The sequence below is a fragment of the Dermacentor silvarum genome, chromosome 6, assembly GCF_013339745.2.
Source record: "Dermacentor silvarum isolate Dsil-2018 chromosome 6, BIME_Dsil_1.4, whole genome shotgun sequence".
Classification (NCBI taxonomy): Eukaryota; Metazoa; Arthropoda; class Arachnida; order Ixodida; family Ixodidae; genus Dermacentor; species Dermacentor silvarum.
The window spans coordinates 116,268,584-116,381,147 of NC_051159.1; the positions used below are offsets into that span (position 1 = coordinate 116,268,584).

General features: G+C 46.4%; 2 protein-coding genes across 9 annotated transcripts in view; both read left to right on the forward strand.

The window, feature by feature from the left end:
* LOC119455891 (chromobox protein homolog 1) overlaps positions 1–14,708 on the forward strand; it is a 212,059-nt gene extending 197,351 nt beyond the window's left edge. The window contains exon 6 of the transcript XR_007467547.1: positions 14,698–14,708. The gene's annotated coding sequence lies outside the window, so the exon portion shown is untranslated. The remainder of the gene's footprint in view (positions 1–14,697) is intronic.
* A 7,191-nt stretch (positions 14,709–21,899) lies between these two features.
* Positions 21,900–112,156, forward strand: LOC119455896 (cAMP-regulated phosphoprotein 21). 8 transcript variants are annotated; one of them, XM_037717423.2, is made up of 24 exons: positions 21,900–22,179; positions 27,407–27,563; positions 29,213–29,288; positions 31,747–32,009; positions 36,338–36,445; positions 41,688–41,799; positions 42,623–42,764; positions 46,245–46,385; positions 46,800–46,905; positions 57,659–57,760; positions 62,115–62,279; positions 65,542–65,710; positions 69,981–70,210; positions 70,710–70,839; positions 71,935–72,212; positions 73,246–73,530; positions 75,193–75,283; positions 84,075–84,420; positions 87,299–87,449; positions 89,146–89,380; positions 100,511–100,684; positions 101,815–102,036; positions 106,744–106,800; positions 107,617–107,752. In XM_037717423.2, exons 3-23 carry the CDS (start codon positions 29,273–29,275, stop codon positions 106,773–106,775), a joined length of 3,498 nt encoding a protein of 1,165 aa, XP_037573351.1. In that variant the 5' UTR covers positions 21,900–22,179; positions 27,407–27,563; positions 29,213–29,272; the 3' UTR covers positions 106,776–106,800; positions 107,617–107,752. The 8 variants fall into 8 exon arrangements, with proteins under 8 accessions (XP_037573351.1, XP_037573347.1, XP_037573350.1 ...); XM_037717419.2 differs by lacking the exon at positions 106,744–106,800 and having other exon boundaries at positions 107,617–112,156; XM_037717422.2 differs by lacking the exons at positions 100,511–100,684; positions 106,744–106,800 and having other exon boundaries at positions 107,617–112,156.
* The last annotated feature ends 408 nt before the right edge of the window (positions 112,157–112,564 follow it).

Genomic DNA, 112,564 nt, shown 5'->3' on the forward strand with positions numbered 1-112,564 from the left:
CACCCGCCGCGATGATTTAGTAGCTATGATGCCGAGCTCAGAGTCCTGGGTTCGACTCCCAGAGACGGCGGCCGCGTTCCCACGCGGGTAGAATGCAAGAACGTTCGCGTAGGCCGTGCTCAAAGTGCGTTGGACGCACGTTAAAGAACCACCGGGTGTTCGAAATTAATACGCAGACCTCCACGATATACGGCACCTCCCGTAATAAACCCACGATGCAGCATCGGGACGTTCAACCCCACAATTCGATAACTGTTATAAGTCGCTTCCTCCGAAGAACGCACGTCTAAGCACGCGCTACCCCCCCCCCCCTTTTTTTTTTTTTTTTGCAATGTATTTGCTTTTGTTGTTGATGACCTCACCACACGTGTTTCGCTTTGTTGTGTCCTTCGCGTGCGCGGGCCGAGTTCGACGACACCAGCGTGGGTGCGCGAATAGGCCGTGCACTTTGCGTGTTTCTTTATTGCCCGTTCCAAAGCCGCCCTAAGAAACGAGTGTGGGAGATGTCTGTTTGTTTCCTTTGTTCAGCTATAGTGTCACCACCGACTCCGCTGAGATTGTTTTCGATTGTGACAAGCAGGTATGGAGGTCGTCGACATATCCTATTCTACAGCAGACCCGCCTCAAGGCCCCACCCCCCTCCTAAAAAAATAATAATAATAATACTAAAACGCTTTCACCCACTGGAATGAGCAAACCGGTCTGTCTGTGAGGGAAGCCACCGCCTAGCAACTCCCTAGACCAACCGCTTACGACACCCATGTCGCCCCCTCCCTGCCGACGCAGCAAATCGCCGAAAACAGTCGGACCTCAACAGCCGTATAGGGATCGTCGCCATACATCATTTTTTTTTTCTTTTTTTATGACTCGTTCCTCTCCTCTTTTTGCTGAGCTTCGAGGTCGACGATATCTTTTTCTATATCTCTTTCTTTCTTTTTTTATATCTCTTTCCTGCTTCCCTCCTGTACCCTGCTGTGCATCAAATGAGAACTTCAGTTCTGGCTGGACTCCTTGGCAAAGAGGAAGGAAGTGAAGGTGAGGAGGAGCGTGTGTCTGGTCGTCCTTTTTCTTCCTTTCTTTCTTTTTTTTTTTTGTTATTCGTTTCAAGTCAAGTATGCGTTCTCGCCAGCTCGCCCAAATTTCAGCCCTTATAATATAGCCCCGAGAACGACCTACAGGGGCGCTGCGAGCGCCGCTCGCGTGACGTCAGGGCACGGACTCGCGCCTGTCGTCTGCTGCCGTTCGGGCACTGTCCGGGCGCCTGCTGCAGTGTTTTCGTTTGTTCGCTGTCGTTCCCTGTGCTTGTATACTTATGACGGTCATCTCAAATACATTTTACGACGTCTTCATTCGCGCAAACTTATTCAAAGAGCTTATTTCCTTGGCGACAATTTATTTCTCAAGGACAACGCAGCAGTGCCAGCCGAAGGAGCTCAGACCAGCCCATTGCGTGTTTTTCATGCGCGGATCTAGACATTGCCGATTGAGGGACTAATGAAAAAGCAGAAATAGCACGTGACTAATAAAAGCAATAAACGCAAGAACATATCACATAGGAATCCAGTTAGGATACCATACCTGCAGTGGTGCAACGAGCATGTCACTGTCTGCTAGATATGACTGCTATATTTACCTTGATTTTAACCCATTAAAACGTGTTTGTTTATGACGAGTAGCGCATGGTATAATATCTCATTTTTTATTTCTAAACGCTCGACAATAACACGAGGACCTGACACTGCAGTTTAGATTCCATCAGCATCACTTGTTTCTTTAACTGCTTCTCAAAATTAGGCCGTTCTTCATCGGTTAATGTTAACTTGCGGTAATTTGAAGTGAAGCTAATTGAGGCTTACAGCTACTTGCAGAATACGCAAAGGAATGTACCAATATTTATTCACGGTTCCGTGCTACACGTTCAACTCACTTGTGCAATTTACTGCCGCTTGTTTCTTGAGAAATAGACATCACGAATCTGTTTGGCGAACTGACACAGGCTGCTCGGCCGAAATTTTTTATTGAAATATGCCTTTTGGACCGTATGGCTGCAGCTAGAAAGAAGCCGAAGCCTCATTCATTAGTAGTATGGGGCTTATTGAAGATATCATTATTCCCCTGTGGAGGTCAAAAATCAAGTGAATTCATTTAAGGCTTGTAGTGTCTTCTCTATGAGGTTCTCTTTTATGTACTCACAAAGCAAATAGATCACAGTTTGTGCAGTTAAACAAACGCAGGATCGAGACCTGGTGAGGCAGAAGGCTCTTCAGTGCAGCCTAAGCTGCGCTGTATATCGTCGAGTATAACATAGGCATTGCAATTGGCGCTTAAAGAACTGCTTCATGGTTTCAATTCGAAGTTGTAGGGAACTGATGGGTTTCGCGAATAATACATCCTCGCCATATCGACAGTCGGTAGATTTATTTGCGTAAGGGCTGTGCCATGATGTCGATAAAGGCAACTGAGGGTCACTATGAAACATTTTCTCGCTTGCAATTGATAGGCTCTCGATCTTGACCACGAAACTGTTCTTTCAGGTGATTACTGTTATGGTATGCGTGTAGTATATACATACTATACGTGACGCGCCGTCGTGTAAACAGCCATGAGCAATGCGTTTCCTGGGTGCCTGTTTCAGAGAACGGTGAAAGTATTAGCAAACGTTTTCATGCAAAATGCGTGCCTAAGTTTTCCTTTTACGCATTAATAAAGTACCCATATTTGACTAGAACAACTCACCATAGTAATAAGAATCGTCATAAAAGATTCGCTGAGCAGCTTCCTTCCAACACGCGTTTATAATATTGACATCAAATACCAATACCAAGCTTTTTCTTCCTTGTGAAATGCAATGTCTCTCATAGCTAAGCACTAAGGGAATGTTAAGTGTTTTGCGGAGCATCATACACAACTTCGTGTGTTGAATTTGCAGACATCATTTTTACGCAAAGTTTATGGACAGACACTGTGCATATACGCATTGCAAAACCGGTAGACCCCTTCAATGCTACATACCTGGCGATATCCACGCCGCAAATTTTCACGACTCGCGGTTTTGAAGAAGAAACTGCCGTTCAGGCATGACAGTAAAAAGAAGCCGACATATCCTTTAATAAGTACGGCTCGAGCCACCAATACTCCAAGCACGGCCACTGGATAAAAAAAGGTGTTTTTTATCCAGTGGCCGTGCTCCAAGCATGCACGAAGGGAACGAGCGCGCGCAGCAGCCGAGCGAGCGCCGTCCTGTCCGTGACGTCACTCGTAGAGGGCGCCACTCCAAGTTCTCGCCGCTAATAGAGTGTGTCCAGTTTGTGCTGGGCTACAAACAGCTTGACGGCGCTCCGACGAACGATACAAGGCTACCGTGTGACAGCTAGATAAATCACAGCAGCAACGTAAACGTCATGCTGCAAATAAATACATTAACCGCGCAATATTATCCCAGATATTACGCACAAGTTGCACTGCAAAAAGAACGCTCACACGGTGACACAAAAATGCATGAGCAGCAATGCGCGAGATGTTGCAATTAAACAATAATTCTGCATATAATCAACAGCCATACGCTAAGCGATGTGCTACACGAATGAAATAACGGCATATAGGAAATCAGAAAAAAGAAAAATCTAACCCGTTACGTGGAACATAGCATTTCACCGAAGAATACATATTCTACACAAAATTAAATGTAGAATTGCAGAATGTGATTGATTTACTGTCAGTTTGTGGAAGTATCTACATTTACTTATGTATACTGTGAAGGAAATATTATGTTTCAAGGACTGGCGTTTATGAAAGATTCGAAACCGGGGCATACGCCACTCGTCCGTGTTACGTGTACATGCACGTTACATGAATGAAATGTAATCCGTAATCGCTCACTGCGTTGTATAATATAGTCCCTGTGACGCTTTGATACATCAAACCCATTCGATCGTAAATATACGGTAAAAAACGACGTACAGCGTGAAAGGACAAATACTGATAGAGACGACAAACACTGCGCTGACTTCCAACAATATTTTACTGCCGTTGCCACATCATGTGTATATATACAGGAGGGGGCATGCGCAGAAAGACGAAAGGCGGTCACAAAAAGCCCAAGCAACCACCCTCGTAAATATACGCTCAATAACTGTGCTTTTATCGGGCTTGATGCATGCAATGTTACGATGTTTCTATAGCCCTGACTTGCTTTTCCCATGCGGATGTTGTCGCTCTGTATCGTATAATATATCGCTGTCGCTATCGTATGATATAATTTAATTATATCGATGTCTGTAGTCATTTGCCTCAAAGTGACGCTCAAAAGAAACAATAAATACATTTAGACTGATGAAGTATTCTAGCACATCTCTATTTTCCTCGATTTCACCGTAAGAGGTTGGTTATTAGAGAGGAGAACGAAAGGCGAAAGTTTTCTACTTTTTTTTTTTTTTTGGCGCCAGAACGTCAGCGCCTGTACGTGAGTGCGACCTCATCGATTTCAAAGTATTCGTTCGTATTTTATTATTCGTATTTATTCGTATTTCAGTAAAGCCCTATCGAAAAAACTCATATCGAATAATGTCCCACATAAAAGCCCGTATGTATCCATTTACCACAGGGGGCGTGTCCCATGTGATTATATGAACGTATGGGGCCCCCGTCCGTTAGCCCCCCGACCCCCGTCATAAGTCAGATGTACAGTGTGCCTTATTTTCACGGGAATAGTCCTTGCGCGCACGTCCAAAGCAGACGACGGGCATCCGCTGCAGACACAGGGAGGTGCAGCCACAGGACATCCGCTGCAGTATTGACCCTTCTCGCGGCGATCCCGTGGGCGCTGCCATATTTGATCACGTGGTGACGCGTCCATTGCTTGCCTCAACTGCCTCCGTTGCCTCCTTGTTTACAATGGAAGTGTATGGCGCCGGCGCGGCTTAGAAAACCTCTGTTTTCGGAGATATCATAGACGGTGACTAGATGGACGACACGAAGCTTTGATCACAGCTTCAGAGAACACGCAAAAGCGCTTTCGGAGCTGATTAAGCTATGTCCAAATGTCATAAGCAGCGTATACGGTGCTTGTTCTAAAATCGGTGCTAAATATGTATTCCAAGCTGTCCGATTATGAATTCAGTGAAGATCAGTGTGTTTTACTCTTTGTTCTTTATTCGGCAAATATTTTGAAGCAGTGGCTTGTCAGTTTCTGACTCAGTGAAGTTCCTCGGTGCGGCCACTATCTGATTATTTTCTGCCTAGTCACTCGCGGGTGTGCTCAGTTCCGAATACGATAGATTTGTTCTTGCTGCGCACAAGGCTTGAAACGTAGCTGTTTTGTACATTGTAATACCTTGTAGCAAATATATATTACAGCTAGTAACTTGCTTACTCTTGTGGACCATCACGAAACATTCAGCTTCGACCATTGGTGCGCCATAGGTGTAGTCCGCCATTTATTGTGTGTATACAGTGCCCATATATTCAAGTGTGAGTCCATTCACTTATTCAATTAATACGTCGGCGATAGAGTGGGCGTAAGTTTTCCTGCCATTTTGACAGATGTGTATAGATAACGTGCGCGAAACTTACTATGACAGGAAGCGGCGCTACTCCCTTTGTCATTGTTTAACGAGTGGTACTCATTCTTGCCGACGTTCTGGGGATGAAGCCCTTTCTTTGAAGGTTAGCGATACAAGGCTGGAGGATGAGCAAATTTCTGCATCCTCGATGAAAGCCGTACATCACGAAGTGCCGGTAACACGTTCGGACAGTTGCAGCAGCGGTCCGAGAACTTCGCCACACAGATTCATTCTGTTCCTTAACATGCCAGTCACTATTTTTGCAGCCAACTACTGCACACCTCTTCAATCCACATTATTCAATCTAGCATGATTGGAGCACAGTGTGTTAGCGAAAACTCAGTTGCATTTCCGACAGCTGATCGGACAGAAGCAATGTAGAAGCGGTAATGGTTTCGTATTCGTGCGCGGTCGCTGAGGAGAGGTATGGCGCGCCGCCGTGAGCGCCATCTCGTTTCTCTAAAACAAACTGCTCCGCGAAAAGGGTCAATAGGGATCGAGGTCAGCCAATCAGACGCACGTCCGGTTTGCTACCCTGCGCTGGTGGAAGGGGGGACAAAGACATTACACACGTGAACGTGCACATCGAATCTACTACAAACAGTCGGGGAGACCAGTTCAGTTCGGGTATGCCGTAGTAATGCTCTTGTTGCTTAAAAAAAAAAAAAAAAATTAAACGTCGAAGTTTTACGTGCGAAGACCACGATCTGATTTGCGGGGCACGCCGTATTATGTAGCACTCCGTATTAATCTGTCCAGCTGAGGTCCGTTAACGTGCTCACACGAGCGTTTATTTATTTATTTATTTATTTATTTATTTATTTATTTATTTATTTATTTATTTATTTATTTATTTATTTATTTATTTTTTGCATAACGCCCCCATCGGAATTAATGCGGCCGCCGTGTCCGGGATTCGATCCCGCGACCTCGATCTCAGCAGCGCAGCCGCCATACGCTCCGGGTTCGTCGCTTTCTGAAACCAGCGACACGCAAACAAGAAACAGTTTCACAACAAAAAATTACATAAATACGAACTGTGCTCCGCGTGGTGTACGTAACACGCGCGTTTGCGTCGAGGTCGCTAAAAAAATAAATAAGTAGCGCAAATAAATCAGCGATGTCGTGCGAAGAAGAAGACGCTATAGCCGGTGCACGTCCCCCCCACCCGCCTACTACCGTTGGCCCATTTGGCGCCCAGAGCCAGCCAGCCAGCCGACGCCGCCCCGGTTGAAGCAGCAGCAGCAACAGCTTCGCCGTCGGTCCCGTTGCAGCGTCGCGTCGCACATGGGCGCCCCGGCCAAGAACCGGTTCCTCGGTGTCTTCGCAGCTCGCTTCGGGGGTCTCTCTCTCTCTCTCTCGTGCTTGTTTCTTGATGCCGCTGGACGCTGCAGCGGTGCGACCAAATCTGTCGAGCCACCGCTAAGGCCACGCACTACGCTTCATACTGGCGCCGAGGGCAGGCCCTGATGTGTCTGTGTGTGCCTGTAGCAGTATACAAGCGGGGGAGGAAACGACAGAGAGGCGACCCCGATATTTTTTTCAGTTGAAACAAGACTAGAAACAACGCCTGAAAAAGGGACGCAACAACGCCTGAAAAAGCTGACCGTTATACTGTATCCGGAAACGCCCCCGGGGTTCCGACGCGTGTGCCTTGTTATATATATATATATATATATATATATATATATATATATATATATATATATATATATATATATATATATATATATATATGTCGGGAGAACACGCGGATGGTTCTCCAAATACGGAAACGCACAGTAGTGATGCGTATACGCGGAAGTCTGGTGCAAGACCAAAAACATCTGTGGCCGAATTCTCAAAGCTTTTGTTTCGTAAGTGCTGTCAATTGCCATTGGCCATCCGCCTTCACTAATGACATGTCCAACACCACGATTGGCATGTGCACCTGCTTCTGCGAACAGTTTTGGCGTATGAGAACGCTTTTGCGAATTCGGCGCCCCTGCATGCTTCTGAGAGAGTTGTATAGTTGGAATCAATGATTATCGACTTGGTCAAAACGGGAGGACGCGATGCAAACACGAGAAACGGCACGTTATACGCGACATCAAGAGGCCTGTCGTGTCACGGCCGCGTTAATTCTTGTGGGGATCCTTCTTCGTTATGTTTATATGATTGATGTTATAGTTCAGCGGAAATCCGCTAGGTGGAGATAAGTTTCCCTTTAATGTTTATATGTTTGTACTGAGTTCTATACTCTTTTGGCCATGCGTTTCTTTGTGATATGCGGCGCTTGAGAGTTCGCGTGGCTGCAATATACAAAGCCCGAGCTGCAGGTTGCGCGTTTTAACCCGGGGCAGAAGATAAAAACCCTGCGATGGTGCCTCTTTGTACTATCGCACGTTCCGAGATATTGGAGCTTTATGTAACCGCGTGGCCGAATAACCTACAGGATATACGATTTTACCGCTTCACGATAACGACGCGACGGTATACTCTGTAAATTCTGCTATACAAGGATATGTGCAGGCTCTGTGTATACATGTATAATATAGCTCGGTCACCCATATTTGGACTCCTTCAAAAAAAAAAAAAAAAAGATGGTCGTCTCTCGCACCGAAACATAATTAAGGCGCCGGAACCGATCACAAACACACCACGAAGACATGCAAGCGGCCGTGCACGTATTATAAATCGTATGCGCATATCCGATCCATCATGAACGAATGCGCCCGCTCTAATTGCCCAGCATATATATATATATATATATATATATATATATATATATATATATTTGAAGGAAACGTCTCCATCCTGCAGGTGGCTGCAGTCAAAGGATATATATACCGCTAAGTTCTTCCCAATTCTCTCTCGCCCGGCCGTTCGGTCCTCGCTCGACTTTGCCATTCTATTGTCTATATGGGTCCACGATTCACGTACGCGCATTCAGCGCTCGAATATGCGGGCTCATCCATTCCCCGATCAGCGCAGGATGTCTCCGCCGCGCCTTTCATGCCTCGCCTCTTCAAATGATATCCGCTCTGCCACCGGCCCACTGCGTGCGTGCCTATACAGGGTGTTTCAGCGAACACTTTCAAAGATTTTTAAAGGTTTCCTGTGGCAGATAGCACAGTTCTATAGTTCATGAGCTGGTCTACTCGAAGAGGCGGACATTATACTTGCACAAAAGATTGACATGCATAATGGACTAACGAAAATTCACTATTTAAGTTTTTAACGAATTACCTTACGGCCCATATTGCAATTTACAAATTCTAGCCGTGGAGTTCGCAAGGCGGATCCACTTGGAACGGATTCTCAGGATGACACCAGTTTCGAGATATTAATTCCCGGACTTTGTGGACTTTGCGGGATTGGCGTTCCAGTTACTTTTGCGCTTCAATGCATAAAACGACGTTTTGTTAAGAAAGTCAATATATATGCTTGGGGAAGGGAAAAATAAGAATGGAGTCAGTAGCGGCCGGTGTTGACACGAACCCGATAAAGACCCGTCGAGTCGGCTTGTCGGGCCGAAGACGGCGTGTACATACACTATATAGAGCACTTCGACCAAGGTCACTCGAATAAATTAAAGTAATGCGCTCCACTTGGCACATGGAGGACGCTATATGTACCGGCATTCAACGAATAAATTATAAATATTCACCCATTCCTACCGCATTATTTTTAATCGTGATCGGTACGGCATGAAGTGTGATCGACGTGGAAGTATACCGTCGAGCCAATTAATTAAGCGGCGACGACAGGCGACTGCTAGAAGCACCAAAGCCGCGGCCGTCGGCGGCTAAGCCAACGTAAGCTTACTTAATTTATACCTGATAAATCTCCTGAATATGCACATTCAGGACACCTAATTATCGGCGGAGCGCCTTGCATGCCACAATAGTGGCGCCATGTTGATGGCGATTTCGACAGTTCTGTCATTCTCGGTTATAGCTCGCGAATTCGCAGTCTCCGAAATCGGAATATACGCCAGTATAGAGTTGCATAATGGCTATAGTAAAAAAAAAAAAAAAAAACGCATTTGCTTCTGCGCCCAGGGTTCTGCAACCTGACATAAATTTCATTGTCATTAACAACAGCGCGAGAAACTGGGACGGTAAGAGACACAAGAACGTTCAGATCGGTGTCAAAAGTTTACGAACAACTTGTTGTTGACTGCAGATAAGTGCGAATGTAGTCTATACATCGTATACAGCCGGCTATACCGAGACACAGACCGCGGCAGGGTCAGAGAAAACGCTGCTCGATCGTATTTGACGCCGACGGTTCCTACGGCATTCATGTTATTACGTCGTTCTTGCATCTCTCAACGCGTGTTGCCCGGGCGCGATCCCGGTCAACTTCCTTTACTTTCATTCTGTTTCCCATAACAAAGTCCGGTCGAATCGGCTTGTCGTGCCGAAATGCGCTCGACGGTTTCGATGCAAAACGCTAGCGCGTGGAGTGTAGTGAGCGTCCATGGTGAGTTCTGTATAAACCCGGCCAACGAGGGGATGGGTTAATTGAGTCGCCCAACACGCTTGGCAAGACGCATGTAAACGCAGTCGGTTAGTGGACATGAGTCAAGGCTGAGTCATCTCGACTTCTGACTCAACCCGTTCAAGTATAGAGTTCATGTACAAACGAATAGAAGGAAGGCCCGGTGGCGATTACGTGTAGACCGCTGTCAACGAACTCAACGTCGGACGTATTTATCTATATATAAACGTTGAGTCGGACGTTTGCCCATGGTGGTCGCTTTGTCAGGCGCTTTGTCAAGCCACGGCAGCGCTCGCAAACGCAGCAGCATATACGCATATGTACTGCGTTGCTGCTTGTATAGCACTTCAGCTCACTGCATGTGATCTCTCTTTCCGCCGTGTCTCCCCATTCCGTGCTCGCCTGTCGGGTGAGTTTGGTGCGACTGGCCGCGGCTTCAGCGCATGCAGTTTTCGTTCCAGCTCTTTCGGAGCACGCCCTCGTTTATACGAGGCATCACACATATAGCGTCTTCGCTTAAACGGAACTCTAAGGGACAGGAAAAATATGTTCAGTTTATTCGCAGTTTCATGTTTAAGCGAAGGACAGTAAAATCACCGACAGTCGTTTTATTCGAAACGCGGCCGAGTATCTGATTACTAGGAAGAGAGAGAGAGACTGCGCTCTGCTTCTGATAGTGCAGCTTCTTTTTGGACAATGTTGTGTTCGTGCGCGAAATGATTCCCAATATATTTATGCGCTGTCCTCGTGTTCTAAGTAGGGGTACACAGACTTTCAATTGCATCTCTTGCCGTCTGGACCGGAACAGTATAACGCACACTGGAACGGTCCGTCCCTCCGGAGCACTGCTTGAAACCGGCCGGACGATCGACCCACGGCCACGGCAATCGGGAGGGCATGGCGTTTTTGAAGGTTGCAGAAAGAGTGTAAATTAGGAGCCGTCTGTAATGATGGGGCAGCATAGTAATGACGGCGCAGCCGTATCTCACCACGACAATTCAATGTTGGTGAAAAGGTGGGCTTTTCCGCTAAGCGCACCTACATGGCAGTGCAACTTGCCTGCCGAGAGAAGAGATTTAGGAGGGGGCTCAGAACCGTGACAGTCGCCCAGTGATGTGGCGGCCCCTGTGTCGTCAGTGGAAGCAATTTATACAGGCTCTTTCAGCCGAAACGATTACGCCACTGTGTGAACCGTGACAAAGGTTGGCACCTGGACCTCCGGTTGCGAATACGCATTGCCCGAATGTTCAGTAAAAGGAGGCAGACTGAGATTTCAGTGCTTTCCGTAGCTTAAAGCTCAACGGACTCGATGCTACAGGGCGAAACCAGACTCAGCAACGCTCTTGTTCCTGGGAGCTTCGTTTTATTCTTACAAAGTAATCATGCGTATATACGGGGTGATCATTTTTAAGTTCTATGGAAGTCTTAAAGATCGCCTGTGGCGGTTGGCATAATTCTTGTCCTCGAGCTGGATTTATTCGAGGAGGCGGATATCACTAGCACGAGAAATCGATACACATATTCAACTAATTAACGAAAATTTACTAATTCACTTCCTAATTAATTACTTTACGACACACATTGTAATTTACGAATTCTAGCCGTTGAGTTTGAAAGACGTGTTCGCCTGTTGCAGATAACCTAATTAAAGTCCTTGAGCTGGATTATTGAGAGAGATGCGCAAGAAATCGAAACACAACAAATAAACCTAATTAACAAAAATTCACTAATTAGCTTAATATGGCCCCCTAGTTCTTGCGTGCGCAAGCCGCTTGCGTCCCTTGTAATCTAAAGCTCTCTACATTTTAATCCGTGAGCTCGTAAAAAAAAAAAAGAAGAAGAAGAAGCTTCCGATGGTCTTCCTTGTCAAGCTTAACGCGATCGAGGGCGATGTGTATATAGCTCGCCACCAGACATCCAACACCATAGTGTGGAGTGCGTACTAATTGCATTTCATTTATTTTTGTGCATGTCGCCCGCTGACTGGGGCCCAGAAGAAAGCTCTGGCCTCCCGAGACCGGCCCTGGCTTCTTCAATTCATCACGTGTCTCTGATAACGAACTTGGCGTGACACGTATACCCAGCGAGGCCTGCGGTACTTCTAAAATTTCGTCCTCATTTTTTTTTATAGATGGCAGCAAGGAGACTGTGGGTCTCCGTGTTGCTGCAACAACCACTCGCATGAGCAAGTCTTCGAGCAATATGTTTCAAAAGCGAGAACCCTATTATCCTTTAATAAAGGCGCATCAGTGAAACAATGTTGCTAACGCTTACTGTTCTTTCTCTCACTTTTTTTTTCTCCATTAGTTTATTTCGTTCCTGATAGGTAATTCAACTAAAATGTCTACCGTGGAGCAAGCAAGTGCTTCGTGGAACGGATATTAACCAGCGGTCCATTAGGGTAATGGATGGTATACATTTAAGAGCAATTTGGACCGGCAGAGAAATAGACACAATTACGAAATTGGTGGAGCATCTTTGGCGATAGCACAGGAGTGTGCAATCGTATAGTGCGTTGGAGGACGCCTTTGTCTATAGCAACGAGCTTCGTATTAGCCTGGCGGCAGCGATGCGATGGTGATAAATGCTGTAGCGCTTGTACTGACTCATTAGATATATACACCCACCGCGGTGGCCTAGTGGTTTTGGCATTGAGCTGCTAAGCCCGAGGGCACGGGATTATATCCCGGCAGCGGCGGCCGCATTTCGATGTGCGCGAAATGCAAAAAAAAAAAAAAAAAAAAAGTTCGTGTATCGTGCACTGGGTGCACGTTAAAGAACTGCAAGTGGTCGATATATAATTATCCGGAGTCCCCCCGCCCCCACTGCACGACGTGCCTCATAATCATATCGTGGTTTTGGCACGTGAAATTCCAGAATTTCATTAGCTGATTAGATACGCGCGAGTCGTTAAAACGTGCGTGGTTTTGTTGTTTCCTGGACGGGATCACAGATATAGTTTACCCGCAAAGAAAGAAAAAAATAGGTCTTGCAGAAATGAATAATCGTTTTCCATGCAAATAACACACGGGCAACGCAGAATTTTCAGTTATCTTAACATCCGCGAAACTTTTTGCAATTTGGCTTATTCAAGCGCGTTCTAGATGCGTATACGACATTGTATACGTTCCTCCATAGAGGAACGTCTCGTACCGAGAGGTTCTTGGTCACTTCAGGAAAGAACGTAAGAAATATCCACAACCACACGGGCGGCTGGACAGGTCCCAGGCAGTCGACCTGAGGGGGTTGCAGACGGGCACTTTCACCAACCCCTACCACCTGCAACGCCTGTGGCCCGCGCCGCATCCGTCGCCCGGCTGCCCGTGGTGCGAGCACGAACGGGCTGATATGGCCCACATGTTTTGGGAATGCCAACGCCATGAGGAAGAAGCACCAAGAGGAAGGGGGAAAACAACAGCAGGACTCTCTGAAGCGGGATGCCTCGCTGAGAGATGGCAAGCCGCCCTCCATCGAGGCACCCGAGGACCATGGAGTGTGCCGGCACGTCCAGCGGGCCAGGGCCATTTCCAAGGATCTCGGAAGATCTTTTTCCGGCGATGGACCCCTGGCAGCCTAGCCCCGCGCACCAACAGCCATAACCGTTGGACAAATAAAGTTTATTCCTATCCTATCCTCCGTAGAGGCGACAGAGGATGCCCCTTCACCCCACATGCATTTCACGCAATGTCTATATATTACCGTCCCTCGACTCACACTTGATCAATGGCGGTAAATGAGGTCCCCAGGGACCTTAGCGGGATAGTGACCAATATGCCCCACCTCCGCCCCTATACATATACGATCCTGATCAACGTTAGTTTACTATATAGAATATATTCTAGTACAATCTACCGCCGCGATCCTGATTTTTAACATGCCGGGTTAGGGAGATAAAAATGAGGACGAGTTTAATTAGGGTTGTAATATTTTATTTATTTATTTACATTCTTGCACGCACACCCCCTCGAAAACAGCACGTTAGTTGTATATTGCGAGCTTTTCATCTGAGAAACTGCAGAACATATCGTGCCGTCTATTGACGCCTGTCAGAAACAAATGCCTAGGAAGATTTCCAACGCATGCATAACTGCGTTGCCGTTTTATTTGAGCTGTTGAATAAGTATCCCGGACATGAAAGAAAGCGCTATGCGTATACGGCGAACCCAACTGATTGATCTGTACTACTTTGCTGTCATTGCAGGTGGATAGATAACGCCACTATTTGCTGTCCCGGCAACCAGGCGTCACCATGATGTTCAAGCCGAAGTCAGCGCTCAAGATCGATCGAAGCAGCCTGCAAAGAGCCGTTCACGCCGCACGCTATCGCAGAAGGTCAATATGATATGCCACCACACCACCAGTTCCGCTACGCCACCGCTGCTGCAAAGGATGCCGGGAGTGGTCGTTAGCAGGATGAAGGACAACCATAGGATTAATAAACACGTTTTTTAAACCGTAACAGGATACTTCGTCCAATATTAATCAGGAGGAGTGCAGGAGGAGCAGTGGCGTAGCCCCAATTTTTTTTTTTTTTTTTTGGGGGGGGGGGGGGGGGGGGGAAACGGGAAGGTGACAGTGACAGATTGGGAGGGGGGAGGCAGGCTGCATGTTAACATAGAAATTTCCACAGGGGGGGGGGGGGCTTGTCCAGTGTACCCCCCCTCATCTGGCTACGCCACTGAGGAACAGCAGAATTCAGAAAACGCACCCTCAACCTCCTTTTCAAGTTTGCTCGAAAAATTCTGCCTTTCCCCTCAAGGTTGCTTTCAACCCAAGCATACAGCCCAACAGCGGCTCGGAACACAGCAATCATGGCACCGCAGAGCAGGTGACCATGCCCGGGGGTTTATACACCCTCCCCCCCCCCCCCCCCCCCCCAAAAAAAAAAAAAAAAAAAAAAATTGAACGAGAAAGAAAAGTAGAAAATAATGAAGAATTCCGAAAGATATCCCTTCCCTCCCATCTCCCTCCTAATTTCTCCCGCGCGTGAGGGGAGTAGCAGCAGGAGCGTCGGACTCTAAAAATGTTTGACTGCACTTATACATCTACGGGAACGGCCCTACAATTTTTGACAAGGCTAACTTCGGAATCAGCTTACATTTTCAGATTGCAGCATTTTCGTGATCGGCCCACATTTTAACGTACGATGACGTGTTAATTAATTTTGAACAATTTACTGGGTTATACATGGCCAAAACGACGATGTCTTTATGAGGCACGCCGTTGTGGGGGAAAAGCGTCCTGATTGAAATGGTTGCCGTTTCGGGCATCGGCGCTAGACGTTCTCCGCGCGAATGCGGCCACTAGACAACTTTATTGACTTATTTATTTAAGAAATCACAGTTTCGCCATAAAGGCGAAGCGACGAATTCGATACCAACACGTTGAATTATTACACGAAGTGTAAGGCTCGTGGCTGTATAGTGGCAGAATGAATTGCCGTAAACACAAGCTGACTAAGTAAACACGCGTGGTGTGGTGTGTGTAGACACAGCTGCACCTCCTTTCTGTATACAGTGCTGGTAACCGGAAACAATTGACCACTTTCTCCTTGTATGCCGACAATTTTCCTCAGTACGAAGAAGGGTGCTCGAGCTAGGATTCAGCACGAACGTCCCCGTCTTTGCTTTCGTTTGGAGGTTCTACGTTATAGGGTGGCAGCCACCAGAATGTTTACACAGTGATGAAACACTTTATTCTTGACACCAATCGGCTGCCTTCCCAAAATAGTCAATCGTAATAATTAATTACCTATTTTTCGATTCACTTTAGCATGATTACTGTTCCACTATATATAAACACCGAGCAGAATACATCTTCCCCTAGTATTTCTTTTTTCGAAACTTTTTTTCCATCCGTTTTCACCACACCGCCCCGCGGTAGATAAGTGCCACTTGTGCAGAGGGACATCATCATCAACAGAGTGAACTCGATGACCGCGAGCAGCATGGATTAGAACTACAGGTTCGTCTCGGCGTTGTCGCCTTGTGGCGACCTCGCGTTCACGTACTTTGGCATGCTCACGGCGGGCACGAGGTGTGCTTCCGCTTCACGCTTTTGAATGTTAGGGTTTTGTCGGCGTTGTCGCTTAGCTTCGGCATCCTGTTCCCCGCGGCGCCACGTCTGCTGGTCGCTTCCGGCGTCAGTGAGTTGATGCGCGCGCCGCCCACGCAGTAAGTCCATTGTTCTTGTCATCTGAACCAGCGGCGTGGCCGGTCTTGGCGCCTATGTGAGTAGGGTTTCACGGAAGCTCCTTGGCCGGCTCCCTGACAACACTCGGGATCATGTTTGCGCGATGCGAGGGAACGCGCGATGCTTCGCTGCAGACACCCCGTACCGACAGGTACTATTCTAGCCACCATATAGCATGGCTATGTAGTGTACACGTGTGGGAAAACTATGGCACAAGCCGGTAGGGTCTGCATGGCCTGCATAGGCTGGGTTGCAGTTGGTTCCAGCAAGCGAAACTGCCTGTCCATGCAGAGGTCTTAGAATACTGCGGCTTCTCTGCACCGGTCTCTGCGATTGGAACACGAAGTCACGAACACGCCTATAGACATCATTCACCACCTTGCAGGCGTCCAAACTTCTGGGGCAAAGGGAAATCGTACAGGTAATGTGCCCGTAATGTTCTTCAGAAAACGTATTAAAACTAAACAAATCGGTATTTTTTATGTGTAATTATTGACGCCGGCGATAAATCGCGTGGAGTGTTCAAATAATTGATATTGCAAAATAAAACGCGCTGGCTTGCACATGGGAAATAAATTGTGCTATTCCGCATACTGAGGCACGCACCCGTGGCCTAATGATTAGAGCATCGTGTTACTGAGGTTGAGGCATAGGAGTCCTCTGTTCGAATATATATATGGGACATTACGGTGACCGGTGGTCCTTGGGGCAATAGGTGACCTGTAAAACGAGCAATCGCAGGGAATTGTGGGGCGCGCCGTATGCTATAGCAGCTTCCGGTTCGACGGACGATGCGGCGGCATCGGCGGCATGCCCGGCGGCGTATTTCTATTTCTGCCCGGCGCACATGGTTTCAACTGTCAGTCGTGCGAAGCTTTCCGTCCGCTTTGTCGACCAGCAATGTCGTACCATTCATGCAGCTGATTTCTAGGTTTCAGTTCACTCTGGGTGCGACGATGACGAGCCAAGAAAGGCAAGGATACGCTTCTATTCACAAACGAACTCTGGTTTTCGTTTCGGCAGCCTTTTTGTTTCTCCGAGGTTTAGCTCTACGACATTTGCCGCTGCTTGGACGCACCGTCACTGACTGCTCTGCCTGCGGGTCATTCAGACAGATGAAAAAGCTATCTTTATCCGATAATCTATCAAGCGTATAGAAGCATTACGTAGAAAAGCGGGTGCTGATGGGATGGCTATAGTAGCCTGGTAAATACTGCCCTGTGATCGTCGCTGCAAACGATATCGTCAGTAACGGCGCAGCTAGCGTAATTGGAAAATGAAATGCCGAAAATGTTTGAAAACTGCGTGCTGTCAACGGCATTTCTTGGTCGAAACTCGAGGTTCACTTGAAGTGGTACGTATAGTTACAAGTTTTCGGTATTTGTCAAAAAGATGTGGAGATGGCCGTATCACCGACATATTACGGCTGCGCATTATCTCTATCTGTGTTCAAGGAACTAAGGTGGGCTAGTTGGTTACGAGTATTATGTGTGTATCTCGCTGTGTGTCGCTTAAATTTGCGCCGTAAGACCATGTTTTATAATGCATGGTGCATAATATAATGCATAATGCAGACTATATGTGCATGCGAGTACTGAAGTAGTTATTGTTGCTTGAGTCAATGTTAGAGAAAGAAATATCTTGGGGAATCATTCCATGTCGGCCCTTACACAGCTCATCGCCGCCTGATACGTGCCACTGCACGTTCATTTTCTTTTTGTTCACTGATGGTTCAATTTTGGAAGTGGCAGCCATATGCCTCTGATGCTTGTGCACAGCTGACTCAGCAAGGGACGTTGCAAGGCAGTAGTTACATGAGTTGGATGTTCAGCCAACGGCTGAACAGCCGACCATGGTTTTGCTAGGCGCCTGCAACCGGGTAATCTTCGAGTGTGACAAAGCCGGACTGCAAGCGCCTCAATAGGCTTCAACGGTGAAGCGGTGGCGGCGGCTGCGCTCCCTCGAACCGAAAACAGCGAGCTGACGGCGCATCCCTGAATCCCTCGCTCTTTTACGGGTCACCTATTGCATACCCAGCAGCACGTATTGGCCCACTTTGTGAAGCTGCACTATATACCTCCGGGATGGACCCATGAAAAAGGCTAGAAACATACCCGATACGGAAAGGTGGTGGTAACTCCCTAGGAAAGACTTTGTTTTTAAAATTTTAGATTTGGCACCCCCTTGACGTACGTCTACGTAAAGTGAAGCATTGAATAATGCAACTGTTGTGAAGCGAGCGGTTATGTAGAGATTATATGCTATAGGTGTTTACATTTATAATAAGTGAGATAGAATGTTTCTAATGGTAAGAAGATATAAGATTAAACTCAAAGAAAAACCCTGTGGCTCGTACTAAGTGGTGTAAATGTGTGGTGTAAACCTATATAGTGGCATTACAACTTGACAAAAGCAGTCAGTGGCCATCTGAGTGCACATTAGGTGCGGTTGGGGGCCTGAATTGGAAAAAAAAAAAAATAGTGAAGTGTTGGCGAAAAAACATCAACCAAATGACGCGGGAAATAACCGAAGCCCTTAGACTATCAATACTGAAAGAGAAATGTGTCGGTGCGCCATCTGTTTTGCTATATCAGTAAGGAAATTGCATATTTACCTGCTGACCTATGGCCAGATACATTTACGGTGCGAATATGCACCCTGATCACCAACCCCTGCCTCTTTTTATGTGTTTGGTGTTTTTTATGACTTTGATGACTCGCTCTAGCGTATTGAAATGTTTCTCTGTCGCGATAATAAATCAGCGCAGCGTGTCGTTTTCCATGTACCTTCACCTGTGTTCATGTCTTTAGCGCTGCTCGCGCCTACAAATGTATAACCATCTAGCCGATGTTTTCACGTTAGTTAACTCCATATAGCCATTTACACCACTATATAAATAATAATAATAATAATAATAATAATAATAATAATAATAATAATAATAATAATAATAATAATAGGAAATTAGGAGGACAGACATACTGCTGATGACAATGTACAGATAAGGAAGAAGTGCATGACACACACACACACACACACACACACACACACACACACACACACACACACACACACACACACACACACACACACACACACACACACACACACACACACACACACACACACACACATGTATAGTATATATACACGCACACATACAAAAACAGAGAGAGAGAGAGAGAGAGAGAGAGAGAAGGCAGGCAGACAAGCGTCCGGTTGGCTACCCTACGCTGGGGGAAGGGAGAAGGGGAATAGACAGAAAGGAGAGAGATGGGTAGAGAGACGTGCACGGACAGCACTACAGAATCAAAGGCGCTCGCAGACACCAGATGTTCTCAGAAAGCACAAAAGTGTCTTCACTGCCTTCTGAGCCGATGATCGGCGGGGACGGTGTTCTAGTATTGTCTGTTCACTCAGAAGAAGATCGTATAGTTTCTTGAACGCGTTCGCCATAGACTGTCTTTGTTCTTCAAACTGAGGACAGTGGCACAAATATAGGTGGTCAAAACCAGAATCCCGGATAAGCGTGAAGGTTCATGTTGAGCTCGACCTATTATAGGACACACTATCTCTGACGCCAGGAATGTTGTGATGTTTTTATCCCGCATGGTCACGAGGCTCGAGGCGTACAGATGCATATATAAATAAAGCCGCTGTGAAGCTTCAAATCTGTTTGCGCTTTGATCGCGGCCGGTGAAAATGGCGAGGTCACATTTGGTCAACATGTGTGACGCGATCGATAAGGGACGTGGAGGCTGCAAAATTGTTTACAGAGCGGAGCGCGAATCTGATTGGTGCAGTCATACGGACTCATACCACAAGTTAACGAAGGTGCACGATTAGACCCGACAATCATTTCGTTAAATCGAGGGCTTCGTTCCATTCAAATCACTCGAAACACTCATGCGAATACCATTATTGATTATATTATCATGAACTCTGAGCTCGCGTTGAGCGAGTCTTTTTTTTTTTTTTTTTTTTTAGCAGGTCACCTAAACTGAAACCCGGCATACCAATATATTTTCTCCGTCCCCCGTCTCTCGCAAAGAAAGAAGGAAAGAAAGAAACTTACATCGGGTGGCTGTTGGGTTCAACTTGACTGCTTCGAGGTTTTACGCGTTAAGCTTTAGGAATATGTAATGTGGCGGAGAATCGAAAACACTTCGTTAAATCAATACTTTCGTAAAATTGAGTTTCGCTAAATCTAGATGTCGCTGTATTCTACAGTTGAGAATAGGAGGGTATAAGCGGAGTTGGGCCGGACCACGTATGACTCGTAGAAGAAATGAGAGACGTACGTTCTGTTTAAGTAACAGAATTTGTATCTCAGCCGGAAAGGGGGAGGGGAGTGGCGGATGATAAAAGTTGGCGGCAGTCTGTGTGTATATATATATATATATATATATATATATATATATATATAGTAGCCATGCAAATTTCCTGATCCGATCAGACCGCATGTGGTCTCTCTCTCTCTCTCTCTATATATATATATATAGATATATATACTCTCTCTCTCTCTCTCTCTCTCTCTCTCTCTATATATATATATATATATATATATATATATATAGAGAGAGAGAGAGAGAGAGAGAGAGACCACATGCGGTGTGATCGGATCAGGAAATTTGCATGGCTACTAATGACGTACTTATAGTAGTTATTTTAGGTCTTTAGTAATATGCAAACATTTCATCTTGTTCTTTCTTCCGACATGAACTGAACCGAGTACTTTATTCACGAATATATATTGCAGGCTACAATATAAAAATTAGAAGTCTCGGCCCGTGCATGCTGCAAGATGAAATACGTTCGCAACAACGAATGGGAAAAAAATTTAAAAAAAATTTGCTGTCCAGCACTCACTGCGGCACGCACATGCAACCATGATTTTGTTAGTAGCTGTGCGGAACGATGCACAAAACAAAGTATTTCAAATGTCAGTAGCCTCTGCCTTATGCAAAATCCGTACAGCCGCACACTTACGAGGCGTAAGGTAGGCCATTTACTTATTCTCTGTGCTCTCCCGCCTAGCACGTCGGGTACGTATACATCAAGGAAAGTTTTCTATACGCGCTTGCACACACGTCTCTTCATGCTCGTTCAAACTTCTGCTGACAAAATAGGTTAGCGTGCAGCGCAATCTCCATAGGCGAGCATGGCCGAACTGAGACAACGTTATACGTGCATTTCGTGAACTAGTTCTCGCCGTGGTTAGTGTCAGTTCTTTCTCGGGCTGAACCGATCCTGAACTAGTTCAAACCAGTTCGGTGCCAGTTCTTGGTCGTGCTGAACCTGCGCGGAATTGCCTTCACATGGTGCGAATTTGCTTGCAGGAATTATGCATGAAGCCTGCACCAGCAGTTCACACACTAGCAGTTCGAACACTTCCCTACTGCTCTAGCTATTCAGACTGGTCGTTGCTCGCTCATGTTTCGAGAAGGAAACCGTATTGATGTGCACAGAACTCCAGCTCCCATCGTCGTCGTCTTCTTTGCGCGATAAATGATCTTTCGCGGAAGGGTGCAAACAATAATATGGAAAGGAAGGAAGATCGATACGAGCTTGTTCTGTTAAAAAAATTCAAATATACCCGCGCTGCAACAGTGACGTCACCACTAATATGCGGCTGCATCAGCTGCATTCGTGTTTTCGTGACGTCGTCGGTTTTGGCCGTCGGCAATCAGCATGGCCGTAGGTGGGACGTGCGGCTCGGCAGGGCCAATTTGAAACAAATTGCGGAGGGACTTTTAATTTAAGTTATTAGTGGAGATGCATCCTTACCAAACGAGTAATCGATTTCATAACCCTGGATTTCATTCTTCAGACCGACGACCACTCTAGGTCGACGAGCCTTCTAGCACCGGTATCATCATTCCTTACTTCGGGGGAGCGCACAGGATTTCTCTGCTGTGATCGCAATTTTGCGTCCAATTTTGTAAGTTCCTTCGTCCCGTTTTTAAATTTCTTCTAATATGGAAGGGTTGCGAAAGACGCCCTGCGCGCGAATAACTGCGGGAAAATGCTAAATATGACCTCCCTGCAGAGTTTTCATTCATACTATATCGAGTTGGTGCCTGTGAGGGTAGGCCTAGCGGCGCTCGGCCTGTCTTCCAAGTCTGTAGGAAGACACCTCGGGGTTCTAATTCCATTGTGGTAACCCTTCGGGTGTGCTCTGAAGCACTAGAAACATTCCAGTCTCGTTTTTCACGGTCTCTCTTCTTGGTCGTTCTATGGCTGTTCAAAAGGTCGAATACCGTGCAAAAAATTTGGGTACGGCACATTGAGGTGTGTTGACTGCTTAGCTGCGTTTCCGATCCGAACAGTTTGGACGTCATCGTCCGAGAGCTGCGCTGGGAAATTTTCGACCCGAGTAGGTCTTGCTGCAGCGCATAATGACGACTTTTCTCTCACTTGTTCTTTTGCGAAAAAGCAGTAAGGAAAATATCCAGAAAGTAAAAGTTCAATGGCTGTTCGCGTACTGTCTGGTGTATGCAGCGTAAACACAGGGACCGTCTTTCCACGAGGAGCACGTATACTTTCAGTTTTTCTTAGTTTTTTTCTTTTGCGCAGAGCATCGGCTAAATTAATTACTGGGCACGTAACCTTAATGGACGCACATGTTCAACCGTAATATATTTCGATTTAGTGCGGTGATGCGGAGGCCCGAACAGTAAAAGCGCTGCCATGCGTTCCGGTTATCTTTGCGTGTTACCGGCTTTTACTTCTGGGGTTGACCACACGTGGATAATAAGGTCTCGGCAACTTGGAGGTCGCGGATTTAGATGATCGACGTGAAGAGCTTGGGACAAGTGGACTTCTGAAAATTTGCCAAGAAACTATCGTCTGCTGCAGGGTGGTTGCAGGATGCAGGAGTTCGGGTACTGCACTTATTTGTGTTTCTTAGAACTGTAGCAACTATGCGTGACTCATCTTCAGGCGGTGTACACCGTCCGTCAACTATGGTGTTGATAGCAGACCACCGAAAGGGTTACCGCGATTAGTGAACTTGCGCTTGCCTCGGAACGCAATGAGTCAGCCCCACAGAGGTACCACCTCGCCAATGTGCTGCTGATGTGTGATAACTCTGAATCGAGTCCTCGTATTACTCCCGAGCCTTGCGATACACGTACTACACGTGGTTGTGTGGCGATTTTCCCAGTGGAGAAAGATCTTCGTACGCATTGGAGTTTCCGAAGCTGCCTCAGGCCTGATAGTCACCGCATGAAAAAATAAATAAATAAAAATAACGAAGTGCGTTCTTTAAAATTGTGATATTAAGCTGTGGCGTGGCAGTTACTATTGCTAGCCCTGCAGAAACATTCATGACTTGTTCATGTATGTTAGAGGTGTGTCTGTGAGAGGTGGCAGTAGCGAGGGGTGCTGTAACCCGCTTCACCATTTTACTAATAATGCCCAGCCGTTCTCTTTCGAGGCTTGATTTTCATGGGGTGGGAAGTGCCTAATAGGACAAAGCTCTGTTTTAACCATATTGCTATGTTAAGGTACTTCTACAGCATTGCCCCTTGCGGTGTTTTACTTGCCTCACAAACATTCTCACTTTTCACGTTTTAATTTTTAACGCTCTCCTTTATGATGGCCTTATAAACTGTAGAAGCTATTGGCTCATATAATGCGCTCACCTTAATACTATCTTTTGAGAAGTTGCTATTTGTGTATTAAATGAGGGAGGTCGCTTCGTGGTATTACGAAATCTAAGCACAAAGGGCTGTGCCTTGGCACCCAGTATTTACATGACCTCTAGTTTATAAACACCCAGGGTGCTTTGGTTTCACTCATGGCATCAAAATGTATAGCCCTCTGTTTCCTAGTTTGGAAGCAGAGATCAGTCTTTATTCTTCAAGCCGACATTTGATGTTTCTCGGGACCATCTTCAGATTTCATTTATTATAGAGTAAATATGTAGTACTCCCAGTAGGCATAATTTGCCAGTGTAAAAGTACAAAATGTTTTGCATTTAGTATTTTGGAGTTGTAAGTGGAATGTGTGGGTGTCTAAGGAGCAGTATTAAAATATTTCACCTTCACTGCTGTCTTAAACATTTTGCAAATTTGCATTTAGGTTTATGAAGAAAAGTGTGCTGTAAATTTTGTGTTCATTTAGGCCTTTCGAAGCTTCGTCTTTTGGTGATAAAAATAATTTTGTCACTGTTGTCTGTCTGTGAAAAGCTGCAACAAGATGGCGGCACTATTTTCAGCCGACAGAAGCACAACTGGCATCTGTTGCACAACTGCTTCGGTGAACTTTCACTTCTCTGGTATGTTAGGATGCTGCCGTTTCTCGAAACAATGTTGAACTCGGTCGCATTTCGCGTAATAAACTTGGTGATGGCAAATGAGGAATCCGCAGTTTATAATATCTGGACTAATCAACCGTGAGGCCTTACAGCTTAGCTACTAATACTATGGAACGTTTTTTTTTGCTGTGTTTGTTTAGAATTGCTTTGACCAAACACCCTGGCATCTGGCTGAATCCCTGCAGTCGAGTGAAATGTAGTTCGTACCCACCTGGGTCTCGTGATGTGCATGTCGACTAATGAGATGTCCCTAGTTGCAGCTCTGTAGCTGCATTGTTTCAAGTGTGAACACAATTGACACAAAACATATGCTGAACACGCCTAAATGCACCGCATTCCAAAGGTTCCCAGAGAGAGATTGTGTTGCCTGTGTCAGCTGATTAGCAATTTAATGGTGCATGAGACAGGAATGTGGACATTTTAAAATGTTTTTATCGTAAACACTTTAGTTGTATCTACAATAATTAGTAGCAGTATGCATCTACATTCAAATTGAACCTTCAATAGCTGATATATGAAATTCTGCTAGTGTGCTTCCTCACACATCTATTTTAACCTGCACATGATGGCGGACGTCATCCTAGAAGTGGAAATAAAGCAGGAGTGCTTGAGCTGGTGCTGCTGTCTTAACCACCGTCTGTCCCTTATTACATCCTCAATGTTTGCAAGCATACTCTCTTTTCAGGGGTGTCAGTGAGCGGTAGGTCAGGCCATCTTGTGTAAGGCAACCTAATATCTTTGGAATGCTTCTATTATATATTAAATATATAGCATATCCTTTATAGTCAGTATTTATACATGTATCTGGCAGTCGCTCACTGTACTCTGTGACAACCTAAGAATTCTGCGTGAAATCGGTCCACAAAACTGTTGCACCTTCCTGCCCTGTGTACCAACCACCTTACTGCAAAACACAGTTCCTGAGTAATGCCGATATTGAAAGAAGTTACAAGCATCGAAGTATTGTGACATCATAGCCTCCACTGTGACATTACAGAAATGAGTGAACATAATTGGCTGGTGCATTTATACAAGTTATCTTAGAGTTGGACAGTCGTGTGTTTGTCTCTCCATTCTTAGGTTTTCACCAACTATAGTAGTTGAAGTGGTGGTAATGAGGCAGCCTTTCCACTGAATAAATCATGTAAATTAACCCTCTAGTGAAGGCAGTATGAATATTGTCACTATAGACATACAGTGATCACAGCAACTTAATTTACACTTCTGGCCGGCATTCCTAGTAAAAGAACACCTTTTCTTTAAAATAGAAACATTGCAGGAGTAGTGTCACAAAAGTAGGGTTTTTTTTTTCTTCCGCGTTCAGTAGCTGTTGACCCAGCAGCCATCGTATGCCTTTGAGCAGCGAATGCTTGTGTTAATTGTATCCTCTTTTACTGTGGCGAGCCTCTTCTTATATTACAGAGGGCTGGGAGCACTGCTGTGATGTAGGATGTGCTGTGGCATTGTAGGATGCTTGGTAAATACAGCAGGATATTGCGTAGTACCACAAACTGCCGCTGGGCACAGGATATCGCTACATTGCCACAGAAGGCTCAGCGTCTCTATGCCCTGTAACAACCTTGTTAGGATAGCTGAAGCATGTTGAGCCATTTCCTGTGCAGCTGAACTAATTCTTCCGTTTTGATTCACTCAGAGTTTCCGTGCGCTTCACATGCAATGAGCTACCACGAAGGAGGATAATGTGGTTATCCACATTCAAATATGTACTGTTAGGCAAGCTGCTTAGAGATAGTCCCGATTCCAGTACAAATGATGGCACAAATGAATAGGACAGGCAATCTGGTTGATGTGTAAAATGTTCTATTATTCTGCCTCATCTATTGCACTTTATATTGCACCATGCTTGTAGTAACACATGCTGATTAAAAAAGGTTGGCTGTTTGGCCGAAGCATGAACGGGGGTGGGAGCTGCTGTCTGTGCAGGAACCAGACACCATGGGAAGCCCTGAAGCGTCACATGCTCTATCGAATGTTTTTGTGGCTTTGGTTCAGCTCGGGTTACCTGCTGCGATGTCTCAGTGATTTTTGTGTTCTGCTGCTTAGCACTAAGCTGTGAGTTTTTTTTCTTGGCCGGGGCGGTTGCATTCCACTGGGGTCAGGATGCAAGGGTACTTGTGTACTGCACTTTAACTCAAAGATGGGTCCCCAAGTGGTTGACGTAAGTCTGATGCCTTCAGTTAGGGCATCTCGCATAGTCCTCATGTTGCTGCTTTGAGATTTTAATCCAATGCCACTAGCTTGGACTGGTGCATTGCTGATCATAGCCATACCTCTATGCTTCACACATGCTTTCATAATGGTTGCTTATGTCTATTAAAGTATCCTCAAATGTAGCATGAGCTTGTATTTCCCTTCTATACAACCTGGTTTGCTTCGAATATTAGTGATAAACTGACAGAGTGTTGGACACATCAGTGTGTTTCAGAATATAGTGACTAAACGTAGCTGATGACAGATGGGAGTAGTAAACTTCCTACTTAATTTTTCACTACTGTACATGGCCTAGAACGAATATCTTAGCTTAGTTTTGTGAACACAAGTATGTTGTCTACAATGCTCCTTAGAGGTGTTTCAGTGCTTCTTCAAAGGGATTGTCCAGTAGTTTTAAACTCGAAAACATGTTACATTATGTTGAATGTGAGTTCTGATCAACACAAAATAATCTTGTAGTATATTCTGCTGATTGTCAGGTAAGTGGCATTCTAAGTTTGCAAAGAAAACAAATGAAAGGGAGCTCAACTTGCAGGAGCCCCATTTGTTTGTTTCTACTGAGTTGTGGCTGCATGTGAATCGGATGCGATCAGCTAAAAGCGTAGAGGTGGCGCAGGTTTGAGCGGGGGGCCTCCAGCCCTCGTGTAGCAGCTTGAGGAAGCATGCGTGAGCTGCCCGGTCCCCACCTGAGTGCCGCTGCTGCCCAGGTGAGCCACCGGCTGCAGCAGCTGGCAGCCAGAGACCTCCCCGGAAGTTGGACCACTGGGCTTGTGGTAAGGCTACAACACTGCAGTAACCTGCCCACTTACCGGGCTCTGCAAGCCTGCCAAGTGTCCCTGCATGCAAGACCAACAGACGCTGTAATCGACTGGCTAACAACACAGTATAAATCGGGTTCAGCCGATTTATACTGTGTTCAAATCAAGTATAAATCGGGTTCAGCCACTGCCGTGTCTTGGCTGGTGGAACGTCCCATGCCATGCACAGAGCTGAGGTGGTATTCTCGAGTGATCACTTTTGAGAATACATTCGCCTTTGTTGTCGGCCATGTACTGCGGCATGTCCAGGGTGAAGTTACGAGAAATCTCTCGAAGGTGATTGTATTCCTCCTGAAAGTGATTGCTTGAAAATACCATCCCTGGAGACTGCTTAGTGTCACAGTTGGCAGTGACAAGCTGTCTTTTTTTCCTCAGTAATTATTTTTTAAAACTTTATTAAGCGTATGGAGATAACCACATACATAACCCATATTACTTAAAAAGAAAGACTATAACCAAATAACCAAACAAAGCTCATTCCCTCCCCTCCCTGCTTTGCATGGCTGCACCATCAATTGGCTGTGTATCTGTGTATGGAGGTTACTTTGATAGCTTTTGAGGCCCTCAGTCACTCTTATACTTCACACACGTTAGCCAACATGGATAATACAGTGACATGCTGGCAGCCTCAGTGGCCATTGTGCTGTGTAATAATTCAACCAAAATACCCACCATGGACACTGTGAACTTGTTATGGCGCTGAATTAAAGGATGTTGATTACTGCTGTCTACTGACATTCATAATTAAAAAAAAACAAAAAAAAAAACAACTTGGTTGCCTCGCAACACAGGCCGTCTTCCTCTGAAGGGTTAGCATGGTAAATAGTAGAGTATTTTTACTTCACAAAAGTACATTTACAAACATAAGTGGTGGGTATGGTGGGAAAAGTACCCAATGCTTTGTGTTGAAGGTGGTTTTTCATTACCGCAAGCGAACCTGTGTTTGTTTAGAAACAGTGGCTTTCAACAAAAGTTGAGGCTGCCTTAGTAGCAATGTTTGGGGATTCAGGACAACAGGTGTATTTTCTAGAAAGCATGGCTGGTCGTTTTCAGCATGGAATCAGGTGTTGGATTTGGCACGGGGGTAACAAAGCCCTTCAAGCTAGCCTTAATCATTGACCCTGAATTTTTCAATGTTGGTTCTACGACGAAATCTATTTTGTTCATTTTCAATCAAGATTTTCTTGCGAGAGTGTCGTCCAGGCTAGGTATGCAGGGCTAATCCACTTTATTAGCGAACATTGTTTAACTGCGCAAACAAAGGGCCAAAGAGACAGCATGGAACAAGGACAGGCACAGGTCCAAGGAACAAGGACTGCGCCTGACCTTGTTCCATGCTGTCTCTGTGGCTGTTTGTTTGCGCAGTTAAACAATGTTCGCTAATTGTTCATGTTTGATGGAACTTGTGTTCTCCTGCAGAATAATTGAGAGTTGGGCGAGTCGGTATGGGCACAATTTATCACTATGGGCTTAGGAATGCTCCTTGGAATTGGAGCTGGGTTTATGCAGAGGTAATCTTGCAGAATACCACCACAACTGCATGTCATCGTCACCGTGTGTTTGACTGCGTCGTACGTTTTTTTCCCCCCTCTCTCACTATTCAGGAGCTGCCTACTGTGGCTGCTCTGAACTGAGGCAGCCTGGATTCTCACAGCAGAGAATCTATGGCCAAGTCTGAAAGTAAGTGTAATGTTTGCTGTTCCTTTCTGCATTTTGATGTCCGTGGATGGCTATCTTGCTTTGAAAATTGAGCTTCCTGTGGTGTGAGCTTGGAAGCCCCCTTTTCATCAGTTCTGATATTAATGTGTTTATTTTTGCTCTTGTGCTGCACACATATTGTTTTGTTTGTGAGAAATTGTTCTGCCAGGCATACATCAATCTGTGAGCTTGTGAGTGGTGCACAATGTCTCACATTGCTCAAACCTAATGTGCTTTACGATCCGCTTGAGATTTGTTTTAACCCTATTATATGTGTGGGGGACTCAAAGAAAGGGGTTAGTGTAGCTGTATTTTTGAAGTTGTACGTGCGTAATATTTTGGCAGGTTTGTTGGAAGAGCGATCAACAGCATTCAGTTTGCTTCTGTGTGAGGAAGTTAAAAAATCTATAATCATTCTCAGCCTAGGTAGCTTTGGGAACTTATTCTGCACTTTTCACATGGGTAAATAAGTGAAGGAAGCAGGCGAACAACAATCTTGAGGCGCCCGTGAAGTGGCCACTTGAAAGTACAGAAGATAAGCCATTTGGGGGACAAAGCATTGAAAATGCTTACTGCTGCTGGTGAACTCAAGGCTTTCTGTTTCTTGCCAGATATTTATTGAAAGGACATTCCCATTAATTCGGGGGAAGTATTTAGAGCCACGTGCAACTGTGAGTGGAGGTGCGATTTTTTGCCGATGTGAAGGATACCACCACTTTTTATGACCTGCTTTTTTGTGTGTGTGTGTGAAGGTAACTGTTAGCATGGGCATCTAGAAAAAAAAAAAAAAAAAGGTTACAGCCGAATATGCATGCAGGCATGTTTGCTGCATTTGCTGATTATGGTGTCAGGTGAAGAAAGTGTGTGGAGTGAAAATTGCGCCAACATTTGCCTGCACAATGCAGTCGGATACAATACCAAAACTGCCTTTGCGGCATTTGTCACAAATGTACTGTGGAGAAGCTGACTTATGAAAATGAGCCGCCATTGTGCAACACGTGTTAGATGTTTGGCCATTTTTCTTGCTGAAAATCGTGTGTGCATTAGATTTTTACTTAGTTGAAGAGCTTTAATGTCATTTCTCTGTTGTTTTTCTACTTTGGACACATAGTGAGTGGCACTTTTAGACTCCGGCAAATACTGCCAAATGAATTGGTGGTCTGTTATAGCATTTTTTCTGCACCTTGTTTAGTTCGACCCGCCAAATAATTTGATTAACTTTGTCAGTCCCGTCAGGGTTGCAATAACAGAAGTCGACTGTATTTGCATGGCCAATCTCACTGTAGTGCAGTATTTCTTGCTTTGGTAAAAATGACAAAGTTTTGAAAATCTTTAGGTACCACCAAGAGAAACATTTCCATTGCATGTCGTTTAGGTTTGTTGGAAATGGTGTACCATTTTTAAATATCTTGCCTGTCATGGGTGGACAAGCATAATGAATGTGACCCCACTGACTTATGAGTCAGCTTTAGATTTAGGACTAACTTTGTTAAAAAGGATTTGCAACATCTTTAAGAAATGTTTTGCATGTGTCTAGCATTAATGGACATCTCCTCGAGAATATAAAAAAAAAAGTTTTAGAATGTGCCTCATATGAGTGGAGTCATCAGCAGTCAAATATCCCTGCCGTGCCTTTATGGCTTTGCTGCTCTTTTTGACATTCCTACTGCGCTTGAACCTGTGCACCTGTGCCATCGCAAGGTGATGCTTGAGATTGGACCATTATGCTATTTCATCTTGGAGGCTGTATTGACAGTGTGGTATTTTCCGCCGCCAGATTGTGCCACTGCCTTATTGGTAACGAGATCTCTGCATTTTCAGTCTTTCCAGAGGCACCTCTGGGTAATGACGCCAAAAGGAAGTCCAGCCCGTGGCTGTTGTGTTTATATGTGCATAGTAGAAAACATTAATAGTGGCAGGGATTCCAAGAAAGGGAAGGAAAGGGCAGGTGATCTTTTGGCATTGGTATGCTCCCTGCTTTAATTAAGGGAATAATTTTTGGTTTGGGGTGTTCATAAGGGGCATATTTCTCTTGTCTTTGGCCCATTGACGACTATTATGCGTAGTAGTAGTAAAGTGAAAGCAGAAGCATGCCAGTTTCATGGTGAGATTTTTGTGTAGGAAGTATCGTAGCAGAAGAGCGGTAGATCAGTGGGCATAGCGCTTTGATTGCTGAATGGGGGGTTACAGACTTGATGCTCCAGCATCACATGTCACTCGCTGATTGGCAACAGAATGCAAAAACACTCATTTAGTGAGGTTTCAGCGCACATTTGGAACCTCCGCTGGCCAAAATAAAACTGAGTTCCTTCCACACCGTGAGTCTCATCACTGACTTCATCACTCGTAATGAGTATGTTGAAAAAGAGCAATTTATCACGGTGGGACATTTATGTTGAGACTGCTAACAGCTGCCTTGTCGTGCTGCCTCGGTTTCCAGTTCCAAGCATAGTGGTCCAAACGGGGGGTTGCCCAATGGAAGGGGGCGGGCATGGGACCAATGGGTCATCCCCGCCCCCAGCCCCTCCCCCCTGCGGCCCACCACCCCCTCGTGGCCAACCCGTACGGCTCTCCAAGCAGCCCGAGGTGGAGATGGCCGAGGAACAGGCACCGGCCCCGGCACCCGTCACCATCCGGCTGGAAGTGGGCACCGAGGAGGAGGCTCCCCAGCCAGTGGACAATACCAGCCGAGCCTCGGCACAGGTCAGTGGGAAGGCGCACCTTTCTTTGTTCGTGCCTGAACTGTCGTTTTTGGGTACTCAGGGTTGTTGCATGGGAAGTGCATGTTCGACTGATGCATGACCACTGCATTCTAAGAAATTATCATACAAATGTCAGTAACTGTTCTATTAACCCTTTCAGGGTCAATTCTGTACATGTACGACCTCCGCGAACACCTTCAAAATGGTCAATGACGTATATGTACGTTATTGCTTGTACATTTAAAAAGCGCTCCTCTTTCGATCATTTCTTTCGCTTGGCATGTGCTGCCACTCGACGGAAACACGTGGAATTTTTTACTTGTGCCACTGCCCCTCCGTTTATTATTTTTTTTATGGCAACGGCACGTCGGCTATCGTTCGCGCAACCGGGCGCGCGCGGCGACAAGTGCGCGATTATTTCGATTATTTCTTTCGCTTGGTATGTGCTGCCACTCGATGGAAACACGTGGAATTTTTTACTTGTGCCAATGCTTCTTAATTTTTTTTTGTTTTTTTCTTTATGGAAACGGCGGGTCGGCTATCGCTTGCGCATCCGGGAGCGCGCGGCACCGGCGGCAAGTTACGGTTTTCTCCTGTGGCAGATCCCGCTTGTTGCACGCGCTAAACTGATGTTTATCTGGTTTCAAATCTTTCAAAGGGTGACCGCTTGTTACTCAATCGTTTATCGCCTACCACGACGCGATTACACCTGTTCCCAGGCAGGCACGTATATACACAAACGATGCTGCCATTTTTGCATTTACTTTTTTGGACATCACAAAACTCTATCGTACCTTGTTGGCGATAAGACGAAGGCTTCTCACTTGTTTCGATTTCCGGACGTGCACACAACCATTTATCAGTGCGCTTATCTTCTTATTCATGAATAAACATTGTGTATTTTACAACACAAACAATTTTTTCCTCACTTTACTGTCACTCGAAGAAAATTACGACTATATTTTTTTGAAATAGGTTCTTTCGAAGAATTTAAATTGGCAATAAAAAAAATCGACCCTGGGGGGTCGCATTTGGCAAAAAAATTCAACCCTCAAAGGGTTAAGTTTCAACTGCATCCATGCACACACTATTTAAGTAACAGTGACAAGGGACAATTCCTCGCTGTCGTGGAGGCTGACCCATTGCCATTGTCTGTTATGTGACTGGTTTTGGCTTATTGCCTAAAGTCCGTGCACTATTGCCTGTCCCCTTGCTTTCATAAGGGAAGTTACTATCATGGGCAGACATAAAACTATGAAAGAAATAAGATTTAGAATGTTGATTTTTAATCACTTTCACTGTGTGCATTGAAATGGGGGGAGGGGGACCCTTTTTTCTAATATACAACAGGTAGGCCATCATATAGTTCTTGTATTTAAGAAGGGTATAATCTTTGTCAGGCAATCTGCAATGACGCATCATCACCACGGAATGCAGTAACTCTCAGATTGTGTGTTATTGAATGACTCTGGGCTGAGACATGTGCAATAACTAGCCGAGTCGCATGTCATGCCCATAGCAGCTTGAAACATGAATCATGCCATTCAAACTGTCACTGGTGTAAAGTATATGCCTGGGCACTTTCAGCAAATGCTTTTCATTTTTGGCTCACTGTGCAGGAAGGCTGTATTGCCCCTTTTTGTTTGTTTTTAAGCCAGGAGTAATGCCACTCAGCTTTGTCTCTTGTACTCGCCCCTCTGGCAAGCAGGAAGGAAAAGGCTTCCAGATTTGTATATTTCTAAGTGGCTATGGTGTTCTTCTGGTGACCACAAGGTCATGGGTTTGGTCCCCGGCTGCAGATACAGCATTCTGGTGGGGGTGGAATGCGAAAACGCTTGCATGCATACATTTAGGCACTCATTAAAGAAGCCCAAGTGGTGTACATGTATCCGGAACCCCCACCATGCCGTTCTTCATAACCCACTGTGGAGTTCCGGAACGTTAACCCTCATGAATTGATTCTTTTTCTCTTTAATTCTAGACTAGCATTGTGATTCGGTAGCTTCATGTCTTTGTGAGCGGCTTTGCTGCGTACTATTTCTACTTTTTCTTACTTTACTGTCCTTTCTCCTTGTGCCTATCCTTGGGCATACTTGTGCTGTCTTTGGCCCCTTTAGTCACTTCCAGTGGTCAAGTGGAAGCAGGTGCACATAAGGAACTTGGACTGTTTTGAATTGCACATCTTTTTTTAATTATAAATGCTGCTAGCTGGGGCACAGCCTTCTGTCAGCACAGCCTACAATGCCTGCTTGGTGGCATAAAAACTAGGCATGTCATTTAGAGAGTGCCACCTTCCTAGATGTTGGGTTTCAGTTTTTGGGGGTCATGGTTAGGGTGTTATGAAAGTGATACTAAAGACAAGTATTAAGTCGAGCTTAAGTGATAGCTTAATGCTCGAGAACGTCTAAGGCATCAGTATTATCCAGAAAAAAGTTTTAGTATTAGAGTTTTAGTAATAGAGAAATTGAGGTAAATGTGGGCCACAATTTGAGACTCCACTAGGACATTTCGGTACTAGCCCAATGACGTAGCAACTCGTCATTATATCACGGAAGAAAATGCAACTTGTTTACTTCTATTCAATTCTTAGAAAAAATAACTCATTTGAGTTACCCTTGACAATGATGTGGCAGGGTGGTCAAATGGTTGTTTTTTCCTGACTTCACGCCGCCCGCGCCCGTGTTTTTTTTTCTGTACTGCGTAGTGCTGTGCTTGTTTTCCTGGCTCATAAATCTGATAATATAGAGGCAACTACAGGCACATGATATTCAAGTGACACAATGGGCGGATCCTGTTGTACTGTATCTCGCTTGTGGGATAACTACGTACATAAGCGTGGCATCGAGAAAAAAATTTGCGACAAACTTTTTTGTCTGATTCAGTACAATCGTACACCCGTGAAAAAATCTCAACCGTGGCACAAGGCCAACGTTTTAACCAGAGGGTACTTCATCTCGTTTTTAAATATGCTGTCAGCACCTGTAAAAATTCACTCCGTGCTGCCAGCGGTAATTGATGTGGCGCCATCTGAGGGTTAGGAATCAAAATACTTTTGTGACTCCATGGCTTCCGAGACTGTGGCGCGAGCGTGATATTGGATGCTTTGTGTGAGATGAGACAAAGTGGTCCGCCACTGGTCCGAGCAGCTGTGCGCCTTTGTTATTGCCAGTATAAGCTGGTCGTGAAGAGCGGATGCTAAGACATACAGCAAAAGAAATTCTTACATTATACCATCCCTGAACTGTTTCAAAAGAACACCTTTACTTACTTGCGTATTGCTTCATCATAGCCAAGGTAATAGTGCTTTCAGGCACAAAGTTTGCACTAATCATAGGTCACTTATGTTCGTGATGTGAATGATAACCAAATATAATAAGTTTAATAAGAGTCTGGTGGTTTATTGCTGTGCCTACAAACATTTTCCATTTTTAATGCTCTGTATTTACTCAGAATTGAGTAGCACCATCCATGGCCCAATGCGTGGGGAGTTTACATGCTTAAAAAAATTCTATGCAATAATGTAAATGCCAGTGTAGTGCTGTTACCCTTGACATCTGTAATGTGGCCGTTGTGGAATTGGGATGTTCATGTTAGGGTTCTAATAATTGACAACTTGAATTATTTATTTGAATATTGGGTATTCTAAAGTTACAGAAATCTTTTTGACCAGCCAGTATTTCATTCGAATTCAAAATTCAAGAAACGTTTGCACACTCCTACTTGTATTTTGTTGGATCACCAAGGTCACCATCTACTAGAGTGGTACACTGGTGCTTCGTTCTGGAGCTCTTTGACTGCCAGTACAGCACTGGAAGCAGAATTTCTCAGCTTTGGATGCCTATAGATAAGTAATGACTAGCCCAGACATTACGGTGCGGGATGGCGTTTTTGAATTGTGCTAAAAGGAAATGTCAATCAACTTCTGGTCAGGGATGAACAGAAAGGAAAGATCTAGTTCTGGTTAGGGACGAACAGAAAGGTTAAAAACGAACAGAAATAAAGCAGGAAAGATCAGTGCGGAGAGCCTTCTACACTCTGTGATCATGTATAGCTCCTTTTGGAAAACTAATGAAGGAAAAGCATTAAATCTGTAAAGGTAGCTTGCAGTCAATTATAGACCCTTTGCACAAGTGTCTGCAAAGATGAACCTAAAGAAGCGGACAGCACAGCCATCATGCCTGCCAGACGGGTTTGGGGACGCGGGTAGAAGTTGAATGTTCCTTGTGTGTGTGTGTGCGTCTGCCTCTGCATGTGTGTACGACTGTGCCTCTCTGTCTCACTGTCTCCTTTCTTTCCTTCCTCCTCTTTCTCTTTTCTGGGACGGTGCAGCGGCTAAAGGTGCTAGTGCGCAGCCACGCGCTCCGAGATGACGCTTCGCCACCTCTGGATCTTTCGCCTGAGGCAGCCACGGCCTCGCCACAGATGCTGTCGGTGCAGGTGGGAATTCACCTTGGCTGTCCTGGCAGAGGCATCCCTGTAGCTTTGCCGCCCTTCCTTTGTTCGCAAGTGCACCTCGACTGAGCTCATGCACTCTGCGGTTGGGCAAAAGGCAACAGCGCCCCTTGATAGAGATGTCTTTGGCTGTCCATGGGATGAAGAGTTGCTTTTGTGGCATGGGCTTCTGTTTTAGTGCCTTTTAGTAGTATGTATGGTGCAGAAATGTGGGAGTTAAAGAAAGAAGAGAGAGAAAGAAAAACTAAGGACAGTGTAATGGGAATTATGGAATGAAATCTGTTAGGTGTAGGTGGATTAGAGAGCAAATGCCAATATTCTAGTTGGAATTTATGCAGAAGAAATTAAGCATTCCACGTAGTGAGTAGGGCAGATAACCGATTGTATGTAAGAGTTACAGAATGAGTGCCAAGAGAAGGGAAGTGCAGTCGGGGACGGTAGAGGACTAGGTGGCGTAATGAAATTAAAACGTTTGCAGGTACAGTCGAAACCCGCTACAGTGAAATCGTGCAACGACAAATTTCTCGCGACAACAAGATATCTTCAGATCCTCGTCAAATGCCCGTAGTATTTGATGCATTTTGTAGCTCTCGACAACGAAATGTTGCTGAACTGCAAACCTGCATCAACAAAATTTGACGGAATGTTACCCCGCATATTACCTACTCGTGCAAGGCTAGCAGCAGCTAAAAAGTGCTGAAATGCCTTTGCTTCGCACTTAAATTGTGTAAAATACCACCACACTATGCGTATGTGGGCCCTGCCATTTTTGTTTACAAAAACAGCGGAGTGCCAGAAGTGATCACGTGCACCAGAAACACCTAAGGGCCGCCATCTTGTTTGTTGATCGTCTGTTTCAAATGGCATGGCACAGCCGCATGTCTCTATCAACATGTGACGAAAGTTTTTTGCGTGCCTAGCTTTGTGCATAATCTGCGGCTCGTTGAGAAAAGTGCAGCAAAAACAGCAATCCAATTCACCTAACGGCTACTTGTTTATGGCGCTTGAGATGGTGGCCGCAGCGTGGCTGTGCCATGCATCCCACCTTGATTGAGCAATCATTCGAAGAAAAGGATTCCTTGCTTCAAGAACGCTGGTTTCAGTAGCAATCAACAGGCATCGCGTGTAGATTTGCGTCGCCTGATGTATATTTATGTGAAGGGGCTGTATTCTCGGTCAATCGCTTTCAAAGATGCGAGATACGGTCATATCGCATTCGTCACTGGATGTGTCGGTGTCTATGAGCAACAGTGTGTGCTGGAGGAACGCTGGAGGCACACTTTGTGCTCTCGACAGTGCAGTTCTATAGCCTCGAGCAAGGCTTGCCAAAGTAAGCTAGCGTAATTTTGACAGTCAGCTGGTGCAAGACAAGGGTAGTTGTAGATTGCGGGGATGCTGGTGATGACAATGAGTAGGTGCTGAAAGTTACTGATCGTGAAATTATGGTTTGGCGGGGAGAGGGGGAATTGCCAAGCAGCATCATTGAAGCACTGTATACAGTGTAGACCGCTTATAACGTAAGTCGCCGGAGTTGCGAATATCTGCACTATAAGCGGTACCGCCCTATAACCAAAGCAACAATTTTCAAGGCCCGCACATATGCAAAACATGTGCACCGAGCCACCTCGCGTATGCGACAGTCGAGGAATGCGGCTAGAACGTTGCATTCAATTTACAGTCGAATCTCGTTAATTCAAACCAAATCACGCGGCGGTGCCTTCGACCGGCATTGCTCCGGCACCGCCATAGAGTAAAAGCTTAGCAGAGACCCCTCAATGTTGCGCATAAAAAAAAAAAACGCAGCGGAAATTTTACTCTCTCTCAAATGGCAGGGTCGCCAATTCTGCTTTGCGCCAGAACATGCGTGTATGTGCAGACGTCTCAGCCACGCTACCGTAGCCACGCGTAGGAAATGGCAGTGAACCCTTCTTTCTCCTTTATGCTTCCTCTACTTTCTAGTCACGTGTTGACCTTGCACGTTCCGGCTACGGCGCAGAGGGAAGCAGCGGCGCTGTCCCAGGACGGCCAACGAAACTGCCCACGCCGGCAAACGCCCGCTTCCCGATAAAGGCAAAAAACGAAACTTCGGGGAGCTGGCGCCGGGCCATCTGGAGTGGTGGCGTCTGCACGGCGGCGGGCGCGCACCGTGACAGTCGAAAGTGAGGGAGCTACGAGGGAGGGCGAGGGGAGCCACCGAAGTGGCGGAGTTGCCGAGGCGAAATCCGCTTCCCTGCCGCCCTCCTCCCTCTCATTCCACGGTCTCCGCGTGCGCCCTTCGCCGTGCCGTGCCGGCGCCGCCCCCTCCCTGAAGTTTCGTTTACTGACGTTATCGTGAAGCGAGCGTTGGCTGGCGCTGGCAGTTTCATGGTCCTCGCTCGCTATGCGCGCCGTGACATTTCATGACTCGCACTCAAGATTCTGGTTTCAGCCTCACTGGCTGTTCGTTCGCACCACGTGCCCTTCTCCTTCACTTCGTCTCTCTTTCTTCCTCGAGCACTCGTAGGGGCGTTCGTTTGAGGGGAACGTTCGCCGTCTCCGCTGACTTCCGTACTCCCAGGCAGCTGCACTGTAACCGGTTTTTCGTTTCCCGCAACTGTACTATAAGCGATACGTATATACATAGAGTGCTATGGGAAAATTAACGAGAGTCTGAAAAGACCGCACTATATCCGGTCCTGCACTATAAGCGGTTACGTTATAAGTGGTCTATACTGTATTATAATTTCAGACTGAGCAATGCTAAGAGGACAAGTGACATATGCATACTGTGATAACACAATTGTGAACCACACAGCACTTGTGTTCTCGCACTTGTGTGAGTTGTGAGACAACAGCTGTACTGAGTGAAGTATAAACCGCATGCACGCGATCTTGCACACGACAGCAACAAGCGACGCAGTGGAGATGGCTGTCGCGTTGACTCGTCGCTTACAAGTCGTACTTCACGCGACCGCAGACTTTGAGCCACAGAACACCTATATGTTTGAGCGACGTCTCCCCGGTGTTGCCGGTATGAGGGCAGCACCTAAGTGCCGAAACTGGCATGACACAGGCTTTAATAATTTAAGTTAAAGTGTTTTACTGTAAAGAGCAGCATAAATATTTCTGAAGTTCTTGCACTAGGTTCTTATCCTTGCACGTATCAAAATTTAGTCGTTTGCTCGTTCCGTGCAACAAACGGTAGTACTTGACTGATGTACGTCCCGTTCTGGCTTCGCACTATTGGCTAGTCGCTCATAGCACTTTCGGGCGACGAGCGACGAATACTAGATTTCCAGAACCGAGCGATCGAGTGACAAGAACGAGCAATCTGTTCGCACGCCGGCCCATTTCGTCGCTCGTCGCCATCATGCAAAAAATTGCTGTTATGCGGTTTAGGCTTGAGTGCTCCCGAGTTAGCAATCACAGCTCACAGCATGGTTTTGAGATGAGGATCGGATACTTAGAACTCCGACCACACACTCTGCATCTGGCCTTATTCTTTCAGCACTACTCAGTTTTGCATTATGGCAGGCCAACCAGGGTTAGTGCTAACGTGTGCTTTGTGTCTGGCTCCTCCTCACTTAAATGCCTGAAGCCATGACCAGAAACTTACATAAAGCTGCGAAGACAGCTTGTCAGAGGACTGCTTCCATGGCTTTGTTCTTCACAAAGATTCCCAGTATTGTGCAAAATTTTATGCATTCAGAGGAGTTTGCTTGTTGCAGGTTTAACATTAGCATGATTAAATGCAACTCTAATGAACATGAATTTTTCAGTGTTCATTGAAGGCTAGAGTTAAAGGTTGAAAGGCAGTAACTGGTAAATTTACTTAGGTAAATTTTTGGCCTAAAAATGATACTAGGAGGGGGAATGTTGAGCCTTCGGTTGCCATCAACTGCAGTTAGTTTTGCCTTGTCATAGTCACCTTGTTCCTTTCTTTCCTTTCTTCACACTTTTCCTTTCTCGTTTATCTTAGTATTGGTCGAATCCTGTGAAGAGTGCCAGAAAAATGTTTGTGTGGCAGTTGGTTTAGTAGTGTGGAGCAATTATTTAATAATTAAAACCCAGATTCTTGCATTTCGTGTTCGGTACGTGCTTAGGTGAAGACAACTTAGTACTTTTAAATTGTCCCGACTCATCATTCTAAATGTTGTTTGGTTTTGTGCAATATCTGCTTTGTTATTTTAATTGTGCATTCGGCTTCCCAGTAATACTGGTGAATATGTGTTCATGGCTGCAAAACTGAAGCTAGGATATTCCACTGCATGAATTTAAACAATGATGCAGGTTCAGAAATGTGTGGTGGAAACTCATTGCAGTCTTGAGTTTGTTGCACGAACATGGTGCTAGGTGCTACCCTAATTTTGCTGAGCAAGTACAAACATTAATGCAGATAAAAACAAACTGCTGGCTATTGCTTTGTGCATTGTCCGCATACAGTCAACTTTAGTAACTTGTTGAATTGGGCTGGTTGGCACATTACTGACTTTGAAGGAAACAGTGGTAAAAATAGGACCGTGACTGTCTTCTTATCACTGTTCTGTTTTTAGTGCCGTTTCCTTGAAGTACAGTCAACTTTTGTTTAATTTGGCCTCTGCAGGATGAAGGAAGCATTTTAGCGAATGAGGGTGCCTTTGGGACTGACAAATTAGAAGGCAGGTTAAATTATTCATTGTTGAATGGAAACAGATCGAGGGGCATATGTACTGCTGTCCAACTCAAACACAATTTGTATAGATGTGCCAGCCAATAAGGTTGTTTTTTCCATGACATAAACCGGTCTTGTGCGTTTAAAACAGTTGTTTTTCTGTACAGATCTGTCCTTGTATCACTGGTTTTAGGATGAAACCTGAACATCTTGGCAAGTTTTATGGGTGGTCCTGATATCAGTGCCCAGGAAAAGGTTATATTTTAGCTTAAAACAATATACTTTTCTCAAATTTGGTTGAATTAACCGAAGCGACATGCTTTTGCATTCAAACTAAATTAATTTTCCTTCCATAGCAATGTATGGGTTCTCATGGAAACCTTTCTGCGTGCTCGAATTAAACGAACAGTTTAATTTAACCGAGGCCGAATTAACTGGACTTGTCAGTATAACTGATCATTTGTTATATCCGTGTTTGTCATATTGAGGCTCGACTATGCGGTCTTCTAAGGGGGCCATTTCGCGGTGACATTGCGCACCCTGCCAGTCTATTGCCAGTGGTATCTCAGGTGTTCAAGAGTGTGTGTGTGTTTGCAGGCCCCCGCGAGTTGCAAGGCATTGCCTGGCAACAAGCCGGCCCGTTTGAGCAAGCAGGGCACCAGCAGCTCCCAGGGAAGCCTGGAGGGATCCTCACCCAGTCTCTCAAGAGGTGCGCCACTTCTTGCTCTCTCGAGGGGGGTGGGATGGGGGGGGGCACTGTCCTGGTTAGCAAAGTGGTGCCGTAATATGTTCATCCATTGCCCATCCTTGAGACATTACCCATCTCTTCAAGGCCGGCGTTAACGAAATTTCACTTTGGCTAAATAGGTTGTAAATGATTTGTAGATTGTTATGTGTACTGTCAGTGAAATCTTGGCCAAGCTATGGGGCTAGCATCTGTCTAATTTTCACAATTTTAACATCTAAATAGCACCTAAACAGTGCATGTGAGTGTGCAGTGTTTCGGGGATATCATATAAATCCCAGAACAATATGGCCATCGAGATTGCATGATCTTCACCGATCTCGGAGGTCATGCTCAGGCACTGTGCTGTTATTCCCCATTTAGAATTCAGCATCACTACCGGTGAGTGGTGATGGCAACTTTATGGTACCAAAAATATTATTGTGAGCTATTCATGGGGCATTACAATTTCGCAGGGATTCTGCTCTATAACCAGTCTGAAACTGAGCGTGCTAAGCATTTCAAAACGTTTTTGGCATGTAACTGTCTGCAAAATGCCTATCTGGATGATGCCCCAAATATCTCTACGGACTATTCTGTTCCAAAGCTTTTCTGGTATGCATTAAGGCAGCTTGCATAGACCTCAAGCGGCCTTTTGTTGTTTACTTTCAGATTACTTGCAGTGTATTCTCAGTTGTAAGTTGGCACTCGTGTTCTACATCTCTACCATGTCTATTCGTGCTGTTTCATCATTGAAAAAGACCCACAGCAGCGATTGCATCTTCTCTCTTGCATCATGTGCATGCAGACTCTAGCACGGAGACATACACTGACTCAACGGGTGTGGACCTGGAGCAGTTCATAGTGGACACACTGCACAAGAACCACAAGGACCGGGTGATGATGCTCAAGATCGAGCAGGACCTGCTCTCCCTCGTCAAGGACAACAAGTGAGCACGGCTTCTTCCCTCTCTCCTATCCTGGCTTTCCCTCAGCAAGTCTCTAGCACGCCTCACTGCCCGTTCAGCCTGGTTTCGTATGGGAGCCATTATTATTATAGTGCGAGTGGTCTTTTGTGTCGATGTCCAATACCTTAGGGAGTACTCCTTGCATGGCTGTATGGGGCATAGTTTCAGAAGACTAAACAGAATTAGTATTCAGTCAATGTTGTGGTTCCAATGGATGTGTTGGGGATCCTCGTGCACCATTGAAAGTTAATGCAGTGACGAAAGGTAGAGTAATACTGCGAAATATTGTCAATTCTCTTGTGGGTAATTCTGAAGACTGGATAACTCGTGCTTAGGCTAGCATATACATTGTTTCTATGCTGTCAAACATTCTTTGATTTGAATTCATTTGGCAGCAGACGGTTAGGTAAGTCCCTGTGTGGGACTGAGTTAAGCACAGAGTGCTGGAAATCAAGTTCTAAAGAAGCAGTGCAAAAGTGGCATGACCATTACTCGGAAAGGAAATATGTTTTTTTTTTTTTTTGCAGTTCACGCATGCACTATGCAAGGTGGCAGTTACAGTAAGCAATTCATTTGCTTTCATTTCGTGTGAGTTTTGGTACAATCGGAAGTGTTGGCAAATGGAAGAGAAGGCACTTTTCAGTACAATGTGCATGGTAACATTGAATCTACCCACTAGGTTGTGTGATGGATGTTGTCATTGCAGTCTGGCTGGTAGCAACAAAAATTGAAAAGTGTTCTTGGTTGTTAAAAGCACACTTTGAAAATGTGCAAGTCATGGAGCTGTGGTCTCTGCACAGTGCACCAGACCCTTGCCTTTTGGTACTAGTAAAATGGCTGGCTGAAAGAGCTACAGTTATTTGAGCAGTCACATCTCGTTAATTCATCTGTGCATCCAGAAGTTTCTGCTGTCTGAGCAGCCTAATTGATATTAAATTTTTCAATTCCACATGGGATTTTTTAAAACAGCTAAAGATAGTATCAGGGTGCGTACAGGTCCTTGAAATCCTTGAAAACCCTTGAAATCGAAAAGTGCGTTTTCAAGTCCTGGAATTTTTTTCCGTCCTTGAAAATCCTTGAATTTCGTGAGCAGTGCACTCTGATATTGACATTGCGACCTCCTTTCTGTTGTAGATAGGCGTCGATCGGACAATTAAACTCTCCATTTCCGAAACAATACGCCGGCACGAGTACATGTGGTTCGGTTTTGCAGAACTGCACCGAAAAATAAAAGGTTCACCACCTCAAACCGCAAACACAGCGAGAGACCCATGCTGCGCTTCGGTGCTGGCTTGGCTGGCAGTGTTTACGCTGCTTTCCTCACCCTTTCATTTGTTTCACTGCTCGCCCGTTGGTCTGCCTTTTTCCACTTTCGCTCTTGCGTGCGAGGTGAAGCTAGTGAAGCTAAAGAGAGCTGTAGTAAAGAAACTTTACCACTGATGCTCAGTGCCTTTGGGTGGAGGTTTGTTATAATATTATTTATGATTATATAAGTGCAATAACATTACCGTATTTTCCGTTCTATAAGTCGCACCTTTGTATAAGACGCACCCCCCTCAAAACGGCAGTTTTTCCGGAGAAAAAAAAACATATATAAGTTGCACCGGTATACAAGACACACCTGTTCTTTCAGTAAGTGATTTAAAAAAAGTTACAGTGACATTTCGCTGCGTGAACGCGGGTCATGCGCAAGCATATGGGTGCCATATATTTCCACTCCAGGTGCATTCCTGCCGTCGTGGTTGCCGCGTTGTTCAGTGTAAAGTCCAATGGCGATAACATCGTCCCCGCGCACCGTATGCTGTATATGCAAGTGAAAGCGTGCGACGGTGAGCCGAATCGCGCACAAGGGAGGAAAGCAGGAAGGCTGCCCGGGAGGGAGGAGGGGCTGCCTGTACTCTCGTAGCAACTGCGTAGTTTGCGCAGCGGCGCACGCCGTATCTTGACAGTGATCTGCAGATGCGACGACTTCGGGGTCGATCGACTCGCGGTCGGCTTGCCGCCGCATGTGTTGCTGCTCCATCGTTCTCGCATCACGCTCGAGAACTCGATCACAAGAACCTGGCACCTCGATGGCGCGTGCACAAAACCCGTAGCAATTATGTCAACCAGTGCGCTTCGTTTGGCCATAACATCGGATCCGATTTTGACGGCAGTTTTTCCGAAAAAAAAAAAACGTACATAGGTCGCACCATTCTATAAGACGCACCGACAAATAATTAAGAAAAAAAAATGTCTTATACACCGGAAAATACGGTATGCTGAATGTTTTGGAAATGTTATAGATGAACCAACCCAGCTAATACTGCGGAAGCCTGAGCAGCTGTTGTGAGTGTTCGTTGTGTTAACTTTTGATATTGCGGACTTGAGAAATGATCAAGACAAGGCATGTTTTACAAATTGCAATAAAGATCTATTTGTTATAATTTAATGGATGTGTAGCAAGACTACACCGAATGGTTTGGAAATGTTCGGTAAACTTTCCCAGTTAACACTGGAGAAGTCAGAGTAGCTGTTGGAAGCATTCGTTGGGTTTTGCGAACAATTTTTTTTTGTAGTGTTGTGAACTTGCAAAGTGATCAAGGTTGACATTATTAACATCATTGGGATATGCATTTCTTTTTATTTTAGTGCAATAACCCTATGCTGAATGTTATGAATATTTTTGGTGATTTCTCCAGCCTATACTGGAGAAATCTCAGCCGCTGTTGTAAGCGTTCATTTTGTGTTAACTTATCAATACTAGACACTTTTATTATAATTGTGATATACATTTATTTATTCTATGTGCATTAAAACTAGTCTTTTTTGGGAATGCTAGAGTAAAGAAATCCTACTTCAGATGCCGTTTTGAGTCCTTGAAAAACCTGTGACAGGTCCTGGAAAGTCCTGGAATATCCTTGAATTTTTGCCTTGGAAACCTGTACGAACCCTGTAGTATACAATTGCACGAAATGTTCTTTCTCTTTTCTTTGAGATGTTAGTTTGCACTTATTGTCAGTGTAGAGACCATGCATGCAGGCAGGAGATCCTGGTTAACTGTAAAGGACAGCTGTTCTCCATTTGTAGAGCCTGTGGCTACTGTTCGCTAAATTAGTGACATCACAGACTGCAGTGACGACGGTGGTATTGCTTGAGCCTGAGATTTAGTTTGCACTGCTCGAGTCATTGGGGTGGTTGGTTCGTGGGACAGAAACATGTTAAAAGACCAGCATATTGCATTGCTAGGCAGTTCCTTCGCAGAAGTTGAAGGGGGCAACTCTCAAATTAATGTACATCTGGGCGATTTTTTTTGTTTCAGTGGGTGGAAAAACTGAACTTAAGGCATTCGTTGTAAGAATGTTCTGGAAGGAACATCAAGTGTGCCACTCTTATAGTTTATACATTGGCACCCTCATCAACATTGACTTGCTTTTGTCACAAGCATGGGCTCATGCAACTGTCCACTCTTGTGTTTTGCAGAAGGCAGTCATTCAAGTTTGCCCAGATGAGCTCATACCACCGCATGCTGGTGCACCGGGTGGCAGCATACTTTGGCCTGGACCACAACGTGGACCAGGCTGGCACGGCTGTCATTGTCAGCAAGACGCGCAACACTCGCCTGTGAGTAGCACCCGCTGGAGGCTTGCATGTCAGATTGGACTTGGTACTTGGCAACGCATGTCTAGTGGTGATGCAGCAAACTAGGCAAAGGTATTAATTTTATTAGCATGTGGTCGTATGCAGGCCGAGTCAGAAATAATCAGTGGCACGCTGTAAGGCGTGTGGAATTTCTCTTGTACATTATGTCTGTGGGATGAGTGCTGGTGAGTGCAAAGTTGTCCGAAGTTGTCCGAATTATCAGTCAGCAACTGTATCTTTATTTCTGGTGTACTGGCATGCTCTAATTGAGCTAATGTTCAAGTGAACGAGCAGACAGAATAGAGCAACACAAAGATGTGCGGGGAAATAGTCGTCATAAAGTTTGTACTGGAGTTTTCCATTTTATGAATGCAAGTGCACTGACCCTCACTGCAGTCCTGACATCCGGTTCAAGGACCAGATTCGGGATGACCTGCTGTCCGAGGAGCCCAAGAAGCTGATCCTCAAGCGGGACAGTGCCTCCTTTGAGGATGGCAAGGAGGCAAGGCCCTCTTCTTTACCGCTTCTCTGCAGTACACGCTTGCATAGCAGGAAAAGCTTAAGCTTCGTGGCACTGAATTAATGATGCAGTGCTCTGCACAAGGTTGCTACAAGAGTGCATGCTCTTAAAAGAACCACTTGGTATTCATCCCTATATCTGAATTTTGATGTGGCCGAAGTGCAAAAGTGCTCGCTGACCATAAGTCGTACCTTTATTCCAAATTTGGAGAGAAGAAATGGCTGATGGCACTCAACGCAGACATCACTTAATAAAAGCATAATCAGTAGGCTTTTAGACAGAATTTAAGCTGCTGTTAGCACTTTGAGGGAATTTTGCTTTTCTAAATTGTATATGGGGCTATAGTCAAAGGGGTCTCTTTAAACTTCACCACAGTGAATGCTTGAGAAAATACCTCTCTTGCATCCATTGTATGGGGACTGCTAATTTATTGCTATGTTGCCTCATTAGGCTTCCCTAGGTTACTGCTGAGGCAGATGATGACAGGCAGAAGAGTAGAAGCATGCCGGGATGGAAGCTTTTATGAAGTATAGTTGCACAATATATGGAAGTAATCATAATAGCTGATGGCCAATAACTGTAATCTCTTCCTCTTTGTCAGTTTTATGATTAGACATATCAGTAGATAAGCACGAGTTAGACAAATCAAGCAGATGTTGCTCATTTGGGTATAGGCCCAGCTATGAAGGCAAAGAAAGCTTGCTAACATTTTCCAGTAGTTGAAAGTTCCTTTGCTTATTAGCTGTTACGCCAGCTGTACTGAAGAGGGGCTCACACAGCATTTGATTTTCCCCTTGCTGGCTTGGAATGCAGCTTATGCATAGATAGCTTCTGTCCTGAGACACCAATAGGCACCATCTTTAAGTGTTGAATCATTCTATTGTTCTCTCCCTTGCTGTTCAACAATTCAAGGGGGTAGCAATTTGTAGCTATGTGCAAGAGCAACTTTCGTTCTGTACCGCCAAATTCATGTGACCGCTGCATTAAAATGCAATGTAAGATGTGGGGAACATCACAGTATGGCGACGTATCAAATGGAAACATAATACAGGAGTCAATTGGAATTAGGTCGGGACCTCAAAAACTCAATGTAGCAGCCGTGAAAACTTAACAGTGTGGAATGTTTCAATGGGGTTCCACTGTATTGAGAACATGAAACATTTCACAAGCTGTTTATTAGCACAGACCGGGTGTGAAGCTTACTAAGAGTCGTTTAAATAGCCCCAGGGAGATGGGATGGGAAGCACACCGGGCATGTGTCCCCCCTGCATCTCCCCCGGAATTTCTGTGTACAGTGGAATCTCATTGATACAATTCTGCATAATATGTTTTTGGGACACGGTCGAACCCGGATGTATCGAATCTGAAGGGGATCACAAAAAAGTTCGATATTTAGGTAATTTGATTGTACAGTTAAACCTGGATATAACGAAATTGAGAAATTCCCGAAAAACTTCGTTATAAAGAGCATTTCGTTATATGCAGGTTCGGCATGAAAATTCGAAAAAGAAACGCTTATCGTATGTATTATCGCTCAAGATTTACTCCCAATACACTAAAGTTGCGATGAACAAAAAAGCCCCACTTTCGCCCGAAAGGCGAAACATCGATTGTGGCAGCAAATTAGCTGTTGGCTATACGAAGTAAGGATAGTACAGTCAAACCTCGTTAGTACTTACCTGCTTAATGCGTAATTGCAGTTTAAACGTAGTCACGAAGATTCCCCCACCCAGCCCCCATTGAACCCCATTATTGGCTGACCGCTTAAGCCGTAGTCACTCATTGCCCACCATACAGTTAGTGCGTACTATTTTTTCTTCGTCTACACGCACAGGCACAAAATTGGCAAAATATTCTGTGCGCAGACGTTTGATTCTCGAGTTGCGAAGCCCGGACGACAGTCGCCAGCAATAGTGAACTTACAATATGGCCACCATGACGTATTTCCTGCTCGTACAGCTGTTGCCGATTGCTGCGCACAGAAGCATGGCCTTCGAGATAAGTTCCCGGTAACGCGGAGAAGCTGCCGGTAGGGGGTGCGAATTCGCTGTTGCCGTCGGAGTAGTAACCGCGCAGAAGCACATTTTATTGCGAAGCACATTTGTGCCATCATTGTGCACGTCGCTTTGAGGTTCCGTGTAAAGTCCACACACGGCAACATCGTCGCCGCGCGCCGTACGCTGTGTGTGCGAATGAAAGCTTGCGGGGGTCAGCGGACTCAATCACGCGCGCGCGAGGGAGAAGACAGGGGGGGGGGGGGGAGCGCGCTTCCGCGCTAGGCACTGTGGGGGAGGCGAGAAAGGAAGGCGTTTACTTCGGCGGGGCCCGCCGTATCTTGAAAGCGATCTGAGATGTGGCAAAAGTGTGCGCCCGCGGGAGCTTATCTTCAAAGCGAACTGCAGACAAGGTCAATATCTTCCGTGTCTTTGTTGAAGCACTCATCTTTGGAATGTCACACCAGGTACTGGATGTGTGGACGCGTGTCGTTTCACACAAACGCGAGGCGTCGGAAACGAAGAGTGAGCGACACTATCGTAGCGTCGTATAGTGTCACCTAGTGTCAGGTTAGTGAAGTGAAGCGCAGAGACTTCTGCAGTAACCAAAGAGTGGCGTTGCCAGCGCGTTAAAAAAAATTTCTTTTTTTCTTCGGCAACATCAACAGGAAAAGGAGAGTGCCGGCTTGGCGGGCTAGGCCAGCTGCAGCAAGGGGCGGGATCAGGTTTGAATGAAGGGAGGGGGAAAGGTCTCGCCCGCGGCAGCAAGATCGTTGGGTCGAGGGATGCAGGCCCGCCTCGCGCATGCTCGCACGCACGTGTGCGCTCTCGCCTCGCAGTCGCCGTGAATTTGAGCACGCCAGGCGCGCCGCCGCCGCTTCGCATTCCGTCGCGGCAGAGAAGGTGCTTCTGGTTGCTGCGCGCGTAAAAATGACAAAATTTGGGGCGAAATCTCTAGGTTGTCGGCAGGAAAAATTCGTTATTTCGAGGCGGTCTCCTGCTGTCACTTCGCTATGTAGAGGTCTCAAATACATGTGCTTCTATGGAGTAACGGCGGGGAATAGAAAAACTTCATTATATCCAGGAATTCGTTATATGGAGGTTCGTTATAAGCAGGTTTAACTGTACAAAAATTTTCAAGGGAATTTCACTACTGTTCTTTATACACAATAATTTGTTTATATGTGGGTTCGATATGTCTGGGTTCGACTGTAATATATTTTTTTTCTTTTCCCGGCCAAAACCCCATAGGGCAATGTATTTTCACACGGTTGATATGATCGCGTTTTCACCTGAAATTGTAGAATACGACTGCAAACTGGTATTTCTGAAACTTTTAGCTTTATATTCCAGTGTACTAGATTAAATTACATTCCAACGATCCACGAACGTGTTAAGGGCCGGCCACATTAGCGGACAAACTCGCGCTGCGCGCCAGCGGCGGCAAAACGTGTGCCACAAAAGTTGCCGCGAAAGGTTTTTGTGCCACGGAAGGGATCGTTCCTGGACCGATTTAAATTGCGTTGCGCCGTGGTGGCAAACGAGCTGTGAGTGAAGGAGCACAATGATTGCTGCCTCTTCAATGATGTACAGTCGAATCATGCTACAACGAAATTGACGGGAAGCGCGAAAAATTTCGTTGTCGTGGAAATTCGTTGTTGCGATATTAATCAAATACATAGGTGACACGTGACTCGCTGACGCAAAAAGCAAGCTTTAATTCCAAAAATCGATCGGCTTAGCTTGTTTCTGCTTCTTGCCAAGTGATGGCACAACGAGGCTCTCGAATGCCGCCAGCAAAGCCATTGCCTGATCGTTGTCTGTGATCTCTATGGAATGCCTGATCGTGTCGAATGCGTCCATGACCTGCGATGTAGTCGGTTGTCTGGGCTCTCGTTGCGCGGCTGCGTCATTTTCGTCCGACGAAACACAGTCTTTGCGGACGCTGTTCAGGATGTCTTGGTCGGTCATTTCCTTGCGCACCACCACGCACGAGTCAGCTTGGATGTACTCGTCTGGATGTACATTGGTGGGCACATCTCCACTTTCCAGCAGGGCTGCCCACGCGGCTGCGACTTCATCAGACGGTGACCCGTCTCCATGGATATCTTCGTTCTCGAAGTCCGAAGTCTTGAAGTCCGAAGTAATTGCCGATTATGGTGCTTCTCGCTGTGCACCACGAAGCGGCAATCATTTGGAACGTCATAAACAGGTCCACTTTTGTTTCTCGGCCCAACTGTGTATTTAGAAGCAGCCTTTGAATGGGGGAGGCGCTCATGGTAGGCCCGCTTGACACTCTGGATGACCCCTTGGTTGAGGGGTTGAATGATGGAGGTGCAGTTTGGCGGGAAAAACTTTAACTGCATGTTTTTCAGCTCGGCGTTGTCCTCTATGATGTGGGCGGAACAATTGTCTAAGAGTAGACAGACCTTTCGGCCTTGCCTGCCCATGTCCCGGTCGAAAGCCTGGACCCACTCTCCGAAAATAGCACGGGTCATCCAGGCCCGAGTGTTAGCCATGTACTTCACAGGAAGGCTCCGGTTTCCTTTGAAGCAGCGTGGTTTGGCACTTTTGCCAATGACCAACAGTGGCCGCTTGTCCAAACCGTCCATTTTGGCGCACAGGAGCACGGTTATTCTCTTTTTACTGTGCTTGCCTTCGTGGCAGCGCAGCCCTTAAAATCCAGGGTCCTGGTGGGTAGCATTTCGTAAAACAGTCCGGTCTCATCGGCATTGTAAATATCTGACGGTGCATAGTCTTTCAGGATGCCTGCGAGGCTAGTTGACATCCACGCAGTGCGTCACTATTCGCCGAAGCGGCTTCACCGCGCAAAACTTTGCCGATGATGCTGTGGCGTGACTTGAATCTGTTCAGCCAACCTACACTGGCCATCTATGCCTAGCAAGCAGGCATAATCTAGTGCTTTTTGCTGCACAATATCACTGCTAAGAGCGATTTTCTTGGCCTGGCATCTCCACAAACCAGGTGCAGTGTAGACTGCTTATAATGTAAGTCGCCGGAGTCGCGAATATCCGCACTATAAGCGGTACCGCACTATAACCAAAGCAACAATTTTCAAGGCCCGCACATATGCAAAACATGTGCATCGAGCCGCCACGTGTATGCGACAGTCGAGGAATGCGGCTAGAATGTTTGAATTCAATTTACAGTCGAATCTCGTTAATTCGAACCAAATCACGCGGCGGCGCCTCCGACCGGCATGCTTCGGCACCGCCGTAGAGTGAAAGCTTAGGAGAGATCCCTCAATGTCGCGCGCGAAAGAAAAAAAAAAAAAAAAAACGGGGCGGAAATATCACTCTCTCCCAAATGGCAAGGTCGCCGATTCTGCGTTGCGCCGGCACATGCGTGTACGTGCCGACGTCTATGGGAAAATTAACGGGAGTCTGAAAAGACCGCACTATATCCGGTCCTGCACTATAAGCGGTTGCGTTATAAGTGATCTATACTGTATATACTGCCTTTTCCAAGTCCTCGTCCACCGGCCGAGTCACTTTCTTGTGTTTCGCCAACGTTCCGGAAGCTAGCGCTTTGGCTATAGCGTCCTTGCACTTCAGTATTGTAGAAAGGGAGCTCGCCGGGATCCCAAATTCTTCCGCGAATTCTTTCTCTTTCTGCCTTCAGCCTGGGCGATAACTTTAGCCTTCTCTGCTAGCCACAAAAACTTCCGCTTCTTTGTCGGCGGCGACATGCTTCTCCGAATACCGATTTGACACCTTCGGGAGACAATGACCAACTGGCGTGCAATCGTTTGTTGTCAAGCGTGCGTCGCGTGAACCCCTCGGCACACCCTACTGGGATTTGACCTCGCAGCCGCAACTGTTTAATTGGTGTTGTACACCCGAGAAATTCTCACGAAACATTATAGAAAATTGATAATTAGACATACTATAAAAATAAAATTAATGCGTGTATATTATTTATAGGCATACTATTTTCCTAACAAATATGACCCAGAACGTTTCTTCGGAGCTCGGATGCTCCTCCATACGGGCGTTGCATCGTCATCACTAACGCGGCATGGCGGCTTTGTTTTGTTTACATTGCAGCCCGAGCAGCTCAAGTATGTGTGTGCTATGAACGTTGATGGTTTGTTAAGGCATGAAAAAAAAAAGAGTTTTAGGGGTTTCGGTGAGCTGCAGTTTAAATAATTTTGCTCACGTCTGCGCCGTAAAAACTTTGTTGAAGGGAAAACGTGTCCGTGAAGTAGTTCGTTTTGGAGGGAATTTCAATGCATTATGTTCTATGGGACATCGACGGGGAATAAAAAAAACTTCGTTGTGCTGAACAATTTGTTGAAGTGGACTTCGTTGTGCCGGGATTCGACTGTAAGTGCGGGAAAGTGGTATCATGCTGCTCTGTATAACATGCGTGTTTGCGGAGCAGTATCACTCGATGCCGCAGGAAGCTTTGCTAGCGAGTTTGTCACCAAGTAAGCCTGTTTTCATACTTTCTGGAGCTTGCTTTGGATAATACGATTTTTGGATGATACGTTTTATTTTCCGTTTCTTGCGAAAATCGTATCAACGAGATTTCACTGTACAAGCGATATCTAGCATAAAACGACAAGTGATGACACCCGTCTTGCCCTCCTCTCTCCCGTAAGAAATTCCTGGCTATTCCACTGCATGCGACCTGTGTTGGCATGACAAATGAACCTTCTTAAACTCGAATGGAGCCAGTGAACCACTGATGTCCACAGTGTGGTTGTCGGGCGGTGCTCTGTGAATGGTGGCTGTTTGACCCCTTGTTTGGCTCAATAGACAGTTTTAGAATAGCCTTTGTCGCATTACGTACGTTAAACGTAAGGCACCTTTGTGGGACGTTACAGCGCGCGTCCTTTCAAGACTTTTAGTTTAGCGTACAAGAAGGCAAACGTAAGCAAGACGTTATAAAACAGGGCGTCGTCTGGTGCCTCGTGCCAAACGCATCCAAGCCAACACAATCCATTAGCAACCATCCTGTTGCTATGCGGAGGCGTCTCGTTAGGCCTACGGACGCCGGAACTGCCGAATGATCTCAGAAATTGGACGCACTTTGCGCTCAAAACTAACATTTCAGGTGAGTTTAGAGAAAGCGAAAGCTCATTACTATAGTCACTGGCGATATACACGAGTGGGAGCGCAGCCATCACGAGAATTCATGCTGAAGCAGGAGCCAGTGGTGCCGCCATGTTCGACGTTATTTCTTAACGTCCGCAAACATTACGAATGTTAAACTCGCCAAATAACGTACATTATCATAGCGCACGTAAACTGGAGAAACCCAATAACTTTCAGAGCATACGCAGTGAAGACAACGCTATTTCTTTACGTACGTAATGCGCTTACGTTTGCTCGCAAACGCTCAACTAAACCTGTCTAATTTCCGATGATATTGTGTTCTATACATGCACCGTTGCCGTTCGCTTCTGTCCAAACTGATTCAGCATGTGAAACTTCCTCACCCGGGAGGCTTGACAAACTTCGCATGTGTTCAGTGTGTCAAGTCCGTGGTGAAGCAGCTTGCACAAAGTGGCATACGGTCACAGTTCTCGCTCAAAATGGCGGTGTGCAAAGTCAATTCGGCACTTAGGCCAAGTAGAGCGCAGCAGTTGGATCACCTGCTCCTAGTGAACAGTCGCAATTTGTGCTACGGTTATTTTTCGTGGGCTTTTTTCTCGCCATCAAAGGGACAAGATGACTAAGTGATTGAAAAATGACTTTAATAATGTGAGCTTTCAAATACTAGCAAAATGGCGCTGGAGAAGTGTGCCGTTGCCGAGTGATGGGGGGCACAATCAAAATGCGGCTGATTTACGTACAAATTAGAAATCCATGTGGCCTTTGCAAATATTTATATTGTTAGAAATATGCAATATTTTTCAATTAAATTTCTAGATGCATGCAGAACAGACTTGGGAACATGAGAATAATGGGATCGAACACTGAACTTTTGGATTGATTTTCAGCCAGGTCTCCTTATCTTATTGCACTCGACTTATTGGAAGGTTATTGATCAGACACACAGCTCTAGCTTGCTCGCATTTGTGCCACAATCTTATGGCCATGATTTGTGAGTATTTGCCAGTGAGTATGCATGGCGTGTTTTACTCTATCATGGCTTTACGTTCATAAAGGCGCGAATATAGTCCAATGTAGCCTTAGCACGCACCTGCCCGCACATGCTGTGTCATGTTGGCGAGAACAACAGCGTCAATAGTTCGATGCACTGGCACAGTCAACGTAACCGGATGCGGCCAACACGCTCTGACGTTCCCGACATTGAAATAGCTCTTGGTTCATTTGCGTGTTGGTTGCGTCGACCGCGCCGACTGCGCCGATTCACAATGGCATTTCGCAGAAAGAAAGAAAGGCGCCCACGCTGCTTCACCAACGGTCGCAGACAGTGTTCAAATTGGTGTTCGGGTTGGGGATCATTCTGCGCTTGCTCCGAAGATAGCTGCGAATGGCACGCACGTTGAAGTATAGAGGGGATGGCATTTCGACTGGCGCAGCGCAACCAGCGTAGTGTGACTGACTGCAAACAGTGCTCGCCCGCGCGCTGATAACGTCGTACTATAAATGGGCCTGAAGTGCCTCAGTCGGCATTAGAAATATAAATGATAGCAGTTAAAATGGCTGTTGCTGTTTTAAACGCCCAGCAATTCACGAGGAGGTGTTCATATATAAGCTTTTTCTTTAAGTATTGGATACTAAACATGTTGCTACTTCTAGAAAACATAGTTTAGTAAATGGCTACTGTTACCGCAAAGTTGGGGAGTACAGTTGAACTAATTATAACAAACTCGATAGTTCATTGAAAAGCGGTCGTTGTATAAGTAGTTCGTTGTATGTGGACTTGCCCTTCAAAGCGTGCAAAAACACTGTAGCTGGCTTTGGCAATTACGATTCGACAACACTTTGGTCTGTAAATAGGAATTTCAGTACCTTAATTTTTGTTCCCGGCACTTTTCTGCATCTAACTGCAAGTTTCTGTTAAAAACATCATTTAAAAAACAAAATGCGGCATCATAGCTCCTTTAAAACGGCACCCGGCTGGGGCTGATCACCTGTCATTTTGAAACTACGAGAACATCTGCTGGCTTTTTTTCTATGAGAGCTTGGGATATATTTTACTATCAGCGGGATACAAGTGGATTCTGCATACACCAGCAAGTCATTCTAGTTGGCTGGAAGTGGAAACTACACACCTTTGCTGCACTCATCTTTGATCTGTGCGCCCTGCACGGCATGCCTTCGTCACAGTCACACCCTCTTGCACTTTCTCCTACCTCCCTTCCACCCCTTCCCCATCGGTGCTGTCGGACTGGGACTCGTGTTTCGGAGGAGTGGAAGGGAGATGGGAGAAAGGGTGCACGAGGCTGGCGATGCGCCAAAATCCTGCCGCGTTGGGTGCACGGCACAAAAGTGGGTGTTATTCACGTGGCCCTTGCACCTTATCTTGGAGGTAATTTGTGGCAGGTGCAAAGATTGGGAAAGCCAAGATGGCTGATAGCGGCATCCCACTGTGGGTGATGATGCTATCGGCGGTGGCGACGGAGTGAACGCGAAAGCTTTCCAGGATTGGTTTCCAATCATCGATGCAAAGATATCAACATGACATGAAACCATATTTTTGATTGCAGACTCAAATTAAAACAAAAAACTTTTTTTCCTCAGTGAAATTCGTTTCTTTTTTCATTGCTTGATAATGCGAAAAGCTTTATGGCCCCTTTTGTGCAAAAGAAATACTTCAGCGACTGTACTTATTTGCATAAAAGGTTCAATTTCAATATGACAAAGTAAAGTGCTGATTTTATCAACTTCATTATGTCTAAGTTTAGCTATAGTGTTTTGGAAATGTTATATTAAACTGGCTACATGGGATGCTGCTCTGCACCCTTGAAAAAGCTTTGTAGAGCCTTGAAAATCCTTGAATATCCTTGAATTTTTGTCACTGAAACCTATACTAACCCTGCACGAAGTTGAGTTTTTTTTTTTCTGTCGCGTCTGCCGAAAAAGTGCGAAGTTCTGAAGGTAGAAGGCGATTGCGAACCGTTGTCAGCAACAACGTAATCGAAGCGTGGACAAACAGTGACCGTCGACTCTTTGCAATTTTGAGGGGCAGCGGCATGGGCCCAGTTTTGTCGCGCTTCCATGCTTTGGAACTTCGCGTATGCTCTCCTTTTCGTGCGACCGTGCTTGAAGTGTTCATTATAACAGTATGGTGCTTTTGTAAATGTTAGTTATACTTGGACGCAGTTTCAATAAGCAGGGTCAGAAAATTGTAAATGTCATGAATTGTGGTCGTTATGACCAATAGGTAGTTATATCTGGTGTCGTTATAAATGGGTTCGGCTGTAGTACTTTTGGCTGGACTGTGAAAACAAAAATTTGAGCTGCTCCTGCAAGGAATGTTTCTTGAGAAACTCTTCAGTTCTCCTATTTAATGCCTCCGAATGTGTCCCAAGATATTGTTGCATCTTCAGTTACCTTTCTCTGAATCAAGTATTTACCTTTTTGTGCTTTTTGTTTTGCACAACTGCGCCTGTCTAGCATCTGCAGGGGGTGCATGGGCGTTAATAATAATAATAATAATAATAATAATAATAATAATAATAATAATAATAATAATAATAATAATTAAAAAGGAAAGAAAACGGGGAATCAAAATCTAATGGAATCGCACCGATCAGTCAAGCGAGTTTGTATACCGAACAGCTGTGCATGGTGCGTGCGCAGAGCCCTGAGCGACAGTTGTCTCTGGATTCGAGGAGGAGCAAGTCGATCGAGGAGCGAGAGGAAGAGTATGAGAAGGCCCGTGCACGCATCTTCAACCAGGATGTGAGTCTCTCTTTCTCTCTCTCCACTAGGGAGGCAGAAGCTGCTATTTACCGCTGTACGTTTAGAACCGCCTGCCCAATGCATGGACACTGAATTGGTACATTGCGTAATGTTGGAAAACACTTGCCAATTTGATTTCATTCGTCCCGTAGTACTCTGTGTAACATCAGCTGTCAAGTCCTGCGCTCTCTGTTATAGAAGTGGAGGCAGCACTGTACTGTTAAAATTGCTCGTAGGGGAAAGAGAACTTCGTTTGCCAATTGCTATTCTTGAGACTATGCTTGGAAAACCTCACTGTCACGTCCTTATGGCGTTTTTCACTGGTCGATCTGGAGCAGGATCTTTTGCTCCACGGCTGCGAATCCGAATTTCACTGGTCGAGCTGGAGCGGGTTCGCGCTTTTCACTGGTCGTTTCGGATCAACTCGCTCCGCGCCGGATCGCTCTCACTTGCTCCACTGCCGAGGCGCGGATTCGGGCGGAAATAGGACGAGAGGATACGTCACTTCCGCTCGCTGGGGGACTGCGATCTTGGTGGCCATAGAAACATGCAGAGCGGAAGTCGATTTTTGTGACGTGTGCGCGCAGACTTCCGGTACGATCAAGCGCGGAGCATTTTCACTCTCCGCTGGCAGATTAGGGTTGGTGAATTGCGAGCGCTCGCTCCAGGATTTCGGCGGCCGCTCCAGATCGACCAGTGAAAAACGCCATTAGTCCAGTAATCTGTACAATCTTTAGCTCTTGGTGTACTCATAGCAAATGCATCAGAACTCTGTGGATAGTTTTCTTAGGTGTTGCACAAAAAAAGAAAGGAGAAAAAATAGCATGGTAGACGTAAGAGATGACAGTATTATGGGCTTGCTTTTCACTGGGATTGCATAAACGGAAGGTAGCATGCAGGCAAATGCTTCAATCAGAAATGAATCAGTGCAGTTCCACTTCATTGGCTCTTAAATTGTTATGGTTTTGATGTTGAGTGCAATATAAGATTTAGTGGTATTGCCGTATGTTTCTTATTGCTTTTGTTCAAACACTGTCAAACAAAAAGTAAATAGGCGAATCTTCTTTGTCTGAAATAGCTGTTGCTAATCAGTGCAGTAAGAAAAAGCTAACTCGGAGTAAACTGATAGGCATAGCTCAACATTGGTTCCATGTGCAATGCATTTCATTCATTGATTAGCTGGAAGTTTTAAGTGCTTGCCTATTCCCAAAGTCTGTATCATGAGGTTTTGTTGCTTGGATTTATCCACGTTCTCCTGGCTTGTAGTTTAAACAACAAGATTCTTTCAAGCCATATTTATTCTAGTTCAGCAGTAATACAAGTGTGGAAGCATAGTTGGCTTGTGTAGCATGTCCCATAATTTTTTGGCTTTTAAGTAAATACAAGGTGCAGAGCATATGACTTGCACTAAGAGACAATAGCCTTGATGAGGCTTACTGTGCATTCAGTGACAGCACAATTATCTTGTACAGCCAGGACATCCTGCTCAGTTGTGGTGGGTGCATCGTTCCTAGAAGTTGCCTAATTGCAATAGGGTATGATTGCACTGGAGGTAGCTCAAACAACAAAAAGCACTGCATGAAGCTACGCTGGAACTTCTGTAGTTTGATAGCAGCAATGTTTCGAAGCCAAGAGGAGGAAGCAGCCTCCTCTCATGTCTGAGCTATCCATGTCCTCAAGTGGCGCCATCATAAGAGTGCCTGCACCATCTTATGTCATAGCTACAGCACAGGTTCCTACAATTGTGTGTGTCATATACAGGTAAGCCTAACACGCTAGAGTGCTCCAGGTAGGTAAGATAGATGTTGGGGGATGCGAGAGTGTAGGGCATCCCCACAGTGACAAGTGCTTAGCAAAAACTTGTCGCCACATGGTCTAGCTTAGCAGCCTTCATGACACGTGCACCATTCACACATATGCATATTCTTGTTCTTGATGATTGAATAGTGTTATCTATTTGAACACTCTGCTGGCTCTTCTTGCCAGTTGACAGGAATAAGATATTTTCCCAATTAAGTAAAGATATTGTTTTCATGTGTATTGTATTGCAGTAAATATTAATCACACTTGCCATGGAAGTGTAGTGGCTATGGCGTTGTGCTGCATAGCTCGAGATCGCGGGTTCAGTCCCTGCTGCTGCGGCCGCGTTCAGGGGGGGGGGGGGGGGAAACGCCCATGTACTTTTATTTAGGTGCATGTGAAGAGCTCCAGGGGGTCATAATTAACCCGGAGTCCACTGTGCCATATCTCGTAGTTTTATCCTGGTTTTGCCACGTAAAACCTCAGAATCTAATAAAACCTGAATATTAACACATTCACTGCGGCAGCACAGTTTGAAGTCTCGATTCCTGTCTATGGTGATCCGCCAGTGGGTCATTTGTCATATTCCTCTGGTGCATTGTGACCCACCAGAGAGCCACCAGGTGTGCTCCTTTGAAACTTTCTCGAGGTGCAGAGAGATGGCACCACGATGCATTGGATTAGACGCAACAAGAAGTTTTCTTTTCCGTTGATTTCTAGCAAAGATGGGGCTTGTGCACTGCATGAAAGCCCTGCACAGCAGCACAGGGGCAATAACTGCCATGACCCACTCATGACTTGCGTCGCAGTGAATGTGTTAATGGCTCCTTGTAGCTTAAGCAAGGTAACATTGGCAATGCAGCGGCGCTGAACTGTTAATGTGTTGGTGGCTTGCCAACCTCAAATTAAAACTTTTGTGTCTAAGTGGTGCAGATATCTAATTATTTACACGTGGCATACATAGCCTACCAAGAACGAGTGTTTGGGAAAATAGAAAGAAGGGGGCTTGTGAATAGTAGTTTGCAGTGCCAACTTGATCAGACGCTGCAACTGTGGCCTAAATGAGGCAGTGGTGGTAGGATGTCACTTTTTACACACAGTTGTGTGCGAAAAAACTTGTTCCGCACACAGTCCATTGCAGTATAGGGTGTTTTACAAGAAGGTCAGTCTTCCGCTGATTTCACGAGTGCCTTCTTTCTAGCGCTACTGCACATGGAGAATGCTGGATGGTAGAATTCAAGGTTGCTTTTTGCAGTCATCTAACATTTGCTGCACACAACCTTCCATTGATTGCAGCTAAGATGTGGAACAGTTGTGCACATGGAATGTTAAGCAAGTAATCAGAAAGCCTCTTGAGCCTAAAAAGAGCAATAAGAAAACCACTTCAAGATAAAACTTTTGGTGTCTAGTATGTCCAAAATCAATGAGGCTACAGTGGTGGCTGCATTGTGAATGACAGCTTACATCTTGGCTACTGTGCTGCTTGCTCAGCCTTCACCCTAGGTTGCTTTCAGATATGCTGCTTGCCACTCTGGTAGCCCACTCTTTGCTGTTTTCCTTTGCATTTCCTGCATTTCACGGCTGTGCTTTTCCTATGCATTAAGTTGATGTCTTTAAACTTTCTTGCTTGATTGAGCAATAAGTTGAAGGGAACTTATTGTACAAGAGACTTGAATGCATCTGCCACGGCCAGTGCTGAAATAAGGAGGCTGGGCATAAAAGTTGAGCATTCCATGCTTTACAAAGCCTGAGGTGTTGCAGGGACTTTGCTGTATCACAAACAAATTTGTGTATGAAGTCTGGCCGTGCTAGTTTCAATGAAAGAACGCAACTAATTGTGCATGGCGCACAATGTCTTGCCGGGCTGGTCACTGGCACTTAGGATTTAAATAGCTTACTTTGTCACTGTTGAACAAAAGAGCCAACATAATCTTTAATGGGACTGCAAGATTGTGCTAGTCGCAAACAAACTTGAGGATGCCTCTACATGAAGAAAAATATACATAGATGGAAATGGACTTTCTAAACTTTCTAGGCTTTCTAACTGGAGGGCACTGTTTCTTTCTACTTACTTGAATACTTTGGATGGCAATGACTTACAGCTACTTGCAATCGCTTGCATGAGCATAACAATGCTTTAAAGTGAGCTGTACAAAACGGGGCTTTCTATATAAGATGCTTAGTGGAAGTCTGTCATAATGTTGAGTTGCCTCTGCTTAACGAAACACTCATCAGTGAGCAGCTGTTTAGCTTCCTTTCCCTGCCTTTCCCAGCCTCTCCCACTGTACAGTAAACCCTCACTATAACAAAGTCATTGGGATAGGAAAGTGGGTTTGTTAGAAGTGGTGTTTCGAACAGGGACAGTATAAGAGAGTCATAGTAATGGGGGGGGGGGGGCGATTTTGTTAGAAGGAGGGTTTACTGTAGGTGACTTTACCACCTTGTGCTTGGGTGGTGGTGCTTCTTCTGATAACACTGGTGGTGGTGGTGGACTGTTCGCATGATGCTTGTTCCTCTTGCTTGCCTTGTCCCTCTGTGCTGCTGCTGCTCTTAGGAAGGGGTTGGGGACTCCCCCGCCAGCCGCAGTAGCCAAGAGGAGCTTCAGTGGAGCGGTGACAATCGCCCCTGGAGCAGCACAGATTCGGATTCGTCGGAGCGGCGCCGGCACTTGGGGGCGCGCCTCCTGCTCGCCCCCAAGACAGCCGAGGGGGTTGCGCAGGTGTGTGCGAGCATCCCCTGTATCCCCCACTCGCCATTAGTGTAGTGTGCTATGCCAATTGCCCTGAATGTGTAGCCGCCGCTTTGGGGAAGTCCTGACAATGTGGCCATTGTCGTACAAACATACATTGAGTGTTTTTTTTTTTTTTTCCAAGTAGATGAAAAGAGGCAATGAATGTACAAAAAGCGTATGTATAAAATGTAGAAGTAATAAGGAAAAGCAAAATGAAAGTGGGTGAAAGGAATTTGACAGAAGCATTGGATGGATCAGTAGCTCTGCGGCAGGTCAAGAAGGAAGAAAAAAGGAACTGCTTCGAGATCTACTTTTCTGAAACTACACGCAGGCTTGCTGTGATGCTGTCCATTAAGCTCCTCCGAGCTGCAAGCTTTGACCCTTCTTTTACATTTCGTCTATTATTCTGCGCCATCAGCGCAAGTGTGCCATGATAAGTTTTGAGTGCTGGGGTCATATTCTTGACCAGCACAACCAGTGCATGTTGGCCGGCCGTAAGTAGATGTAATCGAAGAAACAGAGTGCCACCCGTTAGCACTGCTTTTACATTGTGTAATTTCATAGTGCATTGACAAGAATAGGATCAATAACTGAGCAACTCGGCATGTACTCATTGTTTCTGCAATGCTCACGTAAAGAGGGGGGAGCAGACAAAAAAAAAAAAGGGAGCAGAACAAGCACCGACTTGCAACTATTATTTTTAATAGAAAAACGCTCGCACATACACCTTGTGAAGGTAATAACATCAAAAAGGTATGTCTTTTTAGTAACATGCGCAACAAACCCTGTCAATTTTTCTACATGTGTCACATTTCTACATGTGCTGGCAAGGTACCTTAATATCACGGTCACTCGGGGCAATGGATGGCTGGCTGGCACCACCATCTCCTGTCCTTCTGATATTGAAGGCCTTTATTGCATAGCGCGCCAGTTCCTGTCGGTGATGTGAAAACACCAGTGTGCATTTTGAAGTTCTCTTTGATAGGGTTTATCTTTTTATAGCATCTTTTATCTTTAAAGTGATTCACCCGCTATGCAAGTTTGCCTTCGGCTTGTAACATTATATATTAAAATATTCTAGAGAGGTTATTAGCCATGTGGAAGAAGTGGCACACTGGCATGTATGGCTGGCCAAGGCACGTTGTCATAGCATTGCACTCGGTAGCATGAACTGGCTGTTGCGCATGTTGGGCTCATAGCATAGATTCATAGCATAGACATTATTCTTATGTAATTTGTTTCCAAAGTTGTGTATTTGTGTGCTTTATAAGTGAAGGATTAAAATGCATCGGAAAGAAAATTGTGTTGAAGAAAAAGCTCTGGCACAGAAGCGCAGGCACACTGAAGCTAGGCATTTACATCTATAATCGTTGAACAATGAGCGGTCTTATGTCTTACCCATTTGATGCTGATGACAGCAGAACCGGAAAGTGAGTGCAGGGCGGAAATTATTAGCAAATATGGGAGAAGTGTGAAGGAGGGGGATAAAGCAATAGTGATGGCAGAGCACGTATATAGTACCATCAAGATCGTTGGCACCGATCTAGCGGGTGCCACATCTTACTGGTGAAAAAGTTAGTGCATTCATTTTCCCCACTTGTATTTGTGAAGGGTGGTGTGCCTTACCTAGGTGAGCTGAGATCAGGCTCTACGTTGACTGAGACAGAGCGAGTGAATAAAAGGGGACTGGTCTCGTGTTTTTTTATTTTGTTGTTTGTGCACTCTCTCTACTGTCTTTTTTTCTTTTGTGCTGTTCCATCATGGTTTTCTTTCTTTGTCTTAGATGTATGCAACATTGAATTAAAAAAAAAATTACTAAAGTGAAATTTGGTGCTAGTGGTCTACATGAACTGCAAGTACGGCTGTTCAGCCAGCATTAAAATGAGGCGCATGAATTTACATAAATAGTGCATGAATTTCTAGCCTTCTGTTTTTCTTGGCTTTAAAGGGGCCCTGAACCACTTTTTGTCGAAGTAGAGAAAGGCATTTGAAGTGGAAATAGGCAATTTCAGAAATACATTGCTGCAAAAAGTACTTTAATGCACTCGGCAGAAGCGGAGTTATTGGCAATCACACTGCCTCCACTGTGCTCCCGTTTCTTGTTCAATGCCTTGCACTGCGAAAGCTACGGCGGAGTGGGGTGTGGCCACAACGCTCCGGCATCTGAATGTCACCGTGGTGCGCAGTTCAAGTTTCATTTTGGATGTTAACGTACACGCCAAGATTTCTGATTTAGGTGCCTACGACTCGCTAAGCGTAAGAAAAACGTTGTGGTTGTCCTCAGCAACAGTGCCGTGCGCTTAGCCAGTGGACTCGTGGCGGCAGCCCGCGGCAGACCGCAACTACCAATAGCAGCAGCAGCGTATGGGATTCCGCTTTATTACGAAATAAAGCGTCCGACAGGTCCCTTTTAAACAACTTTGCGACATTGCAAATTGGTAATTTCCTGTAAAATATTCCGTCGTAAATTCAAGAATTCGCAATGATTATGCGTGTGCTGGAACTCGCTGTGCTTGAGTTCAGAAAAATATGGCTGCTTGAAAAGTCAAGCATAACGGTTAGACAAATCCGTGTGCTACCCATCGTTCCCATGGCAGCTGAACGGTTGCTGTGCCAAATTTCCCTGTAGTAATTTTAGTAGGCAACTCAGTTGTATGCAGCACTGCTTCTCAGTGATAGTGTTTACTGCGCAGTTGCCCATCCTCGGGGTTGTCTCGTTCCAATTAAAAAAAATAAATGGTTCTTCTATACAAATGCAAATATCCCAAACTGGACTTTATTTAGAATACAAATTTTCTGGGTACTGTCAGCTAAAAGCTATTGTGAACAGCTTGATGAGACCTAGAATCCTTACAAGGCAGGATGAAAACGCTTTGAATAAAGTAAAATACGGGAAATAAAGTAAATACAAGAAATACACAAGTTATGACATCATTTTTAGCATTATGTAAGAAGTAACTACAAATTGTATTTTTAGCACTTTTCGTTCGCCTATAAAGAAAGCATACATTTCGATTTTTACTGAAAAAGGACATGCGAAAAACCACTAAAAAGATTGCGTAAATATGTGCATGACTGAGTTATTCAGAGCTGTATATAGCACTGACAGGCACATAGTAAAACAAAGCCAAATTATATATGCAGTCGTACAGTATGGTAGTTACACACAGTCACCTGTGTGCAAAATGCATGCGAAGCTCCTTTGGCGACAACTTGATTAAAGACCTGATGTTGGGGGTCTTTGGTGCAGGGTGAGCCGCTGGCGGGAGGCAAGTTCTACTCGGTACTGACCAAGGGCGGTGGGGGTGCGGGTGGCCCAGCAGTGACTAAGGCAAGCAGCTTTGGAGGGGTGTCCCTGCTGCATCGGGACTCCAGCCTCACGGAAGCACGCAATGCTGCCCTCAGGGCCGTCAAGGCTGGTCAGTGGTCTACGATGCCTGTTGTACTAGGGGCTTGTTCATTCCTTTGCTGAAGCACCGAGTCTTTACCCTTTCTGGTCCAGTGATTCCTGTAGGAATCATAATGCTTTGCAGGAAGTATCCTACATGAGATGAACAGACACGAACACTACTTTCAGGTATGTGAGTGTTGGTAATGATAATTGCATAACTTGTCTTAACATGTCCCACAGACACAATTAGAAATTTCACGAATGTCCATGCATTGCATTATGCTGAGGTTAGGCCTCCGTGCTCCATTCTTGGAGCCTGCTGCCCAGTGCCTATGACCTGACTTGGGTGGCACAAAAATGGTCTTCAGATAATCTGTGGTCACACTTCACACCATTATGATTGTGAATTAAGAAGTCAAAAGATTTAAGAAGTCAGTTACACTCAGTTTTTGGCAGTTATGAGAAAAATGTTGGAATCATTGCCAAAAACTCCAGTGGAAATTTCTTCCATTCGCTTTTTTCCATCAGGTGTGCACGTAAACCAAACATAAACATAAATAACGTAAAACACTTGCCTGAAAAATTAAAACTAGAAAAAGTGAAGGTAACCAAGTATAGAGCAACAATCATTTGGGATGTGGCTATTGCAGAGAGTGTCTGTGTAACAAATTATTTAACATATATTGCCCATTCCAATATCAACACTCTTACAACAAGGATAAAGGTATTTTTGTTTAAAAGTGGATTTCTAATGCATGTGGACAGGCTTTAATTCTTTTGTTCTGTTAAGCTCTTGGGAATAAGCCTGCGACATCAAAGCGCTAAGCACAAACAGCCTTGAAAAATTTGATGCATAGATATGGATGGGTGGAACTCACAACATCCCACTGCATTGACAAGCACTCAACAAGCCTTATCTATTGTGGTCCTTCTACTGAATCGGTGCCTCAGCTTTGCTTAGGTTTGGCTTGAGGCGCGGATATAGTTCGACGTAGCGTAACCGCACGTGCACTCCCGCACGCGCTACGTCACGTTGGTGAGAACAGCGTCTATAGTTCGACGCACTGGCACAGCAAATGTAACCGGACGTGGCCGATGCGCTCCGACGTGCCCAACATCGAGATGGCTCTTGCTCCATTTGCGCGTTGGTTGCGCCGACTGCGCCGACTGCGCCGACCCACAATACATTGCGCGCGAAGAGAAAAAGGTGCCCGTGCCGCTTCGATAGCTTCGCCGACGGTCGCAGACAGCCGTTCAAATTGGCACGCGGGTTGGGGATTGTTCTGCGCGGGCTCCGAAGATAGCGGCGGATGGTGTGTGCATTGAAGTGTAGAGGGGATGGCATGTCGGGCTGGTGCAGCGCAGCCGGCGTAGTGTGACTGGCCGGAAACGACGCTGGCCCGCACGCCGATAATGTCGTACTATAAATGAGCCTGTCATCATTATTCCACACAATCATTCGCAACCAAGATTTGACGGAACCTTGCAGGTCATTAATTTTTGTCGCAGCAAGTTGTTGATTGATTTAGAATGTATGGAAACAGCCACCCTTCTCCATCCTCAACATAATCACGACTGTTATGTGGAATACTACACTGCTTTTTCTTGACTGCTCCCTTCGGTAATGCATTTGTACGTTGAAGATGTTGAGATATACGAATAAATAAAGCAACAAAGATATATGGGTCACTTGAGTGAGTGGGGCAACTTAATAGCGCACTGATTCATTCTCATACCTCCATTTCCTTCAGACTTGTAAATCCTACAGAAAAAAAAAGTGACCAATTACAATTAGTACTTCATTCAAAAGTGTAATTGTTTACAGGGACTAATTACTGCCTCATTAAGGTAATTGAGAACTACTAAAAAGTAATTGAGTACTTCTACATTACTTTGCTCTCAACTTTGATTAACATTGCACATATACAGTAAATAGAACGAACTGGTCTGGCTCTTTCTCTACATTCTTAGACCTTCACACATTGTTTATCTTCACTGACAATTGCATTTAAAAATTTTTGTGTCATCTTTCCTCATTTTCTTTGAAGAGAGCCGTAGTGGCACTGAAATTTATTCAATGTGTTCGTTGGGCGAGGTTGCAAGGTAACAAAATGTTGCGCAAAAGATTTTGGTTACTCAATGCCTGTTGCTCGCCTCTGGGTCTTTGATGAACTGCAGCACTTCATTTGTCGATGCGGCTTGTAGAAAGTGTTCCTGATAGGGCCAATGACAAGCTAAAAAAATAATCTGTAGGTGATTTCCTGGCATCAGCTTCTGAACTTGCCATTGCCATTGAGCCATAGCAATGCCGGTTCAATTCATTGGCCAACATCTGCTGGAGCACTAAGATGAGGAAGCAAATACTGAATGCTCAGGTTTGCCTGCTTGAACACAAGCATCCGCGATGCTGCTGCGTGGCACAACTTTGGGCATGCAACTGTAGTCCCTGTGTATTTTGTGTATTTTTCTATGATGTAAAAAGAAAGAATTGAATTGAAATTCATGTACCCAAAGTTCCTTCACCTGTTGCAGCATATTGCTTCGGTAAAGGAACTGGTTACATGTAATTGGTTACTGAAAGAAGTAAATGAATTGTAGTGAACATTACCATGCAAAAAAAAAAGTTACCGATTACGGTCGAGTCCGCTACAACGAAATTCACGGGACATGCGAAAAATTTCGTTGGGACGGAACTTCGTTGATGCGAAATTGGTATGTATACAAGTATGCCAAACGGCACAGCCGCGAACGAAACCGAGACCATCGTCCGGGAAATCTTCGCAATGGGGTGGGGGCAAGGGTTGAGATATACCGAAGGCAGTCCATAAAGTATCTACTTCCCGAGAGAATGCATTTCGCGCCCCTGTTACAACATTTTTCGTACATTGCGGCCAACGTCTAACCCAAGGCGCGTGCCTGGCTGATCGCGAAATACTCATTTTGCGGCACGTGCACAGTCGCAATGAAGCGGTTTGAATTATCAAAATTTCACTGTATATTTATGACAAAGTCGGCAAGCTTGGCAAGCTTGCACTTACCGGAAGTTATATTTCCAGAAGTCGGTCAGCCTGGATTTCTTACGCTTCACGGCAAGCTAAGGCGTTACGCGAGTCTCACAAATCCGTTAAAAGAACCATCGCAATGTCATTGTCGTGGGTTCTTATAACTTTACTGATAAGGGGAAAAGAATCCATTACTTCCAAAGCAGTCGCCGGAGTCTGTCTAGCGGATTGTCATTTTTCCCAGACGACGAGACGTTAGCATCTTGTTGACAACAGCGACTGCGGCGCTGCCGCTCGGGCGCTATCTTGAAAGCAATCTGCGACGAGCATGAAGTGAGCGCCCACGCGGTTCTCATCTTCAAAGTGGTCTTCAAAGTGATCTGCGATGTGGGCAGAGTGCAACTAGTGCCAGTAGCGTCGTGTGCGCTGTGCTTTCGACGTTATTTCGCGGTGAAGCGAGAGACGGTACGGAGGTCAATTCGCTCGCTGCTATTGCCCTGCCTTCTCACTCCAGCGTGTGGACACCGAGTTTCCGCGGTCATCGAGCGAGATGTGTTCATGTTTACCTGTGCGCGCGTGACACCGTGCTTGATAATTTAGTTAGTACGCAAATGTTTACAAGTTTATACGGCCGATAAAACTACTACCCTTAATTCGTATAGCTGTCTACTAATCTGCTATCGTAATCGATGCTTCGCCTTTGGTACGAGATTTTTCCCTTCCACTTTCTGCCTCTGCGATCATATGGGCCTTCTTGAGAGAGAGAACTTTACGCTTCTTCGTTGGCCTAGCCATCGACCGGACACAGACCGCAGAAAATGGCAGCGATTGTGGTGATCTCCTACAGTCTCGCGCAGGCGCGTGATGACCACGCATGGCTATAGATTGCGGTGGCGCAAATGGGTACTTTGAATTGGATTTTGTTCGCGAAAAGCTCGTTCAAGCGGACATGCGATCGTCACAGCTTTGGAAGGGCCTTCTAATTTGACTACTCGGCAGTTCCAATTTCAATTCAGTCCCAGTTTCGTTCTTGAAAAGTTTGTTGAAGTGGAAATACCGAATAAAACGCCGTCGTTATGAAGGGACTTTTTTTGTATTATTTTCCATGGGCAGCTGACGGGGAATCAGAAAATCTTCGTTGTGGCGGAAATTTCATTGTAGCGGCATTTGTTGTCGGGGGATTCGATTGTACCTACAAAACTACCAAGAATGTAACTGATTACAAGTAACTAATTGCGTGTAATTGTTTGTGTGATAGTCTGACTTGCTCTTCTGTTTTCTCTCTTTCCCCCCCAGACTCGTTCAACGTGAGCTCGCTACCGACGGTGGTGCAGGCGCCACCGCCTGTGGCGACCTCACCCTCCGAGGTGCCCTCGCTGTCGTCGGCTGCACCGGAGTCGGCAGCACCCACGGGGCCACAGGTCGGTGAGGAAGCAAGCCCCGTGGTTCCTGCCCAAGCACCTCATCCACCCCCTGCCGCTGCCGCTGCTCCACCGGTACCACGGCCACAGCTTTATGTGGCACAGGTGAGCAGTGCCCTAGATTGGAGAATGTGCGCTGACCAATAGTACTGACTGCACCTTTAGTCTTATTGCAGTCGTTTACCCAGTTTGCGGTCATTCTGGTCGGGAAGTGTTTTGTGCGTTTTGGTCGCTGCGCAAAAAGAGCACTCGTGTGAACCAATGCTTAGTAAGTGATTATTTTCAGAAAGTCTTCTTTATTCCTGAGGCCTCTTGAACAGTCTACATAAAAGTGCAATTTTCTCAGCTTATATTTCACAGTTCTTTTGAATATTTTCCCACGTGATAAGGGAACAGCGGAGGATTGCAGAAAAAAAAATAAAGAGAAAAAGAATAGAAAATTTTGAACGGATCGACCATGGTAATTGCAGAGGCCACCCTCAAATAGGTGGTGGGCAATCAACTAGTGCAATAGGTAGCATTTGCCCGGCTGCCCACTGTGGGGAGAACCCCGATTATTAATAGGTATAGCCTTACAGCTCTAACAGAGAGGGTCTTGTTGCAGCTGCCATGGGGCGCTGCACCTAGGGAAGCAGGTGCCCTATCTTTGCCACCTGTCTGGCCATTGGCAGGACCGTCGGTGCTGGAAGCGGCACCCTTGGCTCCAACGGGTCTGCTGCTCAACCCTCAGGCCGGTAGGTGACCACATTGTTCTTGAACTGGCACTGTGCCGAGGGTTTCCTTTTCCTTTCTTTCACTGGAAAGGACTTGGTTGACTTTGCTGCCTGAGTATTGTTTAAGGGCTCCTGTGTGCATTTCCGTGAAGGACTAAGCCTTGTGCACACATGCAACAGGGCCACATAGCCGTAGGATTACATGTGTAATTCTTTTTAAATAATGCACCATGTGCCACTTGTCCAGTTAAAAGGTTGCTTCATTGTATTTTTTGGAAAAGAAAAACAAAACGAAAAAAAACATGCCACGAAAAACGGCCTGGAGTTGGAAGCCAGTTTGGTGCTGCCATCCTTTCCTTAACACTTTCCATGCCATGGAAAAGCTGAGTTCGTGGCTAATGACGGGCCAATGACGAGCTCAGCTTGTCAACAGTGCTTTTTATTCTCCTGCAATTCTGATTTTCGCATTGGCGATGCATTTCATCTTCTAGTGTACTTCTGTTAAAATTCACTTTTGCAATTAATCAGTTGAAATTTATATAATAAATGGATATTTCAAGATTTTGTTTCGTAAGGAATTCCACATTAAAAAATTGTTCAATTTTTGGTCGGATTTCAAAATAACGTGGAACAGAAAGGGTTATGTAATACTATGGCAAGCTATTTATGGGAAGTAGTTGATGCAAAAGGAATGCAAACTATATTGAGTAGCATGCTACTGTGTTGTTATCTTTGCGATCTATGTGGACATGCCATCAAAGAAAGAGGTCGGCATTGTACATGGTGACACGAAATCTTTAAATGGTCTGGATCACTGAGTCATAGATATTTATGCCCGGGTGGTTGTAATAATATTGAAGTTTGCATTGCTTATGATTTATTGTGAAATAACCCTAGACAAAGGAAGGAGACAGACGTGATGAGATAGGCACGGTCTGATGCACAAGTTGAAATGATCAGATTTTGCGAATTCCTGCTGACCAAATGATGAAGCATTTACTTAATCTCCACTGTAACCATACCTCACTTATGTTGTTTCCATTGAGCCTGCTTAGTGCTGGAGTTGAGCATGTTTAGAGCATTCTGTTTAGCCTAAAAGGATATTTTGTGCTGCAGTTGCTGGCGTGCCGCTGATGTCGCCAGACATGGCAGGTGGGCTGGTCCAAGGGGTGCGGCCTCGAGGGGGCCCTGCCCCCTTGGGCGGCGGCAGCCTGTTGCTGAGCCCCCTGGCCCCGCCGCGGGGACCAGTCTCTTCCCATCCCCACCACCACCACCATCACCACCACCACCATCATCCACACCAACAGCAGCCGCCGCAGCAGCTGGTGTACCTGCCTTGCGTACAACCGCCGACCGGCATAGAAGCCCGCAAGCCTGGCCTTCTGGACACTCAGGTAGATGGGGGGTGTTTGCTTGTTCTGGTGTAACGTGTAGATGGTGTAACGGAAGCTGAAGACTAAAGAAATTAGCTTTGTTAAAGCTTCCTAGATGGAGAAAGTTGTGGGGAATCTTCAGGCTAAATGGGGGTGTGCGAATAGCAATTTTTGAGACCGAATTGAATACCAATCAAAGAGTGACTCTTTGAATAGGTTTCGAATATAGAGCAGCTATTTTTTTCCATTAATATACAATGTTCGTATCCTTGTATTCACAGTGTTAGCGAGTTTCTCTTATAGCATTGGTCATTATAAATGAAGTGTTGGTTTATTAGAAGTATGAATTGAGCATTCGGAAAAAAATAATCAATTCGTTTGCATACCCAGGATTCTTCAGAAAGTGGGAGTGATCGTGGTTTAGAAGGAAAAGTCTGGCTCTCTGAGCAATGTATAGCACGCTCCACTTGTAGCTTCTTGAAGGCGATTTTATGCTGACTATGGTCACCGGGATGAAATGTATCGCACTATTGCTCCAGCTTTGTTTGATTTCACACACTTGATTATTCAAACTATTGAAAAACTATTATAAAATATTATTATTTACAAATACTGACCATTGATTCGAAGACCGAATCTAATAGGGTATTTTCAATTCATTATTACTCTAAATTTTTGAAATATTCCCACAACCCAACAGGTAGCACATCATGGTTGTGACAAAGTAGCTCGGCACCCAACGTGGTAGCCCAGTCACTAAAGCTGAAGGTCGTGGGGTCGATCTTGGCGGGGTTGGCCACATTCCAATAGGGGTGGAATGTAAAAAACACTCTTGTACCGTACATTGCATTCACGGTAAAGAACCTGAGGTGGTCAGAAATAATCCCAAGCCCCTCAATACGACGTGCCTCATAATTAGATTGTGGTCTTAGCACCTAAAACCCCAGAATTCAATTGAAATTTTAAAGTAGCTCATCATAGCGCAACGAAGCCGTGCTTGCCCCTCTCGCTGCCTTTCCTCACGGACCACTGCATTGGCTTTGGCTGCTTGCAGGAGCCACCAGGATGCGAGACAGTGACAGGCCAGCTGAGTTCGCTCACCTTGGTCGGGGGCGAGTCCGCCGAGGGTGCTGGGGGAGCAGTACACCATCCGGGGGGCTTTCTGCTTCAGGCGCCCCTGCAGCCGGGCTTCCTAGCACTGCCTGGGCATCCGCCACCAACCCCGCAGCAACAGCAGCAACAACAGCAGCAGCAACAACAGCAGCAGCAGCAACAGCAGCAGCAGCAGCAACAGCTGCAACAGCAGCAGCAGCATGCAGCACCGACAGTCTCTGTCCAGGTATCTCCTGTGCTGCTCACTTGTAAAGACAGGGAGCTTTGTTTGTGACAGTTTGCTGCATACTTACCACCCAGGCTCTGGCAATACAGCCTCCATTTTTAAGCCCGGCGATTGGCTGGCTTTGGCAGCGAATAGGTTAAAGGGGCCCTGAACCACTTTTTATCGAAGTGGAGAAAGATATTTTAAGTGAAAATAGGCTATTTCAGAATCACTTTGCCGCAAAAAGTGCTTCAATTTGTTCAGCAGAAGTGGAGTTATCGGCAATCAAACACGGCCTCTGTTGTGCTCCCCTTTCTCCTCCAAAGCCTTGCACTGCGAAGGCTACGGCGGAGACGTAGCCTTCGCCTGCATGCCATGGTGATGTCTGAGACGTCACCGTGGCACCCCGCAGCGACACCGCACCGCACCGCAGCGACCGTGGCACCGTAGCCGACCGCAGCGACCAATAGCAGCTGTGTATTGGAGTGTGCTTTATTACGAAATAAAGTACACGCAGAACAGAGCGAGGATCATGAGGTTTTTTTGAAACGAGAGCGTTTAAGAGAAAGGTGACTTCGCGTTTCGCTTGCGAGCTGCACGGACCGCGTACGACAGCAGAACTTGGCTGAGATGCTACCCGCGGACTATGTTATTTCACCAAGCTCGAGGGGTGGTTCAGGGTCCCTTTAATGAGAAAGAAAGAGGCCAAGGCAAACATTTGTTCAGATGGTGGGAATGTTGAAATTTTTATTGCAGACAAATGTCAATTGGCTTTATAACTTGATTTATTTGAATTTGGAGTACCACACTTACACGCATGATGGCTGCAGCCTGCGCATTTGTCATTGAACATTGGTCATGGAAAATCTGATGCTGTTTCGTTTTGCTGACGTAACAATTGCACGGTTTAACTGACAATAACTGTACATGGTTCCTGGTGTTTTTGCATTTAGCATGCTTACTACAGACAATAGAGGCTAAAGAAAATTTGCTGCTTTGGAGGTTTCTTTGAATTGAAGCTTGCGACAAGATTGAACTGTATGTTGAGCATGCCTTGGTTTTGTTTTGTGCTAGAACTTCTAAATGTACTTAGTGGGGTAAAAAAAAAAGAAAGATATTGGTTCAAAGGACTAAGGTGTGAGCCACAAACAGCTTGACCTTTTGCAGGAATGTTGCTTAGTGCAGTGATAGTCACAGATTCAGGTTCTTGTATGTAAAAGAACTTCGTTGTAAACAGGATGTCTGGCTTGCGTTCTGTGGCAAGAAATAGCCCAAATAATACAGAAACTGCGTATTCTCGTGAACTGAAAGTTTGCATGGGCTACTCCTGGAAACTGACAAACGGCCTACTTTGTCCTTGCCTTTAAGCTGTCCTCCTCTGTAGCTCATTGGCTTTGATGTTGCGCTGCTGAGCACAAAGCCCTGGGGTTCAGTTCCCAGCCGTGGTGGCCGCATTTCAGTGGGGGGCAAAATTCAGAAATGCTCGGTACACTGCTGGATGCATTTTTAAGAATCCCAGGTGTTCACAAAGCTAATATCGAGCCCTCACTACAGCATCTCTCGTAGTACATTGTGCCGTTTCGGGACATTAACTATGCCACAATTGAATTGAATTGAAATTAAATTGCTTCATTAAAAGTTTTGATGAGGATATTTAATGACATGCTGCTTTTCTCTGCCCAGGGTCCCATTTATTATGTACAGCCAGCGCCCCTGACAACATGTGGGCGGAACTACATTACCTCGGTGCCTGAAGCTCATGCAAATTCACAGGGTGAGTACGAATACTTCATGCTAATGTTAAGCTTCCGACTCCCTTCCCTAGTCTACACAGCTGCATTTGCTGAGTTCTGGTGCGCATTTTTTCTTGGAGAAATTGACTAAAAATTGACTTGAGGGTTAACTACCATTCGCTGCAACAACTGCAGTCGAAACCGCGGTCGCTATCTATGCGATCATCGATGGCGATTACGCAGTTTTTTAAGCACGTGGCCGATACGCGTATCGAGTCAAAACAAAACTACTGTTCGCCACAACCGCTGCGTAGAAAACCGCGGCAGCTATCGACGCAATTGTGGATGACGACTATGCAGTTACGAAAGCCCGCGGCCAACGCGGTGTTATACACGGCGGTAAACGCAAGAATAGAGGCTTTAAAGACACAAATAGGCTCGAAGCGTTCCGGCGTTGCTGTCATTCACATACGATTTCAACTGATAGCTGTGGTGATGCGGACTCCGCAGCTTCGTTTCGGTTGGACGCTAGTGCCGTTCTTGCTCTTTTGCGTCGAACATTTGCGGCGCTCCTCGCTCGCCGAGCTTCGAAAGTAGTCCGGATTAACCAATGTGCGGCTAAATAAGTCCGAATTAACAGGAGTTTGATTGCATTGAATAATGCATACGCCGGCCGGGAGCACGCACCTTGTTGAGAAGCGTGCTCGCTGCTGCCCTTGTCGGCGAGATTTTCCTGCGGAAGCCGCATTATAACCGGTATTTCGTCTCACGTGGCTGCAGTGTAAGCGGTATGCGTATGCATGGAGTTGTATGGGAGGGTAAACGGGAGCCGGAAAAGGTCGTGTTGTAGCCAGTTCTGCACTATAAACGGTTCCGTTATAAGTGGCCTATACTATATCAGCCACGGTGGTAAAAAATTTTGTGGAAATCACGAAAGAACTGCATTTTTCAAGCTGCAGTAAAAGCTTGCTAATTTGAATTCCATTGGGATGCTACGAAAATTCGAATTATACAAAATTCGAACTTATGAATGTCTGAGAAAAAATGGCTCGGTTAAAGCCGTCATGTTCAGGGCGTGTACAGTAGAACCTCAGTGATACGAATCTCCTGGGGTCGCGTGAAATATTCGTATCACCCAGAATTTGTATCATCAAAACACACAAAATGAAGAAAAAATGAATTAATTTTTGCAGAAAAAATTCCTAATAGTGGAACCCCGTTCATACGTTCCTTGCTACTGTGTTTTCCCGGCTGCTACGTCACGTTTTTACGGTCCGGACCTAAATCCTGCATTTACTTCCATGTATTAAGTTCGCCTCTGATCCACACCGCTCTCTTCCTGTCTCTTAACGGTAGGCCTAACATTTTTCGCTCCATCGCTCTTTGTGCGGACCTTAACTTGTTCTCGAGATTCCTTGGTAACCTCCAAGTTTCTGCCCCATATGTTAGCACCGGTAGAATGCAATGATTGTACACTTTTCTTTTCAACAACAGTGGTAAGCTCCCAGTTAGGATTTGATAATGCCTGCCGTATGCACTCCAACCCAATTTTATTCTTCTGTAAATTTCTTTCTCGTGATCAGGGTCCCCTGTGAGTAATTGACCTAGATAAACATACTCCAAACGGGGATAGCCGATATTCTAGTTGACATTAAGCGGAAGAAATGGAGCTGGGCAGGCCATGTAATGCGTAGGATGGATAACCGGTGGACCATTAGGGTTACAGAATGGATACCAAGAGAAGCGAGGTCGGCAGAAAACCAGATGGGATGATGAAGTCAGGAAATTTTCAGGCGCAAGTTCGAATACGCCAGCGCAAGACAGGGGTAATTGGAGATCGCAGGGAGAGGCCTTCATCCCGCAGTGGACATAAAATAGGCTAATGATGATGATGATTAAGTTCGCCTTGATATGTCACCAATCTGTAATTTTCCTGCATCTTACGTTGCGTTTGAATGTGGCGGTCACGTACCGTATTTACTCGAATCTAACGCGCACTTTTTTTCCGATAAAGCTGGTCCAAAAAACGCGTGCGCGTTAGAATTGAGTATGACCCTAAATCTGCGTTACCATATCTCCATCGGCATTTCAAAATGGCTGCCTCGTACGCGCTTTGAGCCTAGCTGCTGTAGCTTCCTCCATGTGCTGTAGTATGTGTGATTAGGCATTAATCGACCATCTGTCTTCCTATTTTCTGCATTTGCTCTATCAGCACGAAGTGCAGAGTTCATCGTGGTGCCGCATTTAAAAGGAAAGTGATCATATGAGTGGATACGGAGAGAAATCGGGCCGCGTCACGGGAGTTCGGAGAAACCGAAACCTGCGTGCGGGACTGGCGCAAACAGGAGATGATTTTCGCCAGCAAAGCATAGTGGAAGGGTTTCAGTGGCCCGAAGCAAGACGTATTCTGCAACGATCCACTTCGATACGAACGCCTCGGCCCTATCTTGGAAGCGATCTGCAACGGGGAGTCCGCGCGTGCTGTGTTTTTGCTGCTTATCGTTTGCATTGAAGCGAGAGGCGTGCTAGCGCGAAGGTCAATTCGCTCGCCATTTCTGCCGCACTTTGTCACTCTGCACAGCCGCGTGACGTAGCCGGTTGCTTGGCGGCTACGGATCCTGCCGAGATCCCGCTGTGCAGACAAGCCGGCACAGACAAGTCCGCTGTGCTGGCTTGTCTGTGCTGGTCGCTCCGCTGGCTTGGCCGCCGCTGCCGCTGTTGCTCACGCGTTCGTATTATTCGCTGCGGCGCGGCAACGCGTTCGTAACAGCCGACGTTTTTCATATTAAGAGCACTGTATTTTGGCCGGGGAATGTTACGAATTTGTGTCACACTGAAATTCGTACCAGCCGCGATCGTATCACCGGGGTTTTACTGTATATAGTCCGACGTAGCGTGAGCAGCGCGTGTGCTACCTCACATTGGCAAGAACAACATCTATAGTTCGGCGCACTGGCGCAGCCAACGTAACTGGACGTGGCCAACGCAGTCCGATGTGCCCGACGTCGAGATGGCTCTTGCTTCAGCTGCGCGTTTTTTGCGGCGACTGTGCCGACCCACAATGCATTGCGCGAAGAAGAAAGGTACCCCGCCACTTCTCTGACGGTCGCAGATAAACTGTCAAAGCGGCGCGCAGGTTTGGGTGGTTATAGTCCGACATTTCTGGCACACGGGCAAGCGTCGCTTGTGGCCGATCACGCTACGCCATTTGTGCTGCACCAGCCGAAATCCCGTCCCCTCGCCGTCGGCTGCTCTCTTCGAAGCATGCGTAGAACTATCCCAATATGCGTGCTGCTTTTGAACAGCTGTCTAGGTGGCGTCCAAACACATATCTCAGCGATGCTTTCGTTTGAGTAACAGCCACAAATCTCAAAGGCTATGCATTTTGGTATTACGAGTGCCAATAAATGTCACCTGGTGCCACTTCTCGACAGAACACCTTGTAGACCATGGGTTCTCAAAGTGGGTTCCGCGGAACCCTGGGGTTTCGCAGGCCCCAGGGGTTCCACAGGCCCCAGGGGTTCCGCAGGCCCCTGCTCGGGGTTCCGCGAGCCACTGATAACTTTTCCGTGGTCCCGCACTCACCAAGTGGCTAAAACGGCGAACAAAAGGTGCGCTCTATCCACACAACCTCCATTACCCATGCCCGAATGTCAAAAAGCACATCAGAGTGCGTAACGGCAACGCGCGAACTGTGCAATAAGTCTGCAACCAGTTTGTAGCCACCCAACCTCTGAAAACGGGCAGCCTAAGCTTTCGCACTTGAATCTCGGATGCCGTAACTTAGCACCATGCGCATTTTTCACGTTTGTAGACAGGGGAGGTGCTGATTGCGTGCGGACGGACATATACGTTGGCGGAATAATAAAAAAAAAAATTCGCGGAGTACTGCAAGAGCGCCGCAAAAGAGCAAAACCGGCGCTAGCGTCCAAAAACGAAGCGGCGCAGTCCGCATCGCTAGGGTCCTCAGCGGCAAATGTACGCGATACGTGACTGGCAACAACGCCGAAAGGCTTCGTGTCTAATTGTGCCCTCAAGGCCTTTATTCTTGCGTTAATCGCCACGCGTAACACCACGTTGGCGGTTAGCCGAGTGCCTTCACAAGTGCGTAGTCGCCATCTATGGTTGTGTCGATAGCCACCACAGTTTCGTCCACAGCGGTTGTGGCAAACAGTAGTTTCGTTTTGACTCGGTGCGCGCGTCGGCTACGTACCTTCGCCATCCATGATAGCATCGATAGCGACCGTGGTTTCATGCGCACTTGTTGCAGCAAATGGTAGTTTCGTTTTGACTTGGTGCGTGCGTCGGTCGCCTGCCTTCTGCACAGCAAGGTCGCCGTCCATGATCGCGTCGATAATGGCCACGGTTTCGTCCGCAGCGGTTGCGGCAAGCAGTAATTTCGCTTTGACTCAGTGCAAAGCTGTCGAAGATGAAGAGCACCGGCTACATCGCAATGCACGGACAATTTGTTGGCGACCAGCTCACTAGCGAAAAAATAATCGGGATGTGCGTGTGGTAGTGAAGAGCATCTCAGGTGAAGACCCGCGCCGCGGCCGCTCTGCGAAGGATATTGCGAGGCCTTTGCCGCTGCTAGCTCTCTAATCAGTCGTGAGATGAGAATTTCGACTTCCGCATTGCTCTTGTGCGAAATAGAAGCAAGGCTTGCTGATTGATTCAGTAAGTAAAAGCGTGTTGACGTAGTAAGCATTCACTTGTTTTCTTGATACCCTGGATAATTGGACATTTGGTTAATTAGAACATTTTAATTTGGGGGGCGGGGGGTTCCTTGGCGCTTCATGGAGCATAGCAGGGTTCCCTGGAACGAACATGCTTGAGAACCCCTGTTGTAGACAAAGAGCATAGCCTTCAAGATGTAATGTGAAACATGCAGCGCCGCGTCGGCATTTTTATCTTGAAGGTCTTGAGAGAGGGAGAGAACAGATCTGCAACAGAGGCGTTGGCCATGCTTGGCCAGGCGCAAACGAGTCTCTCTTCAGTCAGGCCTAAACAAAGGGTCGCAGATGGAAAGAGCAAGGCTGCGCTGCCCGTGCGGCGACACCAGCGTGGCCAATGTGCTCCCGCACACCAGCACTTTCTCCATCCACAAATGAGCGGAGTTCGAATTATTGGTAGTGGTGCGGATTTTAGTGTGAATTAGCGGGGTGTGTTACATATTGCTTTCAATACATTGTTGGATGGACTGCAGCGGCTACTTCAAGTTATCCAAAATTTTGAATTAACGAGTTGTGAATTCACATGCTTTTACTGTACAATATCTCTGGAATGACACAACCGAGCACCGCCATCTTGGTCTCGTCAGAAAGTGCAGTTGTCCTTCTTCAAATCTGCCACTTCAGCAATCTGTTCCATACAGAAACAAGCGCACGAAAAGCAAACGATTAAAGGTCGTTCCGAAGTCTCCGATTGGCCGCACCCGCCACGTGACTCCATTGCGGTTTGCTATTGGTCCGGAGCTCGCTCTGTAGGGTCGTCGTCTGCTCTTAGCATCTTGAGAGCTCTTGACGTCTCGACCACCATGATCACCACGAGTGTCGAAATTGGTGCGATGTGGACATCGCAGAAGTGCGGCCGACCCCTCCTTTACTGGATGTCTTAGACCCACGGCTAAGCATTCCAAGCATTGGCAACACCGACATAGTGATCAAGCACTTCGCACACAGAATCCTCAGACACACGGATAAGCCTTTCGAGCATCCGTGGTGCTGACTTAGCTTCCAAGTTTACTTCCAAGCATGTCACGCAAGCAATCCTTGGACCATTTAGAATGCCACATTTAGCTATGCTTACAATATTCAACAAACGTTTCACTGCATTCCGTAAGCTCTTCAGGCCTTGGCAATGTTCAAAGGAGGAAAAACGTGCAGAATACAATGTTCTCAAGATATGGTAGCTGGTGCAAACATTGGCTGCGAGAACGCAGGGTAAACCTCCACATAAGTGCTGGCTTGCAAGGCATGCATGTTTCAGCTGCATTGCTGCCCGTGTAACAGTACCGTTCTTATGTGCAGCTGGCTCCTCAGCCATTGTCTAGGTAAAAGAATTCAAAATGCTTCTGAAAGCCTTCATTTAGTCATTTAGCTACAAAAAACAAATATGTGCCATTGAATGCAACAGAGACATTATGTGAGTGATGCTAAGGGGTAAGCTTTCTTGCTGCTCTAGAGACAGCCGTCAACTAGGCAGTATGCAAATACAATTCTGGGACCCGCTGTTTTTTGTGGGATATTGTGCAACATTTGGTCTGCAACCTGGCCAGCGGAGAAGGATGTCTTGAAGAGCAAAAGGCAAGCAAAGCACTTCAGACTAAAGGCACAACACTCCAGAAGTACCCTGCATTTGTTAGGACATCAATGACTACAGCCCTGCTGCCCTTCAATAACTTAAAATCTAAGGACAACATTGAAAGCCATTTTCTCAAAACTGTTTTCCTTGCCTTCTGCTCAGCTTGTTCCACTGATTTCTTTGCGACTGCTAAGTCTATTTCAATTCCATCTTTTTTACTCTGTTCTTTGAATTGCAGTTCGGGGCGTGACTTTAGACAGTTTTAGAATAGCGTTTGTCGCCTTACGTACGTTAAAGGTAAGCACCTTCGCAGGGCATTACGATGCGTGCCCTTAAGACTTCAGTTTGGCGTACAGGAACGCAAATGTAAGGAAGACGTTATAAACGGGACGCCGTTTAGTGCCTCGTGCCAACGTATCCAAGCCAAGAAAATTCAGTAGCAACCATCCTTTTGTTGCTATGCGGACGCATCTCGTTAGTCCTACGGGCGCCAGAATCGTCGAACGATCTCGGAAATTGGACGCACTATGCACTCATAATTAATGTTTCAGGTGAGTTTAGAGAAAGTGAAAGCTCATTTCTATAGTCACTGGCGATCTACGCGAGTTAGAGCGCAGCCATCACAAGAATTCACACTGAAGCGGGAGTCGTGGATGCCGCTATGTTCAACAACACTATTTCTTAGCGTCTGTAAACATTACGTACATTAAACTCTCCAAATAACGGACGTTATAATTGGGCACGTGAACGACAGAAACCCAATAACGTTCAGAGCATGTGCAGTGATGACAACGCTATTTCTTTACGTACGTAATGCGTTTACGTTTGCTTGCCAACACTAAACTAAAAGTGTCTATTTTTGCTTCTCTAGTGCGACTTTTTATGAATGTTTCAACTAGTGCGCAGTCTAGATGCCTGTTGTACAGTCACCTCATAAGAAATGAGAACTTAAAAAAAATGATGTAAATAAATAAAAAATTACTCCATCTCCCACTAAAGGGAACCATGTGTGGATGCGAAGCAGCGGGGAGATGATTAGCTTGAGCGGGAGATGGTTTCGCGGCAGCGGCCCGAGCGCTCATCGCGTCGCTGCACTGCAGAGAGAATGAGGCGCGCGCGCTCCGTCATTTTCATACCGTGGAACTACCGTGGCGCCCCGAGCGGAGTATGCAGCTGTCGCACCACCTGTCGTGCGCACCGCTCCGGATTCCTAGAGGAGAGAAAGGGGGGGAGCGTAGGGGAGAGAGATAGAGGGGGAGGGGACGCACATGCACTGTGGGGGTGTGGGACGCCGCGGGAGGGACGGACAGAGCCGCCGGCAAGAAATGCTTCGCATTTAAAAAACTCTTAATGTCACGCCCTCAACCATTCATTTTGGAACGCACACTGCTTCGAACGAGTCTTCTGTCACATTTTGTAAGTCGTTCAGGCTTTGGAAAAGCCCAAGAGGGGTGAAAATTTTGTTAATAAAAAAGTTGTTTAGATATTTATTTATTTATTTATTTACATATACTGCAGCCCAATATAGAGCTATAGCAGGAGTGGGAGCATTATACATTGCTACATAATAAAAAAATATTACAAAATAAATATAACATTGAAATTTGAATGATACCATGACATAAGCATAACCACTACAGCTGCCAATTTTCATCCAAATCCATGAAGAAATAAGGAAGGTGCTTTCAAAAGTTTTAAAGCTTATGAAGGGTTAATGCTAACGCATTTCCATTGAAACTACCAATTCATCGACCATTAGATTTTTAATCTTTCATGCCTGATGTGTTAATCTAGTGCAGTGGGAAAAGAAAATTGCTGCCAGCAAAGCGTTTTTGCTGAGCTGCGCCTATATGAGAAAGGAGTTTTCTGGGAAGCTGGTGATATATGATAGTGCAGCATTCACATCAAAATGATGAAATGACTCCCACTTGTCTGTGGTACCCAACAGACAAAAGGAAAGCCCTCGTTTGCATATTTTAGGGGAAACACAATGACAAGTAAGACTCGTCATTTACATGGAAGGGATTAATGGAGCACAAACTGAGGGAGTCTTTAAATGAATTTTCCACTGCATTGGCACTCTAAAAAACAGTGGGACTGATTTTATCATTGCAATTTCTTTTTTTGACTCCCAGATTTTTTTGACATTTTCGTGGCATTGTCTTTGTCCAAAATATTGGTTGGAGACTAAATGTGTTTATATTCAACCCCCAGTGGCTGCGTTATTTTGCATAGCAGTCTGAGCGCAGATCGAGGCCTCGGAGAGTAGCCATAAGCCTGCCTCGTGTAAAGCATGCATCCAGTAAAAAATGTGAAAAAAAAAAGAGAAAAAGTGTCCAGGCTTTACTTGAGTAAACATGGGATTTGATTCGTTATTCGAATGGTTTCAAATATTTGCACACCCCTAGAAAAGGACCATATTATCATGGAGGCTCCTAGCAATGAGATGCTAGTCTTGGTACGTAGAGTGCAATTGCAATTCGGTTTGTGGCTTTGACTCTCACTGCTGTGTTCTCTTACCGCTCACAGTGGGCCTGGCAGCGGCTGGTCCCCAAGCAGGTGCTCTGGTTGCTGGCAGCCCAGTCGGGGGTGGATCGTACCCTGTGTGGGGCTACTACGCACCCCCCATGGCTACGGCCGGCCTGAGCAACGGTGCAGCTGAGGCAGGGCCTCCTTCCCACACAGCCTTTCTGGGGACCTTTGCGGCACCTCTGATGGGGCAAGGGGAGCCCTACCACCACCACCACCACCAACATGCGCCACCGCAGGCTGCTGCACCTCCTCACCACCAGCATCAGCAGCTGGTGCCCATGTACCTGGTAGCCACCAGCCCGCCTGCTGTCCCACCCCACCAGCAGCCGCCGCCACCTGCCAGGTACAGGGGCTTGGCAGCACAATGCAGCCAGTGATGGGTCGTCACCATTGTTTTTTTCTCTCTCCGGAAGAGTATATGCCTGCACTATTGACCCTTTTCGCAGAGCAGTTTGCTCTAGAGGAACGAGATGGTGCTTTCGGCAGCGCGCCATACGTTGCCTCAGCGAATGTGCACGAATACCAAACCATTATTGCTTCTGCCCTGCTACTGTGCGATCAGCTGTCGGAAATGCAACTGGGGGTTCGCTAATGCACTGTGCCCAATTTATGCTGCAAAATGTGTAACGATAAAGCAAAGACGTGTGCGGTAGTTAGCTGCAAAAATAGTGATTTGCAAATTAAGGAATGGAATCGACCTGTGTCGCCGTTGCTACATAAGGACTGCCTGTGTTGCCGGCCTTTCGTGATGCACGGCTTTCCTCGAGGATAAAAAAAGATAATTCATCCGCCAGCGCTATATAGCTAACCTCCAAAGAAAGGACTTCAACTCCGGAACGTCGGCACTTAAGAGTAAGTACCGCTCGTTACAAAAGGAAGTAGCACCACTGACTGGCACAGTAAGTTTCTTGCACAATATCTACACACATCCACCTCTACTCGCACGCAAACTTACGCCCACCCTATTGCCAACGTATCAATAATGAGTCAATGGGCGCACACTTGAATCAATGTGCCGATGTGCCGAAGCGTGAGTGACGGCGACTACACCGACAAGACATGAACGTTGGAAGCTTAAAGTTTCGCGACGGTTCACAGATTAGGCGAGGGACTATCGATAATATGTCTTTGCTACAAGCTACCACAAAGTACAGAACATAAACATTCCAAGCTTTGTGCGCCACAAGAACGAATCTATCGCAGCAGAGCACACCCGCGAGCGATTAGGCCGAAAATAAACGATGAGATGTGGCCGCACCGAGGAACCAAGGAACTTTACCGAGTCCGAAACATAACAAGCTGCTGCTTCCAAATGTTTGCCAAATAATTAACGAAGAGCACACTTGTCCCGATTTAATTCACAAGCGGAAAGTGGGGACAGCTTAGAATACATTTCTAGCCTGCTTTTAATAGAAGCACCGTATATGCTGCTCGCATCGTTTGGACAAGGCGTAATCACCTCTGAAAGCACTTACATGTCCTCAAAAGCTGTGGCCAAAGCTTCGTCTCGTCCACACAGTCACCGTCTACGATTTGCGTCGAAACGGAAGTGTTTGCTGCGCTGCACCGGTGCCACGCGCTTGCATTGTAAACACGGAGGCAACGGAGGCGGCTGAGGCAAGCAATGGATGCATCACCACGTGATCAAACATGGCAGTGCCCACGGGATGCTGGGAAAAGGATCAATAGCGCACTACTAGTGTGAAGACGGTTCAATCATGCTACTGGGCACCAGAAGTACAATTGAGCATCGATATAACACATCAGTACTTGCGGTGAAAGACCTCTGCAATTTGCGAATTTTAACAAGTCTAGGCGCCTCTGTTTGAGCTATATTTCTCAGGTTAAAGAACAGTCCAGGTAGATAGCATCTTTTCAGTGAGCGTTTTTGGTGAACAGAATCACACAAAAGCACAAGCACATGTTGAGATATGTTAAGATTGTGTTGAGAGGAAATGTTCCAAGTGGGTTATGCCTACTGCTAGCAGCTGCTGTCGCATGGCGGGATGCATACAGTTGTGTTGTCCCCGTCATTATCATCATCATCACCCATCATTTTGTTTGCATGTGATAGTGTAGTGAGATTTACCATAACGTCAGTTGTAGAAGTGTGTGAATACCGAATAGTAGATTTCGAATCGAATATCAAATCGAACCACTAAAGAAATGTCGAATATCGAATCGAAGATGAGAGAATTCTTCACTAAATTTAATGTTTACAAAAACATTTTGCGCAAGAAAATACGGAGGCTGCACATGCTCGGGAAGTCTCCTAGCATTGCATAACAAAAATCTAGCAAGCTGTCGGTAACATGGGTACATAGAAATCAAGACATACAGCATGGTCTACTCTTACCTCAACCACTTTTTATCGAAGTGGAGAAAGGCATTTGAAGTGAAAATAGGCTATTTCAGAAATACTTTGCCGCAAAAAGTACTTCAATGCGTTCAGCAGAAGCGGAGTTATTGGCAATCAAACACGGCCTTCGCTGTGCTCCCCCTTCCTTCTTCAATGCCTTGCACTGTGAAGGCTATGGTGGAGTGGGGACGTGGCCGCAACACTCCACCTTCTAAATGTCACCGTGGTGCACAGTTCAAATTTTATTGTGGATTTTAATGTAGATGCCACGACTTCCGATTTTGGTGCCTACGACGCTCTAAATGTAAGCCAAACGCAGTTGTCCTCAGCGAGCCGCAGTGCGCTTAGTTGGTTGACTCGTGGCGGCACCCCGCGGCAGCAGCAGTATCTAGGCTACGTAGCCGACCACAGCTACCAATAGCAGCCGTGTATGGGAATCCACTTTATTGTGAAATAAAGCGTCCAGAAAAGAGTGAGGATCATGGCTTCTGTTGAAAAAAGAGCGTTTGAGAGAATGGTGACTTCGCGCTCATGTTGCGAGCTCCACACACCGCAGATGACAGCAAAGCTTGGCTGAGATGTTCAGAGCAGCGCATGCTACCCGCACACTGATTTTTTGTTGTGCAACCACATGCAGCCAACTGGCGATGAACCAGATAAAAGGGAAGTTGGCTGCATTGTCTTTTGGCTTAATGTTGTGGGGTGTCTAACAAAATATTCAGCCCCTTTGTTCCACCTAAGCTAACATTGTTCATTTTTCTCAGCACTGGATTTCTGTGTGCTTGCACACTGCGTGCGCTGCTCTTTTTGTTGTGTAACCTGTAGTGAGCACTCGCTGAAGCATATCCCTGCGTGCACACAGCCTTCCTCTGCGGTACCTGCGGCCGCAGACGCCTCCATCCAGCACAGCGCAGGCACAACAGCAGCCCCTGGTGGGCTATGCCCTCTGCTCAGCTGGACCACCCGTTGTGCCACCCCAGCACCCACTGCCGCCCGTGGTCACCGCCTTCCAGGTAAATGTCAAAAGCGTGTTTATCAGCATCATAGGGGGGCACACTCGTTCACAAGTGGATAAATGCGCTCACTCCACACTCGTTTCGCAGGAGTGACAGAGGGAGTTAATGCTGGCGAGGTTGAGTGGGCGGGAGTATGAACAGGAGTGAGTGCCTGTTAACGCAAGTGTGGGTAAAAGACGGTGACGGAAAGTTTGAGCGGATGTGAGTATGTATGTGCGAATGTGTATTGGTGAGTGGGTGAAAGTATGAGCATCGGCGGTAAGTGTGAATGGAAGTGCCTACGAACAAGGTGCGAGTGTTGTTGAGTACGAGTGGCTGAGTAGGAGAGTATCGAAGATTGCCGAGTGCACATGAGTCTGAAAGTACCGTATGTACCATGATCCAATGTCCACCTTTTTTTCCGAGAAAATGCGTCCGAAAATTGCCCCCCCCCCCCCCCCCCCACATTACAATTGGACACGAAACCAAAACTGTGTTCACGGCGTTGACAACATACAGAGACAACATATAAAGCCGTCAGAGGCAGCATCATCGCAAGACGATGACAGAGCTCGTTTTGTTGAAGGTTGCTGTGGCTTCGTTTTGTGCTCAACGGCGATCTGGAGCGGTATTCGTGGGCAATCGCTTTCGGCTATACTATCACCCACGTGAGATTTCGCGCGATTCGGCACCGAATACGTCGACGTGTACGCCAGCATTTCTGGCGCTATGCTAAGCTCACTGTCTGCGTGTAGTGCCAGGATTGCTGTTGGCTGCATACTTTGAAAAGTGTGGGGCAGAGTCACTTAAGTCTTACAAAGTGACGGTAGCATCTCTAAAGTGATCGCTCGAGAATACTACCCCTGTGTGTTTGGTATTGGTGGCTAATAAGGTGCAAATGGCAACATTGATGTGCCACTTTCATAATGAAACCTCATTAAGAAAAATCTCCTCCCCCGAAGGTAAAATTTGCACTGTCTTGTTTCTTCTGATTGGGAACATGAGGGGCACGCTGCATTTCTCTTTTATAAATCGGGGCCTTGTTACATTTGTTTTGTTTTGTTTTATTAGCTTTTGTTTCATTAACTTTAAACCCACGAAAATTACGTGCTTGTTAGATTCGGGTAAATACGGTATGTAGCCTTAAAAAATATTGGCGAGTGAGTGCGAGTCGGTATCTAGTTATCCTACCGACCTATGAACAGCATCAAGGGGTGTGGAATAAGTCTTGAGTTGAAAGAGAAGCACAGCAGTTGGCTTGATGAGGTCAGGTCGCCTAAAAGTGACTATGAAGAGAAACATTATTTGAATTAGCCTTCTGGAAAAAATAAAATAATTTTTTTCGTGGGCAATCGCTTTCGGAGATACCATCACCCACGTGAGATTTCGCGCGACTCGGCACCGAATACGTCGACGTGTAATTAGGGCACTCTTATCTTGAGGAGCCTTGATAAGCCGAAAATGATCCAAAAGCGAAAGACTGCTGGTGAAGCTACCTTGAAGTTCCCGCACCAGCATCGTCTTATATAATTGGGAAAATGGCTGTTCATTATTTGAAAAAGTATTCAGTATTCTATTTGCATCTGGCATTATTCGATTCTTAGTTGATTTGGTCTCAAGTATTACCATTCGTACACCTTTACATGGTTTCCTCATCATTTGCATGCCTGAGCAATGGAGCAAACATCGGCACTTTGTACATGTGCAAACGCAGTCACTGGTGCCGTGCGTGGCTCGGCCTGCTGTGGCGAGCAATGCAGCGGGAGCTAGCCGTGCCTCCCTGGTTGGGCCAGCCTCATTTGCCGTGGGCTTACCGACCTGTGGCATGGCCAAAAGTGGAACACCCTTCCTCGGCATGGCAGCACCCACGCACCCTTCAGCAATGACGCCGTATGGGGATCCTTCAATGGGAGAACGAGTGGCATCCGGTGGAGATGCCTCGTCTATGGGTGAGGATTTGCTCCCTGCTTTTGTTACAATATCTACTCAAACACAATGCAGCAAAGGACGGCAGTGTTAAGTGATGTACAGAGCTCAGGAACACTCGAGCGCGTGGCCGAAGCATAACTGAAGGCGCATGCACGTACACGCCGTTGGCCAGTCATCACTAAAGACAGGCGTGCACATCCGGCTTGTCCGCAGGGTGCGAATATTTTTGCCTCACTGTGATAGTTTTGCTTCTGTTTTATTTTATATGAAAGAAAATAAAAGAAAGCAGAAGCAAAACTTCTGCAGTGGGGCAAGCATCCTTGCACAGTATGGCCAAACTATGTGTGTGCCTGTATAGGGGGATGACTGGTCAACTGTGCGCACTGTACTGTCAGCTATGCGTTTAGCGTATCTGTCTGTCTGAGCTCTTTACAACATTCTCTCTTGATAGTCGGTGGCAGTGGTTTTTACGGCCTATCAGCCGAGCTTACTGTCTTGGTGATAACCCACCCTGCACTTAACTACCATAAAGTACCAAGCAAGCAGCCCCCCTCTCCTCCTATTTTAATCAAGGGATAATATGGAAAATGTTGGAGAGGGGACCTTTCTTTAGGATTGCCCGCAAAATTCCACATGGTGGCCAGAATATTTCCACCCAGAAAAAAAAAAAATGCAGTGTACTGTAATTGAAGAGCTTTATGTGAGGGCACTCAAACTTGTCAAGATTTCTCAGAATGTTAAAAAAAAAAATAACCCCACTAGATAGCCTTTTCACGAAGTTACAGCTCCAACAAGAGCTGGCCATACAGCTCGCCAGACTTGGAAGTGTTGATCACGTTGGAGGTGCCACAACATTCATGCAAGTGTGCTACAGTCTCTGCTGCAACAGCGGCTACAACGTAATGGCAGCCCTTCGACGCAAAGTTCAGGGCATCCTGCCGTGATGTCTTTTATAGATATCCTTTCAGCATCTTTTCTTTGCACATCTAATCATGGATCCTCTTTCTTTTGATGTTGAACGGGTGAGATGTTGCATGCATGTTTTTCTAGCCTTCCAGTGCCATTCCGCAACTTACATACATACATACATACATACATACATACATACATACATACATACATACATACATACATACATACAGTCGAACCCACTTATAACGATACCATTTTTAACAATATATCGGTTATAACAATGAGAAGCTGCTGCACAGTCAACATTTGTATGTTTTCTGTAGTAAAATAACTCGCTTACTGCAATGCCCCCATGCCGCATTATCGGTTATAACGATGAAATCTGGCTACTGGGTGTCCGTTCCGATAGGAAATGGAATGCGAACTCCTTGAAAAAAAAAAAAAGAGAAAAGAAAAATTTGAGCTGTTGCACGCCGCCATGTGATTTTCCATCCAGCTCTGCATCGCCAGCCTCGCGCGCCCCTCTCCTGTCGCTCTTCCACCCCTCGGAACACGAATAGCCTACGCCCATAGCTCTATGCTGCGCCACTATCCGAAACAAGAATGGACCGCGCCAACTGCGCTGATAAAGCTGGCGAAGCGCTGCAGATGTGCGAAGCAATAGGGCCAAAACAGCGTTAGCGTCCACCGAAATGAAGTGACAGAGTTCGCATCGCCATAGTCATCATTGAAAATAGTACTGGAATGACAGCAACGCCGGACCTCTTCATGCCTATTCGTGCCTTTAAAGCTTTTAATCTAGCGTTTACCGCCGTGCATAGCACCGTGTCGGCTGCGTGCCTTCATGACTGAGTAGTCGCCATCTATGATCGCGTTGATAGCGGCCGCGATTTTGTCCACAGCAGTTGCAGCAAACAATAGTTTTGTTTTGACTCAGTGCGTGCGTCGGCTGGGCGCTTTCAGAATTGCAAGGTCGCAGTCTGTGATCGAGTCGACACCAGCTGCCGGCGGCCGCGGTTGCGGCTAACAATAGTTTCGTTTTTACTCAGTGCGCACCAAAGCTGTCGAGGATGAAGAGCACCGTCTGCAGCGCGATAGGTGGCAACCTGGCAAAAAAATCGGGTTGTGTGCGCGGAGTGAAAAGCGGGTCTCAGACGAAGACATGCACAGCGGCTGTACTGTGAAAGAAGTCGCGGAGCCTTCGCCGCCTGTGAGTGCTTATCAGTCATGTGATGATGAAAATTGCAGCTTCCGCACTGCCTTTGTGCAAAATAGAAACAGGATTCTGCTGATTCATTCAGTAAATAAAAGCGTGTTGACGTAGAAAGCATTTGTTTGTTTTCTTCATACCCATGATAATTCGACATTCGGTCAATTCGGAGATTGTTTTCGGTCCCGTGAAATCCGAATTAACGAGCTTTTACTATAGCAGTGCCATTCTTGAACGCCGACAGCCACGACTTGTTACCCGCGATCAGAGCGCGCAGGAAGCAGAGTTAAACGAGTCAACATTATCAGCAGCCAGATGGAGGAAGGTGAGGGGGAAGGGCACTGGCCTCCTCGCCATTGTAGTTTTCTTACAACAGCTCTGCCATCCCCCCCCCCCCCCCCCCTGTTTTGATTTTTTTCATGCAACCTGGTTGTAACAATGAAATTTTCATGGCACTTAAATATTGTTATAAGTGGGTTCGACTGTATATATATACAACTAATCCAGGATATACAGTATCAAACTCAAAGGGGATTGCAAGATGGTTCGGCATATCGATGATTCCAAATGTGAAATATGCCTATCTGAAGGTTATCTGTCAAAACGCATGCCAATTGGTAATCTTAAAGGGACACTAAAGGAAATTATTAGGTTGACTTAATTCGATAGCTTATCTGTCTAGAAGTCCATCGTTTCCTGGGCGCCATTGTTCCTTAGAAAACTGTCACTGAATGTCCTGCTGCCACTCCTCAATTTGAATTGCCCGCACCAGAACTGAGGCCATGATGTAATCTCCACATCACCACCTCAGCCACTCTCTGTGAATCAGCCACTCCTTGCACCAGCAGCGTTCCTCGAACCGCCCGCCTCCTGCCTCTGTTTCCCTGCTAGTGGGCAGTGCCAACCTCCTGGTGTTCTGATGTCACACCGTGCGTCACACGAGTGAGGTACCATACTCCACGACAGGTGGCACCGCTCCGATTTTCCATTTTCAGCATTTTCTCGCTTACAAAAGCACTGTTCTGTGCACGCTGTATGAGCGTGGTGAATTTGGTCTCTTGTGTGGACAGCTTGCAAGGTAGGCGTCATCTGTGAGTGTGTACATCCAGGTATCGAGCCGGCTGCTACTTGTGTGCTTACCATAGCCATTTTCATGTGCCTTGATTCTATGATGTGAAATGGTCTGGCTTGTACAGTCGCTGACCGATAAATCGGACACCGATAATCCGGACATGCTTGGTAATTCGAACAGCTTCGCGGCACTGCCAATGGCCCCCGTAGACTTACTGTGCAAAGACGACCAATATTTCAGACAGCCGCCAGTTCTACATTCAATTAGCTGGACTCTGTTCGTGACTGTAGCGTACGGGAATTCTGCTGCCATTATCTCATCTGGCAACCTCAATGAGACATGAAGTATGGCCTCAGAGATTACGCGTAATACTGTAATCCCTGAGGCCTTGTCTCGGACGTAGCACTACGCCTCAGATTAAATTACAAATGCTGATCTTGGAGGCTTTGCCTGAATTGTGAGGTCGCATCAGTATCGCGATCATCACATCCTATTTCGGCATCCCAGCGTATGGCCCACTCTCGCCATTCTGTTGTTTAGTTGGCGTTCCAACAGCGCTCTGCTGGCTCCAAGAAGTATTTCTCGTGAAGTTATCAACAGGCCGCATCAAATGGCACCAACGGTTCCCTCGCAGTCCGACTCCGAATGAGTCTTGAGTCGCAGTCCGAATGACCCCGACTCCGCAACTGAAAAGCCTGAACTGGTGCCTACCACAATGAGCTCAAATGCGGACATCGTTGATGACCTGCTAGGCTGCGGTGTGCCGATTCCTGCTGCCATTAAATTTGAAGACTTTGCAGACGTCGACAGCGTGGTGTTGTGTGCCGAACTGAACGATGATGAAATAATTGAGCAAGTTCTCGCACCGAACAGCGGCTCTAACTCGATGATAATGTGCCGTGCGGATCTGACTCGAGTCTTTGCAGTCCTTGCATCAGTGTACAGCGACAACAGAAAACCGGCAGAAATATAGGCATACTTGGTTGCACGAAAGTGGAAGTGTGTGCAGCAACGAATTGAGCACTTCTTCCTTGCACAGGGGCATTAAAACATAAATAAAATTATATTTTTTGGGCACATTCGTTTTTTTCGGACATTCGATAGTTCGGACTATTTATGTTTCCCGTGAAGTCCGAATTATCGGTCGTTGACTGTATTGCTTTGCATTGCATTGCATCAGAAGTGTTGTGTCTGTGATCTGGCATGTCAGTTTGTCTGGCTCTGCGATATTGATGCATGTTTGCATGCCTGCTATCCCGTGCTCAATTATCACCAGAACACAATGCATGGCAAGTATGGTGCATGTCCCAGTGTTGAGTTAACCAGTAATTGCCAAATTGTTATCACATTATCGAGTATCCTATGGCATACAGCTCTATACAGTTGAGCCCACTGATAATGAACATCACTGTCATGTGGGCTACGTTCGCTATACCCGAGCATCCATAATTATGTGCACTAGCTAAAAATAGAATACAAAAATAATGACAAAAGTTATTACGGGGCCACTAAAGAGAGGCCCAAAATCAGCTTGGACTGATAATATATTCACTCAAAACTTGTGGGTTCTCACACGTGCTCTTGGGACAAAGGAACGACAACACAGTAGTGCAAACAATCAAAAAGGCATTTATTGCATCTTTCATACGCTAATACACGCTAGGACTACGCTTCGGATGAAACAAAGGTTGTCTCGAACCGAGCAAAACTGTCAAAATTATCGTCCGATGCCCCAAAAGCCCCACGTTGGGCGCCAGATGTGGGGTCTCGCATGTGCTCTTGGGACAAAGGAACGACAACACAGTAGTGCAAGAAATCAAAAGGGCATTTATTGCACCTTTCATATGCTAATTCACGCTAGCCGAATTACTACGCATAGAACATTCACATGGGGGCGTGACAAATCAAGGAAGTCCTACTCACCGCGACCGGATAGCGAGCGAATATGTTCGCCTGCATGCTAGACACCAACACATTATTGTTCACGTGTACGGTCACGCAAACGGTGGCAATGTGAACGATCCATGTTCGTCCATACCGGTGCCCTGCTCCTAGCCTCGCGAGACGGTCTCACAAGCATGCAACGTCCGTATCGCTCATCGACCCCACTTGCAAGAGCTTCGCCTTCGACCTTTAGCTCCCAAGTAACCCCGCCGTTAGGTGGCGTTAGCAGCGCACACTTGCGCCATCTCTTGCAATGCGCCGCAACCACACCGACCTTCGCCGCCGTAAAGCTATTCGGCGAAGCCGGATTACAGGAGACGGGAGCCATGCGGGGAAAACAACATCAGGGGACGCATGAGAGTCGTGCATCCCCACAAACTCTATTTTCCAGAACTGTGAGGTGTAGGTTGATTATTAGAACTGAAAATGAACGTCAAAGTTCAATTTTTTTTTTAATGTTCGTGACGAAACCCCAGCATTGATGCATCACTGTGATGTTACGCATTTTAAAATATTTTTTTCATATTTTGGTCATTAGTCGGCCACAATGCCCCACTGAGGTGAGTCTAACGGAGCTAACTTTTGCTAGCTTTGTTCACGAATATGGGTTGATAGCGTATCTTGGGGTAACATTCAGATTCACACTTGCACAAATACCGCACATAATGCCCAAGAAAGTTTATGGAAAATGGCGTTGCAGTGAAATGAAAGACATGAGTTCAGATACCACCTGCAGCATGCTGTTCTTCTTTTTTGCCCTCTTTGCTTTACTTTATAATTTCTACAGTTCAATTAAAAAACAAGTAATTTACCTATTGCTTTCCTTGGTTTCATCGTCTGTTGGTTTCTCATGATCAAGCTTATTGGGACATTTTCATTGCGAGATGCACCGATGCACAAGACTAAGACCACGGACTTTACATACAAGAATCTCCTTTTACAAAAACGTGCTACACCTGCTTTGTCTCCTTTTTTTGCTCTAAAAAATAGTTTCCCTCAGATTGCACGGACATGAAGACCGAGTGCCACAATGGTTTAGCAGCAGTGAATGAGCTGTAGTCTTACCTCGCCACAAACGACCAGTATAAGCAGGTGTGAAGGCGAAGGAGTAAGCTCATGGCATTATAGGTCGGCAGAATGAGCACTTACTCACTGGTGCTCATTCACTCTTGTACCCTCATCCAGTCATGCTTACCGGTATCAACATACATCAATATTCACACCTACTCACCCTCACTGGCATTTACTCTCATTCATAACTCGAGTGCAATCTGCACTTATGTCCACTCATCCGCTGGCGCTCAGTTACTTTGGTACTCATGTCCATTTTCACACACATGTCCACTCACATGTCCACTCACATCTATTTGCACTTATTGGCACCCGTCCTCTTTGTCATTCACTCATACTAGCACTCGCAACTGTGAAATGAGATTGAGTATGAGTATGCCGATCCATGCATGGCACAAACGCACATGTGCAGTACGTACCTGCCGAGTCTCCCGGATTTGGACCATTTCTTTCGGTTGTATGGTTGACAGGAAAATCTCCCGGAAATTGCTGTTGTGTCCCGTTCCCGCGTGCAGTGCATTGTCAGGCCACATTGGCAAAAAAAAAATCCAACGCAATCTAATTCATCATCACATCCATCATTTGCATCATACTCCAGGCCGCACGGCTTGCAGTATGATGTATTTTAAATAAATAAAAATAAAATAAATAATCCAGTTGGAAGTTCATCTTGTAAAACATTGTTAATAAAGTAGTAGGGAAACCCTATACAGTGTAGACCGCTTATAACTTAAGTCGTCGGAGTCGCGAATATCCGCACATAAGCGGTACCGCACTATAACCAAAGCAACAATTTTCAAGGCCTGCACATATGCAAAACATGTGCACCGAGCCGCCACGCGTATGTGAGAGTCGAGGAATATGGCTAGAACGTTTGCATTCAATGTACAGTCGAATCTTGTTAATTCGAACCAAATCACGCGGCGGCGCCTCCGACCGGCATTGCTCTGGCACTGCCATAGAGTAAAAGCTTAGCAGAGACCCCCGCAATGTCGCGTGCAAAAAAAAAAAAAAAAGAAGCGGCGGAAATTTCATTCTCTCAAATGGCAAGGTCGCCGATTCTGCGTTGCGCCGGAACATGCGTGTACGTGCCAACGTCTCAGCCACGCTACTGTAGCCACGCATAGAAAATGGCAGTGAACCCTTCTTTCTCCTTTATGCTTCCTCTACTTTATAGTCACGTGTGGACCTTGCATGCTGCAGCTACGAAGCAGAGGGAAGCAGCGGCGCTGTCCCAGGCCGGCCAGCGAAACTGCCCACGCCGGCAAACGCCCGCTTCCCGATAAAGGCAAAAAACGAAACTTTGGGGAGCTGGCGCCGGGCCGTCTGGAGCGGCGGCAGCGTCTGCACGGCGGCGCGCGCGCACGGTGACAGTCGAAAGTGACGAAGCTACGAGGGAGGGCGAGGGGGGAGCCATCGAAGCGGCGGAGTTGCCGAGGCGAAATCCGCTTCCCTGCCGCCCTCCTCCCTCACATTCCACGGTCTCCGCGTGCGCCCTTCGCCGTGCCGTGCCGGCGCCGCCCCCTCCCTGAAGTTTCGTTTACTGACGTTATCGTGACGTTATCGTTGGCTGGCGTTGGCAGTTTCGTGGCCCTCGCTCGCTATGCGCGCCGTGATGTTTCACGACTCGCACTCAAGATTCTGGTTTCAGCCTCACTGGCTGTTCGTTCACACCACGTGCCCTTCTCCTCCTCTTCGTCTCTCTTTCTTCCTCGAGCACTCCTTGGGGCGCCCGTTTGAGGGGAGCGTTCGCCGTCTCCGCTGACTTCCGTACTCCCAGGCAGCCAGCTGCACTGTAACCGGTATTTCGTTTCCCGCAACTGCACTATAAGTGATACGTGTATACATGGAGTGCTATGGGCAAATTAACGAGAGTCTGAAAAGACCGCACTATATCCGGTCCTGCACTATAAGCGGTTACGTTATAAGTGGTCTATACTGTACATGCGCTATTTCATTAACTGCAGAGCTGCTCCTTACGCTGACGGGGTTGTTGGGTGCCCTAGTGGTGCTAGTCTCATTAGGCTAGCCAGCGAAAGCCTGCCTTCCACAACTAGCAACACTAGACTCTACATCGTTCTCCTCGGCGTCAGCCGTTCTGGCATTGCGTAGGCCTACGGTCAGTCATGGGTTTTAAAGCAAAGAGCGCTGGCGCAAAAAGTATCTTCCAGTATTTTGAATGTAGTGCTCAGCCGAAGTGACGCTGGGTGATTTGTTGATACCACAGAGCAATGCAGAGTGCGAGCAGCAATTTAACATAGTGACAAATACGAGGACGCAGTGCGGCTCGTCCAAGGCGCTGGGAAACGTCAACCTCGCAAAATGTGAAAGAAATGGAATTTCTTATAATCAATCGTTATCTGAAGAATTCTCAGAACCCGCCGTGGTCCCTTAGTGGCTTTGGCATTGCGCTGCTAAGCATGAGTTCGCGGGATCAAATCTCGGCCGTGGCGGCCGCATTTAATTGGGGGCGAAATGCGAAAACGGCAGTGTACCGTCCATTGGGTGCACGTTAAAGAACCCCAGGTGGTCGAAATTAAGCCGGTGTTCCCCACTATGGCGTGCCTCATAATCAGATGGTGGTTGTGGGACGTAAGACCCGAGAATTTAAATTTTAAATTATTTTTGAAGGCAATATTAGCAACAACAAAATGCTTGCAAAAGTGAGACCTTGATGTTCATATGGTCATTTGTATATGTGTAAATAATCTTGTAATGAAGTTCGGCTGGGAGTACTTGAAAACATCGACATTGAGGGGCGGGGGGGTTGTTGTGTAACCGACTGACCCCCCCCCCTCTCTGTCGGAAGATCTCCCGGATTTAGTTTCTCCAAACTTGGCAGGTATGGCAGTAATATGGTGGTACATTGAGAAGGGATTAACGGAGGGGTTATCTCGAGCTTCTGTCCAAATAACCTTCTTGTGTCCTCCTTGAGAGCATTATCAGCAACGCACACACTGCAGCCATAAACGGGAGGCCAAGTTATCCCTCACAGGCACGGCTATCCCTTGTGCCTCACCAGCAACCATCCTCTCCCATGGGTGACAAGGTTCATGCCACCTCAGTGCTTGAGCAAGGCAAAGGTTGAGGTTGCACGTAATAAAGAGAAGCGTATGAGGGGATTTGCTGGTGCACGTGTGCATGTTGTTTTGAGGTGCGTTTTCTACTACAATGTTGATATGTCACGGACTTTGTGCTTTGATTTCCCTTGTACTTTGGCTGAGGTCATTTTGAACTTCGTGCTTCATTAAAGGGGCCCTGAACCACACTTGGTCTTGGTGAAATAACATAGTCAGCGGGTAGCTTATGCTGCTGTGAACATCTCAGCCGAGTTTTGCTGTCGAACGCGATGCGTGGAACTCGCAAGCGGAGCACAAAGTCACCTTTCTCTCAAATGCTCTCTTTTCAAACAGAAGCCATGTTCCTCACTCTCTTTTGGACGCTTTATTTTGTAAGAATGCGGATTCCCATACGCCGCTGCTATTGGTAGCTGCGGTCCGCTATATAACATAGATGCCTATGGCCGCCGCGGGATGCCGCCACGAGTCCACAGGCTAAGTGCACTGCAGCTCACTGAGGACAGCCGCGTTTGGCTTACGTTTAGCGCGTCGTAGGTACCAAAATCAGAAGTCGTGGCGTCTGCTTTAACATCCAAAATGAAATTTCAACTGTGTGCCATGGTGACATTTAGTAGGCGGAGCGTTGTGGGCACGCCTCACTCTGCCGTAGCTTTCGCAGTGCAAGGCATTAAAGGCGGAATGGGAGCACAGTGGAGGCCGTGTTTTATTTCGTATAACTCCACTTCTACTGAACGCATTGAAGCACTTTTTGCGGCAAAGTATTTCTGAAATTGCCTATTTTCACTTCAAATGCATTTCTCCACTTCAATAAAGAGTGGTTCAGGGCCCCTTTAAGCGTTCATTTAAGTTTCATTCTAAAATGTGACCTGAAGTGAGGAAATGAGAAAAATGGTTTTGAAATATCATTTGTAAATTCTTTTCTGGAATGCTTGTTTTTGGGGACTCTACTGAGAGCACATTTTGGACCTCCTTGAATCCGGCACTCTTCCAGAGCGGTAGCTTGGCATAGCTTCGGCTTACAGCGACACTTACTGAAACTGGCTTATGGACCAGCATTTGTCATTTCCAACTGTTATTTCTTTTACTGTTGTTAAAGATGGCCCAACAGTGAGGTGTTGAATACCTCGGTAAGCATCCAGCATCACTTGTTTTGTGTGCATCTGGAAGCTTCTCAAGCAGTGTGATCTTTGACTTGAACTTGGCGAATGTTGTCATTATGTGGTGGAATTGTATCAGTGCAAATATTGTGCATTACACTGTTGTCTGGTCCCATCCAAATGTTGTACATCCTTCTTTGACTTCATCAAACAGCAATAGAGGGACATCAGAAATGACTATACAAGATTTTATTACCTCCTTACTTGGGTAGTGCCTTCCTGCACATTGATCACTTAAGCAGAATATCAGTGGATGCGTGATTCCCCTCCTAAGCACCAAGTTTGTGCATTTTGACTCATGGCAGTGGTGACTGAACGCGCCAGTGGTTGCGAAATGTAAAATCAGCTGTTTTCCTAGGTTGATGCAGGCATTTCCAAAATGAACTAAGTTAATTCAGAGCCCTCCACTGAGGCAACTTGCAGTGGTTGCGAAATGTAAAATCAGCTGTATTCCAAGGTTGCTGCAGGTGTTTCCAAAATGAACTAAGTTAATTTAGAGCCCTCCACTGAGGCATTCTTCACACCCCAACTGCGGTTTCAGGAACACGAAATCAGTCATTTGGCTTGCACATCCTTGTTTGAAGCTGTCAAGGTCTTGTCATTAGTATGAGACAATGTGCTGTCTCCGTCCCTGTGCTGTTCGGTGCGCGGTGCCTGCAGTGTGAGGCAATGCTTGCAATAGCCAAGCTATCGTTGTCGTTTAGGGAGCATGGGGATGTCTGGAGGAGAGGATGGACAGCAGCAGCATCACCAACAGCGCCATCGTGGGGGAGCTGGCCGCAACGGGTCGCGAACTCCAGCTGCTGTGAGTCAGCCCGCCTCCACTGTGGCTGCCATGGCGGCCCTGTACCGTTCACGGGGCCTCTCTCTGCTGCCAGGTGAGCAGAGAGGGGGGTTGGCTCTTCGGGTGGGTGGGCATAGTGCAACGCGCTGGATTTGGGGTGCGCAGCTAAACTGCATCTCGGTGAAAAGTCTCTTTCAAGGTCACCTTGTAGCAGATGTCGAACAACAAATTTGAGGTGGCTGAGCTGTTCAGGGGACACTTAAGTTGCCAGCGTCTCTCAGATCCATTCTCTCCTTTATTGGCCAGGAAAAGTGATTGGCCTTTCAATATGCTTGCCAGTGCTTTTCCGTGCTGTGGTATCGTTTGAAGTAATGGCGGGAGTGTTCAGTGTTTTACACGTCCATTGACTATGTCTGTTATAGAAGGCTGGATCCTTACAATCACTTGTGTGAAGGGGATGTGCTCTTTATTTGATGCTTTTATATTCTTACATGTCCTGACCTAATGCTACCAGCTTCCATTGGATCATTGTTGATGTTGTCCATGCAGCTCCTAATGCAGGACACATTTTCAGCACAGCTTTGTGCTGTAGTGAACAGGTGCATTGTAGTGCTAAATGCGTTGACTTAACACACTCAACATTGTTTTACAATTGTGAATACCCATGGTGGTGCTCTTGTTAGGTGTACCAGGGATGTACAGCCACAGCACTAGCATCTGGATGTACATGCTTCTAATACTGTATATGAATCAGACTGGTACTTCCGGGGTATTGGCATGGCGAGTGTTTGTATAGGGATTGCATTTCATAAAATATATTTTTATGGGTATCGCTTCCAGTATTACTGCCATTGGCTAAAGCAGTGGGAAGGAAATCGCCAGGCAATGGGTGTGCTGCCAGTCTCTGCCTCATATTTTGCCTTTTGCCCCAATGGTGATCAGTGTGCAAGAATGCGCACCGATTGGCAGGAGGAGTCCAAAGGTTTTAGCAGCTTGTGTACTACAAATAGCACCTGTTGCCTCTCACTAGGATCCTACTTCCAAAGGTGCAGGGCAGTTATGTCACGGGGAAAACAGTTTTCGGTGTACTGAGAAGAAATTGGGTTCCAAGTTAACTTAGCTCCTAAATGGTAGATATTGGGAGAAAGAATAGCATGTGCCAGAGATGTGAGCACTGAGTCTTCCCGTCATACCCCCCACTCCCACCACCCCACTTCGCCACAGACGTGCGGCTGCTTGGCCACCCGCTGCAGCAACATCACGAGGGGCCACCACCAGCCATGCTGAGGGGAGCACTGCGGATTGTGTCACAACCCCCACCTGCCCCAGCCACCCTGGGGCCTCGTCCACCCCGAAGCGCTCGCAGACAGCCGCGAGCACCACCCCGTGCCCCCTCCAACCCGCCCAGCTCGGCCCCTATGCCCACAACGTCTAGCACAACTCCTGGTATGTGAGGCCTTTCAGAAACACTGGGCTGTATGTAGAGCACAAGGTAGAAGTAATAAGAAAGACATTTTGTTGGTGTGCCATGTGATATAAAAACTGCTTGCGAGGCTTCTATGAACGGCCGGGATTCTCGAATGATGACAGCTGCTCGTTGCTTTCAACATCCCAGAGCACATCGCCTGCCCAGGGCAGGGCTGATGGAGCACTTCTTGAAGGCATGTACTACCATATCAGGCAGTGAAGCACAGCACATGTGAGGCACAGCGGGGTGATTTTGGGTTATCATGGGACACCCATTCATTTCACTCCTCTTGATCCCAGTCCTTAAAAGTGCTGGTTTCTCATGAATGACAGTTTAAAGAATTTTTCCTGTGCTGTTTTCACTGGCAGTAGTGGCTGGTGCCATGCCAGATCGCATCTGCCCCTTCTCTGCATTGCCAATTTATCCCAATGGCTAGTGGTTTAGTCGTGAAATAATTACAAAGGGCTGAAATCTCGCCAGCTTTTGATAGATGGAAGTCTTGCGCTGAAGAGGAAGACCTTATGCGCACTTAAGCCACATTACAGTAGATCTGTTCCACCATCATATGTGAAGATATTGTACAAAACTGTTGTGAAGAAATTTCACTGCCATACATTAAAGTTCAGTGGGAACCAAGCAGTGCGCACACGCATAATGTTTCTTTTTTAAATAAAAATTGACAGTGTCACAGTTTGACTTTCTGTTATTGGAAACCCTGAAATGGTTCTATTTTGTCATGGTCTGATTTGCTTCTGTATATTCTTTCATAATGTTTCAGTACACAGCCTGAGACAGTTGAAGGCACATTTGCACATTCTTGAAGTGCTGAATTTTCATGTTCACAACAACAAAGTAGGCACCTTTACTTCTGTCATACCTGCCAGCTCTCCCAAATTGTCCGGGAGCCTCCCGAATTTTGATAACATCTCCCAATTGTACGGACACGTCCTCAAATCTCCTGAAAAGTGGCTGCCACAGCACAGCATTTTTTTTTTTAATGCCCTGTCGCTATAATCCTATTACACCCTATAACGTAACCGTGTGGGAAAGCAGCGCGGGAGCGGTTAGTCACCAGCATGCACCTTGAATTGAGGTAGTGGCCGGCGGCACCACCACGAAGGCGAGCAACCAACGGGCGCTGCCATTTTGGATTTTTCGTATTGGCTCGCCTCAGGCTGGCTCGCGCGTTTTTAGCAATCCAGTTGTTATATGTCGTGGGTGTGCTAGGCTTCAGTTGGCTTTGTCCGGTCGTCGAGTGAAGTGCGGAACACCGAGCTACTCCTTGTGTTTCCACGAGCTTAGTTGGAACGAATCGATGGCACTTTCAAAAGCCAAGATGAAGTACTTGTAAGTATTTCTGAGATACATGACTGAGTTGCTGTGCTTTGTCACTTTGCGGAAAAGTGACAAGTATGGATTCTGAACCACGTGCGCCTGTGATGTGAATATTTCGCACGGCGGCTTCACGAAAGCATTAGAACTATGTTCGGGACACAGATGTGCAGGGCACCATTTGCAGTTTCCTCAAAAAAATTTTTTTTTGTGGGGAAGGGGAAGGGGAGGGGAGGGGGGGGGCGTCAAAAAATTTTGTGCCGCGATGAGCTCTTTCGCTGACTTGACACTCAACTCTGGACGGGGCTTTGTCCTCTTGGCTGCTGTGCTGTGTGGCTCCCAGTGCACTAGCGCGAGACAACAAGGAGAAAGAGAAGCCGGGTATTGGTGCGATTACTTATACAGTTGAACCCTTTTATAACGATCCCAGATATAACAATCTATTGGTTATAACGACCACATTTCAGTGCATTTACAATTTTCTGATCCTGCCTACTGAAACTGCTTCCAGATAACACGAACATTTCCTAAATCACCGCACTGTTATAATGAACGCTTTGAACCCGGTCACGGTAAAAAGGGGGCACACGTAAAGTACCAAGGCACGAAAGCGTGACCAAGCTGGGCGCACGGCAGCGCACACCCCGCTCCAGTCTGACCGCGACTGTGATGCGGCCTTCTAGATGAGCGAGCGAATGCTGTGCGCGGATTTCGTAAGCCACAAAGAAGGTCATGCGCTTTCAAGGCATGCCTCCAGCGCAGAGGCGTACTGAGACAGCATGGTCGCGGGGAATGCACTAGTGCATGTGCCAGTGCGATATCAGATGTCACGACAGTGGCGCTCTCGTTCTTGTGCAATTATCCGTGCAGCACCAAGTGTATTACATCTATTTCAACGATTTGGAACAACCATCTATGTCTTATCACTATAAGATCAACGGCCACTCAAGTGTTCTTGTCGTTAATGTCTAGATTCACGCGGCCCGAGTCGGGGAGAACGCTGGTTTTTGGACCAAAGGGCTGCTGAATTGTAACTGCCGACGACAGCTTCAGTGGGGTTAATTTTTGAGCGTTTTAAGGGCGAGTGCATGTATAACAAACTACTGATATAACAACTTTTCACGGAACTATCGAGTTCATTATAAACTGGTTTAACTGTTGTTGAAGGATTTGAAAAATGTTTGCGGCGTGAGATTTGTGAGACGACATCCTTTAAAAGTGAGGCTATTCTATGACTACTTGCTACTTTCAAGGCTCCTTTAAGTTATATTTTAGTTATGGTCCTGCGAAAAAGATGTAACGAAAGGATTGTACTGTATTTCCCGGCATTCTTTGGGAGATGGCTGAAATTGGCAGAAACTGGCTACCATGGCAGAAATAGCAGAAACTGGCTACCATTACTTATTGCAGCACATGAGTTCTGTGGAAGCCCACAAACTGGAGGAAGGTTCATAAAAGGCAAAATTGGCATCAGCCTGGCTGTAACATGAAGCAACCAAGGAAGCCCCTACAAGTTAGCTCCTGGTTAACTCGGATGGTAGAGTGACTGCGCCCTGGAAAGGCGTTGATCCCTTTAATCCCCGGACCAGGACAAATCTTCAACTGCGAAGCCATCCTTCTGAGAAACCTGGATGGGTTTCCTTTGTAGCTTTTATGCCACAGCCAGGTGGATGACAATTATATTTTTCATTACTTCTTGCTGTGGAGCATTCTCCAAGCGGAAATTTTGATAGCCTTTACATTGGCCTTCTTGTTTCCAACAAAAATAGACTTGCATTTCTAAATGAACATGTCAGTGTACAATGATCTGGAAAGTGGGCCATGCAAAAAGGACTAATGAAGGCAAGAATATCGGGTGCTTCTGTGAAGGTATTAAGTAATATTTAAAAATAGTCGTCTGCATTTCGATGGAGGCACTCATAATCAAAACTTGTTTTGGCACATAAAATCCTAGAAAGAAGAAAAGTCATTTTGAAATAAAAGGATGGTTCCTGCGAAAGCATGCCGTCAGTGGTGGTGACCATGGGGTGACGGGTGATATGTGATAGTCGCTAATTAACATAAACCTGTTAATTAACATTTATACTTTTAGTTTCAGTGGGCTCATTGTAATTTGGAAATTAAAGCGAGTTCTCCGTACCAGCCATATCAACTTTTGGATCTGGAAAAATGCAATTACCGGCAGAACTGTGGCATGAGGAAGAGCGCGCGAAACCGAAACTGGGAGGCTGCAGCGAGCGCAAAGCCGTGCCCCTCCAGGCGACGTTCTGCTTACATCAACCAGCAGCCGGCAGCCTGTGCGCAGTGGCTCTGTGCTCCTTGCTGTATATCTGTCTGGTGGCCATCAAACTTAACCAAAAAAAAAAAAAAAAGCCCAACGATTGTTAGGAGTCACTTTCATAATGGCTAGTATTTTCTATAAGTGAAGATGTTGACAGTTTGTTCACACATTTGGCATTATGCTTCTTGACTTAAGTTTATTTTAAGCACTTTTAAGCACGAAAATATGAGAAGAAATGTTTGTCTTTATCGATTTGTTAAAGTATTTTCGTGTGCTCCTGTTTTCTTGACAACTAGCTGGCAGGCTTCGTCGCGCGATATGCAGTCTGCGATAATGTTATCAGAGGACACGTGAAGCCTGTATTTAAAGGGCAGCTGAATCACTTTTCGAAAAAAAAAATGAGCTTTGAACGAAGTACTATTATAGTTTTTCACCCCCTGAATACGAAAACGGTAGTTTAAGAGGCCAGCAGTCACCGCAAGTTGCTTTAATTTAGCAAAAACAAGCTGCAGCGTCTGCGGGAGACGCCGTGTGCCGTTTAACGGCTCTGATGGCGGACACAACCGTGACGTCATCTTAGGTATCCGTGAGGAGCATGATTCGAATAGAGCGCACACGTGACCCCTGTATTGACATCATCCTTGCGCTCGGTCTTTCGCCGCTACACTCGGCGTGCGAAGGGGGCAGAGCTTCAACGAAAATTTAAAGCGCGATTGCAGGCGCTGCTACGCGCATAATGGAGAAAATAACTGCAGGAGTTCAGCTATACTGTGTCGGTCTTCCAAACCTCCGTAAATCTTCGAATTCTAAAGCCTCTTCAGTTTCCCTTTAAACTACTTACCACACCTTTGGTAAATCGTGGATGAGGGTTGAATTCACCGTACACCATGTGGCATCCTCTTGTTATCCAGTGATGATTATTGTTCGTGGGAACCAACATGAAAAACCAGTACCGGTGCTGAATCCAGCAGCCAGGAAACTGTACAAAAGTCACTCGTAGTACAGCTTTCCTGGAAAGCTCTCGTTTCGAATAAGCATCTGCTCGCTAAGTGGGGAACCATTTACATTGCAGTCTATGGCAGCCAGGCCGGGAAAACAGAATAGGTGCGCCTAGAGCGGAACATTGCAGGTATGTGCTACCCGGATTTTACATTGAATCGGACATTTAAAAAAAAAAAAAAAAAGATACGTGATCTTGACACGAACCGCAACTGGCACCGCAGCAGTGCTGTAGGCTACACTCCTTGGCTGACAACTGCAAGGCATGTAGCTGTGAGTTCTGGAGCATAGCCTGCTGGAACTGCGGCCATACACTGGTCTTTACCGCTGCGAATGTCCAGTTAAAGCTGCTGCTGTGCTGGCTGTCATTAAGTTGTAGAGTTAGACATTGTTTGTTTGCCTAGCATAACCTTAGTGTAGCCGGCAAGTGAGCAGCCGTTGCAGTCATTTCAACGGAAATTTGCTGGACCTGGAGGGGCCAAATTTCACCTATATAGGGGCTCTATTCTTCATTGGTCACTCTCAGCAATACCACTTGCACTGTGCACCAATTGGCCAAGTCAACACGTGTGCTTCGCTACAATGAGACATGTTCCGACATATGCTGTGGGGGGGAAGTAAAGGACTTTGGTATTATGTGTGCTGTGCAGTTCAGATAAGTGGCAGTCTTAAGTGCTGTTTGGAGCAGTAAAGATTCCTGTAGAGCGATGAGGTTATGATATTCACTCAAGTTCGCCTAAAGAAGGTGCCGGAAAATAAACCTAAAGTGAACTAATTTAGTATAATGGCGATGTTGATGAGGCAGCAGTGATGGTTGAGGTGGGGTGTCACACTTGGTGCACGACAGTGAAGGTGTCGCTGAAAGTGGCCAGCGTGGAATACAGCTTCCATCTTTGTCATTGTGAAGTCTGGACGCTTAGGTGCCATGCACGATCTTCTACTTCAGCGACAGCGGCGGTGGCGGCAGGGGGTGGCCAGGTGTTGGAAGTGCTGGGCTTGGCCGAGGGTCTGATGCCCAACGAAGTGGAGCAGCAGCTGGAGCCCCTGTTGCGGCTCGGGGCACAGCTGAAACGGGTTGGCACTGGCCCGTCACAGCTGCTGGCCTGCTTCGACTCTGCAGCCGCTGCGCAGGAGGCCCTCCTCATGGCCGGCCTGCCCTTTCAGCTGCGACCTTTGCCCACTGCGGCCTCCTCTTCTTCCTCCACCGAGCTGCTACCCCCACCACCTCCATCCAGCTAGCGCCTCTTCGTAATGTGCTGCGAAGAGGTGCCGAGCATGCAAAGAGCTGGGCATGGCAGGACATCTGACGGCCACCCGGCAGGAAACCTCGCAGTGAATCTGTCTCGACTCTGTTGTGTGGTTCAAAGGGCTGTTCAGTAATGGCCTCTTGTGGCAAGTTGCGTGATTGTCTGACATGTAAAGTGCAAATTTTTGCTTTTGATCTTTTCTCATACTGGGTAGCACCTCTCACGAGCAGCGGCTACCTGGTGTCAAGGTGAGGGCACATGCTGCACTGCCAAGTAAGGTTCATTGAAACAGTACATTGACAAGTATGGCTTCTTTGCCAGGTAATAACGCAGCCACCAGAAGAGATCATTGCTACATGGCACCTAACACACTCTAAATACTCTTTGGGGCACCAGACAAAAAGGAGCGATAAAGTACCACCCATTCCAACACACTACAGAGCATCTTTCAAAATTGGAAGTTGCTGGGAAAGACATTCAAGCCACTGTGGTAGACTCTAAACACATCACGAGTGGAACATCCGTAGGCCCCGGGTATGTTTTTAAGGCAACATGTGCTTGAAAGCATGAACGACAGTTTCAGTTGTGCTAGGATTTGGCTTTATGTACTAAAGACATTCTTGATTCATATGAAACAATTTGTAGCGATAATATAAGGATGTTCAATTCTGCCGCATTGTGCTCATTGTGAGCACGTGTTGGTGGTCCTCCTAAAGGTGCCACAATGTGGCACTGACAGCTTCTTTCTTTAAGTCAATGTGGTAACCTGTTCATTCTGGTATAATAGCCGTGGTTTCCTTTTTCAAAAGTGGAGCACATCTGTTAAACTGATGTGCTATGCTTTCTTCCCCCCTCATCCAGTAAAGTTAATGTTTTCCCAACTTGAGATTTTTTGTTGGTCATGTCTGACCGATGATAAGAGCCTGCTCACGTTCTCTCAGATACACCACAGGGAGGTTTCCTGTCGGGTTCAGCACCAGAGCAGACAGGGCTATGAAAGAAAAAGTCGGGAGCTCTCTGCACTTGAAAAGGCTCATGGCAGGCCAAACCTGCACACGTTCCCCAAAAAACAGTTATAATACCATGCAAATATGTGAGATTCTTACCTGTGTGTCCTGTCCAACTGTATGTGCGAGGCAGAGCCACACAGATTGGTAATGGGATGTGTTCCCGTCAGCTGCAAGGATGCGTGTAGGAACGGGCACTGCAGACTGTACACTTAAACCTTAAGGTGTTTTGAAGGAGTGCTCACAAAACCGGCCTCCGAGTAGCCCAAGGTGACAGCAGTGTCACCTGCCTTTGTAAAATGTTGATAGATTTACACCCTTAAGGAAAAAAAAAAGACGTTCGTGGGCAAGTTTTTGTGGCAGAGTTATGAGCCGGCCATTTACGTTATAAAGGGAGGGGGAGCAGGCGTGTGCAAGGTTATCTTTTACATTTATTTGGAGTGTTTTGCTGTCCGTGTTCCGTTGCTGCCATAAAATGTGCAGAGCTGTTTTTTGCAGTTGTTCTGAGGACCCTTTTTGACAAATTGCTGGTGCAGCAGTGCTCGCGGGTTGTTTTCATCATAGCTAGCATTGCGAAGCAGCTCTAGTGACTACTGCTGATGCTCGCCGGGCAGTGCCCCACCCCCTCCCAATATGAAGTATGGCATGTGTATACCCTGTGCAGAGGATAGTAGGGGTCCTTTGGCCGGCACATTGTCAGCAGTGTGCCACGGCAGCTGTGAGACTTGATGACACCAAAGGTGGCAGCGGGAGCGCTCCGCTGCATGACATGGTGACACATAGCTGTCTGTCCTGGCATTGTCTAGCAGTCAGAGTTGGTTGCAGTCTGTGCACACCCTCTGAAGAAGCTTTGCCCTCTAGACACTGTTTGGGCCCAAAGTTTAGGGTTGTTACCTTGTAGGGAGGAACCTGTGTTTCGAGCCCACCTGGCGCAACTCGCGATTTGCCTAGTTTTGAGCCATTGCATTGCATTGCTAGTCATTGTGTAGTACTTTCCTCATATCTGCCAGTTTTTTGCAGTCTGGAAGATTTAGAGCAGAATCAGCTGGTGCCGACGTGCAAGCATTATCATGGATCTCTGCAGGAGAAACAAAAAAAGGCATTGCCCCCATGTTGATTAGCTGGTGGCTCTCTGGAGCAACCTCAGAGTGACGCAGTGGTCGCACCCGTGTGTGTCAGCCATGTTCTTTTACCCTAGTCTGTGTGCGACACCACAGTGTGTTAAAAGTTCGAACACACGTTGTGACAGCCTTTTAGAACTTTGTTGCATTTTTTTCCCCCCTTTGTCCGTACCTGGGAGGGTTTTGTGGACAGGCAGCCATGAGGGGACTGTTTTGACAGACAGGAACAACAGCTTTTTGTCATTCATTGGATGGACGTGGTTTTAACATTGCTTTGCTGTGTGCCTGAAACAGGTGTGCGCCCTCCCTGGAGTCGTCATGCACAGTTAAGCCTGGGCTGGTTACAGTGACTGATTTGAGTTGTCTAACTAGGCACAGCGGTGCCCTTAGCAAGCGCAGAAGCCTAGTGAGAGGTTGCAGTGGGCATTGCGTGCGTGTGGCCATAGGGACTCCTGTCGTTTTTCTTCCCCCCCCCCCCCCCTTTATTTTGGCCTGTGTTGAGCCAGCCCCTATAACGTGGCTCCACCGTCACGGTGTGCTGTGTGCTACAACCCAGTGTGCCAACCGAGTTGCATCACTCTGAAGTGTGTGATCACGTTACACTCTCACGCAGAAGGCTGCGAAGAAAAAAGATTGTCAGCATTTCTGTTTCTTCCACGAGGCACTTCACAATGAGAGCGAACTGCGCTACCAGTCACTGGCCTCTTCGCAAGTCATCCTGTTTTGTGCCCTTTCGCTTCTTGCTCTTGAAGGAGGTGCTTGGGGGTTGAGTGTCTCAGAAGAATTGCATCAGGAATATTTATTTATTAAAAGTTGAACTTGCTTTATTATACCTGGGCATTGAGCGTTGACCCGGGGACTGTGAGAGTTGGATATACCCGAAGAGTGACGTACATACAGGTGATTGATTGTTGCACTATTGAGAGGCATATATATAAGAGTTGCAGCAGCTGTTCTCCGACGCTTTGGCTGCCGCAGTGGTATCCTCTTCGCCACTGTCTGGTGGAGCCGAGACAGATCGACAGCGGCTGTAAAGGCTGTGCTTTGTGTGCCAATTGTTAACAGCGGGACAGCACTCGCAGTGGCCAGTTCGACTTTCTTTCTGCATTATCTCGGCATCTGACTCGAACTTGTGGAGTGTGTTCCCGGCGCCAACAGCAGATCTTCTTGTGTTAGCGCCAAGGGAGTGAGAGAAAGGCAGATGTTGCAGTGACTTTTCGCTGCGGTCTTTTTTTTTTTTTTACATTCCGTAAAGAGTTTTAAAGAAAAAGGAAACCATGGAGACTATGGAGGACGTGCACGCTAAGCTGACTGCAAAGCGGCAGCACTTTCTGGCAAATAAAAATGGACATGATCGAAATGAGCAGCAGCAGCAGCAACAAACACCTGGGAGGAGGAAGCAGCAGCGAGGGGAATTACCCGCATCTCATATGCAAGCAAAAAAATAAGTACATAGGCCTTGTTTCCCCCCAGCAGCAACTCACCGTGAACCCAGTTCCTCCTCCTCTCCGCCTCGCACCGACCACGTGTCCTCGACACCCTCTGCACCGCGTTGAGGGCTGGGCGGTCACTACGTACGAGCAAGTGCTGTTCTTCCGGCCTCTTGTGTACAAAAAAAAAAAAAAAAAAAAGTGAGCCACGCGCGTGCGGCCAGGTGTCAGCTCAAGAACGGACCCTTGTCGTCAGCACGGCGACAAGGCCAGCGCCTGGTCGCCGCCGTTCGGCAGCTCGTCCTCCGTTCCCGCTCAGAGGCTAAGGCACCGAAACTGTGTTGTTCCCTCATAACCCCCTCCACACCTCGGATCCCTTGCGCTGCGGAGAACCGCCGCGGGGAGGCGCGAACCCCATTCTGGCCGAGGGACGTATACGTGAGGGGGGGCGACAAGTCAACGGGTGACAACGACGATGACGTCCGGGTGCCGAAGGACGGCATCACGACAAATTGCAAACAAGGGAATTTGGACACGCGGAAAACGACGACGACAAAAGGCCGTAGAGTTTTTTCTAGGTGTTTTTTTACATTTTTTTACATTGCCAGAATTGTTTCGTGGTGTCACGTCCCATGCGCTGCAATCACTCATGTTAGGAAGAAATAAACCTGTTGGAATTTGTCTCCCGTGTGGTGCCTCTTCCTTTCTCCTCTTTTTGCAGAACAAATTGGCGGAATAATTAAATCTTGGGGCTTCTTTTGGAATGTAGAGGAGCTAAGGAGCACCTTTGTGTTTGTATGCCAAAAGGCCACAAGCTCGTGCTTGTAGATAGTGCTAAATTGGGGCAGCGTGCTTGTCACAGCTGTCACCGATTCGTCGTCGGCGCGAAGACGGGGTAGACAAGCCGGTTGGTCGTTCCGTACTCGAGCGAACACAGTGAAAGAGTCAGTCGGGAAAAAAAAGGATATTTATCGGCTGATAAATGTACACAATAAAATAAAAACACAAGAGACACTAACACACCTGAACTTAATATAACACAATGATGACAAAGAAATCGAAGTTCAAAAGAAAACAAACGATGTCATA

Coding starts and splice junctions, on each gene's coding strand:
- LOC119455896 (XM_037717419.2), top strand. Junction 70,840..71,934: donor GCTGCTCAACCCTCAGGCCG/GTAGGTGACCAC, acceptor TTTGTGCTGCAG/TTGCTGGCGTGCCGCTGATG. Junction 73,531..75,192: donor CACCGACAGTCTCTGTCCAG/GTATCTCCTGTG, acceptor TTCTCTGCCCAG/GGTCCCATTTATTATGTACA.